The 144,179-nt window shown below is 43.2% G+C and overlaps 1 protein-coding gene across 1 annotated transcript; it reads left to right on the forward strand.

Moving 5' to 3' along the window:
• Positions 1-40,586: 40,586 nt before the first annotated feature.
• LOC144672836 (scavenger receptor cysteine-rich domain-containing protein DMBT1-like) lies at positions 40,587-87,204 on the forward strand. The gene is made up of 17 exons (XM_078534817.1): positions 40,587-40,665; positions 42,096-42,131; positions 43,835-44,149; positions 45,955-46,260; positions 53,017-53,331; positions 56,142-56,456; positions 58,480-58,794; positions 62,896-63,210; positions 67,896-68,210; positions 69,509-69,823; positions 73,875-74,189; positions 75,968-76,282; positions 77,127-77,441; positions 79,324-79,638; positions 81,416-81,730; positions 82,575-82,889; positions 86,746-87,204. Exons 1-17 carry the CDS (start codon positions 40,587-40,589, stop codon positions 86,757-86,759), a joined length of 4,530 nt encoding a protein of 1,509 aa, XP_078390943.1. The 3' UTR covers positions 86,760-87,204.
• The last annotated feature ends 56,975 nt before the right edge of the window (positions 87,205-144,179 follow it).

Consider the following 144,179-nt stretch of genomic DNA (forward strand, 5'->3'; position numbering starts at 1 on the left):
TCTGGCTGACGATGATTACAAACGCTTCCGCCTTGTCTTTTGATGATGGGGATTTCTGTGGAGCCTCCCCCTCCGGAAGGTTGTTTTATTGTCCAGCACCATTCACGGCTCGGTGTGTAAAGACTGCAGAGCTTAGATCTGATCCGTTGCTTGTGGTGTCGCTGATCTCAGTCTATCACATGCTACTTAAACTGTTTGGCATGCAAGACTTACTATGTTGTGGTTTGATGAATTTTGACAGGGGAGCCGATACCATAGTGGTATTGTCACTGGATTGGCTCTCTAGCGACCCAGGGGAATATTCCGGTGTTCCGGGTTCCAATCCTAATATGGCAGTTCGCAAGTATTGAATTCAATTTCAACCTGGGGTTAAAAGTTTGATGATGATCACGAAAACGCTTTCCTTTGTTGTATAACCCTATCTGATTCGGTAGTGCCCTTTAGGAAAGGAAATCAGCTGTCTTTCGCTGGTCTGGCTTATATGTGACTCCAGACCCACAGCAAGTGGTTTTATTATTAAAATGCTCCCTGGACAAGGTCAATTCGGGATGGCAAGTGAATTCTGGCCGAGCTAGCGACGCCCACACCCCATGAACAAATAAATAGGTGTGCTTGGCGTTGCTTCTGGCATGCCCTTGTGTATTCTTCGCTGATCCAGGGTTGACCTTCTACATTAAATTTAAGTAAGCTCTTGTCAGATTGTGTGCAACCCTGCTGATCTAATGGCCCACAGCGCCTCATGGTTGCCCAGTCTTGAGTTGCTAGGTCTGTTCCACTACGATCCCATCTAACACTATTGGCGGTGGCATACAACCCGGTGGAATGAATACTCAACGTAAAAAATGGGTCTCTCCATCTCAAACAAGGGTTGGTCATATTGAACAATGCAGCCATGCACTGATGCAATTCTTTAGATGCGTTGCTCAGGACGAGGTCAAGGATTTATTTTCCCCTCTTGTTGAATCCCTTGCCACTTGCCAAATACTCAGTCTAGCTACTATATAATACGAATTGGTCAGCTCGGTCAGTAGTGCTACTGAGCCAGTCTTGCTGATGGATATTGAAGTCATCCAGAGGACATTATGTATTCTTGCCACCCTCAGTGCTCCCTCAAAGTGGCGTGTAACATTGACGAGTACTGGTGCATAGGATGATGGGAACGGTAATTCGTAACCAGCGGACTATTACCTTGCCCACTTCTGGCTTGATGTCATGAGACTACATGGGGTTTGCAGTCGATGCTGGGAATCCCAGGGAAACTCCCTCCTCACTACATTCCAATGTGCAACCACCTCAGGGAAGTTGATGGTGGTACCGCAGATATTGTCTGTAAAATATATTTCCGTGACAATGGCTATGACAGGTTGTTAATGAATGTTCGGTGGGAGAGCTCTCCCAAAGTTTGCACAAAACACCAAATATGAGATATGAATTAGGGGCACTTTGAAAGTTCGACAGGGCAGGGTAAGCCGCTGTCATGTCCGCTGCCTAGTTCGATGCCGAGTGGTCCATACGGTTTCATTTCTTTGGCACTTTTTCTGGTTTTGAGGAAAATGAGTGGCGTGTGCATTTCATAGGGCACGTAACAGTCAAGCGTATTGCTGCGCATCTGGAGTCGCATGTAGGCCACAACGGGTAAAGTTAGCAGATTAAATCCCCTAATGGACAGAAGGTAACCAGATGCGTTTTTTTTTCCAGTAGGCTATATTTTCATACTCGCCATGAGGCCAACTCTTAATTTCGAGTTGATGCATTTAATTAAAATTCGATCAACTGCTGTGGTGGCTTTGGCGCTGGTTTCCCATGAGCATTAGCCTCAGCCTCTGAATTTCTAGTCCAGTGACGTCGCCACAACGCCACGGCGACTACATCATTGCAACGATTTACTTCGAACCCAACTCCCTTTGCACTTCCACGGCCCCTAGTTCCTCGGCGTTTGGTTATTTTTCCTCGTTATGTCACTTGTGAACAACGTGGAAGAGATCACTTTCCTTTTCACAGGATGTGAGCGTTGTTAGCAAGACCATGATTTGTTGCCCATCCTTAGGGCTAGAATATTACAGAGAACACATAAGAGCCAACCACATTGCTATGGGTCTGGAGTTACATGTTGGCCAGACCAGTTAATGGCAAATTTCCTTCCCTATAGGATATTAACACAACAGGAGAGTTTGTTTAAAAACAAAAAAACTGCGGATGCTGGAAATCCAAAACAAAAATAAAAATACCTGGAAAAACTCAGCACGTCTGACAGCATCTGCGGAGGGGAACACAGTTAACGTTACGAGTTCGTATGGCTCTTCAACAGAACTACGCAAAATTATAAAGAGGCGAAATGTAAGCTGTTTTAAGGGTGGGGGGTGGGGGGTGAGGGGGGTGAGGGGGGGGTGGGGGTGGGGGTGGGGGGGTGGGATAGTTAGAGCTGGATATAGGGCCAGTGATAGGTGGAGGTAGCCAAAAGATGTCAAAGACAAAATGACAAATGGTGCTTGTTTCACGTTTATCAAAAATATTTGCATGAGCACTATTACAAAGATTAGCTTCCAATTGCAAATTTATAGTAAATTCATTTCAAATTCCACGAACATTTGCCGGTGCTGCTGAATTACTAATCTAGCGACATTACCGCTACACCACAGCCTCCCGTGGACAGAATACCACATTCAAATTAGTAAAGCACATGTGTAAACTCAAAGAACCTGTCCATGTCACATTTTAATTTCATTCACTTGTATTGAATTGCAAGCTTAAAGAAGTCTGAAAAAAATAAATTAGAACGCTTTACCCTTTCATCTAAGCACCCAATTATTCACCCATCTATCTGTCTGTCCAACTATCTACATATATATCTATCTATCTCTCTGCCTCTCTACCTAAGTACAAAAAATATATCACTTACCCGACTAATGATTAAATTCAATACAACGAATACCCATTAATAAACAATATTATTTCACTAGTGCAGTTGCTGGTCTCTGGCAGTGCGGCTGAAAGGGTAGCAGGGGCAGAAACAATCAGCTGAATTACAATCTGCCTGGGTATTCACTCGTCTGTCGTAGCCTGCAAGGCGGCAGGTCAATAGTTGCAAAGTGTTATCTGGTTGGGGGTGTGAAGGGGAATGGGGGGCTCGGCTTTATTTTTCAGGCGCAGACACGATAGGCCCAGTGGCATTTCCAACGCTACAAACTACCTTTGATCCTCACAATTAGTCTGAGAACAGCCTCGTTTACTGTACTCCTTCAGAATGAAACCATAACCAAAACTATCTTAAATAGCAGCATTTATCGAAATAAAAGTAAGACGTTAGAGTTCTAATTCATGGAGACATATGATGCAACATTAAAACCAAGAAAATACACGGCAATTTCAGTGAAGTATCTGAAATACGGAATTATCCCATTTCACAATGATTTTAGTTCAGCATGTGAAATTCATCTACATTTGGCACATATTTTATTACAAAGAAAGTTTTATTTTAGGCGTGACCACAAGACGAGACTCTTTGCATGTACGTTTGACAATCACCGAAAGGGCTGCTTATTTATCAGATGTGCGCATCGGTGTCTAGTCCAGAATGTATTGCCTACCACTAATATACATTTAAGACCCACATTGTGTTGGGACTAGAGCCACATGTCGGAAAGACCAGCAGAATCCCTTCTCTAAGGGGCTCTAGTGATCCGGATGCGTTTTTTTAAACGATCATTTCAGATTTGTGTTGAATTCGAATTTTACCACCTGCTGTGGCTGGAATCGAACGCAGTTCATTGCATTGCGATTATTGGATTACTAGGCCAGCAACAGTACCACTACGCCAAAGCCTCCCATTAAGTTAAAAAAAAAAACACCGTATATCTTCCAGAAGGGAGTAGGTGGGGAAACTTACGTAACAGATTTGAAAGGAAACATTTATTTCGAACAAGACTAAGGTACAGTTAGTTACACTTGAGTAACGGTAAATTAGTGTTGGAACCTGTTGTTTTTTGTTGGTCACAAGCAGCCAGGTATATGTGTGATGGACAGCGGAGAAATGATCAGCAAGGCTGAATTATCATTTTATTTGAAGTCCAATTGGAACTGTGAAGCTCTGCATCCATACTTAGACAAGTTATGTGTGTTGGAATACACATGGCAGATGCATTATAACGTGTATACAGGTGAAGTTATACGCTTCAGCGTGAATAACACAAAAGTAGAGTATTATTTAAATGGTGATCTATTGGGAAAGTGAATGTGCAAATGGATCGTAGGGTGCTTGCACACCAGCCAATGAAAGTAAACAGGCAGGTACAGCAAGCAATTAGGAAGGCAAATTATATGTGGGCCTTCATTTCAAGAGCATTTGAATTCAGAAGTAGGCATGTCTTACTGCAGTTATACAGGGCCTTCGTGAGGCCAAACCTGGAGTACTGATGAACTTTTGGTCTCCATACCTTAGAAAGGATATACCTGGCATAGCGGTTTTGGAGTGAAGGTTTACTAGGCTGATATCGGGGATGTCAGGACTGTCATACCAGGATAGCTTAGTTCGCCTGCGCCTATGTTAACCAGAGCTTAGAAGAATGAGAGAGGCTATGATTGAAACTAATACAATTCTAAAAGGGCTAGGCAGACTGGATGCAGGGAGGATGTTTCCCCTGCTTGGCATGTCTCGAACCAGGGGCCACAGTCTCAGGTTACGGGTCAGGGCATTTAGGGCTGAGACGAGGTAAAATGTATTCAGTCAGAGGGTGGTCAACTTGTGGAATTTTCTACCACTGAATGTTGTACATGACGCCTCACTGAATATAATCAAGAAACAAATTGATATATTTTCGATTTTAGGGGCATCAAGGAATATGGAGGGAAAGCGGGAATATGACGTTGAGATAGAGGATAAGCCATGATCTTATTGAATGGCGAGGCGGTTTCGAAGGGCAGAATGTCTTACTCCAAGTTACGTAGTAGCAGGGGCGTGTTCGATCCTCGCTGACTTAAATTTGAAGGTGTGTGTCCAAGTCCATGTTTCACCCAAACGGGTACACTGGCGAAGCGAAGCTTTAGTAGTTTTGTGACTTCAAACTGACCACAGCGAACAATACCCACAGCCAATGCTACCTGTCAGGAGCGACAGGCAATATTTTCAAGTGAGATGCAACACCGATTTCAAATTGATTTGCTGCCTCTGTCTCTCACATTCCCCTGAGCTGAACAAAAGCAGAAAGTGAAAATTGCGAGCATGCTCACTGCCATTGAACAGGGATGATCAAGAATGCGTCGCTCTTCATGTAAATTTAGCATCATATACATTCAGTGAGGCTATTCAGCCTCTCATATCTGATCCCTCGTATATTGTCTTTCACTATGAAACACTCTACTATCCCTTTTCTCAAAAATGCTTTGCCTTTTAAAATTAAGATTATAATTGCTTTTAGCAAATTGTGACTGTATTTCTTTGCAGTACTGGTTGCGGCAGTGCATTCCAGTTTCTATTTTTTTAATGATTGAGTGAAAGAAAGAAATGCTGTTATTTCTGCCCTTGGCCCATTGTTAATTAACTTTATTAATTTATGTACCCCGTGCATGTGAATTCAAATAAATTTATTGATCCTGCAACCTCTGTATAACAAAAGCGTTTTTAGTTTAAATTGCCTCTCCACATCTTTCCTTCCATGTTTCTAAACTATAAATACTATCTGCGTGGCTCCTGCACGTTTCAACAGTCTGACAGTGCCCTCCTGAAACCTGGTGCGATTCTCCTCAAGGCTTCAAATATTTCCGAATTTAGTGTCAGCTCTCAATCAAAGATTTATGCAATATAACGTCATATATCAATAAAAATATTGGCCTTTAAACCTTCTCCTGAGCCCAATAAAATATACGTCACCGTGTTCTGAAAAAAAATAAAAGGCTGGTTGTTTCAGAAACTGTCGGAAAATTTAACACGCATTTAGATATGCAGTTGTGTTGACATAGCCTCTAGGACTATAGGCCAAGCAGTGGAAAATGGGATTAACGTGGCCAGATCCTTGTAGACCGGTGCGGACATGATGGGCCAAATGGCCTCCTTCTGTGCTGTAAAGCCTATGAGTCTACAACGTTTACAATAACAGCAGAATTTTAAATGAAAGGGTTAAGAGTTATATGTAAAAACAAGCACAAGGTGAAAAAAAAAGTCGAGTTTCCGGTAATATATCTCCTTGCCAGTGAGTCAAACAGCACTCTCCTATTTGCAGCATTCAACCTTATCATGTTTGCCTTTCATTTCCTGCTGCTGGTGAAGATATCTGGCTATTGAGGCTGCAGGCCTTTTAGGCCTGAGAGGAGGTAAAATGTATTCATCAGAGGGTGGTCAACTTGTGGAATTTTCTACCACTGAAGGCTGTGCATGTCGCTTCACTGACTATAATCAAGAAACAAATTGATGTTTTTTTTCGATTTTAGGGACATCAAGGAATATAGAGGGAAAGCAGGATTATGACTTTGAGATAGAGGATCAGCCATGATCTTATTGAATGGCTGGGCGGATTCGAAGGGCCGAATGTCCTACGCCTAGTTACTTTGTTTCCCACAGCAGGGACGTGTTCGTTCCTCGCTCACTTAAATTTGAAGGTGTGTGTCCAAGTTCATGTTTCACTCAAACGGATGCACTGGCGAAGTGAAGCTTCAGTAGTTTCGTGACTTCAATACTTGCCTCAGCGAACAATATCCACAGCCAATGCTGCCTGTCAGGAGCGACAGACAATTTCAAATGAGATGCAACACCGATTTCAAATGGATTTGCTGCCTCTGTCTCTCACATTCCCTTGAGCTTAAGAACAACAGAAAGTGAAAACTGCGAGCATGCTCACTGTCATTGAACAGGGATGATCAAGAATGCGTCGCTCATCATGTAAATTTAGCATCATATACCGTCAGTGAGGCCATTCAGCCTCTCATATCTGTTCCCTCGTACCGTCTTTCACTGTGAGACACTCTACTATCCCTTTTCAAATATGCTTTGCCTTTTAAAAATGAAGATTTTACTTGCTTTATGCAAATTGTGATTTTATGTCTTTGCAGTACTGGTTGCTGCATTGTATTCCAGTTTCTATTCTTTTAATGATTGAGTGAAGGAAAGAAATGCTGTTATTTCTGGCCTTCACCCATTGTCAATTAACTTTATTAATTTATCTACCCCGTCCATGTGAAGTCACATAAATTTATTGTTTCCTGCAGTCTCTTTATAACGAAAGCTTTTCGTTTAAATTGCCTCTCCACATCTTTCCTTCCATATTTCTAAACTATAAATAATAACTGCACGGTCCCTGCACGTTTCAACAGTTTGACCGTGCGCTCTTGAAGCCTGGTGCGATTCTCCTGAACGCTTCATATATTTGCGAATTTCGTGTCAGCTCGAAATCAAATAGTTATGCAAAAAACCGTCATATATCAATAAAAATATTGGCCTTTAGACCTTCTCCTTTAGCCAGCAAAGTATACGTCACCGTGTCCTGAAAAAAAAAACAAAAGGCTGGTTGAGTCAGAAACTCTCGTAAAATTTAACAAGCATTTCGATATTCAGTTGCGTTGACATAACCTTCAGGACTATAGGCCAAGCGCTGGAAAACGGGATTAGTGTGGCCAGATCCTTGTAGACCGGTGCGGACATGATGGGCCGAATGGGCTCCTTCTGTGCTGTAAACGCCTATGAGTCTAGAACGTTTACAATAATAGCAGAATTGTCAATGAAAGGGTTATATGTAAAAACAAGCGCAAGGTGAAAGAAAATCGAGTTTCCTGTAATATATCTCCTTGCCAGTGAGTCTAACAGCACTCTCCTATCTGCAGCATTCAACCTGATCACGTTTCCCTTTCATTTCCTGCTGCTCGTGAAGATATCTGGCTATTGAGGCTGCAGGCCTGCACTAAATCATTTCACAGAGGACAATTTCTGATAACTGCGATTATGATTCAGAAACTAACATACGCAAGCTCTCTTCGAGCTGGAAATCTTTTTTTCACCTACTTTAACTTAGCCTTCGGCGAAACGGAATTTCTGTTTGACTAATTTATCCGAAGGCAAGTGTGTTCAATGTCCTCGTTAGGAATGACATTACAAACTTTATTCGTGAATGGAAAAATTAATCTCAGGTTAAAGGCTTTTCTCAGTAATAGTTGCCATTAGAACCAACATCGAATGTTTTTGAAACAAAAACACATCTTCTTCATGGTTCCCCTTACAGGAATGGAACATGCCGATATTACCCCCGTGTGGACTACTTATGCCCCGGAAACAACAAATGTCTTTGAGTTTTAATTGCCCCTCAGCACTGGCCGTGCAAACCACTCAACTCAAGGGAAATTATGGATGTGCAATTAAGTGTGCCCACTTTCCATGAAAGAATAAAGAATACAACGTTTCCCGCTTGCTGTATCATTCCTTTCTCGAATAACGGAATTGCATCCTATCTATTCAGCTGAGTCGTTTCCAGAATCTAGACACTTTTTTCGGAAACTTAAAGCCAATTCTCCATTTCCGCAGCCGTCCCTTCTTTTGAGGCCCTAGGATGAATTCCATTAGGACGTGGGGAATTCCGCGGTTTTAGTTCTCTAAAATTTCTCAGTCATCATTCCCTGGATAATTGCAATTGCATTAAATCCATGCCTCTCTATCCCCGCTTGGTGCACAATTATTTACTTGCTGCAAATTTTGCGGGGCCGGTGGCATAGTGGTCGTCTCACTGGAGCAATACTTCAGAAATCCAGAACAATGCTCTGAGGGACGCCGGTTTGAAACCCGCCGCGGCAGACTTGAATTAATAAATTCCTGTGGGGAATATAAAAATGTCTGATGTTGACCATTAAATCATTGCCGATTATCATAAAAACCTATCTGGTTCACTAATGCCCTTTAGGGATGAAAAATTACCGTCCATACCTGCTCTGGCCTACATGTGCTTATAGACGAACAGCAATGTGGCTGACTCTTATAAATGTCTTCTAGATTGGTAATGAAATGCTGGCCTAGCCAGTGTTGGCAGCATCAAATTAACGCATAAAAAAAAATTTTCTCTTCATGACATTCCATTGTTTCACATGGACAATTATTTTTAACCAATTTTCACTTTCAAATTCCTTGCCTTTTCCTTGTTACAATTAATAGTAAAAAAAAAAGATACATTATCCATTGAATTTCGGTGATGCTGTCGCCTTTCACGATATTGCAGTGACAGAAAAATTCCGATTTGCAGAAGTGGAAATGATTACCATAGAAACATAGAACCTTAGGAAAGTTACAGCACAGAAAGAGGCCATTCGATCCATCTTGTCCATGCCAACCCGAGATCATCCAGGTGCACTTTCTAATCCCACTTTCCTGCACCCAGTACGTAGCCCTGCAGTTTAAAGCACATGAGGTTCAGAGGCAGGTTCTTTTTAAAAGACTTTAAAGTTACTGCCTCTACCAACAACTTGGTCAGCGCATTACAGACACCTCAAAAATGTCTTCCTCATATGCTCCCTACACCTTCTTTCGCTTAGCTTTTATGTATGTCTCTGGTTGTAGAATTGTCCATCAATTAAAACAATTTTATTCTGTCCACTCTATCTATTCCCCTCGTAATTTTGTACACTTCAATCAAGTCACCTCACAGCCTTCTTTGTTCGAAGGAAAATGACACCAACCTATCCAATCTCTCCTCGTAGCTACACTTTTCTAAACTTGGCAATATTTTTGTAAATCTCCTCTGCACTCTCTCCAGAGCTATTACGTCCTTCCTGTAATGTGATAACCAGAACTGCACACAATACTACAGTTGTGGCCTCACCATTATTTATACAATTCCAAAATTATTTCCTTACTTTTATATTCTATACCACTTCCAATGAAGGAGAACATTCAGGATGCCTTCTTTACAAACCTGACTACTTGAACTGCTGCATTCAGGGACCTGTGCACTTTTACGCCAAGTACTCACACTTCATCTACCTCACTTCCTATGTTCCCATTCATTTTGTAATCTCTTTAAAAGTGTGTCCACCCTAAATGTATGACCTCACACTTCTCCATGTTAAAATCCATCTACCACGTTTCCGCCCATCCACCAACCCATCTATATCGTTTTGATGATTATGGCTCCTCTACACTATCCACTATTCGGCCAATCTTCGTGTCATCTGCAAATTCACCAATCGTTCCCCCGCCGTTCAGGTCCAAATCGTTAATATATAACACAAACAGCAAGGGTCACAAAACTGAGCACTGTGAAACGCTACTTGAGACATCGTTCCATTCGCTAGGGCATCAATCGACGATTAGCCTTCGTTTCCTGTAACAATGCCAACATTGTATGCAGTTTGCAACATTACCCTGAATGGCTTTTTCTTTCCTCACCAATCTGCCATCTGGGACTTTGTCGAACTACACGACCCTTTATTGCACTGTAGGAACAACCTAGAGGTTAGGCCCAACAGCTGGCCAGTTGTTGAGTCATTAATCAACCATAATTAACAGAACACCATAACTGTGTTCTAAATTCCATGTTTACATGACTTTATGCACGGAGGACATCCACCCCCATCCATTATTGTCACAGACAATGGATGCCATGTTCGCACTGGGGTAGAAAGAAGAAAGAACAACAAAGAAAAGTACAGCACAGGAACAGGCCCTTCGGCCGTCCAAGCCTGCGCCGATCATATTGCCTGTCAAACTAAAAGCTTTGCACTTCTAGGGTCCGTATCTCTCTATTCCCATTCTATTTATGTATTTGTCAAGCTGCCTCTTAAACACCACAATCGTCCGTGCTTACAACACCTCCTGTTGCATCGCATTCCAGACAGTTGCTACCTTCTGAGTAAAAACCCCCCTTATGTATCACGTATAGTTGCTTTCAATGAGTTATAGTTATGACGAATCTTCCCAGGTTTCTCCAACTTCCGGCATACAGAGGTCGAGTGCCAGCCTCATGCAATGTCGAAACGTAGTTCATCCGCTCGGGAAAGCACGCACGTTGCAGATCCCTACATAAATCGCAGATGCAGGTCGGTTTTGGAGCAATGTCAAACATTGTCGAGAAGTTCCTATGGGCAACACGTGCCAGTCGCATGCAAAGAAGTGAGAGCACAGAATGAGCGCTGAACGCCGAAACATAAAACTGTCAGAGTGCCGAACGTTGGCATTCGTGGGGAATGGAGAGTTTTCCATCAGATTCCATGTTTACATAACTTTTATGCACGGAGGTCATCCACCTCCATCCATTATTGTCCCAGACAATACATGCCATGTTCGCACTGGGATAGAAATAAGAAAGAACAACAAAGAAAAGTACAGAACAGGAAAGCATGTCTTGTAGGCAGGTTTCGGGCAAGGAGGAAGTGAGCTGCTCGCAGCTGGGCACCCAGCCTCGGACCTGCTCGGGTGAACACAGTAGTTGTATTGCTGGTCCAGTTCGGTTTTCAATCAATGCTAACACAAACGATGTTGATTCTGGGTCATAGGGCGATGGTCATGCTATTGAATATCAAGTTTAAGTGTTTGGATACTCTATTGTTGGAGATCGAGATTGGCTGTCAATTGTGTGGCGCATAAGTCACTTGCAATTTATCAGCCCAAGCCTGAATGTTGTCCACGCCTTGCTTCATATGGACCCCGACTGCTTCAGCATCTGAGGATAATGAAACTGAACATAGTGGAAGCATCAGGCAACATCCCCATTTCAGGCATTATAATGGAGGATAACTGATGAAGCCACTGAAAATGATTGGGCCTCGGGCTCTACTGCAGGAACTCCTGCAGCGAAATCTCGGGACTATGATGATTGGCCTCAAACAAACACAGTCATCTCCCTTTTGCTCTTGGGCTTCGCTATAACTGCTTTAAAGTTAAGTCTAGTCCCCCTCGCTTCAGATCGTCTGTTCATCTCATTGATCCAGGTTTCGCGAAAGGCTGTAATGAGGTTAGGAGCCGAATGTAAACGGCAGAACTAAAGGTATGCATCATTGAGCAGGCCATTGCTCACTAAGTGCCGCTTGAAAGCACTGTCGACGATGCGAGCCATCACTTTAATCATGATGGAACGAACGCTGATGGGACAGAAATTTTCTCGGTTGCATTTCTCCTTTTATTTTTAGGGCAGTACATATCTAAATAATTTTCAACAAAGTTACTGTTGTGGCTGTACTCAACAGCAGAGCGAAATGAGCAGCTAATTCTGGAGCACAAGCTTTCAGATGCATTGCAAGGATTCCGTCAGTGTCCATAGTCTTTGCAGCATCCGGCACTTCAGCCGTTTATTTATATCACCTGGAGTGAAAAATGTCACCTGTGATGTTAGCTACCTTTGGAAGACGCCGAACTGTATCATTCACTCTGCACTTCTGGCTGAAGATGGTTGCAGATTTTTCAGCCCTTGTATTTTGCACAAATTTGATGGGCACCTAATCAATGATGATGGGGCTTTTGTGAAGATTCCTCCTCCTGCAACGTGTTTGATTGCCTTCTCTCCACCTCCGCCCTTCCCACCCTAGCATTCGCGACTGGATGTGGAAGCACTTCACATCTCATCTAATTGCTCCGTCAGCTGATTGACATGCAAGTTGTCCTGTGCTGTAGCTTCACCAGGCTGACAGATTACTTTGTTGCTTTTTTCAGTTACGCCTGTTTCTACCCCTGTCATGCACCCAAGAAATCTTATTTGAGCCATGGTTGATCGCTGGCTTAATGGCAATGGTAGACTGGGTGAGAAGCTGGGCCATGAACAGATGGTGGGTGGATTCAATTATCCTGCTGCTGCTGAGGCAAAGCGGCTCATGAATACCAATTTTTCAGCTACTTGCTTTTTTTCTGAACCTTTACTATTTCGCACGGTGATTGTGTGTAAAATTAAGCAGTGGTGCGCTTGCTCAGCCTGAAAATCGGTGTTTTGTTTCTTCACAAGAGCTTGTCTATATTGTCATTGAAGGATGTAACTGTGACACATGGAGTGGTGAAGACAAAGCCTCGTGCCGGCTCCCCATTTGTTATCGTCACCACCAGAAGCAGGCCTAGTGTGACAGATATGTCCTTCAGCACTTGTTCATGACACGCATGGTCTGCAGTATTACTGCCCATCCACAACTGCTGATGGTGTTGAGGTCTCCCACGTGGACTACATGTTATGCCATTCCCACCATCAGTCATTTCTCAAAGTTGGGTTGAACATGGAGGAGTTCTTATGCATTAGCTGAGATGTTGGGGGAGGGAGTGGGGGTAGTAATTAGTTGTAGATTCCCGTATCCGCGGTTTACCTGACACGATGAAACCACATTGGATTTGGTTTCAGCGTTTATGGCTTCCAGGGAAACTCTCCCCGGATGTTATGCGCCGGTGCTGAGGCTTGTCTTTGACCTGCCCTGTCAGGCCGAGAGGGCATATACAGGGCTGATACTAATGATGAAGTTTTCTGCAAAAGTGTAAAGTATGATTCTGTGAGACTGATTATGTCAGACCTTTGTTTGAATGCTCTGCAGTACAGCTCTCCCAAATCTGTCACAGGGGCGCAGATGTTAGCAAGGAGAACGTTGAATGGTCGACATGGCTGGGTTTGCCATTTTCGAATCCACTGCCTACGCTGATCTGGTGGCCGTCCACTTTTCTTTCTATTTTTGACTTTTCTGCGTTGTTTTGCTACGAGTGGGAGTCTTGTTAACGCATAGTCTGAGCGTTGATACCAATTCAATGCATTGCAGTGGGCCCTTTGTCACATGCATGTCAGAACTGTAAGAAGAGCAGGTTCCCTTGCCCAAAGAGCATTAGTGAGCAAGATGTTATTTACTTCCGAAAATCAACGATAGTCTCATGGCATCCTTATTCATATTAGTTCGCAATAAGACATTTGGAGAAATGTCATCCATAAGACGGCTGTAAATCCTTTGTATCTTCTGAACCAGAAGGCTGTGAATACTAATTCCACGATTACATAAGTGACTACCATTATGTTCTATTCGTGTCCTTCTCCATCTAACCCCAACTTCAACGTTGTTGATCTTTCCCCTATGTTCCTGACGTGATTCCCCATTAATGGGCCTATACTATCCATCGGAACTCGTCCTTGTTGTAGCGAGTTGAACATTCTAACCCCTCCCTGTGCAAAGATGGTGACGCTGCTTTCGCTGTGCAATGCATATTTAACGAGCTTTATTTATGCCCCTTCTGTTTCGGTCTTACCTCCAAAATTTATACCTTGTAAAATACCTTTGCCATATCAGATTTGCCAATTTAAGGAACAACTTGGAACACTTATTCTCATTTTTCATTCTTTTTAACAAGGATTCTATTCATTTTTCCACCTGTGCACCAAGTCGATAGGCCCTGACATTAGACTGAATCTAAAATTCTATAGTTTGCAGAAAGGCTTTTTCAATTATAAACAGATTAATTCCATTGCATTAACCTTATGTGCCCTTGCTGTTACACCTTAAGAATATTCATTTAGGTCAACCACGCATTACGTTCCATTTTATATTGCCATATGACACAACAGTTGGTAAAGGCCGAGTTGTTTCAACCACAAGGGGAAACGTGAACATCTCTCATAACCTACATCTTCAAATGATATGTTTGAGATGCAATTCTGAATTCTGCAATAATGTCACCGAACCTCGAAGTACTCTTTTATATAAAACTAAAGTAAACATTTATTAATTAAACAAAAAATTAAAAACACACAAATATCTGAAAATTACTAAATATATATTTAAATTCCCAAATTAAATCTTCACCAAGGCAACAACAACCTAAAGACTTTAAACAGACACCAGGCAAATCACATTTAACCTTACAAATTCAAAATGAGGTTCAGTTCAAGTTGATTCCTTTGCACGCACCTTTGTAGGCTCATTGTTTGATTATGTCTTAAACGCCTCTGTCTTATGCACACAAACTCCTTTCTGGTTATTCCTATCCTTTCCTCTGTCTGTAAATTTTCCATTGTATTACCAGTTTTTTAAAAAAGTTTTTCCTCTCCTAACAATAATCCTTTAAGTGTACCAATTTCATAATACATGTAAATACTTACGTTAGCGTCTCCCAGGTAGGTGCAAGGTTTTACCCATTCTATTGAATGGTTTATTCAACAAATGTACATTTACACTTTACCTTCTCTGCCGTAAATGTATATCATTAACATCTGAAATTATCAAACATCAAAGCACCCAGACTAGCTGGCTTTAATCCAGTTATGAAGCACATAAACACTCACATAGGCGAAGGCCCTACTACAGTTTAAATTTAACAATAATATTCAATAACGTTATAAACATTAATATCTCCACTTTCTAACGTTTCCTTTCTTATATTTTTTCAAGCAACGATCCGAATTCCTTGACTACCGCTGTCCCTACGTTACCTTATGAATGCAATGCCGTCAATTCAATTATATCCGTCCGAGATTTGACTAGACTGAATCTTAGTTTGTTTCTAATATTCGGATGACCATATCATCTCAACGCCTAGGAACAGGAGTCGGCCTTACCACCCCATGAACATGAATAAAACGCCAACGATCATCTCCAAAATCAACCTCATCTCCATTTACCTGCCATACGTATGTGCCCACATAGTCATTTAGAGTTCAAAAAGTGTTGTTTTATGTTTTGTTGTTGTTTAATATATGCTCAATTCCTGAGTATCCATAGCTCCCTTCGATAATAATTAGGAAATTCCTTATAATCTGTGAGAAGTATTTTTCCTCACCTTTGCTCTGATTTGTCGACTCCTTAATCAACGGTTATGACATTCTAGTTCATGGCAACCGTGCCAACAATGACGCATACATTCAGATTCTACGGTTCCAACTCGCAAACAATTATGCACATTTCAATTCTAACACGTGCCATTCTTCCAAACTCAAGAGAATATTAACCCAACCAGCTTAATCTCCTGTTATTGAAGAACAATCTCATTACATGGATCAATCAAATGAACTCTCGTTGCACTCTGATGAAGAGTCATCCGGACTCGAAACGTTAACTGTGTTCCTTTCCACAGATGCTGTCCGACCTGCTGAGTTGTTCCAGCTACTTTTGTTTTTGTTTCAGATTTCCAGCATCGCAGTATTTTTCTTTTGATCTCATTAAACTCCCTCGAAAGTAATTAACATTTCCTGTGGCACTGTCACCTAGACTGCAAATGCCAATCCCCAAATATTTGCAGCAAAGAATCTTTACAGATATAAGGCAAGTCCATTGAACCAAAAATGGACATGCAATTTGCTTCCCAATTCCTTTCTATTCGTGTGTGTCAAGTGCCCGTGTTTTGTGTGTAAGAACAAGCAAATTCCAGTTTATTATTTTAAGTCGTTTGATCCTACATTCTCCTGTAAAATTTCACTCTTGTCTGCATGTGTATATGTTATTCAGATCTTATCTCCAGTATTATAATCAATCATTTATTCGCAAGGCTGTGAGCTGTTTAATATTTCGCGTCGTTTCCCTGTAATTAAGTTAGTTTTTTCGCATGTATCCCAGAGCGATTTCTATTATTTACTGTTTTTCCTTATGTTGAATACGGACCAATCAGCTGTTCATTCTGTGTATCTTAAAATCTTAAGTTTGTTATTTATTTAAGCGTTTCCCTTAGTTTCAACGTATTTCCTGCCCTTCTCCTCTTCCCATTTTTTTGCTTTCCTTTCGTGATTTTGTGCTGAATGCAACAGCATAAAAGTTGTTTTTTGTTTGAAATTTACCTTTCCTGTGTCAATACTGACTGCGTTTATTCCTGTTGGTTTTTGTCAATCTATTATTTCCAGAGGACAGGATTCTCCTGGACTCCATTGATCGCTGAAATTCTTCTTTCCTACTGCATTTTTGTGCCAGTATGCTGCTTCAGTATATTTTCCTTAATACGTTTTGTTCGCTTAAGACCAAATATTTTGATTTTGTTTTTCAAAGCATGTATCACTTGGTTATATGTTTTATGTATTTACTTATCAAATTTTACCTTAAATCGCTCCATTGTTTGGATGTTCTCCTAAATTGAATAACTTTTTTTCTGATCTGGCTCATTTTACATGACGGAACACCTCGGCACTCTGCATTCCTTCGGCATTTTCTATAATGCGTAAGGATTTCTGCACATTGACAAACTCCATTCCATATAATGCAATAACTATCCATTTTTTCCAAGTTTATTTCTGGAAATTGAAATCTGACATTATTATTCTTCGATTTGTTTCACCCAGTACACATAGTTACTGAAAAACTTCTGACTGAACACGCTTTCGACCCTTCCACCATTCTTGCTATTCAGCGCACCAGTATTAATAGAAGTAAATCCATTTCATACATTTTAATTGGAGTCACGTGACTTCTATTTTTAAACTATAGTTAGTTATGTCTCTTTAAAACACGTGAGTTGGTAAGGATTTTCCAGTAGTTTCTTAACATCCAAATGTTCTTAATGTATACCAGATATGAAGACAAATATCAGACACAATAGGGCCACTGTGGGGAATTACAGCGGATGAATGTCAAACATATGAACGTAATGGAAAACAGATATAGGTAGCAGCAGCGAAGAGATTAGCTGCGGGGATGCAAGTGAGTTCGTGAGCAATTCTCATAAGGATTTGTCACAACACAATTGAATTATGCGTTTTTATTGGTTCTTTGAATGTCGGAGGATTTGGCATGTGGTCATTTGAGAAGCATAATTTTAATCATTCATGGGATGTGGTCTTCACTGGCTGGGCCAGCATTTATTGTCAATCCCTACTTGCCTTTGAGGAGGCAGCGGTGAGCTTACTTCTTGAACCGCTGCAGTCCATGTGGTGCAAACAGACCCACAGTGCTGTTCGGGAGATAGTTCCAGGATTTTGTCCCTTTAGTGTAGGTACACCCACAGCGCTGTTACGGAGGGAGTTCCAGGCTTTTGGCCCAGCGATAATGAAGGAATATCGAAATATTCCAAGTCAGGATGGTAAATGGTTCGGAGGGGAACTTCCAGGAGGTGGACTTCCCATCTGTCTGCTGCCCTTGTCCTTGTAGTTCTTCGTGGTTGTGGGTCTGGAAGGTTTTCTGTAAGCAACCGTATTAAGTTGTAGAGGGACTGAATGTTTTATTGATGGGGTGCCAATCAACCGGAGTGTTTTGTCCTGGATGGTGTAAACCTTCTTGAGTGTTGTTGGAACTACATTCATCCAGGCAAGTGGGGAGTAGTCCATAAAACTCATGGCTTGTGCATTGCAGAATTTAGACAGGCTTCGGTGCTTTGGAAGTGAGTTACACGTTTCAGGACCCTAGCCACTGATCTACTCTTGTAGACACAACATTTATATGGCGCGTCCAGTTCAGTTTCTGGTCAATGAGAACCCGCAGGACGTTAAAATTGGTAATTCAGTGATGTTAATACCATTGAACATCAACAGGCGATGCTTATATTGACTCTCATTGGTGATGGCCATTTCCTGGCACTTTTGTGGTACTTGCTACTTGTCAGCCCATGCATCCATATTGTCTAGGGCTTGTTGCATTTGGACATGGACTGCGTCGTGTCTGAGAAATCTTGAATGGTGCTAAATATTGTGCAATCATCAGCGAACAACACCAATCCTGACCTTATGATGGGAGGAATGTCTTTGATGAAACAGATGAAAGACCGCCAACAACCACGATCATCCTCCTTCGTGCTAGGCACATGGAGAGTTCCGCCCCAAATCAGCCAAGCACGCCCCTCCCCCCACCCCCCCGCCCCAAATCCCATGCCCTTGATTCCTATTGTTAGGCTAAATGCTGTGATGCTGTTTCCCTCTGGGAGATTCTAGAGCCAGAGGGGAAAATATCAGAGCACGGGGTCGCTCATTCAATACAGAGATGAGTGGGGATTTGTTCTCTCAGAGGATAGTCAATCTGTGGAATTCTTTACCGCAGGGGGCTGCAGAGGCTGGGCCGCTAAGTATATTCAATGCTGAGATAGACTGATTTGTAATCAATAAGGGAATCAAGGGTAATGGAGAAAAGGCAGGAAATTGGATTTGAGCCTTATCAGAACAGCCATGATCTCATTAAATGGCGGAGCAGACTCGATGGGCCCAATGAATTACTTCTGCTCCTATTACTTATGGTCTTAACGTCATTTGGACACCAGTTTTGCCTTGGCTCCTTGATGGCGCACTCGGTCAAAGGCAGCCTTGATGTCAAGGGCAGTCACTCTCACTTCACCTCGGGAGTTCAGCTCCTTTGTCCATATTTGACCCAAGGCTGTAATGAGGTCAGGAGCTGAGTGGCCCTGGCGGAATTCAAACTGGACATCTGTGAACAGATTATTGGTGAAGCAAGTGTTGCTTGACCGCACTATTGGTAACACCGCCGATTGCTTTACTGATGATCGAGAGTAGACTGATGGGGCAGTAATTGGCTGGATTGTATTTGTATACTGTTTGCATACAGGGGTTACCTAGGCAACGTTCCACATAGCAGGATAGATACCAGTATTGCAGCTGTGCTGGAACAGCTTGGCTGGAAGAGCGGCAAGTTCTGGAGCACAGGTCTGCCGCACTATTGCCGGAATACTGTCAGGGCTCGTAGCTCTTGCATTATCCTGTGCCTTCAGCTGTTCCTTGATATCATGCGGATTGAATCGAATTGGCTGAGGACTTGCATCAGTGAGGATAGGGACTTCCGAAGTAGTGGGAGATGAATCATCCACTCGACACGTCTGGCTGAACATTGTAGCAAATGCTTCAGCCTTACATTTTGCACTGATGTGCTGGGCTCCCCCATCAATGTTGATGGAGACATTTGTGGACCGTCTTCCTCCAGTGAGTTATTTAATTGTTAACCGTCATTGACGGCAGTATGTGGCAGGGCTGCAGAGCATAAATCTGCTCTGGTGGTTGTGGGATCACTTCGCCCTGTCTATAACTTGTTGCTTATGCTGTTTGGCAAGCAAGCAGTCCTGTGTTATAGCTTCACCAGGTTGATGCCTCATTCTTAGGTCTGCCTGGTGCTGCTCCTGACAGGCCCTCCGGAAGTCTTCAATGAATTACGGTAAATTCTTGTCTTGGTGGTAATGGTAGAGTGGGCGATATGCCTGTCCATGAGGGTAAAGATTGCGATTGAGTACAATTCTACTGTTGCTGATGGCACACAGCGCCCCATGGATGCCCAGACTTCAGTAGCTAGATCTGTTTGTAATATATCCCATTTAGCACGGGGGTACCGCCACGCAACACAATGGACAGTGTCCTAAATGTGAAGGCTGGTCTTCGGCTCCACAACGACTGTGCGATGGTCACTCCTACTGGTATTTTCATGGACAGATGCATCTGCGGCAGGCAGGTTGGTGAGGATGAGGTCAAGTTATTGTTCCTTCTATTTGGTTCTGTCACCACCTGCTGCAGTCCCAGTCTAGCAGATAGGTCATTTAGGACTTGGCCAGATTGGTCACTAGTGGTGCTACCGAGCCAGTCTTGGCGATAGACATTGGAGTCGCAAACCCAAAGTGCATACTGCCCCATTGCCAGTGGTGTTCAACATGGAGAAGCACTGATTCTTCAGCGTAGGGGGATGGGGGTGTGTCGGTGTGGTATGTAGTCATCAACAGGAGATACCCTTTCCCATATTTGATCAGATGCCAAGCGATTTCATGCTGTCCGAAGCCGATGCTGAGGACGCCCTCGACGACTCCCCGTCAACTGTATACCACCCTGCCGCCACCACTGTTGGTCCAGTCCTGACCGTGGGAGATGACAAACCCAGGGATTGTGATGGTGGTGTCTGACACATTGTCTGTTAGATATGTTCTGTGAGGGGGACTATGTCAGGCTTTTGCTTGCAATGTCTGTGAGACAACACTCCAGAATTTGACAATAGCCTCCATACATTAGTAAGGAGGACATTGACGCGTCGACAGGGCTGTGTTTACTGTTGTCATTTCTGGTGCCTAGGTCGATGCCTGGTGGTCCGTCCTGTTTCATTTCTTTTGCCGCAGTTTGGTACAACTGAGAGCTCGCAAGGATATTTCAAAGGGCATCTAAGAATCACCCACGTTGCAATCATATGCTCTCAGGAGGTCGTGCTGGGCGTTCTCTTTGAAGCGCTGGAACCTTTCTGTTGTTCGTGATGCCTGTGTGATATCTGGAATATACTTCCAGGGTACTTAATCAGTGGTGTTGAAGACACCGAAATTGACATCTCTGGTTCCCATGAAGTCTCATGGCACCAGGTCAAACATGGGCAAGGGGAGCTCCTGCTGATTTCCACTGCCCCCCCGACATCAGCTAATGAATCAGTGCTCCTTCATGTTGAACATCATTTGGAGGAAGTACTGAGGGCGGAGGAGGCGCTGAATGTAATCTGATTGCGGGATGTCAATGACCATCACCAAATCTGGCTCGGTAGCACCACTACTGAACGAGCTGGACGAGTCCTAAATGATATAGCTGCTGGATTGTGTCAGTGGTATGTGGTGAAGGAATCAACAAGAAGCGTGATGTGAGTCATTCTCGGGACCGACCGAACCACGCATGGGAAAATTTAGGACCGCATATCAGACCATGAAGGCACTTGAAAACAGGCAGGTGACAGAACATAGTTCTTCAGTGTTAATTGTTTAAAATTTGGAGTAGAAAGAGGACAGAATATACCTCACAGATGGCCTCCCGCAGACAATAGCAAGATGAACTCATAGAAATAGAAAGGAAACAACGCCAAAAATTGAGTTAAATTTGGGAAAGCAATGGCAAAGTAGACCGAAGAGATAAGTACAATAATATTTTTGATCAAGGAGAAATAAATTGTTTTCAGCAGTAAATCTAAATGTCAGTGATGTCCCCTGTCCCGTGCGATGTCGAAATACCGATAGGTTATTTCTGTTCAATTGGAATGTCATGTGCAATGTGCCTGATTCTCAATTCATCATAACGAACGCGATCCAACAGGAACAGAAATAAGGAAGTACATTACCACTAAAACCCTTTTCCTCAGCCTTCATTTCATGATGGTCATGAACGATAAACTGTAGGTCAGCCAACAAAGCAGAAAGTTTTCACCTGGCTCTCTAGCTAATGCACGCTGTTTCAGATTATGAGGCCTCATGATGTTTCGTTTTAGGTGAAGGATTATCAGGATTAAAATGTAAGCATTTAATCCCCGGCAGGATAAAAGTTAGAAATAGCGCCCCTATCAGGGAGGCGGTGCCGTAGTGGTATTGTCACTTGACCGATAACCCAGAAACACAGGCGTAATCCGTAAGGGATTGGAGTTCGATTCCCACCACAGTAGATAGTTGAATATAAATCAAATATAATGAGGTATTGAAAGCCCAATTTTGGCCGTGAAACCATGGCCGATTGTAGTTAAACGAGATCTGGTTCTATAATGCAATGAAGGGGATGGAATCTGCCGTCCATATCGGCTCTGGCCTACATGTGACTCCAGGCCCACGGCAATGTGATTGACACTTAAATGTCCTTTGAACAATTGGCGATCGCCATTAACTGCTGGCCTAGCCAGTGACATCCACGTCTCAAAAACGAATTAAGAATAGTGCCATCTCTATTTTCCAGCTCCAATCAATAAGACAAAACACTTCACGATACAAGAAAAAACCCAAAGCAAAAGGGATGCATTATTGTGATTAATTTTATTGGTCAGGGCACCATGATTTTTTCCCCTTAGTTTCACTTCTTAATGGGGCTGGAGAAGCGCTGTTAAACCCACCATATCCTTCCCTTTCCTTCTTAGTCATTCATAGATTGTATTTTTCGCTGGCTAGGACATCACTAATTATCCCTTGAGCAGGTGGTGGTGAGCTGCCTTCATGACTGGCTGCAGTCCTTGTGATATAGCTACAGCCACAGGGCTCTTAGAAAGCGAGTTGAAGGGTATTGACCCATCGACAGTGAGGGAACAGCGATATAGCGCCAAAGAATTCGGCTGCGTTCCTTTGGAGTAGAACATGCCGATGGTGCTGTTCCTATGCTTCTGCTACTCCTTCCCTTCTATGTGTCAGAGGTCAAGCTTTTTTTGACAGTGCTGGCCTTAACAATGCAAAATTGAGCTTCTTCTTGAACAGTTGCACTGTAGGTGGATTTGCAGGTACAGTGTTGCTGAGTTTGGGAATTCTTAGAATTGAGCCAACAATAGGGAAGAAAAGGCAACAAGTTGCCAAGTAAGGATGGTTTGTGTCTAGGTAGGTCACTTACAGACTTTGATTTTTCCATATGTCTGCTTCCCTTCGCCCTGGTAGTAACCGTCACAGCTTTTAAACAAAATAAAAGCAAAATGCAGCTGATGGTGGAAATCTGAATTCAAAGCAGAGCGTCCAAGAAATTCTCAGCATGTGTGGCAGAATCTGTGGAGGGAGAAACAGTGTGAATGTGTCCAATCCGAATCAGAGCTGAAGAATGGTAGAAATGTGATGGATTTAACACAGTTGACGAGAAGAGACGGAGCAGATGGGTCATTTTGAAGGTAGGGACAGGTTTGAGTTCAGAGGAGGTTTGACAATTGTATCATAGGCACAAGATAAAGTGATTGGAAATGACTGTGTTAAAGAATAAAACAGGTGTCAACAGTGGCCTAAAGCTGAGATTGCAGAGCGTGTTAATAGCAGGATAAGCGGCAGCACCCTCTGACAGCATAGCACAACAGCAAATTGCAGACTGGCCCTACGCAGGGAGCGGGGTAGGGAAAAACATACATATCGAAATGAAGGACAGAGTTCATGGCATGAAGTTGTGGTAATCAATGTTAAGTCCAGAATTGTGTAAAGTGCCTAATCGGAAGAATAAGGTGCTGTTTCTTCGGTCTGTGCTGGGCTTGAATGGAATATTGCAGCCGGCCAAGGGCCAACATGTGGGAAGGAGAGCAAGATGGCGAACTGAAATAGCAAGAGACAGGAAAGTCAGGGTCTTGCTTTCAGACTGCGCAATTGTGTTCTGCAAAACAGACACCCTTACCGTATTTAGCGTCCCAAGAGCAGGGGAGACCACTGGTGTGAGTCGCGAACAGAGTAGGCTTTTTTGAAACAAGTGCAAGTGAATCGCTTCTTCACATTGAAGGTGTCATTTGAGCCTTGGGCAATGAATTGGGAGGAGGACCATCAGCTCCAGCGATTGCATGGGGAGATGCCATGGGAAGGGGGTGACTTGTTAGCAGTCATAGACGAGTTTTTAAAGGTGCTGTGCAAGTAGACATGTCGATTTTTTACAGAGCGCTTTGTAATTATTTTTATTCATTCGTAGGATGTGGGCATCGCTCGATAAGCCTGTATTTACTGCCCATCCCTAATTGCCCTTTAGAAGGTGGTGGTGAGCTACCCTCTCGAACCCTTGCAGTCCCTGTGGTGTTGGTACACTTACAGTGCTCATAGGGAGGGGATTACAGGATTTTGACCCAGCGATAGTGAAGGCATGATGATATATTTCAAAGTCTGGATGGTGAGTGGCTTGGAGAGGAATTTGCAGGTGGTAGAGATCCCATGCACGTACCGCCCTTCTACTTCTAGATGTTAGTGGTTCTGGGTTTGGAAAGAGTTGTCTAAGGAGGCTTGTTGAGTTTCTTCTGCATTTCTTCTAGATGGTAGATGTTGCCACTGTGCGTCGTTGGTGAAAGAGGGGATTTATTCTGGATACCGCTCTAATCATGTGGGCTGTTTAGTCGTGTATGGTGTCATCTTCTTGACTATTATGGAAGCTGTACTCATTCATACAGATGGTGTATTCCATTACATTCCTGATCTGTGCCTTGTAATGACATTGAATGTCAAGGAGGGAGGGTTGGATTCACCCTTGCTGGAGCTGATCATTGTTTCAGTGCTCTTTGGTGGGAATGTCACTTGCCAATTGTCAGTCAGAATCGTAATGCTTTCCAGCTCGGGCTACATGTAGACACCGACTTCTTCAGTAGCTCGGCAGCTAAGAATGTTCTTGATTGGTAAGGGGATCAAAGGTTACGGGGAGAAGACGGGAGAATGGGGTTGAGAAACTTATAAGCCATGACTGAATGGCGGAGCTAACACTATTGGCCGAATGGCCTATTTTCTGCTCCTATGTCTTATGGTCTTATGGTCTAATATTACATAAAACATTCAGTGAACTTTCCCTTCTCTGACGTGATGTTGAAGGGAGTCCCAATTGTTCAAGCAACTGAATAATTTGAAACACTCACCTGAGGAACTTCAGCAGTAATGACGTTGGACTGAGATGATCGGCATCTAATAATCAGGTCGATCTTATTATGTTTAGTGTATGGTGTCAAAATATTCAATGTTTACCGAATGAAAGCAGAAATAGCTGGAAAAAAAAACAAAACTCTGCAAGATCAGCAACATCTATTTTGAGATCAGCTCATTGTTTCAATTTCAACATGAATCTTGATCGAAACTGAAAAGAAGCTGAAATCTCTTCGTCTTTGTGTTGTTGGAAGTTGGATGTGGCGGTGAGAGGGGCAGTTTGAGTATTTAAAAAAGATACATTTCGTGGTAGGTTACACTGCGGGGTAGATGCAATTTTAATGATGTTGTGGAATAAAAGGCAATGAGAATGAGATTGTTAGTAGAGAAGGACAAATCATTGTTCCAGAATAGGTGTTATAGCAAAATAAACGTCAGTGGTATCTGAAAGCAAAGATTGAGAACAAGGCCCAGATTTGCCCGAGGGGAAGCAGAAAAATGTGAAGCCTAGAGAATTTCAAGCATCACGCCCTTGTTCAGAATAAGCCCAGCAATTACAGACCAGTTTGTTCAACCTCAGTGGTGGACAGGATTCTACAAACAATTTTGTAGGTACAGTTAGTAGTCACGTGGAAAAATATGGGTTGATAAGGAGGATTTCTTAGGTGTAATTTTTTAGGATTAATAATTTGCTAGGATTATTTGAAGAGGAAACAGATGAGCTTCATGAGGTTAATGCCATTAATGTGGTGTACATGGGCTTTCAAAAGGCATTTGATACAGTGCCACACAACAGATTTGTGAGAAAAGTCATTGCTCATGGAATTAAAAGGACAATATCAATGTGGAAATAAAATTGTCTGTGAAATAGGAAAAATAGAGTAGTGGTGAATGTTTTTTTTCGGCTGGAGGAAGGTGTTTCGGGGAGATCCCCAGGCATCGGTAGTGGGACCCTTGCTTTTTCTGACAAATATTAATGATCAAGATCTTTGAGGGCAGGGGACAATTCCAAGATTTTCGGATGATACTAAGCCTTGGAGGGTTGTAAACCACGAGGACGGCAGTATGTAACTTCAAAAAGACATATACAAGTTGGTGCTGTGGGAAGATAGTTGGCAGATGAAATTTAATGCAGTGAAGTGTGAGGTGATGTATTTTGGTAGGAAGGACATGGCTCGTCAATATAAAATAAGGGGTAAAATTTTGAAGGGTGTTCAGGAGCAGAAAGAACTGGATGTATATATGCATTGCCCATTGAAGGTGGTCCGACGGGAAGAGAGGGTAGTAAATGAAGCTTCTAGCATCTTGGGCTTTATTAACAGCTGCATTGAGTAAAAGGGCAAGTAGGTTATGCTGAATTTACATGAGAGAATCGTTAGACTCAGCTAGAACTCTGTGTTCAGTTCAGGGCGTCATACAATAGGAAGGATGCGAACACATTGGAGAGAGTGCAGAATCGGTTTACAAGAATACTTTCAGGGATGAGGAACATTATTTCTAAGGGTTAATTGGAGAGGTTGGGACTTTTCTCCTTGGGGACAAGAAGGTTGAGAGGAGGTTTGATAGAGATATTAAACATCATGAGGGGGTTTGGCAGAGTAAATAGGGAGAAACAGTTCCCACTCGTTAAATGATCAGGAACGAGAGGGAACCGATTTAAAGTGATTTGCAAAATAAGCAAATGTGACCTGAGAAAAAGTTTTTTCATACAGCGAGTGGTTGTGGTCTGGGATGCACTGCCTGGGTGTGTGGTGGAGGCAGGTTTATTTGAGTCATTGAAGAAGATATTAGATGATTATATGAATAGGAACAATGTGCAGGTGTGCGGGGAAAAGACAGGGGAATGATACTGGGTCATACTGCTCATTTGGAGAACTGATGCAGGCACGATAGGCAGAATGACCTCCTTCGCTGTCATTAACCATTATGAGATAATGTAATGGCCTGATGTTGATGGACTGAATGTTGTGTCCAGACTTCAACAAATGGTATGCTTGCCCCAGAGTTATAATCGACATCAGCTTTGCACTGGCTTATTAATACCACAGATAGTCAAACGCTACCTTTAGTTCAAGGAAATGCACCTCTAGAATTCAGTTTCCATTTCCTTTTTTAAGGCCAATGATGTCATGAGGTTTACGCCTGACAGACCTGGAGAAACAAGGTTAAACCTGGGAAAGCAGTCAATTTCAGTTGTAAACTTACAGTAGGACAATGTTTGATAAAACGTGCATCATTTTATCGACGATTGATATTGGGAAAATTCAGCGGAACTTATTTGGGCTGGATTTTTCCCATTTCTATTGCATACTGGGCAAACTTCAGAAACTTTTCACACAGCCGGGCTAATGCCAGGGCTGCAGATCTTCCCAATTACATTTTCTGGTGACATAAAAGAAACAAAGCCTCTTGAGTGGAACGTTAAAAACATCATTTGACACTAAGGGTTCATTGAGACATAAGGGCCAAGTGCATATAAGAGTTTGCAGAACAGCGAATCCGTGAATTAGTGCATCACTATCAACAGGATTATATGATGGGCAGTGTATGGCATTTGTTCAAACGGTGAATTCTGAGCAGGAGATGATTAATATCCTTTTTATAAATATAATTTACCTGATTTGTGTTTTTATTTTCTTCCTAAGCTAGGAAATTGTAACTAGCAGCTGCGTTTCCTTATTGAAGTAGTACCTAAGTAACTGTTCAAGTAAATTATTACGTATGGATGGAATAACATGGCAGAACATTTTCTGCCCCAGAAATATAGGATATGGCAGACTATGGAGAGAACTGAGGGCCCGGACAACCAAACTTGCAGCAACTGTCTGCACCTTAAGGAATATCTGTGCGGAGTTGTGTGGAGTCCATCAGCAGACATTGTTGGCTATCAGAGGTAATGATTTAAACACATTTCGCCAAGAAACAGCAACAACACTTGCATATTAAGACGTCAGGTCGGTGCAGTAGATTCCTGATATCTGATGTCTCACGTTGTATACAATGCGTGAAGGTAACTACCAGGCACAATCTGAGCTTGATAGGGAATTAGAGCGGAGAAATGACTACCAGCAGGATGGGATTGGGCAAAGGAACGAGATAGAGGCAGAGAAGAGGTTTCCAGCTGGGAGTTCTCGTGTGTTGGTAATCGATAGTCATCGGGTCCTGCCACAGCAGAAATAAGTTAGACGATAACGTGGCTTCCTGGAAGGATTTGGCATTAGAAAGTGATCATCACTGTGTGGTCATTCGAATGTGGGGGTGGAAGCTGCCCTTGAAATTCTGGAACCTTCGTTGAGATCGTGTTTCCTTTGTGGGGTTTAGAATGTGATTACAGGATACTAAACCAAACGAAGATACATCCCCATCCCAGGATGATGTGTGTCGTCATCAAGAGCAAGGACCTTATGGAAGATAAGGACTCTGTATCAGGTCAATGAGGAACGTGAGAACAACTGAGGTTAGCATTTATAATTATTTGGTGCTCATGCATTAAAAAATTAAATTGAAGAATAGAAGACCAGACTATAGGTCGTGGATGCTTATCTGGAGAGAATATCAAAAATTCATGGTGCAAAAATAGGCAAGATGCAATGCCTAAATAGTGTTATTTCCGTTTATTTAAAATTTTAGAAAGCATTGGGCAAAAAGACATATAGGACAAAAAATGTATTTTTGGTCAGAAGAAAACAAAAGCATTTTGGCAGAAAATGTAAATGTCATCGAGTTCATCTGTCATCTTAGATGTCGAAATGGAGCGAGGTTATTTCTGTCCAATTGCAATGTCGTGTGCAACACTTTTTTTTTGCTCCTGTCATCAGAACCGCAGGCGACCCAACAGGATCCGAAATGAGGATGTGAATCCTCACGAGATCCCATACCCACTGCGCTGATTTGGCAACTACCAGGCATACGTCACACCGGAGAAGCTGTAGGACCACCTCCAAAGTTTAAATTTTCCATCCCGGTAAAAAAAATGTTCCTTGTTGTGAGGGAAGAGCAGTTGCTGGTGCACCAATTTAGGAAAGGCTTCAGTATAGTTCATTTCTCATATGATATAGGTAAGAAATAATTTCCATTCATCTATCTATTTCGAAGCTCTAATATGGATTTGCATCACTCCTGAATTAAATTAGACCCAACACGTCATGGAACAAAGACAAAATAAGGGCTCATAAAGGGAAGCGCATTGATTTGAGACATTGGCAGGGCACATTGAGATTGTTATATTTTGTACACGTAACCTGTTAATGGGACCTGTACACCTCTGGTAAAGATACTGCTTTACTCATTTTTTTTAGATATGGACTTCGCTGGATAGGACAGCATACATTACCCATTCCTAATTGCCCTTGTTCAGTGGGCATATTAGAGTCTAAACATATCATAGCTATGAGTCTGCAGTAACATGTAGGCAAGGACAGCAGATTCCCCTCCCTGAAGGGGCACTAGTGAACGAGATAGGATTTTACAACAATGGTTTTATGGTCATCATTAGACTTTTAATTCTCGGTTGTTTTATAATTTTGAAGTCGAAGTACAACATCTGTCGTGGTAGGATTCGAACCCGGGATTACAGTACAAATATGCCACCGCCTACCCCATTCGCCCTTCCCACTGCCTATTTAAAAAAGTTTGTTTTATTTATTTTTTCAACTCACTTTATGAGCTGCTGGCGTCGCTGGCTAGGTCAGCACTTATTACTCATCCTTAATTGCCATTAAGAAGAGTGCGGTGAGGTGCCTTCTTCGACTGCTGCAGCCCACGTCGTGCACGTACACCCACGCGGCAATTCGTCAGCGAGCTCCAGGAAATTGACCCAGCGACTGTGAAGCAGCAGGTGTGAGTTTCAAGTCAGGATGGCGCGTTTCTTGGACGGGAACTTGCCGGGCTTTGCATACAGCCTTCAAACAAGGTACTGTTCATGGCTCTTGAAACTTCAGTCCTCATCAATGCGGTGCTGAGCTGCCTTCTTGAATAGTTGCAGTTCAGGCAGTCCGTTTACAGCTGCAGTGTTTTGTTGAGCTGGAGGACCTCCAGGACATTGAGGCAGCAACCGTGGATAAAGGGCAATTTAAGGACATATTCCGACGCTGTTCGGAGGGGACCTGGCAGGCGGTGCTGTTCCAATACGCTGAACGGTAGTAAATTTCGTATGTTTTCAACGTGCTCTTCAAGACTTAGAGAGTAGGCTCAGAGAGTTTTGTGAAGCATAACCAATGTAGGCGGTATGAGCAAGAGGCTCGCAGATGAAACAATAATTGATAGGGTGGTAAATACTGAGGAGTATAGCCGTAAAGTGCAGGAGGATATTAATGGACTGGTCAGGTGGGCGCAGTAGTGGCAGATGGAATTCGGCGGGGTAAAGTGTGTGTAATGCACTTGGGGAGCGCTAACAAGGCAACGAATTACCCGATGAATGGTAGGACCCTGGAATATACTGAAGATCAGAGGGACCTTGGTGTGTATAACCAGAGAGCCCTGATGGCAGTAGGGCAGGTAGATAAGGTGATGGATAAGGCATATGGGATACTTGTGCTTATTAGCTGAGGCATGGAATACAATATCAGGGAAGTTGTGTTGGAAGCTTATAAAACGCTGGTGTGGCCACAGCTGGAGTAGTGCGTGCAGTTCTGGTCACCACATTATAGGAAGGATGTGATTGCACTGGAGAGGGTGCAGAGGATAATTACCTGGATGCTGCCTGAGCTGGTGTGCCTCAGCTAGGAGGAATGATTGCATAGGCTGGGGTTGTTTTCCTTGGAATGGCGAAGGGTGATAGGGCACCTGAGAGAGGTGTATAAGATTATGAGGAGCTTAGGTAGGCTGGATAAGAAGACTTTTTCTTCCCCCAATAGTAGAGGGTTCAATAACCAGGGGGCAAAGGATTAAGGTAAGATGTAGAAGGATGAGAGGGGTTTTGAGGAGATTTTTTTTTTCACCCAGACCGTGATAGGAGTCTGGAACTCATTGTCTGAAAGGGGTGGAGTCGGAAAACCTCTCAACGTTTAAGGAGCATTTGGATCATCACTTGCACTGCCACAGCCTCCAGGGCTATGATCCAGGGTCTGGAAAATGGGATTAGTGCAGTCAGCTGTTTGTTTACCAGCACAGACACGATGGGCAGAGTCGTCTCATGCTGTACTCTAAACGCCTATGTCTGTACTCAGCTATTATGCGTTGCTCGTGGAGGAAGCGATTGATTCATGTTGTGGTTGCGGTGATGAAGGTGACCATTGTATCCAGGGCTGCGCCGAGCGTTTTAAGTTTTGCTGGAGTCGCACTAATCCAAGATGGAGTTTTCAATCACACTCCTGATTTGGGCCTGGTCGATGGTGCGCAGGCATTTCGGAGTGGAAAATGAGGGATTTGCGGAATTCCTGGTGCCTGAGCTCCTCTATAACCATGGTATTTTTGGGGGTGGTCCAGTTACTTTTCTGCACAATAATGACCCCCGGGGTGATGATTGTACTGAGATAAGAGATGTAAATGTCAGGTAATGTCAAAGGGCGGATTGGTTAGTTTATCCCTTCTTTGAAATGGTCATTGCCTGAAACTTTCCACCGGAGGTGCTATTTGCCAATTCTCAGCCCGAATCTGAATGATGCCCAGCTCTTGCTCTGTGCAGAAAGTGAGTGCTTCAGAAATAATGAAGCCACTGTACATTGATCAGAGGACATCCCCACTTCTGGCGTGATGTCGGTGGAAGTGTCATTGATGAAACAAATGAAGTTGGCTGGGCTCGTGGCACTAACCCGCAGCATTGTCATTGTACTGAGATAACTGGGATCTCACAACGATCTGCTTACGTGCAAGGTATGATTCCACGAAGTGGAAGGATTTCCGAAAGAGACGTTTGGAAGTGTTGGGAAAATTCCACATATCTGCCTGCATCTGTGGAGAGAGAAACAATTTTAACGTGTAAATTTCATTGGAGCTGAATAGGGGCAGCAATATGATTGCGCGCAAGCTGCCTAAAATGAGAGGGGCCTTAGGGCACAGGTACGTTAGGGAGCAGAAAAGATTAGAGATCATCTTACAGAAATAGATAGGATCGTGAGGGGGCGTGACAGTGTTATTGCTTCCCTCTATGGGAGAGACTAGGAATAGGGGACACGGTTTTTAATATAGCTGATCTTTATTTAAGGCGAAGGTGAGGAGATTATTTTACATTCTTTCAGAATAGACTTTGGAATTGTTTCTGGCAGAGAACAGTTACTGAAGGGCCATTTTTAAAAAAAAAAACATGCTTTATATAGATTCTTGTTTTACGACTGCTCAAAGGATAAAGAGAGTAAACAGGAAATCGGAGTTGAAATCAGGCACATTTTTTATTTGAAATCGCTTGATAGTACAGACCTTGGGTACTGCTGTAAAAAAAAAACACATGTCGAACCTTTTCCTCTTGCACTCATCAGGACACTTGCAAAAATAACAATATGAGGGGGAAACAACAATTTATACTGCATGCGAAGATAGGGCTGATTGGTTGGTAAGTGGTGTTGCCATGGGGAATGCACAAGTGATTGTGAGTGGCAGTTAAATGCCAAGCATTGTTTGAAATTTAACCAGGCAGCTTGACCCAGATTGGCCAAGACATTGTGCTGAGGAAAGAGTCAGTGAATGGCTGTTTTTTTTGTTTAGCTGGAACCGGAGCCATGTTTGTCCGTGCTATTACTGTCTGGAAAGAACAGGGCCCTGCGTATTCATGTTTGTAACTCCCAATAAACACTAATGCAACACATTGTGAGCCCCACTGACAAACCTAAATAGGATACCAGCATAATTGTTAAAACATTGAGGAGTATTTAGCAAATGTTGCACAAACGCAGAATGACATCTAACATTCGACACTATGGAGTTTTGCAAGCACAGGCTGGTTGATTCCGGTCTGCACCTTGCCCATTCCGAATAGCGGATGGGACATGCTGTTTGATACGATCCGCCAGTCTTTGGGAAGTTTAGCCTACATACCTAGCATCACACTCGCACTGAAATCCATACACCGCATTAATCATTGTGTGATTGGTAGAACGTGTTTTTAGGTTGGCGGCAGCCCCCCGTTGGAGGCGAATGCCACTCGTGTTGCTACTGCATATGAGCAGCCTCAAACAGCTAGCTTCACCTGTTGCTCCAACTCTTGAAATATCTTTTCCATCCTGTGTAATCTGAGGTAAGATGTCATGTAATATTAACCACAGGATGCATGATTACACAATATATGTTAATGACTTAGATTGAAACACTGAATGTACTATCGCCAAATTTGCCGATGATATAATAATAGATGGCAAGGCAAGTGGTGCGCATGACACAAAGAGTCTACAGAGGGATATAGACGGTTTAAGTGAGTGGGCAAAACGAGTGGCTGATGGAATATAATGTGGGAAGATGTGAGGTTATGCACTTTGGCAGAACAAATAGAGGAAATGAATATTATTTAAATGGAGAAAGACTGCAGAAAGCTGCAGCACATAGGGATTTGACCGTCCTCGTGCATAAAGCCTAAACAGGTTAACGTACATGTTTAGCAAGTGATAGGGAAGACAAATTGAATGTTGGCCTTTATTTCAAAGAGAATGGAGTTTTATAAAAAGGGAAGCCTTGTTAAAACTATACGAGGCACTAATTAGGCCACACCTAGAATACTGTCAACAGTTTTTGTCGCCTTATCTAAGGAAACATATACTCGCATTGAAGGAGTCCAGGGAAGGTTCACTACGTTAATCGCTGGAGTGGAGGCATTTTCTTATGAGGGGAGTTTGAGTAGCTTGGGACTCTACTCACTGGAGTTTAGAAGACTGAACGTCGAGTGCGTTTCGTGCACAGAGATTGGAATATATGGGAAACGGAATAAAGAAGTTTGAATAGAATTCCACGTCACATTTTTTTTAGGAAACGTCCTAGCATTGTCAACATCTTCAGCCTCATTATCTGAGGACTAACACATTGAAAGGGAATCAACCACATCACCATTTCCTGCGATAAGCAGCTTGCTCTGTGGTGACAGTCTATCACCCTGAGGTGCAAAGAGAATGAGTGTTTATTTAATTCAAGCATATGAAATTCTTAATGATTTTGGCGATTTAAATGTTATAAAAAATAGAAGTTCCTCTTGCTCCAGAAACAAGGTCCAGGAGACGCTTTCACTAATTTGTCAATGCATTTCCACGCCCTCCACCACCCCCAAAGCCCCCGCTCACTCTGAGCTCCATTTCTTCTGCATAAATGGTCTGCCTTCCCCTTACAGATTTACTGTGATACGGGGGAAAACACAGGGAGAATTATATCCCAAGAACGCACATTTACAAAATTAACATTCGTAGCATGTTACTGTATAGAAATAAATAATTCATACTAGTGCACGTATAATATTCGAAGCATTTTTTGTACCTTTATTTTTCTTGAACGTCTTCTTATCACACAACTATACTAAAGATATATTTTATCATGATACATAAGCCATTACATGTTGGAGAATATACACCATTTTGGGAGTATCCAGAAAACAGTTACATCGTGATGTTTTGGCAATCTGTTCCCGGGCCGCACAAATAGAATAGTACCCTATACCCCTCTCTGTTCGCTCCTCAACCGTTCCCCCACGCCCCACCACCCGCAACTATGGTTGAATTAATCCCCTCTGCACTCCATGTCCTTTACCCTTAATCAAAATGATTACATTCCCTCACCATTAATTAATAACCCCTTGCACGATAGCGCATTATCTATGAATTCGAACGGAAATGACCTGAAATGACAGGGAAGTATATAACAAAGCAAAATACCGCAGGTGCTGAACCTCTGAAATCAATGCCAACAAAAAGGCTGGAGTTGCTCAGTCGCCATGACTTGATTACCTAATGAGAAACATAGATTTGTGAGGCCGATGCTCTTTTATGAGACAGTGAGAGAGAGAGAGAGAGAGAGAGAGGGAGAGAGAAGAAAAGCAACGTTCCCTAGGATTTCATTGTTGCGAGACCTAGAGAAAAGAATTATGCTTCTCAGTGTAATTGATTAGTTTTTGATGCATTATTTCCCTCAAGTAGTCCTTGAAAAGTCACTGCCACCTCTGGGAGTATTAGCTTGCAACGGTTTCTATAGGTTATAAGTAATGAACGCCTTAGTGCATGAAAAGAGGGTATATTTCCGTAATTTTAATTAATGATATTTAGGTAACCATTACATATATATGTTTGGCATGTTAGCTTCATGCACTTATTATAATCACAGAGAGTGGCTTATCCTCCAAAGGTGACGAACGGGGATGAAACAAAAGTATATATGTTTTAATAAAAGTAAATGTTTAATCGTCTCTCTGTATAAGCGACAAGAACAGAAGTGGGAAGAAATAAATGCTTGTTCAATATGCAGGCCTTGATTAGAACATCGAGAACTTTCAACAGTTCTTTGCGACACTCTTTGTGAATATATTGTCTTTAGAGGAAGTGCAGTTTATATACGCCAGAATGATTGCTGGACTCCAAATTCGAACATATTCGGGGGAGAAAAATTTACAGAAAGGGGGTGCATCCCCAGCAATTATGAGAAAAATCTATGATGTGTGCAGCGAATACTTTTAAAGGGTTTCAGGGGGCAGTCATAGAATCATGGTGCCATATTATGCTTACAGCACAGAAGGAGGGCTTTCGGCTGGCAGTGCGCTTGCCAGCAATTCGCGAGAGCAACTCATCCCGTCGCTACTGCTCAGCCCTCTCCCCACAGCCTCGCCAGATCCGGCGTTCTTTGAGACCTATTATTGCAAATGCCTCACCTCAATCGCAGGCAGTGCCTCCCAGGTGCTATCTTTCCAAGGAAGTGAATTCGATTACACTACCCTTAAGTGCTAGCTGCATAGTGGTATTGTCGTTGGATGAATAATTTCAGAGATCAAGACCAATGCTCCGGCGATGCGGGTTCATATCCCATCACGAAGATGGTGGGACTTGATTCAATTCTTAAAAAAAACTGGAATTAAGAATCTAATTTTTAACATGCAACCACTGTAAAAACTCAACCCCTGAAGAAGATTCATACGGAGTCGAAACGTTAACCCTGCTGCTCTCTCCACTGATGCTGCCAGACCTGCTGAGCTTTCCAGCATTTTCTGTTTATCTTTCCGCTTTCCGGCATCCACTTTTATATTATTGTAAGACAAACCCATTTGGTTCACTAATGTCATCGAGGGAAGAAAATCTACCGCCCATACCTGCTCTGGCCTGTATATGATCCCATCCTATGAGCAGGGGCAATTAAGGGTAGGCAATAAACGCTGGCCTAGCAGTGACGCCCACATCCACGTCAGAAACTTTTCTTTTCTGCGTGTTGTTTTTTTGGGTTTCATCTCTTCTCTCTTGCATGCTAGCAAATTATTCACATCAACGGACATTTGGGATGGGTAACAAATTCTGGGCTTGCCAAAGATGTCCACACCCCATGAAAGAATAATAAAAAAGAAAGTTCGCTGGTCAGTGAGTCAACTGGTCGGTGCCACACTCAAACCAACAATCGAGACCGAACATTCACGGTTAAACATTAGAAAAAACTTCGACTTGATTCCTTTCAGATTTCATTCAACAGCTCGCAATTCAAGCTCAATAAATTGGAAATTTTAAAACGGTAACTGTTGGATATGTGCCTTGGATATTTCACCACACTCGAAGCAGCGGCTGGCAGATGGGCCCTGACACGATAAACAGCCCTTTTATGTTTTAGGTTGCGTGCTGGGCTCCTGTTACACTCGTTTTTCCTCTCCTTGCCCTGCCTCGCTTATATATTCTCCTACCGGGATACCTGCACTCATGGTCTGTGACTGTCGTCTGTGGCTTGCTCGCGGTTTCTTTTTTAATCAGTCATGGGATGTGGGCGGCAAAAGGCTCGGCGAGTATTCATTGCCCCGCCACGCTTCAGAGGGCATTTTCGGAGTCAACAACACTGCTAATGGTCTGGATCACATGTAGGCCAGAAACAAGACCAGGTAAAGACGGCATATTTTATTCTCTAAGTGCACCCAGAGACTAGAGAGTGTATGGACACGGCGGGGAAAGTTAAAGGACATTAGTGAGCCGGATGGGTGTTTTACAATTGCTTTTAATTCTGGATTTGTAATGAATTCAATTTCCACCACCTGCCATGGCAGGATACGAAACCCACAGAATCACCCTTAATCTCTGGATTATTCGTCGAGCCCAGTCAATGCCATCATGCCACTGCCTCACACATCAACAGCAACTCTTCTGCAGCTGCTTTGTTACGCCCGTCATCCCGATCCTTTTTCGTCTGCCCTTCATTTTGCATCTGGAAGAGAACTCTGCAACATTTCAGCACGGATCAAATAACCTAGAGGCTAATATTTTATTTCTTTCATGTCGTTTTTTGATTTTTTTTCCCTCTTGAATCTCCAAAAAACCCCTTCATTTGTCTTTTGGTCTGATTGTGGCATTTTAGGCTTGCGTCCTACCAAACTCATTCCGAAGGTCCCCATGTATTTCCTTACATCATTCCTGCATGTCTCAGAAAACGGGTCATGTCAGTAAACTGGATAGAATGTAACATCATATTGAATTTTATTCCTTCTTACAATTTACACTTCTCTTATTGATTAACACGACCTGCATCTTCATGGAATTATCTCTATCCTTCTTCAATCATCTTCTGGTATTATTTACTCTCAGTAAACGTCTGAAGAGCAATGAACAAATAACAGTACAGCACAGGAACAGGCCCTTCGGCCCTCAAAGCTTGCGCTTTCATCTTGCTTGTCAAACTAAAACATTTTGCACTTCCGGGGTCCGTATCCAACCATTCTCACCGTATTCATGTATTTGTCAAGCTGAATCTTAAACATCACTATCATACCTGCTTCCACGACCTCCTCTGGCAGCGAATTCCAGACACTCACTACCCTCTGCGTAAAAAAAAGTGCTCTAAAGTTTTCTCCTCTAACCATAATATTATGTCCCTGGGAAATAGACTACTCCATCCTGGGAAAAAGATTCTGACTATCTACTCTGTCCATGCCACTTATAATTTTGTAAACTTCTACCAAGTCGCCCCTCAATCTCCGTCGCTCTAGTGGGAACGATCTGAGTTTATCCAACCTCTCCTCATAGCTATTATCCTCCAGGCCAGTCAGCATCCTGGTACACATCCTCTGCACCCTCTCCAAAGCCTCCATATCCTTCTGGTAATGTGGCGACCAGAATTGCACGCATCATTCCAAGTATAGCCTAACCAAGGTTCTATACAGCTACAGCATGGCTTCCCAGCGTTAATATTCAATACCACTGCCAATGAAGGCAAGCATGGCATATGCCTTCCTGACTACCTTATCCACCTGCGTTGCCACTTTCAATGACCTGTGGACCTGTACACCCAGGACCCTCTGTCCGTCGATGTACTTAGGGAATCTGCCATTTACTGTATAATTCCTACCACCATTAGTGCTACTCAAATGCATTATCTTGCATTTGTCCGGATTAAACTCCACCTGCTATTTCTCCGATCATGTCTTCAAACGATCTATATCCCGTTGTACCCTTTGACAATCCTCTTCACTATCTGAAACCCCTCCAAACTTAGTGTCGTCGGAAAACTTACTAATTAACCCAGTTACATTTTCCTCCAAATCATTTATGCGTACTACAAACAGCAAAGGTACCAAGATTGATCCCTGCGGAACACCACTAGTCAAAGCTCACCATTCAGAACCGCACCCTTCCAATGCTACCCGCTGTCTTCTATGACCAATCCAATTCTGTATCCATCCTGCCAGCTCACCTCTGATCTCGAACGGCTTTACCTTCTGTGCCAGTCTTTCATGAGGGTCCTTGTCAAAGGCCTTACTGAAATCCGTGTAGATAACATCCACTGCCCTTCCATCGTCGATCATCTTATTCACTTCCTCGAAAAACTCGATCAAGTTAGTCTGCTGTCATTACTTCCTGGGATGCGGGCGTTCTTGCCCTCTCCTAATTGCAGAGTTTGCTAGCACATTTCAGTGGGAAGTGTAAAGTGAAACACATTACTGCGGACCTGCAGCCCCATATCGGTCAGACAACATCAGGATGGGAGTCTTCTGTCCCTAAAGGACATCAGTGGAACAGATGGCTCTCTACAAAAATCGCCATGGTCACCAACTCTGAAAGAGGTTTATTTTACAAATTTGTTAACTAAATTATTTTTACTCCACCAGCCACCGTGGTGGCATTTTAACCGTGTTTCCTGAGCGTCAGCTTGTGCCTCTGGGCTCTCAGTCCAGTGACATTACAATGACACCAACGGCTCACACTGCCACCTCATATTCGGAGTAATCCGGAGCTTGCTACGTTGAACATCCTGAATTGTAGATTCTTCCATAGCTACACACTTCAACCAGGATCTCATTACTTCGTTTATGCCTATGTCATTCGAAACAATGTTGATTTACTTTCGGGGGTGGGGCACTGGGAGGCATTGCCCTGCGGATGGAACAAGAAAAGGGAACGTGCCAATTACAGCCCCCACCTAAATTCGAATCTGGTTGATTTCCACATAACAAGGGCAATTGATCGCGAGGTAAAAGGAGCAGCCGTTTCACGACTAGCTGCTGACCACACACCATTTCATATCTAGATTACCTCTTCCAGCTGTGATATTATCGTCTGTTGGGGATGATATTACTTAACAGCAACCTGAACCCTCACACAACTGACTATCGCTGCCTACGTCATTTTCTTTTCCGAATTTGATAACCCGTTTTATTGCACGGAAGGGTATCTCGACCTGAAACTCGACGATGTTTGTCTGCACAGGTGATGCGTAAGTTGCAAAGGATTTGAGCGGTTTTATTCCTTTATGGTTTTGTTTTATCTTGTAGATTTCCAGTGTCCTAGTATTTTGCTTTCTCCTTGCCCTCATATGTTCTGCTCAAGAACCAGCTTTATTAACTTCAATTCAACTGAATGTCGGATTATGCCTTTAACTTGGGTTTTATTCAACAAAGATGAATTAAATTGTGGAGAAAGTATAAAATGGACAATGCAGAATTGGTACAAATTATATGATCCCCCTGATTACCCATTCGATTCATTTCAATGTGGTTTAATGCAGGTCAGTTTAATGCATTCCCAAATTTTATAACGCCACCTCCGGGCACAATCGAGTCTGTTGGCATCAAGTCAAAGATAAGCAAATAATTATCCAGCCGATTAACACCTGCCGTCCGCGACTTCCCCACCCCCATCCCCCACCCTTCCATCCCCACCCTCCGCTCCCCATTAGCCCCATCCCCCCGCCAAGTCCGTGCTCAGGAGATGAATCTTTGGTCCTCCATATTGAGCACCACTTGCAGGAATCAATGAGAATGGCAAGGGTACAGAATATACCCTGGTTGGGGGACGAAAATGTCATTCTCCAGGATTGGCTCGGGAGAACGGCCGCTTACCGAGCTGGCCGAGTTATAAAGTACATAGCCGCTAGACTATGTCTGTGGCAGATGGCTAGAGAGGCGAAAGCATTTGATATTCACACCACAAATGTGTCAGTAGCTGATGCATCTGACCATGACACTACTGGTACCAGTGATCATTGCACAGTCCTTGTGGATGCGAAACACCAGTGCCAGGCAATGAACATCTCCAACAAGAAGGGATCTAAAACTATCTCCCATTGACACGCAATGACATTACCATCGTTGAACCACCCCCACCCGCGGCAACGCCCTCCAACCATCAAACACCCCACCCCTTCCAACTATCATCCTCCCCCGCAGCCACACCCTACTTTCAACATCCTAGAAGTTACTATTGAACAGAAACTGAGCTGGACCAGCCTTATAAATACTGTGGCTACAATAGCAGGTCGGAGGCTGTGAATATAGAGGCGCGTAACCTACCAATTGAGTCCTCAAACGTTGTCCACCATGTGAAACGCACAGGTCAGGCGTGTGATGTAATTCTCTCTATTTGCCTGGATCAGCGCAACTCCAACAACACTTATGAAGATTTGCACCGTCCAGGACAAGGCACCCCGTTGGAGTGGTACCCCATCCAGCACCTTGAGCACCCGCTCACACCACCACCGACACACAGTGGCAGCAGCGGGCAGCAGGATGCACTACATAGACACACCAAGGCCCATTCAACTGCATCTTCGCAATCAGTGACCTTTGCCCCCTAGAAGGGCAAGGTTAGATGATAGTTAGAACAGCACCGTCTGCAATTTCCCCTCTAAGCCTCTCACCATCCTGGCTTGGAAACATGTCACCGTTCCTTCACTGTTACCTGGTCAATTCCTGAATCACCCTCCCTAACAGCACTGCAGGTGCACCTACACCACAAGGACTGCCGCAGTTCAAGAAGGCAACTCAACACCATATTCTCTAGGGCAACTGGAGATAGGCAATAAAAATGCTGCCCAGGCCCCTTGAAATAATAATATTAAAAAAATAACCAATATATTGAATACTCCATTTCATTTCAACTGTGCCTTTTATGATAGATGTTCTATCTTATTTCAGGAACAAAGTGAATTTCAAAGGTGAAAGAGGCTGGAAGTAAAAAGCAAGGAAGCTGCTGGCAAAATATTCCCCGTTCTGCCACCCTGGCATCACAATGATTTTCTCATCGTTGCTGGCCGGTACACGTTTCATAAATTCATTTTAAAATCATTCACTTCTTTATCCAGCAGTTTGTTACCTTGTATTTCTCCCAATGAAGCAACAATTTACACTCTGCATTGAAGTGAGCACTTACCACTGATGTTAATGCTCCACACAAATTCTCTATTTTTATCTCACTGTCTGCAATTAACTATTATTAATACTATTATATAATCCATTTTTGATGATGATGATGAATATATTAATAGTAAATATTATTATTATTACAATTATAAGAATAAGAAACATGAAAAATGTTTCCATGACGATTATATAATGCGAAACTTCATTGGCCAATAGCTCGCCTTATAATTATGATTTAATAACATTTTATTTGTCTTATAGTTCAGATCGTGTTTCTGTGGAATCTCATATCTACAGGTACTACACTATTATGTTTTAAACTATATATGTGCACCTAGTACCATTGTAATGAATATGGATGTGCATATGCCATTTTATCTTCTGTTTGATGTTAGTAATATTAATGAAAATATCAACAACAGTGCAGCCGTTTTAATTGCGGGCAGATTAAAAGAAATGGTTGTTACATGTTCAGGAGTTTTGTTTAATGGAAGTGGAACCTACTATTTCTGTGTGATGGGTGGCGAATCTGATACCACCGATGTTAGCAGAATATCACTCCTAAAAATATGACAAATCATGTGCCTGAACTATGTTCCGGTTTGCACATGAAACATCAGTAACAAAATGTATTTTTACCTCCCGTTGTTAACGTCAGAATTTCACAGGAGCGTCATAAAATGGAGTTGGTGAGATATTAAGACAGTGACCAAATCGTGTTAAAATACTCATGTTCACGGGGGCACGGTGAAAGGGGTAGAGAGGCAGAGAGGCTTAGGGGATGAATTGCATATATTCAAGTGAATGCAGCAAAAGGTGTTTTGCGTAATGGTGTGAAGTTTGGAAATTGTGGTTGTGCATGAGTCTACAACGTAAGGGGTACTGACGAATTATTCTATTTTTTAAATGCATTCGATCACCTTGATAGAGGGGGACAAGGCCATGAATTGGTTGAGAGCAACGATGAATGGGGGCATTGTAGCATCAACTGGAAACATAAGACAAGGAGCGTAGTGATGAGGGGGGAATGAGATTTGGTTTTCGCATTAACACAGCTAGCAGGGCTGTGGTGCATCCCTGAAACACAGCCCGTGCCAGGCCAGCCTGAGGAATACTCGGGCCTAAAAACAGCTGAGGCACGTTGAACAGTTCAGCAAGATGATGCGCCGAAAAGGTAAATCTGTCTGGAGAATATTGGGTTGTCACAATACCTGGTGAAACCTTGAAATTGTTATTCTTCATAAACGTTTCAATAGAAGGCACTGAGGGGAGTTTTAATTGAGCTGTGGGAAATTATAACCAGACTAAGGATAACGACAAAGAATTTGAAAGTGCAATGTTGCTCGTCCCCCCTCGTCTATAATAAATCAACATGATGTTTTATTAAAACAAAATTAAACAATGGCCTAATAGCATGAATATGGGAATAATTCAGCCAGGCAATGAATCAGCCAGTGAACACAGACCGATACATAACATTATATAATATTTAAGTGAATGTTAATTGAGGCATTAACGGCAGCATTTCCTGATGGAATTTCCTGCTCTTTCCTAGTTTTAATACAGATGCAAGACAAAGTAGCCAGCTACTCTGATCTGCTTGACTTGGGCAATGTGCAAGTACCTGGTGTTGAAAGGCAAATATGAATGCTCATAAGTTTGCCACAATCAGATGATAAATAATTAGCTCAAAGTGGCAACTATAATGTTGAAACAGTCAAAAGGAGCTGAAGGAAACAGTTTGGTCATGACATTCTGTATCAGTCATTCTCTGTTCAATAGACAATCATTATCTGTATATCAGTAGTGCCGTGTAAGAGTTGCAGATTCCGATGTTCCCTGATTGGAATAGCTGCACAAGTCCAAATTCAGGTTCATTTATTCCGGAACTTATTTTCACCTTCTGCTTCGGCTTTTCCTCCTGATTTTGCTTCTGTAAAACCCAGGTTAATTTTGCTCCCAGAAATTTGGTCAAACTTACTTTCTCTTGCATTCCTTAGAACAATTCCCAGTCAGACTCGTGGATGGCGAGGGCACGTGTGCAGGGAGAGTGGAGGTCTACCACAATAACACGTGGGGGACAGTTTGTGATGACGATTGGGACATATCTGACGCTGACGTTGTCTGCACAGAGCTGAACTGCGGCTTTGCTCAATCGGCACCCTGGGAAGCCAGGTTTGGACAAGGGAACTCATCGATCTGGCTGGACTCTGTTCAATGCAATGGTTCCGAGTCCTACCTGTGGCAGTGTCAGTCAAATGCCTTGGGTCAGCACAACTGTAATCACTATGAGGATGCGTCTGTCGTTTGCTCAGGTACAGAATCATTTTATTTTCGACAACATGTGAAATACATCAACGATATTATTCTATAGAGAAGCAAAGAGCTCAGACAAAAACGAAAGATTCAGAGGCAGAAGATAACATACGATGATTGCTACTTGTTTCAAAACACATGTCAAATATTTTTTGCTAAAACAGTGCATGGATTTCTGTCTCTGTGCACTTAATTTGAAAACAAATTTCCTTAACCATACTGACGGAATCCAATCTATGTGAGGTTTATGAATTTGTAGCTCCGCCACATTTTGCTGAAGTTTGTTTAGGGATCTGTTTGGGCACAAATCAGGAGTGTGATGGAATACTCCACAAATGAGTGGATGAGTGCAGCTCATACAGCACTGAAGGAGCTGAACACTATCCAGAGCAAAGCAGTCTGCTTGATTGGTGCCACATCCGCAATCATTCACTCTCTCCACCACCGACGCACAGTAGCAGCAGTGAGTGCCATCTACAAGATACACTGCAGGAATTCACCATTTCTCCTTAGACAGCGCATTCCAAATCCATGACGATCTGGAAGGACAAGGGCAGCAGATAGGTTGGAAGACATCCAGCAGGAGGTTCCACTCCAAGTCACACACTATCCTGACTTGGAAATCTATCGCCGTTCCTTCACTGTCACTGGGTCGAAATCCTGTAGCGCCCTTCCTAACTGGACTGTGGGTGTAACTACACCACAAGAGCTGCAGCGGTTCAAGATGGCAGCTCACCACCACGTTCTCAAGGGCAACTAGCGATGGGCAATAAATGCTGGCCCAGCCAGCGATGTCCACATCCAGTGCAGGAATAATAATAATAATAATAGAAATAATAATAAGAAAAATAATAACCTGCCAAGCAGGGCGGAGGGACAAATTCACTATTTTGACCATTAGAGTGAAATCTTCAGCGTCCAGTAGGTAAGCAGGCAAAGGGAGACACTTGCAGGAATTTTGGGATTATTGCGCTTGGTAAATTATGAGGAGATGGTTAATTCAGGAAAGACAGTGCAGCTTCCATAGCCAATCACAATATAGGTGGTATTGAAAAGGCTCGTTAAGGTATTCCATACCATGACCCGATATAAGCATAGCGACCCGTTTCACCTACAATTCAAATTGACCAGCTCACCAGTTCTGTACTGCAGCCTTTGTCGATGGCACCTCAAACAGCCTATTGGGGAAACACCGAGGAATAGTGATCATGTGAACCAGATTGCCAAGCTCGCGGGTCATACTCTGTTGTGAATGGAGGGATGGTGGGCATGAGCTCCATTGGGCAATAGACAACGCCAGATTCGCTCTGCTTGAAAGCTGCGCTTAAAGAATTGTCTTTTAATTCTGAAACTCAGCATGCCACTTGCAACTGAAATTCCCTAGCACATTATGGCTTTTAACAAGCCGAGGTGGACATGTTGAGGCATAAAATGAAGGAGCTAAAATGAAAATGAAGATGATCCGACAAAAAATTCAATGCACTGAGAATTCGGAAGTACTGCTTCTGCGGGCAGGCAGAACTAAGACCGGTGCTCAAGACATAGACGGCAATAGTCCGTCAATGGGGGTCCAAGTGGCCACTATTCCTCATGGAGAACACTGTACATATAGTTCCTGATGCATTGACCGTGCTAGTGCTTAAGCGAGGCGAAATAGATAGGCTAAACTGTAATTATATATTTCGCAGATTATGCAATAGATAAAGTTAAATCTTTTCGTACCCCATTCAGTGATCTTTAGTTTCTGCTCGTTCACCCTCTTTGAACTGGAGATAATGTGAGTTATTTAAATGTTTGATTGCAGACCGCCCACCAAAGCCCACCCTCTCTCTGGAAAGGAAACATGGCTTGTTCATGACAGGAGAGGCCGTAACGTTGAATTGCACGGCTTTGAGTCGATACGTAGGGAGCACGTTTTATTTCATGAAAGCTGGTGACGTTGATCCCATTGCCTCCGAAACTGCTCCGGATGGAGTTTACAGCATTCAATTTTCCATTCAGGGTGCAGATTCGAGTGTGAGTGGGACCTACATGTGTCACTACCAAACAAACAAATCCGGAAAACTTGCAACATCAGGGAGCAGCGACCCTGTGACGCTATTGGTAACAGGTAAGTCTGAACGAATCAGCAGGGCCTGTGGTTAATGCGTGGCAGCCGAATGCATTTTGCCTGAATCAGAACCTAACGGACTGTACTCAGTTGGTAGCGCTTTTAATTCCCTATTACAATCCAGTAGATTGAAACATTAGGCCACAAGTTTGAGAGGAACAACGGTTACCCCATACCTCGGGTGGGCTGCAGTCATTCAATTGCCCATTTGCATGCGAGGTTTTTTTCAGAATAAAAACAATGTATAGGTTATTAACTGCTCTCTAAACCTGCATTGCCACCTTCAATGGTCCATGCACATACGCAACCATGTCTTTCTCCTCTCTTCAACATTTCACCCCTACATTTGAAAACATACTGTTGTCACAACACAAAAAGGAAACACCACCGATTCTGCAAGCCTTGACATCAGAACAAAAAAATAATCATTCAGCAAGTCGGCCAGGCATCTGTGGAGAGAAAGATGGTTAACCTTTCAGGTTGATGACAATTCGTCATCACTGAAGGCACATAGGCAGTAGGAGCCTTTGAAGTCATGGAATGATACGCGACTGGAAGAAGAAGGGGGAGATCGGTGATAGGGAGGAGGTTGGGGAGGTTAAGTAACAAAATTTTCCAATGCACAACGACAAAGGCACTTGTTATGGAGATAATGAAGAAACAAAAGCTGTGTCCAAATGATGCTGCATAATGCGGAAAAAAATCCTGAATGTAACACGAGGAGATAGATAGGTACAAGACTAAGACTGACCCAGCAAAAGGAGGAGGTGATGATAAAGAAAACATATGGAACTAGATTGAGGCGGATGCTCAGGTCCAAAATGTTTGAACTCAGTTTTGAATCCATAACGCTTAGAGAGCCGGTTTGAAAGACAAGGGGCAACTGCACGAGTCTGTACTGAGCTCAACTTCAACGCCAGCAGGGTCGCAGGCAGCAAAGTCAGTGAGGGCAGCAAGGTACATCATCAACTGGGGAACGGTGTCAATGCTCGGGGGAAGCTTTGCACCCTTGGTTATCAGTCGGGTATATCATTGCATTTTAATTAGAAGAGAGAACAAGTCTGATAAAATAGCCCAATGGAGGTCCTGGAAAAGGAGTGAGTTAATATTCGCACTTGAACTAAAAGCCCTGTCACAGCGGAGGATGGCTGCTGGATGAGGAAGTTGGGGGGGGTAGGGGCGGGGGGCGGAGTGGGGTGGGGGGGTGGGGGGGAATGGGACTGAGGTCAATCTTCTGAGGTCAAATCCCATTCAATGCATTTGCCACCCTGGGCATACTATACATCGAAACGTGACCAGTCCCAGCCAAGGATCCTCCAACGATTAAACTAGTGAAACTAACTAATTATGGACCATTAATTATACGAGCTTTTTAACTCTATGTGCTGGCCTCAAGTACTTAAAGCAGAAACGTATCTCTGGCCTCTATTTCACACTTCCCAAGTTAGGTAAACATGCGGTTTGTTTGTGGGTAGTGCGAGGGCGCATCGCTGCCGCTCTTTTCGTCCGATCATTGGAACTTTTTTTCAATTTTCCTTACAACTCTAGCCGCATGGACCGAATTGCTGTCAATTCCCATTGATAGAGAGATCTGAGTTTCTAATTATGTTGAGCTGCAGTTCACATGTCAGTAATCCCTTGGCAAACAATTAGTTGCTCCACATTGCAGGCCCAATAGGCCAGAGATGGAGATGGAAATTGACGCCCTAAACACACACAAAAAAATCTTTTCGACAAAGAAAAAACTGATTTAGAAATCAGAAGGAGCCACTGCTGTTAGGGTGAAGCCCCCGGAAGAGAGATCCAGGGGCCGAGGTTCATGCTCTGGGAACACGTGTCCAAATCCCACCAAGGCAGCTGACGGCCATTGATTTCAATGGATAAAGCTGAAATGTCAAGCTAATCTCAGCAGTAGTGACCATGACATCTCGTCATCGATTGCCGTTAAAACCTCTTTGCTGATGTGGCATAGGGAAGGTAATCTGCTGCCCTCTCTCGGTCTGGCCTACATGTGCTTCCTGGCGTCATGCAACGCGGACAGTCCTAAGCTGCCCTCTGATTAATGGCCCAGCCAGGCACCAATTGAGGGGTGGGCAACAAATGGAGGTCTTGCAAAAGGCTGCCCGCACCCCCGGAGAGAATGAAGCAGAAACAGATGAGGCGAGAATGCTCAGGGTAATCTTTCGCAGGAGGACCAGCGCTTACATTCTACCATCGCCCCTGCTTTAGCGCCGGCCACAATGAGATTGCTCGGTGGGAGTGACACTTGGTCCGGGACAGTGGAGGTATGTTACAATAACATATGGGGGTCGGTTTGCGATGACAATTAGGGCATGATCGATGCGAATGTTGCCTGTAAGCAGATCGGCTGTGGCCCCGCCAAATGAGCTCCTTGCAGTCCTCACTTTGGACAAGTAATGCGTCCATTCTGGTTGGATGACGGAAGCTACACAGGATCTGAGTCCAATTTATTCCATTGCCAAGCAAGACCACTGGGAGTACACAACTGCGCAGATGGTGAGACAGCGTCGGTCATTTGTTCTGGCAAAGCTGGATTTTTCAGAAAATTCAGTGAAGGCATCACATATGACTTGCAATATGTCACCAGTAAACGCCATGATGTACCACTGGCTCACCTAACAAGATGTTCTTCCGCTGTAGAACCCGTTATTGAAGACAGCCTTCTAGTTGACATGCAAAACAAAATGAAGCAAATACTGAACAGCAGGCAAGATTACAAGACTGCGGTCTCACATTGAAACAATTAATAGTCACAGGCAAAAACAGGTTGTTTTATTTTAAATAGACGTGCTGTGTGAAATATAAATGGCGGTTTATTTAAGGAGCTTTCTGTAGATTCATAACTTTCATAGCAATGCGAGGAACAGTAGCCGGCTATTCTTATCTGCTTGACTTGTACAGCCCTTCAGGCAATGGTATTGACGTTTGATTGGGAAAATTTCACACTTGCCCAAAGTACACTCCATTCGCCACGTTTTCTTTTTTCCCCCACTCTATCTGTATCCTATTCTAGCCTCCTTGTGTTCTCTTTGTAACTTACTATGGAGTCTATCTCTACAAACGTAGCAGATGCACTTCCCCAAATTCATCCGAGTTACCTATGTAAATGGTAAACAGTTGAATCCCCAGCACACGTCCCTGTGGCACGCCACTTGTTATCTCTTGTCAACCAGGGAAAAATGACGCCATCATGACCTCTGCTTCCTATAGGCGAGGAAATGTTCTATCCACCCCAATAGGTTAACCCTAACACCAGCAGGGTCTTGCTTTCACAATAACGTTTGACCTTGCGTCTCATCAAATTCGTTTTGGAAATCTAATGACAGTAGGCCCATCTCTCCCCATCGATCCGCAGCCGTTGTTGCAGATTTCAGGAACTCCAATAAATTGGCGATTTATGATTTCCCTTACACAAAACCATGTTGACTCCGCCTGATTATGCTCAATTTTTCCATGTGCCCTGCCATAGCCTCTTTAATCACAGCTTCTAACATTTGCCGCTATGACAGACGTTTATCTCATTGCCTGTAGATTCCCATATTGTGTCTCCCCGCTTTTTTGAATAAACGGGTTACATTCACTAATTTACAAACAAGGAACATTAACCCAACGCTTCAGCTATTTCATTAGACACTTATTTAAGACCCGAAAGGAGGATTAATCTCATGAGGACACGGGGACTTAGTCAGCACACAGCTCCACCAGCTTTCTCCCACTTCCTTTGTGCTTATAATTTTCCATTCCACATTCAGATTAAAATCCGCCATGATTATTGCCCTCCCTTTCTGAGAAGGTCCCATTATTCCTCTCTTTATACTCGTCTGCTGTATGGTTACATCATTAATTAATGGAACCAACCCTCCACTTCTGCCTAGCTTACTTCCCTTCCTCAATATCACTTAACCTTCAATATTGAGCTGCCAATCTATGTTTCCGTGCAGCCAAGTCTGTAATGCCTATCATATCATATTTATGTATTTATATCTGTGGTCTCAGTTAATCTGATATTTTCCTTCGAATGCTATGTGCATTTGGATACATCACCTTTAGTTTTCAATCCGTTTCTTATTAATGAATCTACTAACCTCATTTGCAGATGTAATGTAACATTTCTACTGCTGCACTCTCTGTCCCTCCCTGTCACCGTCTACTAATCGTTTCCCGATTAATGTGCATCTCTCTTCTCTATTCACTACACTTTAATTTATCACATCTTTGGAAAGTTGATTTCTTGCCCCCACTATTAAGTTCAAACCTTCCCTATTTCCCTCATTCTGTGACTCACTGGAATACTGTTGCCAGCACGGTTCAGTTGTAGGAAGCCCCAATGGAACCTCCCAAACTGACCCCAATACCGGCGTCAGTGTCCCGCACATCGGAACGCACTTCTCCCACTCGAGACTATGAGCTACATGTCCCTCAATCGAATGTCATGTACACGATGTCAATTTACCCGTAGCTCGGGTAATAATCCAGATGTGGTTAACTTTGCTGAACTTCTTTTGAATTTAGTGCCTAGCTCCGCATGCCCTCTATGGAGTAGCCCTTTCCTAGATCTACCTCTGTCATTGGTTATCTGCATGGAGTACGACAACTGGTTCCTCCACCTTCCACTTCAATTTCCTCTCCAGGGCCGATCGCATGTCCCAGCCCCAGAACCGGATGGTTGCCACATCCTTCCGGACTCATGCACTTTACTGCAGAGAATAGTGTCAATCCCGTTCACTATACTGTCCCATGCTCCCACTATAATCATTTGTGCTTCCTCAACTTGAAAGTCTTCCTATACCAAGGTTCTTTGGTTAGTCTGTTCAACTGCCCTGCAGCCCTTACTCTCATGCGAACAGCCTGCAAAAACCTCAACCATATTGGAATGCTGCAAAGGCTGAAGTTCTTCTGCACATCTGTCCTCTTAGTCCCTCTATCTGCCTCAGTCACAGCCACACTCTCCTGTTCCTGACCAAATCAGGAGGTAAGACCTTTGCGGGGTGTGACTGCCTTCTGCTGCAAAGCATCCGGGTAACTTTTGCGTCCATGATGTATCTCATCGTCCGCAGCGTCTCTTGCTCCCAGAAGCTACGTACATTGATAGGCAAGTGCCCACTCTATACAAACGAACGAATATGTTCAAGGCTTGCACTACTGTTTTTTTCTCCTGTTTTTAATTAGGCTGCAGCAGGTGCAGCCTTAGTTAACCTTTGCTCCCTCCATGACAACACATTTACTAGTACAAAAATTTGTAACCTTTCACCATTTTGGCATCTTTTAATGTGTCCTCAAAAACACGGCTAAAGGCCTGCGCAAGGAAACGATTTTTATCCAGATGTATGTTGGAACCTGAATTCTCCCATCCAGTAGTTTTCGTCGATTAATTTTAGTGAAACTATATAGACAGGGATCAGTAATTAGGGTGAGTAATTTCAACTCGCAGTCATGGCGTTAGTGAGTAGAGAAAATATAAGAAAAATAAAACGGTGTGAGGTAAATGGATGACCGCTCTGTTACCGTCTATTTAGTCCTCTTAAAATTAGTCAGATTTGCACTTTCGGCTCGTTAGGGTGGGCAAGAGGGTGCACCGTTTAAGCTCTGTCCTTTCACCCATTGAAAATATTAAATTTAAATAACAGCTCAGATAATAACAAATGAATGGCGCACTTGTTATAGTTTTCTATATTCACACTTATACATTCGCAAATTTGTGCATGAATGTTTCTGAGTGTGACTACAGAATAACAGGATTGCATGGGCTTTATTAACGTCTGTATCAGCTTGTTTTGCCACGTTGAACGATCAATGCACATATAAACCGAGGTATGTCTGCTCCTACACCCCGTTCAAAATTTCAAACCTTTGCTGCATATTGGCGGTCCATGGTATTCCTACCAAAATGCATAATCTAACACTTGTGCTTGCGCTCAAAGAATCATGAACAAATTTCAAAATAGCCGTCAGGTGCCAGTATCGAATAAAAACCGTAAATGACGATGAGACTTACGCATCGCAATAAGTGGCAAATGGGGTAGTAGGGTACGCACGCAACTGGATAATGGAACTGAGTGAATTCAAGTTGGAGGGTCAGTATTTGAACCTCAAAACTTGGTAATAGGTGACAGCGAGAGGCTCTGTACACGAAGCAAAACAGTTCTAACGGGTTTAATGGGACAGAGAGTCCTGGACATGAATGTGCCAACATCGATGAAATTATAAAGCGGAATTGAGAGCATATTTGGCAGATGTTGTAATGTTGCCTCCTCGGGAAGCAATTTGCCCATTCAGCGGGAACACAGCATTGAGCAAAACGAGGCGGGGGAGGGATGGAGATTGGAAATGTTGACGTTGTGAGTATATACTTATATGGGTTAGAGCGCCGAGAGGCGGAGGAGGGCGACGAAGCACTTGAGGCATTTCCATCCATAGCTTGTTTGACTCGGAGCAGGTGCGTCACTTGAAGCCAGGTAGAAAATATCAGGCGCGTTCTCCGCACCAGGCATGGCTAAAAATGAATTTCTCATCTCTTATCGCTTGCAATAGCCATAATGGCAGCATTACAAAATTATAGTCAATCTGGTTGGCCCCGTGACATTTATCCTCTGCTCGTGGATTGAGTTTCGTAGCCGGAGCTTCACAAATGCCAACACGCACTCGGCTCACTGCATCATAAGACGTCCAGAATGTGCATGTATTTCAAGAGACGATGCAGATTTACTTTGTTTATTCTGTCTTCCCTTCCTTTAGATGAGATTCCAGTGCGGTTGATCAATGGGACAACCTCATGTTCTGGAAGAGTGGAGATACATTATAATGAGACTTGGGGAGCAGTTTGTGATGATGGCTGGGACATGCTTGCTGCGAAAGTTGTATGTAAGGAAGTAGGCTGCGGAGCGGTCAAATCAGCGCCTCACGATGCCCATTTCGCTTCAGCTCCTGGTTCCTTTTGGCTGGATGATGTCAAGTGCAAAGGTCATGAGTCGAGCCTTGTGCAATGTCAAGCCAACGCCTTGGGAGAACACAACTGCAGCCCTGGCGAGGCAGCGTCGGTCATATGTTCAGGTAAAAATGGATTTGTTTCCACATCCCGCGGAGAAATAAATTAATTTTAAAATAGCATGTTGTTCTGGTGGTTTCTAGGCACTGAACACAGGAGACTCAGTCAGAGGTTAACAATCGTTTGGTTCAGACGAACGCAGGAAGAGTCTGCCTTAGACTAGCTAAAACAAATCTCTAACGATTACAGGAAATATATCTTCTTTATGTACAACTAATAACGAACAAAATGTTGTAACGTATTTCCATATTGTCAGCACATAGTCACATGATAGGCAGGTGTCACCAGGCGCGGACACAGTTTGTCCTTTACCATTATCTGTTTCTGCTCATCGCACTTCAGCCTCCAATCCAGATAATCGCTAATGACCCCCAATGTGCTGATGGAGAGTTCTGATGTCCTTTGGTTTCAAATGAAAAATGATATCCGCGTTTAACACTTACCATGTTAAAGATATTCCGAATCATGTGTCCTTAGCGACTGGCTTCTGTTGCATGGATCACGTGTTCGGGACTGAACATTCTACTTTCCAAAGGCTCTTTGTAATTCAAACCCTCATTATATTGGTACAGGCTTTGAACTGTCCCTGAGAGTGACTCTATTGACATGGTAAAAATCCAGTAGAGGGAAGGAGTTTTACATCTTTAAAGCCATAGAGAAATTACTATCAGGTGTCGTGTTTCCAGACTTCAATGTCATATAGGAGACCGTTTCCCTCCAGGTCAAATTTTCACCCTCCCACTCGAATAATTGTGGCTCCAACCAGGTGAAGTTATGCATGGTTAACGGACAGAAAATCCCGTGAAACGATTTACGCTGCTGCACGATTGGCTTTTCTGTCATTCGACCACTTTCCAGGTTTTGATCAGAGATTTTTAGAAACAATACGCCTTTTCGGAAGTGAGGCTGCTTCCCGAGCCTCTTTGCTGCTCTACTGATAATTGACATGGAAGCTCCAGGTTCCCGTTGAAGACAAATTATCAAGGGATCTGAGTGTCCTCGTGCATGAATCGCTGACAGCTAGTATGCAGGTTTAGCAGTTTACAAGGAAGGAAAAATTATTTTTGGCATTTATTGCTAAAGGAATAGAGTACAAAAATAGGGAAGTGCTTTTTTAACTGTACAAGGCATTGTTGGGACCGCACCTGGAGTACTGCGCACAGTTTTGCTCCGCTAAATTGAGGAAGGATGAAGTTGGACTGAAGGCGGTTCAGGGGATGTTCACTAGATTGATCCCAGAGGTGCGGGGCTTGTCATATGATGAGAGGTTGAGCAATCGCTAGAGTTCAGAAGCATGAGATGAGATGTAATTGAAGGTTATACAAGATACTAAAGGAGATAGACGAAGTAGATGTGGAGTGGATGTTGCTACTTCTGGGGTATTCTAGAACGTGAGGCCATAGTTTTGGGAAAAGGGGTGGTAGATTTAAATCAGAGATGAGAATGAATACATTTTCCAAAGGGTCGTGAGACTGTGGAATTCACGACCTCAGAGAGCAGTGGATGCAGGGACGCTGAATAAGTTTAAGGATGAGATGGACAGCTTTTTAATTTGAAATGGGTTGAATAGCTACGGGGAAAGGGCGGGAAGTTGGAGTTCAGGCCGAAAGGAGTTGAGTACTGAGCGTAATTATTGTCGGGCCAGTCTCGAGGGGCTGAATTGCCTACTCCTGCTCTAACGTCTTGCGTTCTTATGTACTTATGGACGATTGCCCAGGTCTTGGGTCATGCGACCGCCATTCTTCGTAACGTCTTCAAATATGAAATTTATTACGCGGATGGGATTGACCTTTATTTCAGTTCTGAAAATGCCCGTGTCATTATTTGTTAACAGGGTTGACAAATGTGTTCATGGTTTGGCATTTATGCGATCATAGTCTCAGCAGGTCAACTAAATCCAGTATAAATGTGGGCTTCTCAAATGCAAATGAAATCTCCTTGATTACATTTGAAATTTTTGTGAACATTGCCAGGTGTCATCTGACTCTCTTAGTAGATCGCTGGCAAAACGAGGTGTGAAATTCCGCAACAAAACGCAACAAATACAACGTTATTGAAGCTGCTGGAGTTACATGCCAGACAGAAGGCCAACCTGTGATCAGGTGGAGTGGAGCAGCCACCTTACCATCCTTTGCTGAGCAGAAAATGTTGAGTTTAAAAAAATAATTCCAATAAGAATGAAGGGATTTCTTTGTTTTTAATATCCATTGTTGTCTTTCAATTCAGTGCCTTAGCAACCCAACAGCACGTAGGCATAAGGCTACCAACTTGTCGCTCTGGCAACCACCACGTTGAAGTTTTAAATCCTTATCACATCTCAGGAACTTACCCAGAAACTCGAATTGTTCCAAAGCCTCCAGCAATTATTTAAATCAAACTAAAAAAAATATTTAGTAATTTAGCAACAAATTAAGCACATACACATGCCAATAAATTACTAGTGTTAACACTGTTAAACAAATCCGCTAATTAATCGCTCCCATCTAAATCTTCACCAATGCAACAGTAACCCGTATACTTTAAACAGTCAGCAGACAAAGTGCATTTGAACTTCCGAATTCAAAATGGGACTCCTTGCAATCTGGTTCGTTGGCAGACACAATCCTAGGCTTACAGGCTTGCTAAAAATTCATTACCTCTCCCTCTAAAGCGGAAACACATTTCGTTTGTGCAGGCCAAAAAAAAAAGCAACGTTAAGGTTCAGAAGAATACATCAAAACACAAGAGAAAATAACACTGTTGAATTCACTTTGTTCTCGAGAAGTAAATTTCGCTTGAAGATTTTCTAAACCTTCTGTTTTCTGGCTCCCTTTAGAATTGATTAAAATTCGATTGATGGATGGGAGTGATTCTTGCTCCGGCAGAGTGGAAGTGTATTACAACAACACCTGGGGATCAGTCTGTGATGATAGCTGGGACATGCTGGATGCACATGTTGCTTGTAAGGAACTGGGTTGCGGACCCGCCATATCAGCCCCTGGAAGTGCTCATTTTGGAGCTGCAACGAGTTCCTCCTGGTTGGATGATGTCAACTGCAATGGAACAGAGTCTGAGCTATTCGAGTGTCAGTCCAATTCTATCGGAGAACACCACTGCAGCCCTGGCGAGGCAGCGTCTGTTATATGTTCAGGTAAAGACCTTGCCTTTCTTCATTTTCTAAGTTGTTTAATATAGTTGTCAGACCTAATTTCAAATTATACCATACAGTGAAGCACAACTGTGCAGAATTTGATAGTTTCAAAGCAGAACCCCACGAATTCCTGCTGAAACTAAGGCTGATGGTCTGGAGAGATAAATCGGGGTAATGGGGCCGGTTTTAATACTCAAAAGGCAGTTGACACGGAATTGACCTGTCAAGTATCCTCATTTTAGCTGTAATGAATTTACAACTCGACGAATCCACGACACGCTGATGCATCATCTCGCAACCGTGACGCGGTTTGTGCATGAACATGATTTGTAACAGGATGAGAAGATATTTTTAGAAAAAAATAATTTCAAATATTGTGTTGGCCTCACGTTGTACGACTTATCCGCTAACGACTTTCCCGATATTCAGATGCACTGAGGCCAATTTTAATCGACTTTGGTACTGGGCGCACCAAAGGCGGCCGATGAATTTAGCCCAGGCTAACAATATCGCACGAACCGTGTATTTAAACTCCGCGTTACACAGAACAACTGTTATAATGATGTAACCTCGGCAAGTAATATCCTCCTGCAGCAGAAAAATATCAATGAGGAAACCGAGTCATGCGAATTGTGAAATTTGACGATGCATTTTCAGATCTATATGGGATTGTCCGCTGTTATGGCACAGCAGTTGATAAAGGCTGTGTTATGTAAATCACAGAGGGAATGTCGAACTAATGTCATAACATAGGCCATAGGAAAATTAAGCTCACATAACGGGAGTTCCAGAATTCAAAGCCAGAAGAGAGAGGGTTTCCTATGTGTTGGGGCTCCGTCCAGATGTGTTTATGCCTGGTTAAAGGGAACAATAACACTTGGGATGAATGGCCCCGCTGCAAGATTGGCTTTTCTGTCAGTAAACCATTTGGCATGTTGTTGATCAGGGATTTCGATAATCAATCCGGTTTTGTGCGGTTAAGGCTACTTCCCCAGCCTCTTTTCTGCTCTCCGGCCCAGTTAACGTGAAAGCTCCAGTCTGCCCGCGTACACAAAATATATCAGACCAAAAAATCTATGGCCCGGGGTTTTCATCATGTGACCTTCCGTCTCCACAATGAATTAAAATGTTACATTTATCAAGCTTCTGGAATTGATTTTCATTTCAGCTCTGAAAATCCCTCTGTGATTACTAATTAACATGGGTGCAAACTATGTTCAGGGTCTGGCATTTATGGAGTCCTAGTCTGATCAGATCCACTGGATCCAGTATCAATGTGGGCTAATCGAAAGCAAATGCAATCTCCTGATTTCCTTCTGAAATTTGCATGAAATTTACATTCCCAGATGTGATCTGAGCCTCCTGGTAGATCCCTGGCCAACGATCTGTGAAATTCCAGAACAGAAATCTATAATTGCATTGTCCACGAAACGGCTGGTGATACCTTGCAGGCAGAAGGCCAAGGTGTGATCAGGTGGTGTGGAACAGCCAACTTACTTCACTTTATTGAGCTGAAAATGTTGACTTTGGAAAAAAAATTGCAAAAAGAATGAGGTGTTTCTTTTTTTTCAATATCGAATATTGACTTTCATTTTAGCGCCTTTGACACCCAACAGTACGTAGATACAAGGGTGCCCGCTATGGTCCTGTTAAACAACATGTTGAATTTAAACTTCTGATCACATCTCAGGAATTTACGAAGAATACTGCATTGTTGCACATGTTCACCTGCTTAGTAAAGGAATCGAAAAGTCTGCATATTTTGGGTTGAGGTCCTCCTGCGACCCTTCCCACTACAGACATTGAACTTGATCTTCATTTTCGGATCAGCAGAAAGGCCATTCAGATGATAATCGATACCCTACACTGCAATGCTATTGTGCAGGCGCAAAAACCAAATTTAAAATGCGGAAGGAAACATGAATACACAGGAGACAATAATATTGTTGACTTCACTTTGATTCTGCTCAAGTGAATTTAGCTTTAAGATGTTGATAACCTTCTGTTTCCTTCCTTCCATTAGATTCCATTAACATTCGATTGATGGATGGGATTGGTTCCTGCTCCGGCAGAGTGGAAGTGTATTACAACAACGCCTGGGGATCAGTCTGTGATGATAGTTGGGACATGCTTGATGCGCAAGTTGCTTGTCAAGAGTTGGGTTGCGGACCCACCAAATCAGCCCCCAGAAATGCTTATTTTGGGACTGCAACGAGTTCCTTCTTGTTGGATGAAGTCAACTGCAACGGAACTGAGTCTGAGCTATTACAGTGCCAGTCCAATTCTATCGGAGAACACAACTGCAGCCCTAACGAGGCAGCGTCCGTTATATGTTCAGGTACACATCTTGCCTTTCATTATTTTCTAAGTAGTTTAATAAAGTTGTCTAACCTAATTTGTAATTACACCTTAAAGTGAAGCACCGTCGTGCACCATGTGATTTTTTCAAAGCACAATGGCATGTACTCCTGCTGAAACTGAACTTCGTGGACCAGAGAGAAACTTTGGGGAAATTGGGCCGTTTCTAATATTCAGCAGAGTGTGGCCGTGTAATAGATCTTTCGACTCTCCTTATTTGCTGCAATGACTCTATAACTCTCTGAACCCAAGACATTGTGATGCATTATTTAGCAACCGTGACCGTGTTAGACAGCATAGAATTCCAGATTCTGCATGGTCAAGATTTGTAGCAGTATGAGTTGACATTTTTTGGAGGAAACAAGTTACAAATATTTTGTTGACCTCACGTTATACGACTTACCCGCTAACGAGGTAACTGATATTCAGATGCACTGAGCCCCATTAGAGAAGACTATCGTAAAACACGGCCGATCAATTAAGGCCAGACTAAAAATATCGCCCGGACGGCGTATCTAACCCGCAAATTGCACAGAGCTACTGTTATAATGAAGTAACCTGGGCAAGTGACATCCTCCCAAAGCAGAAACTTAGGAATGAGGAGCACGGGTGACGAGAAGGCAGGAGTTGGGAAATTTGACGGCGTATTTTTAGCCGCACGTGGGATGGTCCGCTGTTGCGACACAGCAGTTGATAAAGGCTGAGTTATTTAGAACACAAAAGGAAACTTAAACAATTGTCATAGCCTATGTTTTTAATTGGTATATATGAGATGCAGCTCTGAATTCAGGAATAAGGCCACCAATCCGGAGAACGAATTGATAAAAAGCTAAACTAAACATTTCCCAAATTATCAACAAATTAAAAACAGACACATGTATACAAATTACTATCTGAATGACTTTTGAACGAAACCGCAAATTTATCACTCCCAGATAAGTCTTCTCCAAGAATTTAAGCAGATACTTGACAAAGCACGTTTGAACATACGAATTGAAATCGAGGCTCCTTGCAATTTGTTACCTGTGCAGACACAGTCCTAGTTTTACAGGATGGTGAGATTTTAACTGCTTATTCCTCACACACACAAAACCATTTTGGTTTACACATAGCTTTCCATTTTAAAGTATATTTTCCCTTCTTTTACTGGTTTGATATAAATTTACCGCTCCCAACAATAATCCTGTCATTCCATCAACCTGATTTGTAACTTCAACACGTTGATTTTTATCTCCTAACTATGTGCAAGATATTCCCAATTCTTTTAATGCAAATGTGACAGTAACATTTCCCTTCTTTCCTTACGTACATTTAATTAACATCTCAAACTACTGTACATGAATGAAGCCAAATGAGCTGGATTTAATCCAAATAAACCACACATGGACGAACACATAGACAGAGACACTACATCCAGCCCAATTTAAATATTATTTCCATTAACATGATAAAGATTAATATCTCTTCATGACACATGCCTGGAGGCTGTTGAGATATTCGTTAACGTTTGATTTCATGGATTGTTTTACTTGGAGCAGGTCCACCGCCGGATGCCAAGTACGCCAGATGTTAGGGAAAATCCCCATCGAGCTGAGCAAACAATGAGGCTCTCGTCTCTTAACGTTTCCAAGCTGTATTGGAATGTTTGACAGGATTGGAATCAACATGTTAGCCCCCATCAGTAATGTGCCATCCCTGTTGCTCGGGTCCTGGATTGCGCATTGAAGCCACATCTTCCAAATCAGAGACATGGAGGCGAATCAATCCACGACCCGAGCTGCTCAGTGTGTATTTCAATACAACGTAAAGTTAAATTATTTCATTCACTCCTCAATCCTTTAGATGAGATCCCAATGCGATTGAGCAATGGGTCAAACTCCTGTTCTGGAAGAGTGAAGATACATTATAATGAGATTTGGGGAGCAGTCTGTGATGGTGACTGGGACATACTTGATGCAAAATTTGCAAGTGAAGAATTGGTCTGTGGGGCGGTCAAATCAGCCCCTCATGGTGCCCATTTTGGTGAAGCTCCTGGTTCCTTTTGCCTGGATAATGTTAAATGCAAAGGCAATGAATCGAACTTAGTGCTATGTCTAGCCGACGGGTTGGGAGATCACAACTGCAGCCCTGGTGAGGCAGCGTCTGTTATATGTGCAGACAAAAAAACGATTTGTTTTAATTATTGTCGGACAAAAAATAAGCACAGATTTGAAAAACCATAAACTCATGGCTACTTCCAAGAATCGACCACAGGCAACTGAGAAAGAAGTTAGAGATCGTTTTATTCATGCAAATGCAGGGAGAGTCTTCCCGAGACTAGCTAAAATAAAACTCTACCGATTAAAGGAGAATCGTCTTTTTAGACAGAACTAATCAGCTCAATATTGCATTTTTTAGATTCTAAACTCATCATTACACAGTCACGTGAGAATCACGTGTCTCCAGCCCGTGGGACTGTTTGTCTTCAGCCTTAGCTGTTTATCCTCATTACCCCCCTGGCTCTCCAAACCGCTTAATCCCGTATGACCCACCAAAGCCTATCTGGATAGTTCTGCTGAACTGTGGTTTCAATTAAAACATACCATTCCGTGCTAAAACATCGCAGTCATAAAGATTTTTAGAATGATGTATCCTTAGCTACTTGCCTGTGCTGACTGGTTATCATGCTCCGGCTTCGAAATTCTACTTACCGATCATAACATTGTAGCTGAAACCCGCTATAGACCGGTACAGCCTTGGATCAGATCTTGCGGGGGCTGTATTCACCCAGTAAAAATCGGGTATAGGGAACGAGATTTGCAGCATGAAGGACATTGGAAAATTATCATCAGATGTAGGGAGTTCCAGACATCAAAGTCAGAAGGCACAGGGTTTCCTTCCTAATGGGGCTCCATGACCGTGAGTTCATGCTTGATTATCAGATTCAGAAACCCTGGAACCGATAGATGCGGCTGCAGAATTGGCTTTCCTGTGATTTAAATACTTGGCAGGTGTTGATCAGTGATTTGTGGAATCGCGCCAGCATTGCGCGGCTGAGACTGCTTCCCTAGCCTGGTTGCTGCTCTCCTGCCCTGTTGATGTTTAAGGCCATGTCTGAATATGAAGACAAAGCATATAGGACTGAAATGACCAATGGCCCGAGGGAGTTGGGCCATGTGGCCTTCCCTTGCCACAATTAATTCAAATGTGGCACTTATCAAGCGCATGGAATTGACTGTGATTTCAGCTCTGATAATTCATCTGTCATTAGTTGTTAACAGGGGTGGCAACTATTTTGAGGGTCAGGTATTTATGTAGCCGCAGTCTCAGCTGATCCACGTAACCATGTATCAATGTAGGCTCGTCAGAAGCAAATTAAATAGCCTGAACTACTTTTGAAATTCGCCTGCAATGTCCCAGGTGTGATGTGAGTCTGTTAGTAGTTCTCTGGGCTTTAGGAGGTGTGAAATTCCAGCTAATACATGTGCAATTACAATGTATTTAAAACTACTGGATCCACCTTACAGACAGGAGACCAAGCTGGGACATGGTGGTGTGGAGCAGCCACCTTACGTCCCTTTGTAGAGCAGAAAATGTGGCATTTAAAAAATAATTGCCAAAAGATTGAATTATTTACATTTTAAAAGTATCCAGTGGTGAGATTCAGTTCAATACCCTTGGAAACAAATAGTGCGTGTTCACAAGCGCGGCAACTTGTGGCTCTGTCAACCAACACATTTGAGTTATTCAATTCGTTTCACATCTCAGAAACTTCACCGGAGCTTCGAATTTTTCGAACTGTCCTCTCGTTAGGTGAAGGAGTCGATGTTTCTGCATACTGTGGCCTATAGTCTTTCTCAAAACCTCCCATTCTCAGACTATGAATTTGATCCTCATAATAGGCGCAGCGGCGGATTCATTTACATGAAAATCGATTCCCTGCACTGCAATGTTTTGTTGCAGAACAAAAGAAACAAGTTAATTATCCAAAATAGTACATGGAAACAGCCGAGACAATAATATTGTTGACTTCACTTTGTTTCTGGTCAAGCAAGTTTCGCTTGAAGAGTTTCTGAGCCTTTTCTTTTATTCCTCCCTTTAGAATTAATTAAAATTCGATTAATGGATGGGATCGATTCTTGCTCCGGCAGAGTGGAAGTTTATTACAACAACAACTGGAGATCAGTCTGTGATGATAGTTGGGACATGTTTGATGCACAAGTTGCTTGTAAGGAACTAGGTTGCGGACCCGCCATATCAGCTCCTGGAAATGCACATTTTGGAGCTGCCACGAGTTCCTTCTGGTTGGATAAAGTCAACTGCAATGGAACAGAGTTTAAATTATTGCAGTGCGAATCCAATTCTATCGGAGTACATAACTGCAACCCTCGCGAGGCAGCGTCGGTTATATGTTCAGGTAATGATGTTGTCTGTTGTTTTAGTAGCGGTTTAAAAAACGTATCAGTCCTAATTTGAATTAATGCATGACAGTGAAGCTTAATTGTACACCATTAGGTAGATTCAAAGCAGAATCGCATCAACTCCTGCTGAAACTATTCTTGGTGGCCTAGAAAGATAAATCTGGGAAATGGGACAGGTTTTATTACTCAACAGAGAGTCGATACGCAATCGATCTTGCGAATATGCTTCTCATTAGCTGTAATGACTCTATTACTATATGCACCCATGACTCTATAATGCATCGTCTTGCACTCTTGATCGGGATATTCAGCACAAACCTCCAGATAATGAACGGGCATGAATTGAAAGAGAAGGAAAATTCATATTTAGGGGAAAATAAATCTCCAATATCATGTTGTACGATTTACTCAATAGCGACATATCCGATATTCAGATGCACTGAGGGCCATCGGAAATGAATATTGCACAGGGAGCGCTAACCACGGCCGATGAATTCAGGCCTGAATTAAATTTCGCCAGAACGGAACATCTACGTTTCACGATGCACAATAAGCTCTTAAAATGATGTAACCGGGCCAAGTGATAGCCTCATGTAGCAGAAACGTAGCAATGAGGAAAATGAGTCATACGAAGTCAGCAGGTGCGAAATTTCACCGCGAATTTTCAGACGTATGTGGCATTGCCCGCTGTTATGACACAGCAGGTTGCTAAAGGCTGAGTTATTTAAGTCACAGACGGAAAGTTGAACAACTGTCATTCGCTACTTATTCAATTGGTATGTTTGAGATGCAGCTCAGAATTCAGGAATAAGGCCACCAAGCCTCCGGGGATCATTTAAGTCAAACTAAAATAAGGATTTCCTAATTTAATAACAAAATTAACACATACACATGTCTACAAATTACTAGTATAATTGCTGTTAAATAATTCCGCAAATTAATCACTCCCAGGTAAACTTTCACCAAGGCAAAAGTAGCCCATAGACTTTGTGCAGACACCAGGAAAAGCACATTTGAGCTTAAGAGTTTAAAATGAGGTCCCTATCAATTTGGTTCTGTTGCAGACACAGGCCTATGTTTACAGGCTGCTAAGATGTTAAAAGCCTCTGCTTTACACACACAAGGTCCATTCGTTATATATCTGCATTAACCATTCAATCATTTTTTTCATTGTATTACTAGTGTGCTTTAATTTTACTCCTCCTAACAATAATCAATTAATTCCACCATTTATTTTCGGAATATAAACACATTGCTTTGCGTCTCCTAGCTAGGTGCACGATTTTTAACTTTACCCTTCATTGCGAACAGAACAAAGAAGAAAGAGAACAAAGAACATTACAGCACAGGAACAGGCCCTTCGGCCCTCCAAGCCTTCGCCGATCATATTGCCAGTCAACTAAAACATTTTGCACTTCCGGAGTCCGAATCCCTCTATTCCCATCTTATTCATGTGTTTGTCAAGCTGTCTCTTAAACATCACTATCGTACCTGCTTCCACCACCTCCTCTGGCAGCGAATTCCAGATACTCACTACCCTCTGCGTAAAAGACTTGCCCCGCACATCTCCTTTATAGTTTTCTCCTCTCACCTTAAATCTATGCCCCCTAGTAATTGACTTTTCCACCCTGGGAAAAAAATTCTGACTATCTGTTCTGTCAATGCCACTCATATTTTGTAAACATCTATCAAGTCGCCCCTCAATCTCCGTAGCTCCATTGAGAACAATCAGAGTTTCTCCAACCTGTCATCCTAACTAATAACCTCCAGACCAGGCAGCATCCAGGTAAACCTCATCTACACCCTCTCCAACGCCTCCATATCATTGTGGTAATCTTTACATTCTACATTTACACGTACCTAATTAACAACTGAAACAATTATACATAAGAGCACCCAGGATAGCTGGCTTTAATCCTATTAAGTCACACACACAACTCATGCAAACACACACCCACAAACACACACACACAACTCACACAAATATACAGGCACAAACCCTACTTGAATCCTAATTTGAAAATTATTTCCAATAACATTATAGAGATTAATGCCTCCTCATGACAAACGCCTGGATGTGGATGAGGCTAACGAAACATTCGTTCACATTTGATTCCTTGGCTTGTTTTACTTGGGGCAGGTCCGCCTCCTGAAGCCAGATATACGAACGGCTGAACCCACTCTCCATCAAACTGAGTAACCGGTGAGGATCTCGTCTCTTAACGCTTGCAGCAGCCGTATTGCAATGTGTGACAGGAGTAGAATCAACATGCTAGACCCCGTTAGAAATGTCCCATCCCTTTTCCTCTGCTTGTGGGTTGCGTCTCGAAGCCGCATCTACCTTCTCAGAGGAACGGAGAGGACTCATTCAGCCAACTGGCCTGTTCAACCTATGATTTCAACACAATGTTAAGTTAATTTATTTCTTTCAGCCCTCACTCCATGAGACGACATCCCAGGGCGATTGATAAATGGAACAGACTTTTCTTCTGGAAGAGTGGAGCTACATTATAATGACACTTGGGGAGCAGTCCGTGCTGATGACTGGGGCACATTTGATGCAAAGGTTGTATTTGAGGAAGTGGGCTGGGGAGCGGTCAAAACAGCCCCTCGTGGTGCCCATTTCAGTGCCACTCCTGGTTCATTTTGGCTGGATGATGTTAAGTGCAAAGGCTATGAATCGAGCCTACAGCAATGTCAAGTCAAGGCCTTGGGAGAACACAACTGCCGCCCTGGCGATGCAGCGGCTGTCATATGTTCAGGAAAATTTTGATTTGTTCCAATTATTTTCTGACATTAAATAAGCACTGATTTGAAATATCATATTGTCGTGGTATCTTCCAACAATCGAGCACAGGAGACTTAGGTAGAGGTTAACGACGGCTTTATTCAAGCAAATACAGGCAAAGCCTGCCTAAGACGAGCTAACATAAAACTCTTTGGGTCACAGGAGAACCATCTTTTTATACACAACTAGTCAGTTCAGCATTGCATTATTCATATTCTAATCTCATTGCTACACAGCCACATGATAAGCAGATGTCTTCAGTCCCTAGCAATTCTTGTCTTTACCCTTATCTGTTTATCCTCATTTCCCCCCTCGGTCTCAAAACCAGCTAAAATCTTATGAAACGCCAAGGTCCATCTGGATAGTTCTGCTGAATTTTGGTTTCAATAAAAACATAGAAATCTGTGCTAAAAACTTGCAGTCATAAAGATTTTCAGAATGATGTACGCTTAGTTACTTGCCTGTGCTGAATTGTTATCGTGCTCCGGCTTCGAAATTCTACTTACCGATCATAACTTTATAGTTCAAACTCTCATTACATCCGTATAGCCTTGGATCAGATCTTCAGGATGCCTCTATTCACACAGTGAAAATCTGGTAGAGGGAAATAGTTTTTCAGCGTGAAATTTATCGGAAAATTAATATCAGATTTCGGGATTTGCAGGGTTCAAAGTCAGAAGGCGGTAGGTTTCCATCCTATTGGGGCTCCATCAAGGTGAGTTCATGCCTGGCTATATGGTACAGACACCCTGGAAACGAACGATGCCGCCACACAGTTGGCTTTTCTCTGATTAGAACTCTTGCCATGTGTTGATACGAGATTTGTGGAATCACGCCAGCTTTTGGAAGCAGAGAATGATTCCCCAGCCTTGTTGCTGCTCTCCTGCCCAGTTGATGTTGAAGGTTCAGTCTGACTGTGAAAACAAAGCTGAGGAGACTAAAATGACCATTGGCCCGAGGGCTTGGATCATGTGACATTGCCTCGCCACAGTGACTTTAAATGTGGCATTTATGACGAGTTTGGAGTTGATTTAGGTTTCAGCTCTGAACGTTCCTCTGTTATTTTTTATTAACAGGTGTGGCAATTATTCTGAGGGTCAGGTATTTATGAAGCCATAGTCTCAGCAGGTCCTCTTAACCAGTTATGAATGATGGCTCATCAAAAGAAAATTAAATCTCCTTAACTCCTTTTAAAATTTGCCTGAAATGTCCCAGGTCTGATGTAAGTCTCTTAGTTGTTCTCTGGTCATAACGGGGTGTAAAATTCCTGAACAGAATTCTACACTCATATGTCCTTAAAACTGCTGGAGTTGCATTCCAGACAGAAGGCCAACCTGTGATCATGTGGTATGGAGCCTTACCTTCCTTTGTTGAGCAGAAATTATTCTGTTTAAAAGCCATTTGACAAAAGAATGAAGTTTATTCATTTTAATAATACCCATTGTTGAGTTTCAGTTCAACGCCTTTGGAACCGAACAGTGCGTAGGCACAAGCGTTCTCAGTTGTGGTTATGTCAACCAACACGTTGAGTTCTTCCATTCCTATCACATCTCAGGAAATTGAACCGGAACCTCGATTTTTTTTTCGAAATGTCCTCCCGTTCGGTAAAGGAATAGATGTTTGTGCATATTCTGCGAAATAGCCTTCCTGCAATAATTGCCATCACAGGCTATGACTTTGATCCTCATTATAGAAACAGCAGAGGACTCATTTAGATGTACATGGATTCCCTACAGTGCAATGGTTTGGTGCAGTCCATAAATAACATCTTTAAGATTCAGAAAAATACATGAAAACACAGGAGAAAATAATATTTTTGCTTTAACTTTGTTTCTGGTGATGTAAATGTGGTTTGAAGAGTTTCTCAACCCTCTGTTTTCTTCCTACCTTTAGAAATGCTTAATATTCGATTGATGGATGGGATCGGTTCCTGTTCGGGCAGAGTGGAAGTGTATTACAACAACACCTGGGGATCAGTCTGTGATGATAGTTGGGACATGCTTGATGCACAAGTTGCTTGTAAGGAACTGGGGTGCGGACCCGCGAAATCAATCCCGGGAAATGCTCATTTTGGAGATGCAACAAGTTCCTTCTGGTTGGATGATGTCAACTGCAATGGACTAGAGTCTAAATTATCCCAGTGCCAATCCAATTTTATCGGAGAGCATAACTGCAGCCCTGGCGAGGCAGCGTCAGTTGTGTGCTCAGGTGAAGATTTTGCCTTTATTTTTAGTAGCGGTTTAAAAAACGTACCAGAACAGATTTGAATTAACGCATTAAAGATAAGCACAATTGTGCACCATTAACTAGTGTCAAAGCGGAATCGCGTGAACGCATGCTGAAACTAAACTTGGTGGTCCTGGGAGATAAATCGGGGAAATGGGATCGGTTTTAACACTAACCGCAGACTCGACACGGGATCGATCTGCCGAAAAAACTTCTTATGAGCTGTACTGACTCTATAACTCCATGAATCTATGACTTTGCGATGCCGCATCTTGCACTCGTGATCGGGTTAGTCAGCACAAACCTCCAGAAAATGCATGGACATGAATTGAATACAAATAAAAATGCACATTAAGGGGGAACTGATTCGCCAATATTATGTTGTCCTCACGTTATACGACTTCCCCGATAACGATTTACCCGATATTTAGATGCACTGAGGCCCATCGAAACTGAATATCGTACTGGGCGCGCTAACACCGGCAGATTAATGCACGCCTGATTTCCATTTCGCTCGAATGGAACATCTAACTTTCACATTGCATAGAGCAACTGGTATCAAGGAGTAACCTCCGAAAGTGATATCCTCGTGATGCAGCAACTTAGCAATGAGGAAAACAAGGCTTGTGAAGGCAGGATCTGGGACATTTCACCCCGCATTTTCAGCTGCATGTGGATTGCCCGCTGTTATGACACAGCAGTTGGTAATTGTTGTGTTGTTTAAAACACAGAATGAATTTTGAAAAACTATCATAACCTATGTTTTAAATTGGTAAGTTTGTGATGCAGCTCTGAATTCAGGAATAAGACCACCAAGCCTGCAGAGATTATTTAGATCAAACCAAATTTTACATTTCGTAATTTAACAACAAATTAAACATGTGTTCATGTCTACAATTATGAGTATAATCACTGTTAAACAAATCCGCTAATTAATCACTCCCAGGCAAATCTTTACAAAAGCAACAGTAACCCAACCCATAGATCTTAAATAGACAGCAGGCAAAGCACGTTTGAACTTCCGAATTCAAAATGAGACTCCTTGCAATTTGGTACCTTCGCAGAAACAGTCCTAGGCTTACAGGCTGGGTAGAAATTAATTGATTCTCCCTCTCACGCTGAAACTCATTTCGGTTTGTGCAGGCCAAAAAATAAACTTTATCATTGAGAAGAATACATGAAAACACAGGAAAAAATAATATTTTTGTGTCACTTTGTTTCTGGTGAAGTAGCTTTCGCACGAAGATTTTCAAAACCTTCTGTTTTGTTGCTCACTTTAGAATTGATTAAAATTCGATTGATAGATGGGATTGATTCTTGCTCCGGCAGAGTGGAAGTGTATTATAACAACACCTGGGGATCAGTCTGTGATGATAGATGGGACATGCTTGATGCACAAGTTGTTTGTAAGGAAGTGGGTTGCGGACTCGCCAAATCTGCCCCTGGAAATGTTCATTTTGGAGCTGCAACGAGTCCATTCTGGTTGGATGATGTCAAATGCAATGGAACAGAGTCTAATATATTCCACTGTCAATCCAAGTCTCTCGGAGAACATAACTGCAGCCCTGGCGAGGCAGCATCCGTTATATGTTCAGGTAAAGATCATGCATTTCTTTATTTTGATAGAAGTGTAACAAAGATGTCAGTCCTAATTTGAAATAACACATGTGAGTGAAGCACAATTGTGCACCATTAGCTCGCCTCAATGCAGAATAGCATGAGCTCCTGCTGAAAGTAAAGTTGCTTGTCTCGAGCAAAATGGGACGGGTCCTAATGCTCAACAGAGAGTCGACACGGCACTGATCCGTGCAATGCCCTTCTTATTAGCTGTCATGAATCTATAACTCTATGAATCCTTGTCGCTGCTATGCATCATCCAGCACTCGTGATCCTGTTAGTTGGCGCAAAACCCCCGCTAAAGGGGATATGCCTTGAAACAGAACGAAACGTCACTTTAGGAGTAATTAAATAGCCAATATTGCGTTGACCTCAGATTATACGACTTACTGCGTACTACTTAATCGACATTCAGATGCACAAATGCCCTTTGCAACTGTGTATCGTCCTGGGGGCGGGAAAAACGGCTGCCGCATTTAGGCAAGGCTCAAAATATCGCCCGAAGGGAGGGTCTTAGCACCCCGTTGCACAGAGCTACTGTTATAATGATGTAACATCAGCTAGTCATGTCCTCTTGTAGCTGAAACGTAGCAACGATAAAAATGAGTTATGTTAAAGCAGGTGGTGGTAGATTTGACCCCGCAGTTTCAGCCAAATGTGGGATTCTCCACTGTTATTACAGAGCAGTTGGTAAAGGCTGAGTTACTTATATCACGGAGCGGAACTTGAAGAACTGTCATAGCCAATATTTTCAGTTGACCTGTTTGAGGAGCAGCTCTGAATACAGGAACAGGGAGATCAAGTCTCGAGAGTGAATTGATTTAAAACTAATTTTAACATCTCCTATTTTAACAATCAAGCAAACACATACACAAGTCTACCAAATACTACACTAATAGCTTTTCAACAAATCCGCAAATTGATCACATCCAGGTAAATATTCACCAAGCCGTTAGACATTAACCAGGCAAAGCACATTTGACCTTACGAATTGAACATGATTTGGTTCCTTTGTAGACACAGTCCTGGGCTTACAGGCTGCTGAGACCTTAACTGCTTCTCCCTCACACACACAAACTCATTTCGGTTTACAATTCGCATTCCCTTTGAATCTAACTGTTCCATTGATTTTGTTGTTGGTTTTAAATGTTACCACCCCTAACAATAATCATTTCATTCCATCAATTTCGTTAGTAATATAATCACGTTGCTGTGTCTCTCCTAGCTAGGTGTAACATTTTCCCCATTATTTTCAATGCAGATGCGAAGGTAATATTTACTTTCTATCCTTAAGTATATTTAATTAACATATCAAACGAATATACATCAAAGAAGGCAGACTAGCTGGCTTCAAACTCATTAAGCCACACACAAAGACACATAGGCGCGGACAGTACTTCAAGTTCAATTTTTAAAAATTCCCAAAATCATTATAAATATTAATCTCTCTTCGTGACACACACCTGGAGCGGCAAAGCCTGGTGAAATAATCGTTTCCATCTGACGACAAGGCTTGTTTTACTTGTAGCAGGTCAACCGCCGGAAGCCAGATACGCTAGAGGATAGACCCACTCCCCATTGGCCAGAGCTATTATTGGGGCTCTCGTCTCTTAACGCTTACAGAAGCCGTTTTGCTTTGTTTGACATGATTAGAATGAATATGCTAGACCCAGTTAGGAATGTAATATCGCTTTTCCTCTGGTCCTGGATTTCAATTGTAAGCCGGACATTTCTTCTCAGCTACACCGACGCGACTGACTGCTGAGCTTATGAGTATTTCAATAGATTGTTAAGTCATCTTCTTCCTTTCAGCCTTCCCTCCTGTAGATGAGATCGAAGTGTGGTTGATCAATGGGCCAAACTCCTGTTCTGGAAGATTGGAGATATATTATAATTAGACTTGGGGAGCAGAAAGTGATGATGACTGGGATGTGCTTGATGCAAAGGTTGTATATCAGGAATTGGGCTGTGAAGCGGTCAAATCAGTCCCTGGCGGTGCACTTTTTGGTGCAATTCCTGGTCCCTTTTGGCTGGACAATGTTAACTGCAAAAGTAATGAGTCGAGCCAACCGCAATGTCAAGCCAAGACCTTGAGAGAACACAACTGCAGCCCTGGCGAGACAGCGTCTATCATATGTTCAGATCAAAATTCATTTGTTTCCACAGTTTTAGGAAAACATAAATTCCGATTTGAAATATCATGTTGTTTTGGTGCCTTCTAAGAATCGAGCACAGGAGAGACAGACAGGGGTTAACGACCCATTTGTTCAAGCGAACACAGGTAGTGTCTGCTCTAGACTAGCTAAAAAAGAAATCCACAGAATACACCAAACCTTTCCTTTCTATAAACAAATCATCACTGCCAAACATTTGATCAAATTCTGCTCTTGTCACTACATAGCCACATGATAAGCAAATGTCTCCAGTCCCTGGCACTGATTGGCTTTAATCTTCTTTGTTCATCCTCACTGCCCTGCACTCTCCAATCCAGTTGATCGCTAAATACCCAAAAGGTCTTTCTAGTGATTTCTGCTGACATTTGGTTTCAAATAAGAAATATGATATAAATCCATGATTAACACTTACAGTGTTAAACATATTCAGAATCATGTCTCCTTAGTTACTGGACTTTGCAGACTGGACCAAGTGTTCGGGCCTCAACATTCTATTTTCCGAAGGCTTCATTGTAGCTGAAACTCTCATTACATCGGTACAGGCTTGGAACTGCCCTTGACCGTGACTCTATTCACGTAGTAAAAATCCAGTATTTTGCAGCCTGAAGGCCATAGGAAAATTATAACATTTTGGGCATTCCAGATTTCAAAGTCAGAAGAGAGAGGGTTTCCCTTGTGTTGGGGCTCCACCCAGATGACTTACTGCCTGGTTCTTGATATAAAAAACCCACGAAACGACTGGAGCTGGTGGACGTTTGGCTTTTCTGTCATTAATCAATTTGTCAGGTGTTCATGAAAGAATTTTACGATCAAGCCCGTTTTGCGGTGTTGAGGCTGGTTCCTCAGATTCTTTTCTGCTCCCCTGCCCAGTGGATGTCAATTCTACAATGCCTCTGTGAAGACAAAATTTGGAAGACCACATTGACCAACTGTCCAGGGCTTGGGTCATGTGACCGTGCTTCTCCACAATGACTTCAATTGTGACATTTAACAAGCGCATGGAATTTACTTTGATTTCAGCTCTGATAATCCCTCAGTGATTAGATTTTAACTTGGGTGACAACCATTTTGAGCGTCTGGTATTTACGAAGCCATATCTCCACAGACCCACTGACTCTGATATCAATGTGGGCCCATCAAAAGCAAATGCAATCTCTTGATTGCCTTCTGAAATTTGCCTGAACTGTTCCAGATGAGACGTGAATCTCCTGGTAGATCTCTGGCACAACGGGGTGTGAAATTAGAGAACAGAAATCTATATTTACAAAGTATTTGAAACTGCTGGAGTAACCATCCGGACAGAAGGCCAACCTGTGAGCAGGTTGTGTGGAGCAGCCACCTTACTTCCCTTTGTTCAGCAGAAAATTTTGACTTTGGAAAACAATTGCAACAAGAATGAGGTGTTGAAAAAAATATCCAGTCTTGAATTTCATTTGAGCGCCTTAGACACCCAACAATGCACAGACATATGGCGGCCCACGTGTGGCTCTGCCAATCAACAGGTTGCACTTCTAGATTCCGATCACATTCAGGAGGTTAGGAAGAACACCGAAATTGTTGCAAATGTCCACCTGTTCGGTTTTTGGAATCGAAATTTTGGGCTGATGTCTTCCTGTGATCCATCCCACCACAGACAATGATCTTGACCTTCATTTTAGGTTCAGCTGAATGGTCATTGAGATGACTTTCGATTCCCTACATTGCAATGTTTTTGTGCAGGTCAAAGAAATTACAAACTTAGGATTCTGAAGGAAGCATGGAAACACAGGAGACATTGATATATTGACTTCACTTTGAATCTGGTGAAATGAATTTCGCTTGAATATTATCTTTAACTACTGTTTTCCTTCCTTAGATTCGATTAAAATTCGTTTGATGGATGGGATTGGCTCCTGTTCCGGTAGAGTGGAAGTGTATTACAACAACACCTGGGGATCAGTCTGCGATGATAGTTGGGACATGTTTGATGCACAAGTTGCTTGTACGGAACTGGGTTGTGGAACACCCAAATCAGCCCCTGGAAATGCTCATTTTGGAGCTGCAACGAGTTTCTTCTGGTTGGATGAAGTCAACTGCAATGGAACAGAGTCTAAATTAGCCCACTGCCAATCCAATTCTATCGGAGAACATAACTGTAGCCCTGGCGAGGCAGCGTCCGTTATATGTTCAGGTAAAGATGTTGCACTTTTTTAATAGAGGGTTAAGAAATCGTATCAGTCCTCATTTGAAATAACACATTAAAGTGAAGTGCAATTGTGCACTATTTGCTAGTTTCAAAGCAGGATCCTGAGGCTCCTGCTGAAACGAAAGTTGTTGGTCAAGAGAGATAGGTCGGGGAAATAGAACCGGGTTCTAATACTGATCAGAGAGACGACAAGTATTCGCCTGTTGAATGTTTCCCTGATTAGCTGCAATATCTACAAAATTCTAGGAATTCATGACTCTGTGATCCATCATCCAGCACTCCTTATCCGGTTAGCCAGCATCAAGCTCCAGATAATGCTAGGGCATGATTTGAAAATAATGATGAGTAGTTTTTGGTTAGGTTTTAGGCCAATATTATGTTGGCTTCACGTTGTACGACATTCCCGATATTCAGATGCACTGAGTCCCATTGCAACTGACAGTCGCATTGGGCGTGCTAATCATGGTAGTTGTTTTCACCCCTGATTTCCATTTTGCCCGAACGGAATATCAAAGTTTCACTGTTCACAAAGTGACTGTTATAATGATGTAACTTCGACTCGTGATGTCCTCCAGTAGCAGAAATGTTGCAAAGAAGAAAACGAGCCAAGCGAAGGCAGGAGATGGGAAATGTGACCGCGCATTTTCAGAGGTATGTAGAATTGTCGGCTGTTATGACAGAGCCGTTGGTAAGGATTGAGATAATTCAAACATGGAGGGAACTTTGTACATCTGTCATAGCCTATATTGTCAATTGGTACTTTTGAAATGCAGCTCTGAATTCAGGATTAAGGAAACCAAGCGTCCAGAGATTCTTTAGATCGAACTAAACTAAACATCTCCTAATCTTGCAACAAATTAAACATATACACATGTCCACCAAATACCATCCTAATGGCTTTTAAACACGCCATCAAATTAATCACCCTCAGGTAAATCTTCATGAAGGCACCAGTAACCCGCAGGCTTTACAGAGGTACCAGGCAAAGCGCATTTGACTTCCCGGATTCAAACTGAGGGTCCTGGCAATTTGGTACATTTGCAGAGACAGTACTAAGACTGCAGGCTGTTAAGAAAATAATTGCTTCTGCCTCTCGCGCAGGAAACAATTTCGGTTTGTGCAGGTAAAATAAAAAACAAGATTAAGAATCAGAAGAAAACATGAAAATACCGATTACAGGAAAACCATGTTTTTATACACAACTAGACACATCAACGTTGCATTACTGAGATTCTAATCTCATCATTACACAGCTGCATGATAATCAGATGCCTCCAGTCCCTGGCACTCTTTCTCTTTACCCTTACATGTTTAACCTCATATCGTCGATCTTCAAACCAGTTAATCCCTTACCCAGCAGCATGTAGGCACAAGGCACTTGTGACTCTTTCAAACAAGACGCTGAGTTTTAAATTCCTGTCACATCACAGGAAAATACCCAGAGCCTCGAATTGTTGCAAATGTCCTCTTGTTCGTTAAAGGAATCGATAATGTTGCAGATTTTGTTCTGAGGTCTTCCTGACTCACTTTCCATCAACAACCATGAATTTTCTCTTAATTTGCGGCTCAGCAGAAGATTGCTTCAGAGGAAAATCGATTCCCTACATTGCAATACTTGTGAGAAGGCCAAATAAAACTAAATTAAGATTCAGAAGAAAGCATGAAAACACAGGAGACAATAATATTACTGTTTCATTTTGATTCTGGTGAAAGAAATTTCGCTTGAACATTTTCTCAACCTTTCGTTTTCTTCCTTCCTTTAGATTTAACTAAAATCCGACTGATGGATGGGAGTGATTATTGCTCTGGCAGAGTGGAAGTGTATTACAACAACATCTGGGGATCAGTCTGCGATGATAGTTGGGACATGCTTGATACACAAGTTGCATGTAAGGAACTAGGTTGTGGAACTGCCAAAGCAGCCCCTGGAAATGGTCATTTTGGAGCTGCAACGAGTTCCTTCTGGTTGGATGAAGTCAACTGCAATGGAACAGAGTTTAAATTATCCCAGTGTCAATCGAATTCTATCGGAGAACATAATTGCAGCCCTCGTAAGGCAGCGTCCGTCATATGTTCAGGTAAAGATATTGCCTTTCTATATTTTTTATTTTTATTTATTTTCTGATCAATTTAGAAAAGCTGCCAGACCAAGTGTTAAATAACACATTACAGGGATGCCCAATTGTGCACCATTCGCCACACTCAAAGCTGAATGGCATGAGCTCCTGCTTACAATAAAGTTGGCGGGCGAGGGAGGTTAACCGGGGAATTGGGAAATGTTTCATTGCTCAGCGGACAGTCGACACGTAACCGATCTGTCGAATGTCTCTCTTAAAAGCTGTGGTTACTCTTTTAACCCATGAGCCCCGTGATGCACTATCAAGCTCTCCTGATCCGGTTAGTCAGCACAAGACTCGGGTTAATGGGGGCATGATTTGATGCAGAATGGAAAGTCATTTTTACGGTCTGGAAGTCAACAATAGGAAGTGGCAGGAGGTGGGAAATTGTGTATGGCGGAATTTCAGATGTTTATGGGATTTTTCGCCTGCAGGCGAGTGAGGCTGATGAAGTTTTGGTTTACTTTTGATACCATGGCATGTTTTACTTGGCGCAGGTCTATTGGCCTGAAGCCAGATACATCACAAGTTGGAGCAATCCCCCATCGGGCTGAGCCATCAGTGAGGCTCATCTCTTAACTCGTGCAGCAGCCACAATGGAAAGTGTAACAGGTTTAGGAACAAAATGTTAGGCCCCGTTATCAACGTACCATCCCTCTTCCTCTTGTCCTGGATTGCGCCTCGAAGTCGAATCTTCCTTTTGGGGGACACGGAAGCTATTCACTCCACCACCGACCTGCTGAATTTGTGAATAATTCAATAGATTGTTCAGTTAACATTTTTCTTTCATTTTCTCTCCCCTTAGAATACGCCACAGTGCGGTTGATCAATGGGCCAAACCCCTGTACTGGAAGAGTGGAGATACATTATAATGAGACTTGGGGAGCAGTGTGTGATGATGACTGGGACATGCTTGATGCAAAAGTTGTATGTGAGCAATTGGGCTGCGGAGCGGCCGAATCAGCTCCTCACGGTGCGCATTTTGGTGCAGCTCCTGGTCCCTTTTGGCTGGATAATGTTAAATGCAAAGGTCATGAGTCCAGCCTAGTGGAATGTCAAGGCAACGCCTTTGGAGAACACAACTGCAGCCCTGGCGAGGCTGCATCTGTCATATGTTCAGGTAAAAATGGATTTGTTTCCGCAGTTTTAGGAAAACATAAATTCTGATTTGAAATATCACGTTGTTGTGGTGCCTTCTAAGAATCGAGCACAGGAGACACAGACAGGGGTTAACGACCCATTTGTTCAAGCGAACACAGGTAGTGTCTGCTCTAGACTAGCTAAAAAAGAAATCCACAGAATACACCAAACCTTTCCTTTCTATAAACAAATCATCACTGCCAAACATTTGATCAAATTCTGCTCTTGTCACTACATAGCCACATGATAAGCAAATGTCTCCAGTCCCTGGCACTGATTGGCTTTAATCTTCTTTGTTCATCCTCACTGCCCTGCACTCTCCAATCCAGTTGATCGCTAAGTACCCAAAAGGTCTTTCTAGTGATTTCTGCTGACATTTGGTTTCAAATAAGAAATATGATATAAATCCATGATTAACACTTACAGTGTTAAACATATTCAGAATCATGTCTCCTTAGTTACTGGGCTTTAAAGGCTGGACCAAGTGTTCGGGCCTCAACATTCTATTTTCCGAAGGTTTCATTGTAGCTGAAACCCTCATTACATCGGTACAGTCTTGGAACTGCCCTTGACCGTGACTCTATTCACACAGTAAAAATCCATTAGTTTCCAGCCTGAAGGCCATAGGAAAATTATCATATTTTGGGAGGTCCAGATTTTAAAGTCAGAAGAGAGAGGTTTTCCCTTGTGTTGGAGCTCCACCCAGATGACTTAATGACTGGTTGATGAGACAAAAATCCCACGAAACGACTGGAGCTGGTGCATGTTTGGCTTTTCTGTCATTAATCAATTTGGCAGGTGTTGATGGAAGATTTTTACGATCAAGCCCGGTATGCGGTTTTGAGGCTGGTTCCTCAGACTCTTTGCTGCTCCACTGCCCAGTGGATGTCAATTCTACAATGTCACTATGAAGACAAAATGTTGAAGACCACATTGACTAATTGTCCAGGGCTTGGGTCATGTTACCATCCTTCTGCACATGACTACAACTGTGACATTTATCAAGCACATTGAATTTACTTTGATTTCAGCTCTGATAATCCCTCAGTGATTAGATGTTAACTTGGGTGCCAACCATTTTGAACGTCTGGTATTCACGAAGCCATATCTCCACAGACCCACTGACTCTGGTATCAATGTGGGCCCATCAAAAGCAAATGCAATCTCCTGATTGCCTTCTGAAATTTTGCTGAACTATTCCAGATGAGATGTGAGCCTCCTGGTAGATCTCTGGCACAACGGGGTGTGAAATTCGAGAACAGAAATCTATATTTACAAAGTATTTGAAACTGCTCGAGTAAACATCCGGACAGAAGGCCAACCTGTGAGCAGGTTGTGTGGAGCAGACACCTTACTTCCCTTTGTTCAGCAGAAAATTTTGACTTTGGAAAACTATTGGAAAAAGAATGTGGTGTCTAAAAAATATCCAGTATTGAATTACATTTGAGCTCCGTAGAGACCCAACAATGCATAGACACATGGCGGCCCACGTGTGGCTCTGTCAATCAACACGTTGCGCTTCTAAATTCCGATCACATTCAGGAGGTTAGGAAGAACGCCTAGTATTGCAAATGTCCACCTGTTCGGCAATGGAATCGATATTTTGGGCTGATGTCTTCCTGCGATCCATCCCACCACAGACAATGACCTTGACCTTCATTTTAGGTTCAGCTGAATGGTCATTGAGATGACTTTAGATTCCAAACATTGCAATGTTTTTGTGCAGGTCAAAGAAATTACAAACTTAGGATTCAGAAGGAAACAGGGAAACACAGGAGACATTGATATATTGACTTCACTTTGAATCTGGTGAAATGAATTTCGCTTGAATATTACCTTTAACTACTGTTTTCCTTCCGTAGATTCGATTAAAATTCGTTTGATGGATGGGCTTGGCTCCTGTTCCGGCAGAGTGGAAGTGTATTACAACAACACCTGGGGATCAGTCTGCGATGATAGTTGGGACATGTTTGATGCACAAGTTGCTTGTATGGAACTGGGTTGTGGAACACCCAAATCAGCCCCTGGAAATGCTCATTTTGGAGCTGCAACGAGTTTCTTCTGGTTGGATGAAGTCAACTGCAATGGAACAGAGTCTAAATTATTCCAGTGCCAATCCAATTCTATCGGAAAACATAACTGTAGCCCTGGCGAGGCAGCGTCCGTGATATGTTCAGGTAAAGATGTTGCACTTTTTTAATAGAGGGTTAAGAAATCGTATCAGTCCTCATTTGAAATGACACATTAAAGTGAAGTGCAATTGTGCACTATTTGCTAGTTTCAAAGCAGGATCGTGTGGCTGCTGCTGAAACGAAAGTTGTTGGTCAAGAGAGATAGGTCGGGGAAATTGAACCGGGTTCAAATACTCATCAGAGAGACGACAAGTATTCGCCTGTTGAATGTTTCCCTGATTAGCTGCAATATCTATAAAATTCTAGGAATTCATGACTCTGTGATCCATCATCCAGCACTCCTCATCCGGTTAGCCAGCATCAAGCTCCAGATAATGCTTGGGCATGATATGAAAACAATGATGAGTAGTTTTTGGTTAGGTTTTAGGCCAATATTATGTTGGCTTCACGTTGTACGACATTCCCGATATTCAGATGCACTGAGTCCCATTGCAACTGACAGTCGCATTGGGCGCGCTAATCATGGTAGTTGTTTTCACCCCTGATTTCCATTTTGCCCGAACGGAATATCTAAGTTTCACTTTTCACAACGTGACTGTTATAATGATGTAACTTCGACAAGTGATGTCCTCCAGTAGCAGAAACGTTGCAATGAGGATAACGAGCCAAGCGAAGGCAGGAGGTGGGAAATGTGACCGCGCATTTTCAGAGGTATGTAGAATTGTCGGCTGTTATGACAGAGCAGTTGGTAAGGATTGAGATAATTCAAACATGGAGGGAACTTTGAACATCTGTCATACCCATATTGTCAATTGGTACTTTTGAAATGCAGCTCTGAATTCAGGATTAAGGAAACCAAGCCTCCAGAGATTATTTAGATCGAACTAAACTAAACATCTCCTAATCTTGCAACACATTAAACATATACACATGTCCACTAAATACCATCCTAATGGCTTTTAAGCACACCATCAAAGTAATCACCCTCAGGTAAATCTTCAGGAAGGCACCAGTAACCCGCAGGCTTTACAGAGGTACCAGGCAAAGCTCATATGACCTTCCGGATTCATACTGAGGGTCCTGGCAATTTGGTTCATTTGCAGACACAGTACTAAGATTGCAGGCTGTTAAGAAATTAATTGCTTCTGCCTCTCGCGCAGGAACCAGTTTTGGTTTGTGCAGGTAAAATAAAGAACAAGATTAAGAATCAGAAGAAAACATGAAAATACCGATTACAGGAAAACCCTATTTTTATACACAACTAGTCACGTCAACGTTGCATTACTGAGATTCTAATCTCATCAGTACACAGCCGCATGATAAGCAGATGCCTCCAGTCCCTGGCACTCTTTCTCTTTACCCTTATCTGTTTACCCTCATATCGTCGATGTTCAAACCAGTTAATCCCTTACCAAGCAGTGTGTAGGCACAAGCCACTTGTGACTCGTTCAAGCAAGACGCTGAGTTTTAAATTCCTGTCACATCACAGGAAAATACCCAGAGCCTCGAATTGTTGCAAATGTCCTCTTGTTCGTTAAAGGAATCGATAATGTTGCAGATTTTGTTCTGAGGTCTTCCTGAATCACTTTCCATCAACAACCATGAATTTTCTCTTAATTTGCGGCTCAGCAGAGGATTGCTTCAGAGGAAAATCGATTCCCTACATTGCAATACTTGTGAGAAGGCCAAATAAAACTAAATTAAGATTCAGAAGAAAGCATGAAAACACAGGAGACAATAATATTACTGTTTCATTTTGATTCTGGTGAAAGAAATTTCGCTTGAACATTTTCTCAACCTTTCGTTTTCTTCCTTCCTTTAGATTTAACTAAAATCCGACTGATGGATGGGAGTGATTATTGCTCTGGCAGAGTGGAAGTGTATTACAACAACATCTGGGGATCAGTCTGCGATGATAGTTGGGACATGCTTGATGCACAAGTTGCATGTAAGGAACTAGGTTGTGGAACTGCCAAAGCAGCCCCTGGAAATGGTCATTTTGGAGCTGCAACGAGTTCCTTCTGGTTGGATGAAGTCAACTGCAATGGAACAGAGTTTAAATTATCCCAGTGTCAATCGAATTCTATCGGAGAACATAATTGCAGGCCTGGTGAGGCAGCGTCCGTCATATGTTCAGGTAAAGATATTGCCTTTCTATGTTTTTTATTTTTATTTATTTTCTGATCAGTTTAGCAAAGCTGCCAGACCAAGTGTTAAATAACACATGACAGGGAAGCCCAATTGTGCACCATTCGCCACATTCAAAGCTGAATGGCATGAGCTCCTGCTTACAATAAAGTTGGCGGGCGAGAGAGGTTAACCGGGGAATTGGGAACTGTTTCATTGCTCAGCGGACAGTCGACACGTAACCGATCTGTCGAATGTCTCTCTTTAAAGCTGTGGTTACTCTTTTAACCCATGAGCCCCGTGATGCATTATCAAGCTCTCCTGATCCGGTTAGTCAGCACAAAACTCGGGACAATAGGGGCATGACTTGATGCAGAATTGAAAGTCATTTTTATGGTCAGGAAGTCAACAATAGGCAGAGGCAGGAGGTGGGAAATTGGGTATGGCGGAATTTCAGATGTTTATGGGATTTTTCGCCTGCAGGCGGGTGAGGCTGATGAAGTTTTGGTTTACTTTTGATTCCATGGCATGTTTTACTTGGCGCAGGTCTATTGGCCTGAAGCCAGATACATCACAAGTTGGACCAGTCCCCCATCAGGCTGAGCTATCAGTGAGGCTCATCTCTTAACTCGTGCAGCAGCCACAATGGAACGTGTAACAGGTTTAGGAACAAGATGTTACGCCCCGTTATCAACGTACCATCCCTCTTCCTCTTGTCCTGGATTGCGCCTCGAAGTCGAATCTTCCTTTTGGGGGACACGGAAGTTATTCGCTCCACCACCGACCTGCTGAATTTATGAATAATTCAATAGATTGTTCAGTTAACATTTTTCTTTCATTTTCTCTCCCCTTAGAATACGCCACAGTGCGGTTGATCAATGGGCCAAACCCCTGTACTGGAAGAGTGGAGATACATTATAATGAGACTTGGGGAGCAGTGTGTGATGATGACTGGGACATGCTTGATGCAAAAGTTGTATGTGAGCAATTGGGCTGCGGAGCGGCCGAATCAGCCCCTCACGGTGCGCATTTTGGTGCAGCTCCTGGTCCCTTTTGGCTGGATAATGTTAAATGCAAAGGTAATGAGTCCAGCCTAGTAGAATGTCAAGGCAACGCCTTGGGAGAACACAACTGCAGCCCTGGCGAGGCTGCATCTGTCATATGTTCAGGTAAAAATGTATTTGTTTGCACAATTTTTCAGCATGCATGAATTCTGATGTGAAATATCATGTTAAACATAGTCACAATGCTTTGTCCTTAGTTGCTTGCTGTGATGTTCCGGCTTCGGATCCCAATTAGCCAGCTGAACACTCTAGCTGAAATCCTCACTACATCAGTCGCAACTTGCAGTTGATGCTGAGATTTTTAATAACACTGGAACCGTCGCTTCAGCTCTTGTTATAATCATCGATTGAGATTCAGTAATTTATGTGATGTACGTGTTGAGGGCAGACGGGTTTCAGTGAAAGGGATATGGAAGGAGAGTTTGACTCTGAACCCGAACGCGAAACTTAAAATATTCAATTCGCTATCCATGTTCACTCGGGCTATTGATCCTATTATTGTATTTAATGGAATGTGGAATATTCCTGCACCATATAACTCTGGTTCAGATGATTGCTGACAGTTCCACAGCCTAGTCACATGTTAAAGCATTTCGTCCGAACGGGATAACTAAGTTTCACGTTTGACAAAGCAACAGTTATAATGATGTAGCTTGGGCAAGTGATATCCTCCTGTAGCAGAAACATAACAATGAGGAAAACGAGTCAGGCAAATCCAAGATGTGGGAAATGTGACCGCGCATTTTCAGGTGTATGTCGGGTTGTCCGCTGTTTGAACACAACAGTTGGTAAAGGCTGAGTTACTTAAGCGACAGGGAGAATTTTGAACAACAGTCAAACCCTATATTTTTAATTGGCATGTAGGAGATGGGGCTCTGAAATCATGAATAAGGCCACAAGTCTCGAGGGGGTATTTATATAAAACTAAATGGAACATATGTTCATTGAATAACAAATTAAACACATTAACACGTTAACAAATTATTACCATAATAAACTTTAAACAAATGCGCAAAGTAATCACTCCCGGGTTATTAGTCACCCAGGCAAGAAAACATTGTAGACTTTAAACAGACACCAGGCAAAGCGCATTTGACCTTACAATATATTTCCGAGTCAGGATGGTGAGTCTCTTGTCGGGGAATTGAAAAAAAGTTAAAAGGATAAAGATAAAATCCTGCTGAATATTTCCACATATATTGTAGTTCGATCCTCCATTAGAGGAAACCAAAGTGCGAATGGTGGAGGAGAAACACCTCGTTGGAAAGATTGGAGGGTTACTTTAATGAGGCTTGGGGGGCAGTCTGTGATGATGACTGGGACATACACGGGGGAACATTGTCTGTCAGCAGCTGGGCTGCCGAGCCGCCAGTTCAGCCTCAGCCACCAACCACCCACCCCCACCCGCCAACCAGTGCGCATTTTGGTGCAGCCCCTGTCTCCTTTGGGCTGGATAATGTTAACTGCTGAGGCGATGCGTTCAAATTATTCGGATGTCCAGCGAACCCACGGGGCAGGGCGGGGTGGGGGGTGGGGGTGGTGGAGGGGCACAACTGCCCGCCTGACGAGGCAGCTTCTGTCATTTGCACAGGTGAAAACGATTTTTATTTTAAAACATTGAGGAAAGCATCAAATCAGATTTCCCGTCTTGTCTTCCAGGTCTTGACAAGGATGCACCCTGAGCGAACTTACGATTAGGCTCAGACATTGCAATTTCACTGAGGGGGAGCATTGCATCATTGCTGATGTCTCCAGTGCATCGGGAAAGATTTGGTACTCAGCTTGAGACGTGGCGGGGGGGGGGAGTGGTGGATGAGGGGGTGGGGGAGAGGGGGGCGGTGTGCGGGGCGGGGGGGAGGCGGTGGGGGAATGGGAGGTGGTCGTGGGGGGGAATGTTTGGAAGCACACAAAATAACTGCTTTTTTTTGGCTTCCCTTCTCGCACCCGAACCACATTCATCTTCCCATTTCATTCAAAGAACAAAGAAAAGTTCAGCACAGCATCAGGACCTTCGGCCCTCTTAGCCTGCGCCGATCATATTGCCTGTCAAACTAAAACATTTTGCTTTTCCGGGGTCCGTATCCCTTCATTCCCATCCTATTCATGTTTTTGTCAAGCTGCCTCTTAAACACCACTATCGTGCATGCTTCCACCACCTCCTCTGGCAGCGAATTCCAGACACTCTAACCCTCTGCGAACGAAACTGGCCCCGCACATCTCCTCTATAGTTTTCTCCTCTAAGTCCCCTAGTAATTGATCTTCCACCCTGGGAAAAAGCTTCTGACCATCTACTCTGTCCATGCCACTTATGATTTTGTAAACTTGTATCAAGGCGCCGCTCAATCTCCGTCGCTCTAGTGAGAACAAGCCTATTTTCTCCAACCTCTCCTCATAGCTAATAACCTCCTGAGCAGGCAGCATCCTGGTACACATCCTCTACACCCTCTCCAACGCCTCCATACCCTTCTGGTAATGTGGCGACCAGAATTGCACGCAATGTTCCAATAGTGGCCTGACCAAGTTTCTAAACAGGTGCAGCATGACTTCCCAGCTTTTATACTCAATACCCCTGCCGATGAAGGCATGCATGCCATATGCCTTCCTGACTACCTTATCCACCTGCGCTGCAACTTCCAATGACCTGTGGACCTGTAAAGCCAGATCCAATGTGGGAATCTCTGGCTTAGGCCAGCATTTATTGCCCAAAACCTTGTTCAAGGAGGCGGTTAAGAGTCAATCACATTGGTTGAGAGTCTGGAGGCACATGTAGGCGAGGCCAGATGAGGACAACAGTTTTCCATACCATAAGGGGATTAGTGAATCTTGTAAATATTTACGACAATCGACAATCGTTTCCTGGTTATCATCAGACTTCTAATTCCAGATTTTTTCATTGAATTTTAAATTCCACCTGCCCTGGGGTGATTTGCATCTCTCTATGCCATGTATGGGGATTGGTTTTGAGACTCCAGTAAATGAGCTAAATTGAGGTAAACTTAACAGGGCGCCAGGATGTGTGGCGTGACATATTGAATTATCCAGCCCACCTTCTGATTTGACAATCCTTTTTTGTGGGCGGAGAAAAAAATTGCCTCTAATCATACTGCCAATTAATTATAACCTGTTAGACAGCATAAACAGATGTTAAAGGAAACTCCAGCAAGCTACAGGAAGGCAATTTTTCCAAGAAAGCCTGAAACAAACGTGTTGGATTGCACCTTGCCTTTGTCTGGCACGTGTGGAAAGGTTGGTGGGCGTATTGGCCATTCTATTCCTCGAATGTCATTGGTCAACCGCCAAAAACAAATAGGTCATCAGCATCTTGGAGCCAATTACAAACCGCCTCATCTGCTCACCAAATTGCACAAATTTTCACACTGGAGTCAGTGTCATCACAAATGCAAATCTCCTCTACGGATGATCTTCTGAAACGTCGCTCCAATCAACTGGTAGCTGCATGTTAACAAAAAAAACATATATTTTTAAAAGTTCATTCATGGGATGTGGGCTTCGCTGGCTGGGCCAGCATTTATTGCCCATGCATAATTGCCTAAATCGATAAAAAGTGTTCTCCTTAGCCCAGTCGTTAATGTTGTCTGCCTGCTTATTTTACATTTGGCCTCCAGTTCCTCTTTGGTCGATTCTGTCAGTGATGACCAATCACTATGAACCGGCTGCGCAGGTAACATGTCACAATGACCATTTTTTTCGTTCTTTTGGTAGCTAACCCTGCCTGTCACAAACATAAAAAATAAAATCCAACAGAATTGCCATGATATGTCTCCCTGACATAAATCAGTGGTGACTCTGGTGAAACTGTTGACGCTGCCATAACACGCAATAAACACCCAGAGGCTGAATGTTACCTCAGTTATTTCTGGAAACTGTGGTAGATAAAATGAAGCTCGTCAACTCAAACAGCAGCACTGATTTTGGATGAACCGATGTTTATGTTTTACAGCCACTGAGAAATGACCATTGAACCAATGATTCAGGAAGGCGCCTGGATGCTGGTGATACGCAGCAGATGAGGTCAAGGATGGGGAATGCACCTCATCATATTAGACAAACAACTACAGCTTATTAAATGAAAAAGTTCAAATCTGGGATTCCACAATTTGTGCAAGTTGGATGTTAACTTTCATCAACTGCTTAGAAACTCAATTGTCTGCTTGCTATTTCACATTTCATGTAGCTTTGTAAGAAGTTTGCTGCATACGTACAGCCTGCAATGTTTTTTGACTCAACTTGAGCCATGAAGATTTTTTCACTCTAACTGCCCGGACCCACAGTGTTTGATGCTATTGATGAAAGCAGGACGCAAGGCACTTAGACCTTGCTGCCTCTGATGATGCTGTAATACCCAGCACCAAGATAACACTTTCTTACCCTGCTGCTCAAATAAACGCCCCTGTTATGCAAACCTGCGTCTCTAATTTGTACTGTTTTAGCTGTTATTAATCAGGCCCTGTTAAAGGAAATATATATGTGTTTATATTAGAAATCCCTGGCTCCAGAAAAGGGAGGTGGGGGGTTTGGTAGGGGACGAGGTTTACCTCAAATTTAAACGGGGGAAATACCGCCAACAGTTCCCTGCCCCCTCCCCACCAGCCCGAAGTGCCCAGGTAAGAGTTGCCTGTCAATTACTCAAAAATTCAAACCTCCATTTGGAAATAGGCCTGTGATGGGAGCCTACAGAAAGAAGAAATTCAATTGCAAATCTGAATGGTTCCGACCGTCTCATCTGCAGAGTCACTCAGGGAATGTTATAAGTATTAAAATCGCTTCGAAATCGCAGATAATAGTAGCGCTTACAACCCCAAACGACCAAGTGCTAAGTGACAGACACAGACACTACCCCCAAATACACCCCCCACCACCCCCCACAACCCCCGTCCCCACCCCCCCACCCCCCCCCCCCCCCCCCCCCCCCCTCCTCCCCCACCACAACCCGCGGCTTCCCTGACACTGACACCGGTCACTAAGTATCTCCCCAGCAGCAAAACACAAAATGATTTTTGTGTAGCCAACAACACCCAAAAGCCAAATGATTATCCTCTTCCGGGCTCAACAATTCAAATCAAACTGATTCCCTCCTGCCTGGCTGATGATGTCCAGCAGGAACCGTAGCAATGATACTATTTACCATCAATCTGTGATCAATGAAGATAATGATATTAATGTTACTTCACATCGTGTATAAAAGCCCTACATCCCAATTCAACCGTGTCTGTTTCAGCTTGGAATCGTATATTTTTTGTCACAGAATTGTCTCTACTGGTCTCTTGGTCAATGGATGAATTTAAAACGGGTCAAAGCCTCTTCATAAACCCTGTTACACTGCCTTGTGATTAAAGTGATACAAAGCCACTTTCTGCAGTCCGCTCTGCGTCACTACAGGCGCTGCTCTTTGCCAGTCTGAGAGACGCCCACTTCGTGCATGGCTGCATCTGGGAACAGATTGATGAAATGTGAATATTGGACACCATTGTAAGTGATTGAGGCTTGCTGCAGGGTGCACTGTTCACGCGGATGGTGCATTCGCTGTTTTACCCCCTGGCCCTATACATGAACTTTCCCCTCATTCCTTATTCGAGGCATTGGCTGGGGATTTTAGTTGGGGACCATTTCAAACTGCAATGTGCACGTTTGGTTCAGTTACCAGACTCAAATCCATTTCTGAATAAGCTTTGCTGTACTGTGTAATTCTTCTGAAATACATTGTCAATGTTTCACACGCCACATTGGGCCTTAGAATAAGTTTTTATTAAATATGACTCCAAGATAGTTTTCTCAATTTCTCACACTGATTCTGTGTGCTGGAAAAAATCCATAGCAAAAAAAACATATTGGAAAGAATTTATTTACACATCTTTACAGCTCTTATTCACATTGTCTCCGTGTTGGTCCACAAATGAATTGACACTGTTCCAAAGGTGAAATATGTTGGTGCTTTATAATATCAACCACGCACACACACACACACACACACAAGCACACGCACTTGCATACACAATCACTCGCTCAAATACACACACTCACATTCATAAACAGACAATTACACACATTCTCTCATGTGTACACACTCATCCACATTTTAACACGCACTCACTCAGCCACAATCATGCACACACACAGAAACACCTACACACTCCATAAAGCACATTCGAACACATTCATAAACACACAAAGACTCAAACACAAACTCTCTCACATTCTCAAACACGGACAACACATACAGACAGAGTGCAGAGAGGGGTTAGTGTCAATATCACTCCAGTAATTCACTGTCAATTTGAGATAAATGTGGATTAAGATATTAAATTAACTTCACATCGGATAGAACAGTCCTCCATCCCAATTAAACCTGCCGGTTTCAGCCTGGACTCGTACGTTTTTTCAGACTATAACCTATTTTGGTCTCTGAGCCAACGAATAAATTTAAAAAGGTTTAAAACCTCGTTTAAGCCCTGCTCATGGTCTTGTGATTAAAGTGATATAACCCCACCCTCTGCTGGCCTGCAACCGCCAATAAAGGCACTGCTCTTTGCCAGCCTCAGAGAAGCTTAGTTCCTGCATGGTTGCATGAAGGAACAAATTGATGAAGTGTGAGTATTGGACAAAACTGTAAGGGATTGAAGTTTGTTGTAGGGTGCATAATTAGCTCGGAAAGTGCATTCGCTCTTTCACCACCTGGTCCGAGGCATGCACTCTAACCTCACTCCCCACTGGAGATATTTTTTGGAAATGGCCCTTGGAGATTATTCCAGTCTGAAATGTGCACATTCGGTTGAGTTATCAGACAGGAATCCCATTCTGAATGGGAGTAGATAAAATTTGCTGTACTCAGTAATTCTTCTACAATACATTGTCAACTTTTCACACGACACATTGAAACTTCGAACAGGTTTTCTTAAATGTGTCTCCAAGAGAGTTTCCTCAATTTCTCACACTAATTCTATGTGCTAGAGTAAACACATAGCGACGTCAAACAACATATGGAGAGAAATTAGTTTCACAACTTTACAGCCCTTGTTCACATTGTGTCCGTGTTGGTCCAGAATTGATTTTATTCTGTTCCAAAGGCGAAATATGCTGGTGCTTTATAATATCAACCTCACGCGCGCGCACACACACACACACACACATACTCGCATACACAGACCCCACACACTCACGTTCACTGACACACAATCACTCGCTTACATACACAAACACACACCCACTCACCCACAAACATACACAAAAATACACACAGACACACACATTCATAAACACGCAAACACACAGACACATTCTCTCTTACATACACACACACACACACACTCACACACATTTTTACATATACTCACTCACCTGCAATCATGCACACAAATTAGCACAAACACCCAGACGTACACACACATATTCATAAATCACAAATACAAAGACACACCCTCTCGCTCCCTCACACACACACACACACACTCACTCACGTTCATACACACAATCACTCAGCCACAATCATGCACACAAAAACACAGAGACACAGACACACCCACAAACCCACACTCGCACACATTCTTAAACACACAAAGACACAGGCACACGATCTCTCACACTCCCACACGGACAACACAGGCAGAGAGAGCAGCGAGGGTTAATGTCAATCTCACTAAAGTTAATCACTGTCAATTTGAGATCATTTTGGATTAAGGTATTAAAGTAACATCAAATCGGATAGCAAAGTCCCGCATCCCATTTGAACAATGACTTTCTCAGCCTGGCCTCGCATCTTATGTCAGAGTTTTGCCTTTTTTGTTATCTGGGTCAATTACTGAATTTAAAAAGGGTCCAAGCCTCTTATCAGAACCTGTTTCCGTGTCTTGTGAATATAGTAATACAACAACACCCACCGCTGGCAACTCACCGCCTCTGCAGCCGCTGCTCTTTGCCTGTCTCAGAGAAGTTCATTTACTGCATTGCTGCATCTGGAAACAAATTGACGACGTGCGAATGTTGGACAATACGCTAAGCAATTGAAGTTTGCAGCAGTGTGCACAATTCACTCGGAATGTGCATTCGCTCTGTTACCACCTGACCATGTACATGAACTCTCTCCTCATTCCCCATTGGAGATATTGGCTGCGAATGGTAGTTACGGATGATTTCAGACTTCATAGTGCACATTGAGTTAACAGACTCTTATCGCATTCAGAATGGGCGTATATAAACATTGCTGTAGTCTGTAATTCATCTGAAATAGGTTGTCAATGTTACACACGACGCGTTGGACCTTAGAGAAAGTTTGTAATAAATATGACTCCAATATTGTTTTCTCAATTCCTCAGACTGATTCATTGTGCTAGAGAAAATATATTGCAAACACAAACCACATTTGGGAGAGGATTTATTTACACATATTTACATCCCTTATTCACATTGTGTCCGTGTAGGCCCAGAAATGAACTGACTCAGTTCCAAAGGTGAAATATATTGTTGCTTTATAATATCAACCACACACAGAGACACACACACACGCACACACACACACAGAGACCTGCATACACAATCACTCGCTCAAATAAACACACACACACACACATTCATACACAGACAATTACAAACACCCACACACACACACACACTATTCCACATTTTAACACAAACTCACTCAGCCACAACATTCCACAAAAATATACAGACGTGCAGACACATTCCCGAAACCACACTCGCACACATTCATAAACACACAAAGACACAGACACACACTCTCTCACACTCACACACGGGCAACACATACAGACAGAGAGCAGAGAGGGTAAATGTCAAACTCACTCCAGTTATTCACTGTTAATTTATGATCAATGTTGATTAAGATATTAAAAAGTAACTTCACATCGGACGGTCCTCCATCCCAATTCAACCATCCCTGTCTCAGCCTGGACTCGCACCATTTGTCAGAGTATGGCCTCATTTGGTCTCTGGGTCAATGCATGGATTTAAACAGGATCAAAGCCTCGTTTCAAGCCCTGCTTTATTGCCTTGTGATTAAAGTGATATAACCCCACCCTCTGCTGGCCTTTCACCGCCACTATAGGCACTGCTCTTTACCAGCCTCAGAGAAGCTCAGTTACTGCATGGTTGCATCAAGGAACAGATTGATGAAGTGTGAGTATTGGACAACACTGTAAGGTATTTAAGTTTGCTGCAGGGTGCATAGGTAGCCCGGATGATGCATTCGCTCTTTTACCACCTGGCCCGAGACATGAACTCTCTCCTCATTCCCCATTGGAGATATTGGCTCTGAATGGCCCTTGGAGATTATTTCAGACAGCAAAGTGCATTTTCGTTTGAGTTATCAAACACTAATCCCATTCAGAACGGGAGTAGATAACATTTGCTTACTCTGTAATTCTTCTGCAATACATTGTCAACGCTTCACCCAACACATTGGACCTTAGAAAAAGTTTTCTCTTAACTGTGTCTCCAAGATCGTTTAATCCATTTCTCGCACTGATTTTTGGTGCTAGAATAAAGACATAGCAAACACAAACAACATACGGGAGAGAATTTATTTTCACATCTTTACAGCCCTTATTCAAATTGTGTCTGTGTTGGTCCAGAAATGAATTGATTCTGTTCCAAAGGTGAAATAACTTGCTGCTTTATAATATCAACTTCAGACACACACACACACATTCACAAACATCTTGCATACACATACACGCACACTCATATTCGGTCTCACACAATCACTCGCTCACATACACAGGTACACACCCACTCACCCACAATCATACACAAAAATATACACAGGCACAGACACACTCACATTCATAAACACACAAGTACAGGGAAACACACTTTCGCACGCACACACACTCACCCCCATTTTAACAAACACACTCATCTGCAATCATGCGCATAAACACACATACAGACAAACACTAACATTCACATACGTTCATACAACACAAATACACAGACACGCCCTCTTGCTCTCTCAAACACAAGCACACTTACCCACATTGATACACACACTCACTCAGCTGCAATCATACACGCAAACACACAAAGGGACAGACACACTTACAAAACCACATTCGCACACATTCATAAATGCGCAAAGACACAAACACACTCTTTCTCACACTCACACAGAAGGCCAACACAGACAGGGAGAGAGGAGAGAGAGTTAATGTCAATCTCACTCTCCTTAATCACTGTCAATTTGAGATCAATGAGGATCGCTATGTCATCTATTATCCATTTACATAAAGTTAATACATCCTTCCTTCATTCATATCATCAAGCATCCCGTTTCTTCATTCAGGTAGAATGGTTTTGGCAAATCACTGTATATATTAAACCTTCTCAAGAGTTCAATAAGCTACGACACAAACTTGTAAGTTTGGCATGGTGCATTTCCCTTCTTCTCTGTTAACTAAGAGACAAAAGTGCCACATTTCCAGAAGGTGTGGGCTCTCCAATTATGCGACTCGGCAATTGGTCACTCGGGCAGTGGCAGACGTGATTTCCTCAGTCTGATACTTCGACAATTTCTGCTTGTTTTCTATGAAGTGTTTCGTTTCTTCTACTCCACCCCCGTGTGTAATGCAAACACTATCAGCCACTGACTGTTCTTCCTGGTTTCCAGTCACTCGCACCATTGAAAGCTCTGTTGCCATTTGTTGCCAAAATCTGGAAAGTAAACATTGTGCTGGAAAAACAGCGGCTGAGGTTCGGGGAGCAGTGGCTTTTTGGGGTTGTTTAAAGAACATTTCCTGATATTTATTGTTAGCAAATGTGTATTGGCTGACGAAAAAACACCGCTCTGTGAATTGACAATAAATGACCTGCATTCTCCGGCCTGGAGAATAATCGAGTTTCTCAATCACATTTTAACCCCGACGAGGCCATGTGCCCTGCTTCTGTTGTTCAATGGTTTCACTGTCAGCCACAGGTTGGTGACCAGCAGAAGCTGCAGGAGACGCCTGGCTATCAGAAAGATGGAAAATCGAAGGGAACCCAACATTTCAGTGTTTGCCCTCTACGGAAAATGCACCCTGTTATGGTCAGCCTTTACGGCTTATTCTGTACGGTGACAGATGTTGGATGTGTTGTCTCGTTTTTTGTATCTAGATTACTTCGTGCAATAATTTGGCTTCATCCAGCAGCTCCTGAGTTGATGCATAACCTTTTGCTTTTATGTTGTGACTCAGAATACGTTGCGATCGTACTTGAGGAATATACTCGTCTATGAATAAAATGACTGCAACACTGTTCGCGTGCAGCATTGTCTAATGTTATTTCACGTTTTCAGCGTGTGGAGTGGCTTGCCAGCAAGGCAAATGAGGAATCGTTAGGCTGGTCGCAAATGGTAACATTGTCTGTTGAACAATTGGCATTTACAACATGAAGGTTCCTCGCTCTGATTAGTCATCAAAGACTCCAGGATAACTGCACTCCCATTGGCCAATCCACTGGTCCACTTTCCTTCTCCTTCACACCGATTGGACAGTGAGCCCTCCCAGCACCATTACCCCCACCATTCCCCACCCCACCCCACCCCCTCCAGTCCATTTGGCCAGTGCACATCTCCATCATAACATATTCGAAATTTGCCCCGTGCAGATGTTGCACATGTTTTGGGGAATGATGTGGTGATTTACTTACCACAGTGTTCCCAAGCAACGTCCTGTTCTTGTAGAAAAAATAGCAATAGGTTTATTGATGAATATGAAGGATAAATACCTCAATTACTTTGCGCTGCTTAATCTCCCAAGGATCCTCCAGACATCTTTCCTCATCCATATCTTCCATTGTTACCCTCCATTTCCTACTCTCTCAGCTTCTTGCCTGGCGTCCCCATGAACACATTTATATTTTTCACCTGAATCAGTCCATCTCGTAGCGAGTTCCAAATTCTCACGACTCTCTAGACATGAGGTCTCTCCTGAATTCCCTATTGGATATCTTGCTGAATATCGTACATTGATGGCCTTATAGTGTCGTCCCTTCCCATAAGAGGAAACATTCTCTATGTATCCAATCTCTCAAAAGATCTGCATTTTAAACACCTCTATTGTGCCAACCCTGCGACTTATTTGCACTTATCCAGAGAGAAGAGCCTCAGCTTGAAAACTCTTCCTGATATGTATACCCGCACATTCCTGGCATCATCGTTAATAATAATCTCTGCACCAGTGCCCCGATATTGCTTTTTATAACCACACATGTTGACCATCCGTGCAATAGCCTTAGTTTGGCCAACGGATGTTTCATTCAGGTTCATCATATCGTCCCGATTTTTCAAGTATATCCCCTAAGACAGAAAGCCAAGTGTTTGGTTTGCATTTTGTAATGCACTGTTAACATACAGGTCAACGTTTAGTGGTGGATGTGCTTTTACTCTCAGTTCGCATTGTTCCTCTATCCCAAAGAGAGGAATGCTGAAAGAGGGAGGCCTCGGTTTCATGCGTCACTGGGATCCGCTCTGGACAGCAGGCATGTTTGAGAACGTGTTGCTTGCACAGGGCGCCACTATCCTCGGTGGTGGTAGGGGTTTTGGGGGGTGGTGTTGCAACATGGGAGAAGGTGCGCATGTAGAAGTCATTTCTGTTTCTTGGTGAATCGCGCTTTATGACCCTCTGCTGCAGGCGATTTGGAAGCTTAAACCAAAGCAACAGTTGAGCCTGAATTTTGCGCGAGGTGACACCTTGGTTAACGGAATTCAATAAAGAGCCTCGATCTGGCATCACCAAAAAAGAGCGAGTGTTGTGCTGCTAGGCTATAATGTGCGCCTTATAGAAATCTAATGGGAAAATTAGTTCTTAATCAATGACATCTTCGAAAATTGCCACGAATCTGGAGGGTGAATGTACGAGCGGTGAGGGCTTGGGTGTCTGGACAGGATGAGCAACAGCAGCTGGTGTAGCAAGAGAGGCACAGGAGGATGTGGTGTTGTCCTTAAGCCCTGTGGGCACCGGGAGTATCTGCTCCTATATACATTTTCCAACAGAACAATCCCTGGCCTGCGTGAGAACCTGTGCAATTAATTGATAGAACTAACGATAAAATGATCAATGAACTAATTAATTGGTTGCTTTTCTATTAAGTTATCTATTTATTTATTTATTCATCGATCTATCTATCTATATATCGATCTATTTATCTATTTGTCTATCTATCTCTCTATATATATCTAGCTATTTATCTATCTGTCTATCTATCGATCTATCTATCTATCTATCTATCTATCTATCTATCTATCTATCTATCTATCTATCTATCTATCTATCTATCTATCTATCTATCTATCTATCTATCTATCTATCTATCTATCTATCTATCTATCTATCTATCTATCTATCTATCTATCTATCTATCTATCTATCTATCTATCTATCTATCTATCTATCTATCTATCTATCTATCTATCTATCTATCTATCTATCTATCTATCTATCTATCTATCTATCTATCTATCTATCTTTCTATCTATCTATCTATCTATCTATCTATCGATCTATCGATCTATCTATCTATCTATCTATCTATCTATCTATCTATCTATCTATCTATCTATCTATCTATCTATCTATCTATCTATCTATCTATCTATCTATCTATCTATCTATCTATCTATCTATCTATCTATCTATCTATCTATCTATCTATCTATCTATCTATCTATCTATCTATCTATCTATCTATCTTTCTTTCTTTCTTTCTTTCTTTCTATCTATCTATCTATGAAGCAACCCATATTTATTTATTTCGATGTAGTCGTTTATTTATTCATGTATCCATCTATTTACTCATTTAATTATTTATCTAGTTAATTATCTGTTAGTATATTTGTTTGTTTATTCATTTTTCTGGTTTTCCTGAAAGTTATTAAATGAAAACTCATGTTCCATAACATAAATAATAAGTTACCTGCGATATTTTGGCATCTTTTTTGGTGCTGATCCTGCAATTTTTGCATTTTGCTCAAGATCACTTTTAAATCTACCGTTTGTGTTTGATACAGTAGATGTAAATTAACATTGAACTTGACCAGTTAGCAATCTGTATGAGGTGTTCAATTCTCCCCCAATCTCCCTCCTTCTCTTTCTCTCTCTCTCTCTCTCACTCTGTATATCTCTCTCTATCTTTCTCTCTCTCTCTCTCTCTCTCTCTGTATCTTTCTCTCTGTCTCTCTCTGTCACTGTTTCTTTCTCTCTCTCTCTCAATTCCCCATCTATGTCCGTTTCTCTCTGCCTGAATCTCTTTCTCATTCTGTCGCTCTCTAACCTCTCCCAACCCTTTTTCACTTTCGCCGTGCCTGTGTCTCGATTATTTTCTCTTGCTCCATTTCGCACTCACTCTCTCCCCCATCGAATCGTCGAACGGTACCGGAGCCGAAGAATGAAATTTGTCCCTCTTCCCTAAACTGCCTCTCTGCGAGGGGCTCTCAACGAGCCTCTGCCCGTGCAATTTCGCCGTGGCCCTACATATTATTCCTTGTCAGATACTGATTGAATCCCCTTCTGAAAGCCACGATGGAATCTGCCTACTCCTGCCTCACAGCCAGTTCATTCCAGATGCAAAAGTCTCCCTGTGTAAAAACAAATACTTTTTCTAATGTCAACATTGATTCTTTTGAAAACCAAACTGGATTTCAGTCCCCTGATCCGCGATCTATTTCGCCCCTCCTTCTCCATCCTTCTTTTGTGTACTCTCTCCTTCTCTCTCCAGAACTTCCATATCCATCTGCCGAGATGGCTAAATATTTCTGATGATAACCCTGCTACACATTTATATGGGGGCTGTTGCGATCCTGTCTCATGGAGACTCTGGCTCAGTCCATAGTTATACTGCGCCTGAGCTAGCTCTCCGTTTAAGTCCCATCTCCAGGTCATCTAGGTCTTGGAAGGAGTGCTCATGGCGACGATCAAACTTTCATCTTTGAACTGTTATTCCTTCCAACACTTGCATGCTATTCTCCAAAGCTGGGTGTGAGGCAGGTGGTAGGGGTCGAGGTTTGTGGGGCGTAGACTCTGTTTGAGAGAATGTTGAAAGAAACAATCCCATGTGACATCCTTTAACGAGATGGGAGGGAGCAACGAACTGTCCTTGAAAGTGAAAAAGCCTTAGGCGGTCTCTCTGATGTGGCAATTCGCGTCTTCAGTCCTCCTGGAGGGTGGTTGTACCCATTGATTTCATCTCATTTGATACCACCGGAGCGAAGTAAATTGGCTAAATTTTGGCATTTGTGATGTTGGAGAACCCAATAGGAGGCGGAAGTACATCATCCACTTACCACATCTTTCTGCACATATTTTGAACGCTTCAGCATTGGCTTAAGTGCTGTTGAGCTGGGCACAACCATCACCCAGGGTGAAGAAAGCTCTGCAGCCCTCTCCTCTGGGCAGGTTTTTTTTTTCGATTTTGAGACTAACAGATGTGGCCCGGCTCCAGATCTCTGCTTTGATCCGTTCATTGTTTGAACACAGAACTCCGTCAATGACGTGCTGATAAGAAACAGCTATTTCTTCATTGTAACTTCAACAGGCTCGATCCCCGCTGTTTATGGATGCCTGTTGCTGCTTCTCAATCGCGTTCCCGCATTCTGCATTGAACCATGGCTGAACTCTATGCTTGCTGGTAATGGGAAAGTGGGGATATGCTGGGTCAACAGCTTGGAAATTCTGGCTGTGAACAGTTCTGCTGCTGATGGTGGCCCACAGCGCCCCAAGGATGCCCAGTTTCGAACTGCTAAATCTCATTGGAATGATTGCATTTAGCAGATTGCTATTGGCACTCGGCACTTTGGCGTGTGGCCTACGTGTGGTGATTGTAGCTCAGCATCAAAGTACTGTGCGGTCGTCACTCCAACTAATACTGTTATGGACACGCATCAATGACAGTCATATCGTAGAGGACGAGATCAAGTTAATTAGTGAATTATGAGCCGCCTGCTAGAGAGTGCAGTAGTAGTCTATTCCGTTTTGGGCTGGGCTAACTCGTCAGTTGCGTGGTTACGGTGTCATTCTTGATAATTGTCATTCAAGACTGACATGCAGAGTGCACTTTTCCGCAGCCATTTGTTCTTTCAAGTGCTGTTTAACATTGGAGTCGGGTGCTAAATATGCCTCTGCGTATTGAAACTGGTAAATGGGATGAAGTAGGAATCTTCCTTTCCCATGTTTGCCCTGATACCGTGTGAGATATTATAACATCTGTTGTCAATTTTTGGGCCTGTCAATGCCAGGCCCCACGACTATATGCCACCTTGCCATCACCCCTGCCATGTCTGTCCTTCCGGTGTGACATGACATAACAGTGATGTTGGAAGACGAGTCTTGGACATTGGTTGGAAGTTGTGTGTTTTGTGCCAGTGACTATTTCGGTGCTGCAAGATGTCAAGGTGGCCTTGCCATTTTCTGACCTACCGTCCAACCCTGTCAATATGTCCACACTGCAATCGGAAGAATAAATAATACCTGGACAAGAAGCAGTGTGCAAGGCATTGAGTTTTATTCACAATATTCAGAAAGCAGAGGGCCAAGGGCCATAGGATCTACGCAATGTAGCAGATGGTGAACAGCAGAAATTAAAGTCAGCTTCAGCCAAGGCCTCAGACTGCTGTCAAACGTTACACATTTAGTTATGGTAACTCACTTCCTCTTGCATCAGACGGATGTAAGAAAAGATTGCTGTGTGAGGCGGGTCTCGCCTGCCTTGCAGCCACCGAGCCTGCTTTTCCCTCCAAACCAGTCACATTCCCTTAAGATGCCTTGCAAAGTGAAAGGAAAAATTCATTGATGACCATCATGGGTCCAATTGTGGACTAATCGTGGAATGTTGAAACCAGAGCAGTGAACAGTGTTCTTAGTGTGCTCTACCTGAGGGATATGTAGACTTTATCTGGGCACACTTCTCCAACTGTAGTCAAAGCAAGGGATATGTAGGCAGTGGAAGTGCACCGCGAAAATAGAAACAACTTGCATCGCACCTTCAACATCTCGAAAATACCCGGGGGACTCGTCAGGAGCATAATGACAAATAATTTATACGCAGCAACGTATTCAGAGGGAAGAAATGCAGGAGAATCTGTCCCCGGTCGCTGAAGGAACAGCCGCCATTGTGGGGTGGAATGAAAACAGGACATACAGAGTCAGCCAGAATTGAGGTGCCCAATGATCTGGCAGGGTTGCAGACTAGAGAAAATCATACGATGGTGATTAGGATGCATGTTGAAAACATGGTACACCGTGTATTTGATAAACCACCAAGAGGCAGCATGTGGTTGAGACACATGAGGGGACTGCGGGCAGATCATTGGATGACATTGATGGATACTGAACAAGTCCACAATAAATAAAATGTCATCATTTATTTTTTAAATGATCCAAAACATACATTGACAGGTTTACATTTGGAAAGGGTTTTAATGGTTATGGAGACATATTGGGGTGATGGTGTTCTGTGCATACCAGCCAGTTGTTAATTGACCGGAGATACAGTCTTGAGGCGCTGAATGGACACTAAATATTGATCTATAGCGGCTACGGTGAAATATACTCCCCTCCCATAGTGTAAGGATTGTCGTTATACAGCGGCTCAACCAGGGCCAGGAATCCAAGTACCAAAAACAGAGCTTTCCACATCTCTTGCCCTCCTCGGATTCACAATGCGATAACTGGAGTACGGATGCTCTTTATAGGATCGCAGCCACTATTCTGTAGATAACAAAGAGATGCGCACAATGAAGATTTTCCCCACTTTGAGCATGTTAAAGAGGCCGTCGCCCAAGCCGGATATTTGTTAATCAAAAGAGAGACCGATCTGTGTAATGATTGAACTGGTGAATGTTTAAAATAACTCTTAATGGTGTTTAATGTAAGAGCCAATCTGCAGAGAACAAAGCAATTTATCCCATTAAACCTCTGTTGGATTTTTGAAATATTTACCGAATCTTGCCCACTCGATCTTTTCACGTTCCACATTGCTCTGCCATCGTTCTTTTTCTTCATTCAATTATTTCCACAACTCCACATTTATTATTCACCAGATCTCTCAATCTTGATGATTTTCTCATGCTCTATCACACTCCGTTCGTCTCCGTTCATGTTATCCTCATTCCTCCATCTCATCCGCCATCTTCCTTTCCTACTGTCTTTCAGTGCCTTTTTAAACCGGGATTATCAATTAGCAGGGATAGGTAAACATTTCTAATTTTAAGACCTTGTCTGTTTGGTAAATGTTTGCCTCGGAAACGGAACAGCGCTGCCACAAGTCGCTAGCGTGTCTGGCACTGTTCAGCAACGTCCGGGGAATGAGCTGTCCCTGAATATAAAGCAGCTGTTCACTCTCTTTCTGTGTGGGCAAAGCACAAACTGTCAACTGCTGGTTGTCAAAATAACATCACTTGAATGTACTTATTACATTAGACTTTGAGCGGAATATATATAAACAGTTAAATATACAAAATCATACCTGTGATCATTTTAGCGAGCCTATGGATGTTTGTCGTTCATGGGACGTGAGCGGCGCCTGGTAGGACCGGGCATTTTTAATGCTCATCCCTTTTGGCCCTTGATAATCTGCTCCTCAGCTGCCTTCCTGAACCACTGCATTCCATAAATTTAGGTAGACCCACAATGCTGTTGAGGAATTCTCAGTCAGGTACCTGTAAAATTTTCTTGGTGGAAGTTCCTGGCACTATGTTCAACTGTCCGGAACTGCTTAATTAATCGAGCCTCTGCCACTCAAACTAGGCCTAGTGAGTTCTTGACCATTCTTTGAGGTCAAGCTGACATGCAGCTTCCTCCACGCCACAAGCCCCTATGTGCACAAATCCTCTCCCATACACACTGCCCCGAAACATCCCAATTGTCTCCACACGCTGGCGCAACTTTTCCTCCTGAATCTCTTCCCCATTTCGTCACAAACCGCTCCGCTATACATATCCCTTTCCCAGGGCCACGATCTTAATGGTCTCTTACTGCCTTCCCGCTGCATGGACTAGAAGGGTTGAATTAATTTGTGTGGCATTTGACTCTATGCACCTACCTAAGTCGTGCCTATTAATGTACCCCAGTGGCGGGAATCAGCTGGAGACTAAAGTGAACTCACATTTACAGGAAAGGGTAAAATGCTGGAGGTTTCCAGGATACAAGGTGTCTACAAAGTTTGGCATGTTTACCATCTGATCTGTGGTTATCATGGTTATTTGGAGCACTTAGTCGGTCTATTAATAGTTGCTTGTAACACAGAGCTGACCGGCTTAGACAGTTGCCATCCTGTCTGGCAGCCTTGGACCAGGTGTGAGAATCTGGCATTAACGTATCACCCAGCATAGGATCCAGCAGCTCACAGCCCATGTGCGTGGACAATACACAGACCGCCCACTCCTGAGTCTCTAATTATCACTCGTTCCATTCGATAGACACGGCGGGTTGGGTTTCAGTGTGATTGTGAAACCCGGCGCCAAATTGTCACTTAATGTGGAACAGCGACTCACCGTCTGTGGGAACAACGTAAAACTTCAGTGGCATGTTGTATCATGTGCCTTCAGAGACTCCCGTATATCCATAAGATGGAACAGCGTTCGCTGTAAACCTGCATCTGCAATGCTAGTGACCACAGTTTGAGGCAGGGATTGGATGTTCCGCACAGAACTTTAAGCTGTAGATATTTGTGAATGCTTCAGTCTTGTCTCTTTAACTGACATACTTGGCTCCCCTTGATTTGTCGGGTTTTCTCCTTCAACTACTTATTTAGTTTCCTTCCACCACTAGACGTGAAAGGCCAGCAAAGCTTTCGTCAGAGCTTTTGGTAGTGGGATTACATATCTGTGTCTATCTCATGCCCCTACTGGTTTTTCGATTGCCTGTAGACTTTAAGTATATCTTCGCCAGCTAAACTTCATTGCACAATATGCCTGGTCCTGTTCCTGATTCACTGACCCGTACAAAGCTTTGATCCATGATTCGTCCTTTGGCTTCATAGTAACGGTAGAGTGAGTGATAAACTGAGCCATGGAATTAAAGTTTGTGGTTGTATGGAACTCTGCTGCTGTTGATGGCCCACAGAGACTCATGGATGTCTAGTGTTCAGCTGCTCGATCTGTTCTCAATCATCCCCATTTAGCAGGATGGAGTTGGTCCTCAGTGAGAAGAGAGGGCTTATCTTTACAAGGACTGTACGGTGGTTACTCCCACCGATACTCTCGTGAAAAGATGCACGCCGTGAAGGCAGACTGATGAGGATGAAATCACGGTGTTTTCCCTCTTGTTCGTTCTATCAGATCGGGCGACATGTGAATTCTGAAAATATGTCCTTCCATGTTCTACTAAATCGTTGATTAGTGATGCTACCGAATCACTCAAGCTGTTCGGTATTCAGGTCCCCAACTGGGTTTCACTTTGTGCCATGAAACAATCAATACCTCTTGAAATTGCTGTTTAACATGGAGGAACACAGAGCTGGCGGAGGGACCAAGGTGGGTATCGGCGGGAAATTTCCGTTCCCTGTTTTTTCTTTTGGCATGACGCATCAAAGCGTCTGTAGTCTATGTTGAGGGCTCCTAGATCCATTAACATCTTGACCTTTCCAATTGTGCTGACAGACGATTGGAAAGCTATTGCGCTGTGGTGATGTCACCGGAATGGTAACCTAGAGGCCCAGAACAATACTTTGGGGGCATTAATTCTAATCCCAACACTGTACTTGGTGGAATTTAAACTCATTGAGGTATTGACAAATGGAAAGCTGGTCTCGGGAATCGTGACCTTGAAGCGATTGAGGTAAACACCGAACTGGTTCTCTCATGCGCTTCGGGGAAGGAAGTCTGCCGCCCTTACCTGACCTGGCCGACATGTGACTCCAGACACATAGTAATGTTGGTAACCAACAAAACCGCACAGATGTTTCAAAACCCCTACAATAACTTCCAAGAAAGAATGAAACCAGAATCATCACCAGACATCGACATGGGCAGCAGAAATAACAACTTAAACCCAGCCCTGCCAACTTGTGAAGTCTACATTACTGACATGGGAGGCGTGTTGCCAAAATTGGCAGAGCAGTCTCACTGAAGAGTCAAGCAAGTGCCTGGCTCTGTCATTTTCACGGAATCAAAGCTTACAGAAAATGTCTCAGCCTCCACCCTTACCATCCCTAGGGTTTGCCGGTTCCACAGTCCGGACAGATCCACGTGAGGTGACAGCACAGCGGAATAGATTTGGAAGGGAGATACACTGAGAAGTCTGACCATCGACTTTCGAACTCATGAAGAATCATCGCATAAGGTTGCATATGGGCAATTAACCTCCTGCTGCTTGCTACATACAACAACAGCCATCCACATACACCCTCCCCCACTCAGCTGATGACTCAGTGCTCCTCCATGTTGAACGCCACTTCGAGGGAGCACTCGATGTTTTTCGATGGCGCTCTGGAGCGCCACTTTATGCTAAGCTTTTCGAGTGCTAAAGGGAACAAATGCAAGACAGCTTATCTGGCAGCTGGGTTCGGAAGCAACATGAGGGCAGAAATAGCATACTTGAACCCGCCTACACCAATTTGTTTGTCGCAATTGAATTTTTTCATTTCACTTGATAGCAATAAACACGTCAAAATCATTGTGGTAAAGAAGTCCAAACTTCACGATGAAGGTGCACTACAGCATGTTGTGTGGCGCTACCACTGTACGAAATAGGACAGATATTCATCAGCTCCATCAACACAAAACTGTGCACCCATGCAGCGCTGTGGACCATCAATAGCAGTAGATTGTTTAGTACCATAACTTGTGACTAAATAGCCCAGCGGATCGCCGATTCCGCCAATACCCTCATGGCAGGGGTGGGGTGGGTGCTGCTAGTGGATCAAGCCTGGTGCAATGAAGAGTGAAGGACGTCATGTCGGGAGCCGAATCAACCATATCTAAACATGTGGTGTCATTCTGGTGAAGATAAAACACAGGATTATTTACATCTAAAATAGAGTTGGCAACATCCAATAGGCAGAGAAAAGCGATCCCACAATCAATGGATCAGATCTAACCGTTGCAGTCCTGTCACTCCCAGTCACTGATGGAGGAGGAGGCTACTCAATAATTGGTCAGTGCAGCATTTCAGTGCAGCAGTCAAATCTGAGGCATTTGCAAAAACCTTCAGTCAGAAATTCTGAGTGGATAATCCATCACAGCCTCCCGCTGAGCGCCCCGGCATCATAGCTGCCAGTCTTCAGCCAATTCGATTCATTCCACGTGTCATACAGACACTGGATACTGCAAAAGGTATGTGCCCTGAGAATATTCAAGCAGTAGTGCTGAAAAGTTGTGCCGCAGAAATAACTGCATCCTTTACCAAATTGTTCCAGTGAAGCTTGAAGACTGGCATTTACCCGACAATTCCCGGAAGAGAATCCCAGGCAATGACCATCTCCAAGTCAGTGAATCCATCCATCTCTCCTTGACATGCAGTGGTATGGCCATTTCTGAATCCGCAACATAAACATCTTGGTTTTTGCATTGACCAGAAAAAGAACTGGAGCAGCCAGAAAAATGCAATGGCTAAAAAAGCAGATCAGTGTTCTGAGTACAGTTCATCTCCGGACTTGCAAAGGCTGTTCACCATCTCCAAGGCACCAGTCAGTATTTTAATGGTATGTACTTTGCTTACCTGAATGAGTGTAACAACAACACTCAAGAAGCTCGACACTATTCATGACAAAGCAGCGAGTTTGACTGGCACTCCACCCAGCACCTTCAACATCCACTCCCTCCAACCGTGGGCACTTATTGGCACGACAATATGCCATACACGATGTACATTAACAACTCAGCAAGGCTGCTTACACAGCAACTTCAAAAACCGCGACTTCTACCACCTAGAATGACAACGGAGCAGTTGCATGGGAACATTACCTCCAAGCCACACACTATCCTAATTTAGAATATATTGTTATTCCTTCAGTGTCGCTGGATGCAAATCTTGGAACTCCCTCCCTTACAGCAATGTGAAAGTAAAGGACGACATTTGAAATCCACATCTCGAATTTCCCCAATTGCTCCATATCCATGGTTGTTAAAATCCAAAGTTTGGTTTCTCCGATTCTCAGCCTTTGCCCGAGTTTGTATCAGTTCCTGTGCCAAGCAGTTTCCTATTTCCCCGTCGGAATATGTTATAGCACAGAAAGAGAAGAGGGCACTTTGTCCACGTGTGCATGCCAGTGTAAACAGCCCACAGAAACATCGGACAGTCTGACTTTATCTCACCTTACCATCAGTTCCATCTACCCCTTCCTATTTCAGGTTCTTGTCCAGCCATTTAAAATATATAGATACAGAGCTGGCAGAAGACTGGAATTTCTGCTGCGAATAAGTCGCGTCCTGCCTCGACATGTCTCCACCACCGGGCTTAAATGTGGATTGTGATGGGATCTTCCGCTACGTCAATACGTACAGCCCGAATACAAAACTCAATCGGCATGAAACGGTCCACTAAAACGCTGCTCGCTTGAATGCCCGCCTCCTAACCCTGCTTTCCAACAGTTTAACCATTCAGTCCCTATACAACCGATAACAAAATGGTAGCAGTATGCGCCATATACAGGTGCTGCAGCCAGTCAACAAGACCCCTTCGACAGTATCTGCCAAACCGCAAACTCAACGACCTAAACTTACAAGGGCAGCAAGTGCAAGAGGGCACAATATCCTACAAGTTCCCCTCTAAGCCACATCCAGTTCTGATTTGTGAATATATCACAGTTCCTTCATAGTGTCGGGCTCCAAACCCAGTAACTGTCTGCCTAACGGTGCTGTGGGTGGAGCTGCAAAGCATGAACTGCAGCCGTTCAAGAGGTTAGCTTGCTGCAGGTTTCTGGATGACAATGAGCGATGGGGATTACATTCTTGTACCTACGGTGATGCGTCCACCCTGTGATCGAATAGCAATGAAATCGGCTCAGATTCGAAAAGAGAACTTTTGTTTAACATTCCGTTTATAAATAAAGACATGTTTCCTGAAACCCTCATTGGATTACCAGAATATGTGTGTATCCATTTACTCTTACACTGAGGTTCCATGTCAGCTTGAAGAAGAGTTATTCGTCTATTGATAAAGCACTTCACAACTTTCCATTCGTAATGGAAGCAAATTACTGCGGACGCCCAGACCTGGGATCAACAGAAGGTGTTGAATATTAAAAACTCATTGGCCGGGCAGCATCTGTGCAAAGAGAAACAGAGTTTGATTTCCGTGGGCAATATGACGTCTTCAGAGCAGTACAGTGAACGTGTCGAGTCCGTATGACTCTTCATCAGAACAAAGGAAATATAGAAACGTGGTGAAATATAAGCTGGTTGAGGGGAGTGGAAGAACTAGAGCTGGATAGAGGGCCAGTGATAGGTGGAGGGAATGAAGAGATTGCCAAAGATGCAAGACAGAAAATGCCAAAGGGGTGTTGACAGTGGTAATATCATCTAAGGCATGTGCTAATGGTGACAATAAGGGTAGAAAGCAGGACAAGCAATTGACAAACGGTCCTATTGGGGCTGTAGTGGGTGGTGAGGGGTAGTGGGGGCGGGGGCGGGGGGGGGGGGAGTGGGAGAGGGGGGGATTGAAACGGGCAAAAAAGTGCAGCTAAAAAGATAGATCGAAATGAATTTAAAATAGGTGGCAACACATAAATATATTTACTAAATTTTAAATTATTGGAAAAAGGGGGACTTAACATTGACTCTGACAACTTCAGGTCATGAACTCTCTCCTCCATCCCCACCCCCTTTCCGATACCCCTTTTTCCAATAATTTATAATTTTGTAAATATATATTTTATTTCCCACCACTTTATAAATTTATTTTGATCTTTCGTTTTACCTCCACCTTTTAGCCCATTTTGATCCCTTCCCCCCAGCTCACCCCCACTAGAGCAATCTACCACTTGCTTGTCCTGCTTTCTACCCTCAATGTCGCCATTAGCATATTCCTTAGATAACATCACCGCCGTCAAATCCCTTTTGGTATTTTGTCTATAACACCTCTGGCAATCACTTTGCTTCCACCTATCACTGGCGCTCTATCCAGCGCTGCCTGTCCCAATCCCCTCAAGCAGTTTATATTTCACCACATTTCTATATTTACTTAGTTCTGATTAGGAATCATACGGACGCAAAACGTTAACTGTGCTCCTCTCCGCAAATACTCTCAGATCTGCAGTTTTTCCGGATTTTTTTGTTTATTGTACAGATTTCTAGCATCTTCAGTATTTTGCCTCTATGGCTTCTTCAGAAATGAGTCCCGAAACGATCCCAAAGAAAGTCATATTAGAATCGAGACATGAACTCCGTTTCTCAAACAGTTGCATGTTTTCTCTTCTTTACTCCCCTATTCAACATTGAGTGCAACAATTTTGTATCATAATGAAGATCTCTCCATGGAGCCAGAGGGTTGGACGACGGGTCAAATCGGATGCCATAAATGTCTTTTAACCAATAGAGAAAATGATGGCAAAAATCAGAGTGAACTACCAGCTTTTGGAGACGCTGAACAGAATGTCTTGATGCAGGTTAAACAAAATAAATTATTTGGTACTCTGTGTTAGGGGGAGGAATGTAAATGAGAATTTATGGTAAGGGAAAATTCATTATAAGGGAATGCATTGCTTAAATTAGAATCTATAGGCAGGCCAGTGCAATTCAGTAAATTAACAATTAAATCGTTAAACAGGATGAACCTTATACAACTCACAAACTTTGTACACCCTCAGGGTTTGCAATCTCCAGCAAGGTCCTCGGAGTTAGACTGGAGTCAGAGGATGGCAATAACAGAGATTAAGTGTGTTCTTCAACAGATACGGGAAGGACAGATGGTCCCATCTTAGATAGGAAGGCAAGTCTATGCCTGGGTGAATGTAGGGTTACGTTTGTACCAGAGAACTGTTTGCTTAATGTAAACCTGTTTGTTGACCAGATCGGAATATAGAGGATGTTCTTGTATGTGACCAATAATATATAAATATGGTGAACACTTGCAGCTTAGCGGAGTACTGTCTCAAGCTGCATTGAGATGGTGCCCTTCTTGAAATTGCTCGAATAAACGACCGTAACGTGTGCCTGAGGCTCCTGTGGTCCGTCCATCAAAGACACCACAACAATTTCGCGCTGCGAGCAGGGTAATTGGACCGGATCCTCGGGACGGCTCGACAAACTGGGTGAGTATATTCATTTAACACCCGTAGTAACTGCAGTAAGCCTACCCGAGAACAGTCCGGGTCAAGTATCAAGGAATCAAGAGGAGGACTCAGGACAGGAGATAGGAGGCGCCATGGGTAATAGGCGGAGCCATGCAGGCGGGCAAGCGCCTCCAAAGCCCCGCAGGAAGACGGGAAACATTACCCAGTTGAGAGGAGGCAAAGCCATGCTGCCATGGTTACGGTTTAAAATATAACCATAACCGAAGCTGCGCAGGGAGGTCAGACCCCAGTTGAGAGGTCGCAGAGCCGTGCTGGCATGGTTACTGTTTGAAATATAACCATAACCGAAGCCGCGCAGGGAGGCCAGGCCCCAGTGAAAGCGCACACAGATACCTCTGATAACTACGTTGGTAGGACCGTGCGAACGTATCGCTCAGAGAGAGATGAAAAAATAGGAACTAAATGCAGTCGGGGTAACAAAATAGGGCCATGGAACTCGACTGGGGAACCGTGGACTCCATTACGAGCTTCATAGCGGAACAACAGTCGAAAATAATCATTAAAATGCGAGGGGGGTGGAACTCACAGGGAACCCCCGGAGACCAAAAACAGTGGTGGTTAGAGCATCAGAAAAGATAAGGAAAGTAATTGATGATGGTTATTATCACACTGTACCTACAGTTGTGCAGAAGGGTTAATAATAAATTCCAATCGATGAGAGAGAGAGAAACAAAGTCAGATCCAGGACAGATCAGAACAGTGGCAGCAGCAGTCTGCAGTGGCACTGATCAAGAGGGGCAAAGCTCCGAAGGAGAAAACTATGAAGGGCCTGAGGCAGTTCCGCCCTCATACGAACCAACCGCCCCACTGAGCCCATTGAATCGAATGGCTCCTTTGGCAATAAGCGTTCGGAAAAGTAAAGTCAGGAAAGGCGAATTAAAACCCGAAGGGAGAAAGGGGGCTGATGAATAGGGGGTGGTTAAAGTTATTGAGAGGGTTATGGAGAAGGTTAAGCACGTCCCATTCAGCCCGGGGGAGAAACAGGTTTTGCATAAATAACTGCTGAGACTTAAAACTCGGAACAACAACCCAGATTTTTTGGACCAAACTGTGGGAAATGCAGGATTCCCATGCAATGCCACCCCTCGATACTCACGTACTTGCGAAGGTTAAATGCCCAGGGGATATTTGGGGAAGATTATCCCTGCAGTCCAGGTGTGCAGACTGGGCGAAAACTTGGGGCCGTCCCAGACCGGGAGAAGGCGACAGGCCTGCACAGGGAGTTTGAGAGAGCAGTAAAGGAAGCCTTGCGGGAGGGAGAGATGTATTGCGAGTGTATAAACTCTCGTGCGGGATGACGAGGTTTTCCTGAAAATGTGGAAGGATGATTGGGACCCGAAATGTCCGCTACTCAATTTTGTGTAACTTAAAAAAACGAATTGACCTAAGTTACAACAGCTGCTTGTGCTGGAGAGAGAGAAAGAGAGAAAAGGGGCGTACCCTTAACGGAGTTAATAAGCAGTGACAGACAGGGGGAATGTGAGCTTTCGTCAGTTTGATTGTCCCTATAGGTGGAGCCTTCAAGATCCCTTTATTTCCCCCACTGCTATTTGAAGTTTCGTTTAGAATATGAGAGTTTAAAGTCGTTAAGTAAAGGATACAGGAATATGAATACATACCTGGAAATAGATGTTTGTTTGTCTGCAAGGAAGCATTCGTATGTGAGATTTAATGTGTTTTCTTCCGTAAATTTGTGTGTGCAATTCAGTACTTTAGGTTTGAAAGCCCCATGTTAGATTAAAGGAGAAGTATACTAAAACATTCCAAAGTTTTGAGTATAAGATTTGAGTTGAGATTCCTAGCAAAATAGGGTCGCAATTTGCAGGTATCATGAAGCCAGACCGGGTTAGCTGAACCAAACTTTGTATCACCCCTTTTGCAGTCTAGCATCAACAGCCTCCAAGCTGATTCGGATTGACACATACGAGTTACATTAACTCATGCGCGTTAGTGTTCTAAAATTCTGAGGGAAAGAAGTACCTGAAGTTCAACGGATTCTAGGAAAAGCAAAAGGCATAAACACAAGCTCTAGGCAGTCAGCAACTTCAAGAAGGCCTTGGTTCAATGGCGGATTTAGTCAACATGTGCAGTTGGAATTCAGTGCAGGGATAGGATGTACCTCGAATCTAAAAGGGCTAACTCCACTTTAAAGGCAGCATATCGTTCCCTAACTGTTTTCTCTGAAAAAGGTGGAAGACAATATATATCGAACAGAAACGTTCCCATCAACTGAACCTTTCCTTTCTCAGCATGTTCTATTTCCGATTTCCTTTTGTTATTTTCCCATCTATTCTAAATCCTCTGATGGAATGCCCACCGTTACATAAATTCCTTTCCCGACACTTGATTCAGTTGGAACAACGCAAGCCACATAATTAGAGCGCACTTCGGAAACTCCTCGCCCAACACTGCCCTTAAGTAAGTATGTGATATGACATCCACAATTATCACAAATTTATAGATTTTTCACTTCCCTATAAGTTAACTGCCAATTTGCACTTCCACATGTTCCGAAATAGTTGGTGATGTTTAGACTGCACAAACAGTAGCATTTCACACCTAATCATTCTTACCTGCACCCGAATAGGGAGAACCAATTGCTCCGAATGCTCTGAAGTGCTGGTAAAGGCACTGAGGCAAATAGGTAAGGCAAGCCCCAAGAAGTATAGTGAAAGAGAGAGGAAAAGAAAGAGATTGTATGACAAGAAGAGAGAGGCGCCTGTAATTTATTTTTATACTCATTGACGGGATGTGGGCTTCTCTGGCTGGGCCAACATGCATTGCTCACTCATAGTTGAATTTAGAAGGTGGTGGTGTGCTGCCTTCTTGAATCGCTACAGCAAATGTGCTGTAGGCACACCCAGAGTGCTATTATGAAGGGAGTTTCAGGTTTTGGACTCAGCGACATTGAAGGAATGGCGATATATTTACAACTCAGGATGGTGAGCCACTTGGAGGTGAACTTCCAAGTGGTCGTTTTCCAAGCTATCTGCTGCCCTTTTCCCTCCAGATGCTGCTGGTCGTGGTTTTGGAACGGGCTGTCGAATGACACATAGTGAATGCTTGCAGTGCATTTTCCGCGTGGTACACACTGCTGCCACTCTGTGTCGATGGTAGAAGGAGTGAATGTTTGTAGTTAAGGTGCCAATCAAGCGGTCTGTTTTGTCCTGGACGGTGTCAAGCTTCCTTACTGTTGTGTGAGCTGCACGTGTCCAGGCAAGATTCCAGGAGAATTCCATCACACACCTGACTTGTGCCTTGTAGATGGGGAAAAGGTTTGGTGGAGGCAGGCGGTGAGATACTCGCCGCAAGCCTCCCAAGCTCTCAGCTGCTCTTGCAACCACAGTATTAATATGGCTAATCCAGTTCAGTTTCCGGTAAATGGTAACCGGCAGGATGTTGATATTTTATGTTTCGCTAAATCCGTTGTGACACCATGCCCCACAGGTTGAAGCATCAACAGTGAATCAAACACTCAGCTTAACTTGGTTTGGTGCTCAAACCTCCAAATGGATTTTGAGTGTACACAATATCTATTCTACTGAGTGCACCCCTGTTGCTGGAGTTCATTTCTGTTAAATGGTCTTTTTTTTCCAACCTATTCTATGTCAGAGCATTTTTTAGCATCGAATGAGTCTTTATCGCTCATTTAGCATCTCCTTTTTATTGTAATAGACACCAGTGTATAGTTTTTAATGTTGCCTACAGAAATTCATTTTCGGTGTGACATTTGAGACGTTCTGCTTCTGCCTATTTTCCATGTGAGTGCTTGTGAGAAAGTCACTGCGAAACGAGTTTCTCTGCTGATAATTTAATTTGTGCAGGATGTTCTGTGGTCTGTTACTGGATGCACAGCAAGTTGGTTGAAATTTACAAATGATATATTTCCTTCTCATTTATAAATTCTACTAAAGTCCCTAAGTGGGTTACCATTTACCGACGAGTGAGGCACGAGCGATATAATGCTCCAGACAGAAATCTCAGCGAGTGTAGCAATCTTAAATTCTGGTCTCTGTCAAATGTTGCACATTCCTGAGTTCAGTGGGAGTGATTAAGTTCATAGTGTGTTTTTGATTATAGTTAACAATTTGCTTTGTGCCAGTGAATCTTTGAATACGACATGAATACGACCCTTTTTGTGTTACACAGACTCTGAGAAGGACATACACATGGCCCAATGGGCTGTCCCACCCCTTCCATCCGATCAGGAACAATAGCTTATTCTATCTCTCCCTCTTTCTCCGCCTCTGACTCCCTCTCTCTCTCTTTCTCTCTCTCTCTCTCTTTCCCTGTCTCTCTGTTTGTCTTTCTTTCTCTTTATTAAATATGTAATATTTGTCGTTTCGCTCTTTTCCATAACCGAACCTATGTCTGAGGAGTGTTGGGAGATTCACGTCAGCGCCTTCAAAATAATCATCCACAAATTCTTCAATCAATTCGGATTCATCTCCTTTGTTCCTCGTGACTAATCATCTACAGCCAGCTTATCGATTATGTAATCTTTAAAAACCTTTATCAAATTTATTCAATTAAATGTTACAACGAGCTTATCCTTCGCTGTGTTTGTTGTGGTATAATCTTTCTTTGCAACACCAAATGCAGGGAAGTTATTCTTCTTTCTGCCTTCTGCTTCCATGCGTATAACCTATGTTCCAAAATTGTTGAAAGCGAAACTATGTATGAACATCGGACTTATGATATGAACTGGGCGATTATACCCTTCGAGCCTGCTCCGTCATTCGAGAAGATCATGGCTGAATATTGATTAAAGAAAATTACAAATTGTCAGGTCCTATCAAGATTTACTGTTTGTGTCGCTACCATCAAAACTCAGTTCCCTAGCATAGTGTAAAGGTTGACAACACATATACAATGGGGGTTACCGGAGTGTTTCCTTTATAAAGAAAGCATTGATCAAGTGAGCCATTCTTTTTAGATATGAGATTGTTAAGGGAGTAATATTAACTTTCATGATATTATTTTTACTCATTGTAAAACAAGGTTAATATTGGGTTTGCATAATTTGTGTGTGTGTGTGTGTGTGTGAGAGTGTGTTTGACTGTGTGGTGTGTGTGAGTGATTTAGTGAATTGGAGACAGCTGGTCTAGAAGTTTGGAAGTATGAAAATGTTAGGTAGAAAGGGGTTTGAAATGCGACATATGTAAACATGTCTGAAGCCTTAGAATGTCAGGCGTGAGGGGAATTTGAGTTTTTTGGTACACCAGTGCAGTTGCAATTTCAAAGAGGTAGGGGATGTTTACATCTAACAAGCGAAGGACTCGCAGTGTGTTTATTTATCCCAAATGTTTCTGACAACATTAGCAGAATGAAATGATTATATTACGCAAAAGGAATTTTCAAAGTGAAATACGCAAATGGAATTTACAGATTCAACAGAGAGAAAAGCTAGAGAATTGAGAATGAAAGGCTATGTTTGAAGAGGCACTGGGACATCGAGCCGAAGCTTACGAAAGAGCCTCGAGCCATATCTGCCTGATTCTGCTGCGTCTAGCCCTTAAAGGTGAAAACTGAGTTGGCCTGCCTTTCTAACTTTAACATCTTTTTTGGACTCTCGGGAGTCAGTTTAGGCAGGAATATTATTATTTACTAGAGTATTAGGTAGCTGCAATATATTGTATGTGTTTGGCATCTTTCCTTTTATTTTTTTTAATTCAAAAATTTAAAAGTCTAAAGTTCATGGTGAACTTAATAGTTCTGATCTCAGTGCTCAGTATTCTCGTTATAAGTGCAAATAGGTAAACAGTTTTATTCGGTGAACCAAGTTTCCCCTCGTGGATTTGAGTCAACCTTGCACACAGCCTCTGCTGCGTCACAACAGGGTCAGCAGCATTGAACGGTTTAGGAGACGACAAATGAGCTAATGTGGGAAGCGCGAACACTCCCGATGCCCGGGCCCCGCATGTGTGCGGGAAGTGTCTCCAGCTGAAGCTCCTTGAAGTCCGGATTTTGCAGCTGGTGCGGCGGCTGGGGACTCTGTGGAGCGCACGCGAGGCAGAGAGTACCGTGCATAGCACGTACAGAGAGGGTGCATAAGCGCCATCTAAAAGCCCACAGGCAGGAAGGGAATGGGTGACCACCAGGCAGAGCAAGGGGACTAGGCAGACAGTGCAGGAATCTCCTATGGATATTACCCTAAAAAACAGAAATACCGCTTTGGATACTGTTGAGGGGAGTGACCTCTCAGGGGAAAGCAGCGACAGCCAAATTCGTTTCACCACGGTTAGCCCTGCTGCACAAGAGAGGAGTGAAAGCTGTTGGAATGCAATGTTTATTAGGGATTCAATTGTAAGGAGAATATATAGGCGTTTATATGTCCGCAAACGAGTCTCCAGGAAGGTATGTTGCCACCCTAGTGCTATGGTCAAGGAAGTCTCAGAGCGGCTTCAGGACATTCTGAAGGTGGTGGGCGAAAAGCTAGTGGTCGTGCTACACATTAGTACAAGCGATGTAGATGAAAAAAAGCACGTGGTCCTAAAAGCAGAATGCCGGGAGTTAGGAAGTCGTTGGAAAATTAGGACCTCAAAGGAAGTGATCTGAGGTTTATAAGGAGTGCCGCTTGCTAGTCAGAGTAAAAATAGGATGATATATTGGATGAAAATTTGGCTGACGATATGGTGTGAAGGGGAGGGTTTCTGATTCCAGGGACAGTGGGACTGGTTCTGGAGGAGGTTGGACCAGGTTTCATGGGACGGGATTCACATGGGCAGATCCAGGACTGATGCCCTCCGGGGAATATTTGGTAGACTGGTTGGGTAGGGTAAGCTGGCAGGGAACATGAAACTGACTGTAAAGGTTTCTATTGGCATGTGAAGAGAAAAAGTTGGGTGAAGACACATGCAGGTCACTGACTGAAAGAAACAGGGGATTTTGTAATGGGTGTGGAAGAATAAAATACATCTACAGGTCAACTAAGGATTAAACAATAGCACCATAGTGGAATACTACAGCACAGTTCCCTTTTTTGTTCTAGCAGGCACACCTGCAGCTGCCAACTAATTGAGCAGGAAAGGAGAAAAGGAGTATCATAAACAAGCTTCCTAGAATCCTTGAGACAAGGCTAGGATGTCTGCCCCCAACACAAAGAGAGAGTATCAAGCAATGGTCATCTGTTCTCTAGAGTGTTCACCCCCTAGCACTAAAGATAAGGTCAAGCATCGTTATCTATTCGCTGTTTCACTTTTCTATTACCAGATGGGCTTCCCCCAATATCCTGTATGGTCATAAATTAGAATAGTCTAATTGTGTGTTGCATGCCAAAGACAATGATTCTCAAAGTAATTAATTACTGAAGTTTAGACAGTCTTATCACCTTCAAGCTCTTTGATATGTACGACTTTTACTATAAATATGTGTGTACTCTGATGCATCCTCAGAGTGTCAGCTAGCTACCTTGTATGGTACTGGGCTCTCCGTTATATTACGATTTAATATAGGCTTCCGAGACAAACCTCCTGGATCTGAATGTTCACTCTGTTTTCCGTGACAAATTGGCGACGAGGATGGGATCCGACTGAAGTACAGTAACCTCTTAAGTTAAAGAGATGTTTGAAATCCTGGGCAGTCGGATCTCTAAAAAAAGAACCCTCGCGGAAAAAAGGAGAGGAATACCTCTCCCAAGTTAGGGAGAGTGCGAACTGCATCCTAGCTGAAAGGGGATTGCAGTGAATTAGCGTCCCAACTGAGAAGGGGACGGCGAGTGAAAGGGTAGCTACCGACCAAGGAGACTTAAGTGACCCAAAGAATCGGAGGACTTGTTAAGGAACTCTTAAACACCGGTGAGTGCATAGGGTAGGAAACGTGCCGCACTGTTAATTGTGTTATCTTTTCAGAAAAATGGGAGGTCGCAACAGCAGAGCGGCATCTGCCGCCTCCCCGGTTCCACGAGGTTCCAAAAACAAACCAAAGCCAGAGCCCAAGTCAGGAACTTTGAAGATGGGCAAGAAAACGGAAAAAACATATGAAAATGGTAACCAGGGTTCGACAAAAGGTAGGAGGCCCGCTGGTCCCTCCGGGGTCGCCAGCCGACATTGTTGTAAAAGAGACGGGTGATGACAGGTATGCGGTGCCTTTTAGCAGTGACTTATATGGCTGGACACACGGGGAATGGCTGTATGGTGGGAGTTTTAAAATACCCCTCATCCAGGCCTGATGAGATGGAGTGGCTAATGGGGCCAGAGATCCTACTTGGGATTTTGATTATATGATGGGTTGTTTGGAAAAATGGATGGGAGTAAAAAAAGTAGTAGTAGTATGAACAGGGGTTCCGGTGCCCTGGAGGTGAAAAGTAAATAATTTCTGTGTTTTCTTTTGTGTCCATTACGGTCCTGAAATTGTCCAATATGTTTCTGTTTGGGTTAAATGGACTCAAAGTAAAAGAGAGAGATTCCCACCAGCTGGAACTTCTAATTGGGACAAATTGAGCACTAATAATATGTTTTAAGGGAGGTAGATAGTCCGATACTGAATTTTCTGTAACTTAAAAAAAAATGAATTGATTTAAGTTACAAGAGCTGTTTGTGCTGAAGAGAGAGAGAGATAGAGAGAGATAGAGGGTACCGCTAGGGGGTTAATGAGCAATTTACAAGCAGCAGCAGAGAAAATGTGAGCTTTCGTCAGTTTGAAGGTCCCTATAGGTGGAGCCTTCAAGATCCCTTTATTCCCCACTGCTACTCGAAGATTCGTTTAGAGTTAAGTTCAATATTGTAGGAGTATCGATACATACCTTTATATATACGTTTTTTTGTGTGCAATGAAGTATTTGTATGTGAGCTTTAATGTGTTTTGTTCCCTGAATTGTCTTTTGTGTGTGTAGTTGAGCGCTTTAGAGACCAAAGCCCCATATTAGATTAAAGGATAAGTTTATTCAAATATTCCAAAGTTTTGAGTATAAGGTTTGAGTTGAGATTTCTGGCAAAAATCGTAATTTGAAGGTAGTGTAAAGATAAAACAGGACTTGCCTTTGTTTGAGATGAACCAACCGTTGTACCACCCCCTCGTTGGGAATAACCTTCATCATCAGCTTCCAAGCTGATTGGGATTAATACATACGAGTTAGTATTCTAAAATTCTGAGAAAAAGAAATTGCTTGAAATTCAGAAGGATTCTAGGAAAACGAAAAGACATAAACACAAGGTCTAGATGGTTCCAATGGATAGAAAGAGGTTTCATAAGAAGAGGTGAATTAAATATTGAAGGAAATCTGCTTTCCAAAAGCACTGGAATTTGAATTTGGGACAATCCTGAGATGTAAATTGCAGTGTAATTTAACAGGTTACTTTTTAATCACTAGGATGCTATCTAAGATAAAGAAAGTGTCGATAAATATACTTAAATTATAACTTGGATACAAATCATTACACATGAAAAAGAGGTTGTTTTAATTTTGATAGTTACAGTTCTTACAAAGTTTAAAAATTTGAGGTTTGTTTCTTGATAAAGTTCTCAAAAGGGACTTTTCATTTTAAAAGGTCTGACAACAATTGGCACTAATTGAAATTCTGCAAGCTTTTGTGTTTGTAAGTCTGTTCCCAAAATATGAAGCTAAGCTCAAGGCCTTGGCAAAGTTTGGCTGAAATCCAATTTTTGGCCGAGTTAATGAATCTGGGATAATTCTAAAAGGAAAGGTTCAGACACAATTTAGTGGGTTTCTTTTAAGACAATAAAATCTTTGAGAAGAAGAAAAGGAAGCAAAACTTGTCAATACCTGATTTCTGTTTTTAAAACTGTTATGAGAATATTTTAAAGTCTCTCCAGGCAACCTGAACAAGATAAGATGGTAGCTGTTGCAAGTGTAATATGGTATGTGGCAAGTACGAGAATGAGTTAGGGAAAGAGGACATTATGTACAAACTGTTATAAGGGAAATTAATTTGATAATCTGGCCATCAACTGAAGCATTGGAACTGCACAGGGGGAGATATGCAAAGATCTAGAGACAGAGATCCCCGTTGAAATGGAATAGTTAATAAGGCCTAAAGTGTAAGGAAACATTTCAAACAATCAAGACAATAGAGAAACTGAACTCCAGAGAACCTTAGGATGAACATGGCAAGGAAATGACAATTAGAGGTAAAGGGAAAGCTGGAAAAAGGCTAAATAGATGTATTACTGACTATATTAATGTGCCTGCAAGCTACAAAAAGTAAAACTACAGGATTAACAGCTTGATGACAGGCGGGATTAAGCGGCTCCCAAAGAGAACCATCACTGGAAGTGAAAATACTGAGCCATTGAAAGATAGGATAAGAACGTCCATTGTTGAGTTGTTTAAGGAATTGAGGTCTGACATGAGACAGCAGCAGGAAAGAGTAAACTGGAAGGAGTTTCTTCAATTGGATTCAGATCAGGGAACTCATTTCACAGGGAGAGACATTAAAGAAGTGTGTAATCTTAGGGAGATTAAACAGGAATTCCATATTCCTTACCACCCCCAGAGTCCAGGGATGGTGGAAAGGTGGAACTAAACTTTAAAAAAAAAACATCAATCAAGAGACAGGGAACAGCCCTGTATTCTAATGCGCCGTGGGCTACACGAAGCAGGATCGCCGGGTTCACCCCATTTGAAATGATAACAGGTAAGGGCCATGCAATTACCTGAAGGTATCATAGTAGGAAGTGTAGGGCCACTAAAAGGAAAAATATAGCGCAATGTAAGGGAATTAAGTAGGCAATTACATAAGTTGAGAGAGTAAGTTAGAGACTGACAGATGATTAAGGATATTGAAACAGGCAAATCGAAAGAGCAACAATGGACCATACCAGGTAAATATGGAGGTGATACATGTGCACTTGTAGATATGAGAACGGGAAGTAAATGGATGCATTACACACAGTTAAAGATACATGGCAATTGACCTAGCGGTAACCCAGAGAACGGGAGCGAATGTTAATGTCTCCACAGATCTACGATCCTGGTCGTGGGCCTATCAGTACTGGCAACAAGGTCGGGGAAAATCACTGCTCATCCTGCACAGCAGGAGGAACTTTGTTACAGCATGGACAGTGCCGAATGGCTCGCAACGGGGAATGATAAATGTAACAGTAGGAGAACAAGTGCTTTCAAATTGTAGTAAAGGTTTGCTTCAGATCGAGCATGGGAGGTCCGCCAATACCCAGCCACCTCCCACCTCTACTTTCGCAGTCTGAGTAGAGATAATTGAAGCCCCTCAAACCACACCGACTGATCCATCTTGTCCGACTATGCATCCGGGATCGACGAATGGTTTGGTACTAGTTAAACAGAAGTTTTGTATCATAATGTACACCATGAGCTGGTACCCGTGGTCTTGAATGTATCCGGTGTCGTCCTGCCCCAGTGGTGCTCAACCCATACCCAAGCACTCTATACGTCTCTGACGCTCCAGTTGATGACTGAAGCAGTTCAGTTCAGTGGCGAGACGCGATCAGGCTTGGGACGGAACCGCGTAAGCGCAGCCTGATAAATGATGCCACTATAATATTCAACATTGTTGGACATCATTGGTTTATCCAAAGCCTGGCTACCGTGCTCGAAAGTCATGCGGGGATTATCAATAAATTAACTGAAATAAGGAAAAATATTTCAGATAACGCGAGCAGAAATCATGTTTGAAACACCTATGGATCTTGGGCACTGGAACAAGCCCGAGAACGTTTAAGACAGACTAAAGAAGGGGTATTCCATTCAGGGGTTAACTAATGAGCATATATTGAATCTCTCACGACACAAGAATCATGACTTGACCGGTTGCCAGCTCATGGGTTAAACACGTGTATGTAGAATGAATGTTGAATGTAGAGTGAATAGTACTATGCTAATAAGCATTGTATTAGTAATACCTGTCATACCTATGTCAATGACATAACCCAGGCATGACGCCAACAGTGAGTGCTGGTACGGGACCCCAGCCATGGGGCCCATTTGTACACCCACAAATGGACTTTATACAAATGCCTGAATGGATGGAATATAATTATGTTTCAGTTTAAGTATGTTTGTTCTCGCGATGGGTGGAGGCGTATTCCACCCGACGAAATGATGCTGTTGTTGTTGTAAAATTGTTTTTTCATTTTACTGCTAAAGTGATAAAGGAACTGTTGAAGGCCTTACAATGCAACCATCACCTTTCCTGCCCATACCACCCCCAGTCTACTGGAGCGGAGGAAAGACAAAATGGTATTCTGAAAAACAAACTAAATTATGTGAAGAAACTGGTTTGAAATGGCCTGAAGCTCTAACCTTGGCGCTCATGTCTATGCACTCTCACCCTAACCGTACCACCTCCCTCTCTCCTTATGAAGTTGTAATGGCATGTCCTATGCGCCTCCCAGTGACCCCACCCTTGTCTGCTAGGGAGGTGGACATCTACGCTATGGATGAGGGATTGATTACGTACTGTATAATGCTCACTAATTCTATCAAGAGCTTACATATACAGGTAGTAGAAGCTCAGAAAAAGCCCACCATTGAAGACTGCCATCAATACAATCCCGGGAACCTAGTCCTAGTGAAGACCTTCAGTAGAAAGAACTGTTTGGAACCTCGATGCGAAGGGCCTTTCCAAGTCCTGCTCACCACCCTTATGGCCGTGAAGGTTGGAGGACGCCCTTGTGGATCCACACATCGCACGTCCAGTGGACGCTGACCTTGGACGGAAGGGCTTGTGCAAGAAATTTAACTGAGCCGTCAGAATGCTGACTCTGATTTGGATCCTGTCCTGCGTGGTCCTTGCGGGGGCATGGAATACCAATTCTGCGGTTCAACGAATGCAGACTGTAGCCTCGCAAGTTAATCGGACTGAATGTTGGATTTGTACTCATCTTCCTCTTTGTGAAACAGCAACTGAATTGCATGAGAGGGTGGAAAGAACCCGACCTTGTGTTGCTAACAACTCGACCGGCCCAGAAGATTAAAGGGAAGGAAGACTGGGTCCACGCCACTCGTTGTAAAAAAAAAACATTGTCCGGCAGTCCTATAACAGTCCTTACCAGTGAACAAATTTGCATTTTGTATCGGATACTGCCTTTTGCTATATTCTGTCTTTTTGCTATATTCTGTGAAGTATACCCAAAAGATTCTCACTCCAACACCTTGTTGTATTTATGGCCCGCCTATGCTAGACAAGTAGGACAGGGCGCCTGTTGGATATGTGCCCAGACTCCCCAACATGGAGGCGTGTCGAGCACCTATCAGGCAAAACCAATGACTGAGGAAGAAGTGAAGTATTTCACAAATTTCCACACCCAGTCAGCTGATGCAGAATCCAATATGTTTAGGGGATGGTCGCGTCACTCTCCACCTGCTAATAGGTGGAACTATACAGATCCTGGGATAAGAATCAAGCCTACTCAAGAGCCGATAAAAGTTGGTGTTCAAACCTTGCAAGCGGCACCTATAACCTGGGAAACACTAGATGCCATTACACCATATAAACTAGCCCTGGTAGTTATGATCCTCAAAATCCTCTAAATTGTACATACTGGGTTTCTGGGGAATAAGCATACCCCTGGTTGCCAGGGATGCCGCAATTATCTTCCTTCTATAATTAAGATAACGGAAGTTTGGTCAAGGGCACTACCGCTCCCACCTGGAGTGGTTGCTGCTACCTAGAATATTTGAATCCCTATCTTCATTTTATAAGTAAATTAGATATTCACCCGCATCTTCGTCTACATCGCCGTGGCATCTCAGAATCCGAATGATTCTCGATGATGGTTACCCCCTCTTATGGAGCTGCTCGTAATTCCCGAGAGATTATCAACCTGGCAGCTGCACTTGAACAATTTGCTAATTCAACGGCTGAGGCTTTGATTGAGACACAGAAACAAGTTTCAGCTACCACTACTGAAATGATAGCCCTACGCCTGACCGCCTTACAAAATAGAATGGCCGTTGAAATCCTCCTAGCTGAAAAAGGTGGCACATGCGCCATGATAGGTTCAGAGTGCTGCACTTAAGTTCCTGATGTTTCTGAGAACATTACTAACCTGGGACAGCATGTTATGGATAATGTGCAAGAAATAAAGAAAGTTGGGGAAAGATTGAGTAATTTTTATAACAAAGATTCCTGGTGGCTACAGTAATGGCGTGGTTCTCCGGTTGGGGAAGTTGGCTGCTGTATGTTTTAATTGGGTTGGTCATAGAATGTGTTATAGGGTGTTGTGCATGTGTTGCTCTGCGAATTTTCTGTTCCCAGGTTATTAATAGTTCCTCTACTGGATTAGGTGGTGCCCCAATTGTTCCTCGAATGATGCGCACTGGCCACAGTGAAGCCCACTGGTGGGGAGAAAAGGTTTACCCTGCCATAGATCGGCCTTTTCCTTATGGTTATGAACCCCCTTATGGTAATGAAGATACTATTCCTCATTGGTGTTAATCGAGAAGATTAACAAGGAGGGATTGTGGGAGAATAAAATCCGTCTACAGGATAACAATGGGTTAAGTGGTTAAACCATAGTGGAATAATACAACGAAGTCTCCTTACAACAGTAGCAGATAAAGCTGTGCTGTCCACTATTGTGAAGGAAGAAAAACAAGTATCGTAAATAAATTACCAAGGGTCCTTGAAACAAAGTTAGGATGTCTGTTATCAGCACATGAGACAGGGACTAGTCATGCTATCTGTTGTCTGTCAAGATGACTAGTCGCCAGATGGACTACTCAAGGTTTTGCGTAACGACACAAGGTTCTGTGTAATTATAAGCTAAGATAGAACAATTGTATGCATGCGAAAGATAAAATTTCAATGTTATTAATTACTAAATGTCAAGCAATTTTGTAACTTGCATGACCTCTGTTATGCACGCTTTTAATATGGCTATCTGTGTACTCTGATGCTTCCTAATAGTGCCGGCTAACTCTATTGTATACCGCTGGGCTCTCCATGATATCATGATTCAATAAAGACTTCCGAGACAATCCTCCTGGGTCTGAGTGTTCCCTTTGTTTTCCGCGACAAGAGGCATGCTGCACTTTGCAAGATTATCAGTTTTGCGGAATTTGTCCTGCCAAAAACCGTTGGAAATGTTTCACGGACAGTTAAGTTGTAAAGTTTTCATTAGCTTTCTATGAGACCGAAAGGTTATGCAAGTCTCGCACTGATATGGACGTGATATAAAAAAACACTGCCTGGGAGGACCTGATCTTCCATCTGTGGGAAAATCCATGTTTTATTTGCAGACGTTTAGTGAGTGAAGCCTTTCAAGTGCCGAGCTTGTTTTTGTGAGGCGGTGGGTAATTTGCCCATCCAGTTAGTGCCCTTGGAGTGCATGCCGCCAAGTTCGCAAAACTTCCGTACTGAACAGAGGGGTGCGTTGTTCAAAGCTTTTGTGTAATCGTGGAGCACGTGACCAGCAATGGTTTGATACAGCATCTCTATCCTTAGATATAGTGTCACTAAAAAACTTTCTGAGTGTGCAGCAAAGCGCTCAGCCCGCAGCTGAATTTCTCCGGATCTTGAGCTATGGGTGTGCATTGGTCCGCGAATAAGACTTCCCTCTGTAGCTTTCCAGTAACCTCTGTGCAAGGATTTAATTTTGGCTCTTTGAAAACGCCGTCTGTGGTCCTGAAATGAATGGGTAATCCTGTGTCCAGCTCTTTGAGCGCATGCTTGGAGAATGACCGACAAATATATGACAGACAGAGCTGGAGCCATTAAACAGTCTTATTTGGCGCCGCAAGTGACATGAAATGACACTGACGAACCACTTTGCATCCCTCTGATTATGACGCCATCACCAAAGAGCGAATGACAATGATCATCTGTTCAGGGCTGTCGCATATTCATGGCTGAGTTGGATAGTTTAATGATTAATTTGGGAGACTAGGGTCATGAGTATGTAAGTGTGTTTTGTGAGGGAGGAGGCGGAGGGGGCCGGGGAAGGACGCTGGTTGGGGGAGTGCAGGCAAGATAGCGGGGCTGGTGCCACGATCAGATAAACCATGAGCTTTCCGGGTTGCAAAACAGGCTCAAGGAGTTGAATGACCTACTGATCTTAACTATTCCATTTTTGGTGCTTGTTTGAAATGCAAACCACACCAAACCCGGAGGCGCCGTCGGTTCGAGTTCATTCTAATCAGTGCATGCATCTGATAATTACTGTCTGCAGAAGACATTTGAGGGCCAAAAGTTAAATGTTAAGCGTGGAATAAACTCCCAGCGATGTACTCTAGGTATCCAATTATTTTATTCAAAAAAATGTTTTTCATTCAGTTCAAGCATCACTCTGCATGGAGTATGTGAGTGGGTGAGCAGGAGGATTGAATGGCGTGGGGAATCGTTACTGAGGGTCTATGGGTCGGATTGTGTTGAACGCATTATTTTGAAATATTTCGGTTTAGAAAACAATAGCCTTCTCCAGACACTTTCTATTGTACATCAGGTCACCACCAACACCAACCTCCAAGGTCCTAAGGTTGCAGTTATAATTTCCAGGAAGAATGGTGCAAATTTATGTGCAACTACACAGAATGTTGGTCAAGTCAATGACGGAAATGTCAGTGCCAGAGGAATCCACTGAAAGAACTTGGCAGCGTATGAGTTCCCTCTGGAAGATTAAGTGACAAAGACATACATCAGACATGTGCCCTGTTGGAACATAGAATGGGTCCCGAAACACAAAACAGTGGTTAACATCTGAAATTTCCCCATTACTTCTCCTGGCGGTTCAGACCGATTGATATACTTCGAATCATTTTGATCTAAATTTGTAACGATTTGATTCCCAACATCGCTCTGTGGGTCAATCATTTCTCGCCGTGACTATCCACTATGGGATCTACCCGCTGCTCGGTAAAATATAGTCCCTTCAATTGTATTGACCACAAACATCATTCCAATGTTCGACGTTACACTTTGAAACGGTTCCTTTCACAAGGAGAGCGACTGACGTAACCTGTTTGTTCAATGACTGAAACTAATTGATTTCTTTAGGGGACATGAATGCACTCATGGGGATTTATCTGCTGTCTACATAACAGTTTCTCTGAATGTCACATTTCATGTTTTTCAACAGGCTCGGTGTATCTGTTTCAGCAGGAGTTAGCGCTTCTCACCGAGGATATAATTTGTTGTACTTCATCAGATACGGGCCATTTACTAACCCATTCTCGACGCTCTCGTTTTCTGATGTACGTTTATTCGTTTATTAACATGCTGTCGGACTAACATTATAATTTTCTGTCCTTTGTTTCCATTCATGGAAGATTGCAACGCTGGCATCTTTAATGCCCCTTGTGAAGTGGGTGGTGAGCTGCTGCGGTCTTTGTGGTGTAGATACACCCACGGCATTGTTAGCGGAGGGGGCTGGTGGTGGTGGTGGTGGTGGGGTGTGGGGGGGGTCCATTAAATTGAGACAGAGACAGTGAAGGAACGGCGATATTTTACCGAACCAGGGCGATGAGTGGCTGGGAGAGGAACGTTCAGCTAGTGGCGTTCCCATGTTCATGTTGTCTTTGTCTTTCTAGATCGTAGCGGCCGTGGGTTTGATAGTTAACTAAAGGGCTTCATGTTAGCCAAAGGTAACAGCTTTTCTCTGTCCCCTGCTACAAATGCTGTCCTGCCAGTTTTACCCCAATGCTCTAGATTAATTAATATGCCATCTCCTTCCGAATCTCCTGTGATTTTAACGTGTTTCTCTTATTTTCCTGAAATATATTTAAAGAATAAGAGGATTTCTACGTTTAAGCTCACACGTTCATACCATCTTGTGCATCCATCTCTGCAGGAAAGACATCTCCTCATAAAGATGGGAGAACTGATACTTCACCAGATAGAAGCTATTTACTATCCTATTCTCGCGGTTATTGGTGTACCTGGTAAGAGCCTAAACACAATTATTACCAATAAAAAAGGATGTGGGTGTTCTTGTGAAACGCCGGTTCCGATAACATGGAATCGTTTCTTTACTGTTGGGGAGTTATCAAAGCAGGAATGTATGTTTAACCATAACGTTAGCAGATTTCTTCCTGTTGCTGTATCTTTCACTCCGTGGTATCCACTGCTGACACCTTATTCTTGCTTTACGGAACGTCATTAACAGGGTGGGCTCTGCAAAAATTATCATAATCAAGTGCAAACCGAGTTTGAACTTGTAGAAACACAATCTGTGAAAATCTATGCAAAAGAAAATTCGCATTCTGCAAAATTCTTCTTGAAACAATTGACGCATTTGCTAATGGTTTTCATTCATTTTCCAATACTTAAAGGAACGGAATCCCTGTCAAATCATATATTTATTACCACAGCGATGCTTTTACAAATCTGTATGCAGAGAGCATATCTGGAATTCTGGGTGAAACAGATTACTCTGGATACTGAAGTCATTCCAATGGCTTAGTCACTTGTCTATTGAAATAAATGCATTTCTACCGCCTCATTTATCGACCACCTTAATGCATTTTCATGAAGTGTAGTCACTGATGTAACGCAAAAGGTGACAGGCAATTTTTGGTCGGGAAGTTTCCACAAGCAGCAAGTTGACAATGACCAGATGATCGTTTTTCTGGTCTTTAGCAGAGGTTTAAATACTGGTCAGGACGCAAGGGGCTACGACACTGTTGTTCGTCGAAATAGTGGCATGGATTATTTGACGTTTACCCTGTGAATCGATTTGACAGCTGTTCTGATAGTTATTCCATCCGATAGTGCAGAACTACTTCACTACGGCGATGGAGCATTAGCCGAGAATGTTGTTCTCAAGAACTGACGTCGGATGTAAGTATCAACCATCTAACTCAGCATACAAATTGCTAACTGAGACAGAAGTGGTCCGATTTTCGAATACCTATGCTTCCCGAGTAGTTATCTGGTTCTCATTATTCTGCTCATTTCAATTTCTAGCGCTCCACTTCCTGCTGTTGTAAACCCTGCTTCCAAATCTAACTGATTTACATTGAGAATAGGAATGGATGGATATTAAGCTTTGCCAGACTCTCCTTTGGCTTTGGAAAAATCATATTGTCATGTTATATGGTGGCGTCGACAGAGGGACATAGGAGTATAGGAAACAGGAGTAGAAGTTGACCATTTGTTTCCCTGACCACCTGCCAAAGACCCAGTCTAGAATTTATCTTTATGATTCTGCCAGATCGGCCATTAATGGAGCTACCGATCCTCTCTTGCTCACAGACATCGAGGCCCCCGAAGGAAAGCACTTTATTTTCTTGTCACTCCCCAAAGTTTAGGGCAGTGATGATCATTGATTCATCCGCTGAGGGGAACGGGAGGTGGTCACCAGGAGGGGATATTCATTGCCCATGTATTACTTGATGTCATGAGATTTCATTTAAGTACCACGTGCTCTCAAGGCTATGAAAAATGGCGCACACTGAAAGTGATGCAAAATGGTATTTAGAAAAGCAGTAATGCAATTGAGCGATACCGAGAAATTGGATGGATAATTCAACTTTTACATTGGATTATTTCACTCAGATGTTTGCTGATGATTCATCTGAACTTTAGAAGCAGTAAGAGGAATTATTAAATTAAGGAAAAACAGCTTGAATCATTAAGTTTACGCAATGATTGCAAATCAAGCAGTCTGCTTTGTCCTGGATTAAGTCAATATCCTTCAATTCTATTGGAGCATAAATCATCTAGACAGGTGTAGCATATCCCATCACACGCCTGATTTCTGCATTTTAGATGGAGGAAAGGTTTTGGAGAGTCAGGGGGTGCGTTGCTCACCACAGCATTCTCAGATTCTGACCTGCCCTTCTAGTCACAGTTTCTTGTCAATGATTTGTCCAAGAATGTTGAAAATGGGGGCTTAAGCGATGGTAATGCCATTAAATGCCAAGGGTATTTTTTTTGGATATTCTTTTGGTGCAGGTGGACATTGCTTGCTAAATTTTTGGGGCGAATATTACTTTTCATTTTTCAGCACACGTCTGGCTATTGGCCAGGTCTTGATGCACATGGGCACGGATTTCATCAGCATCTGTTGAGTCGCGAATGGTGCTGAACGTTGAACAATGATCAGCGGACGCAACCCCCTCCCACTACCTCACCCCTCCCCACCACACCAAACCTACTTCTGTGTTTAAAATGGAGAGAAGATCATTGATGCAGCGGCTTAATATGGTTGGGCAGTGGACATTGCCCTCAGGCTCTCGTCCAGTTATGTCTTGGGGCTGAGATGATTCACCTGCAAAACCAAAAATAAAAGAAATAAATATACATTTCGCTTGGTAAGACTCCAAGCAGTGGGGAAGTTGCCCCTTATTCTTATTGACTACACTTCTCATAGCCCTCCTTGATACATTGTGTGACAAATGTTGCCTTGACATAAAACACATCCCCTCTCTCCTCACCTTATGAGTACCGCACTTTTGAACATGTTTGGACCAAGGCCGAACCGAGAGCTGGAGCTCAGATGGAGCAAAAAGTCAGCGTCAGTGAGCAGTTTGCTGCCGAGTACTTGGTGATTGAAAGCATTGTCCATGATAATTTTCATCACTTTGAATATGATGAAGTGTAGGCAGATGGGGTTGTCATTAGTTTGTTTGGATTTGTCGTGTTTTTTTGTGGATAGGCATAACTGTGAACATTTCCTTATTTTCGTGTAGATTCCATTATTTTAGATGCACCATACCAGCTTCGAAAGGAAGGCTTATTCGGGAGCACTGAGCTCCCGTACTATTGGCATTATCTGAAAGGACCCATAGCCTCTGCATCATCCAGTTCCTTCAGTAATTCCTTAAATTCAAGTGCTGAGAATCACATTGTATGAAAACTGGCATCTGCGATGCTTGTCATCCGCAGGAGGAGGCCCGGATGCGTCATCCACCCGTCACTTCAGGGTGAATGTGGCTGCAAATCTTTCAGCCATGTCCATGCAAACGCGCACCACAATCATTGCCGATGCGGATATTGGTGAAGAGCCGTCCAAAAGTGAGGTGTAGAACTTTCCAACACCATTCAAGGCGACTGTGACAGGACTTCAGAGCTGAACTATCATTATTTGGTAGGGGAATCAAGCAGCCCTGTCCATCTCATGCTGAATTTTGACTGCAAGGAGCCCCGTATTGCCATTTAGAAGGTTAAGCCGTGTTGTTAGGTATGATCGATGCTGCTGTGGACATATGACAGATGTCAGCCAAATTCCTTCGTTTGAGCACTTGACCTCGAAAGCCTGGAATGGCAAGAGCAGAAGAGGCATGGGAAAACTCTTAATTACAAAATCCTATCCATGTCACACAACAAGCCTACTTGGAGATACATCACCGTTCCCTGACTGTCACTGGATCAAAAACTTGAAATCCATCGCTCATAGCATTGTGTCTGCACCCGCTTCACATGGACTGCAACACTAGAAAACCCTTATTTTCAAGATGAATTAGTGAAAACGGAAATAAAAGTGCTAATCTTGTCAATATATCCAAAGAAAATAAAATGTTGCATGATGACGAATCTATGAATATTGATCTCCTTTTTCTTTTGAAATATGACCCTGGCTGTTTCTTTTCTTCCAACAAAGAGTAACTACAAAATGCTTGTTTAAATGTAAATTATTTCGGAGAACATTGGTCCCTAACTGAGAACGTACATTTTGAATTCACTTCTGAATATCTAAATATTTAACCAAAAGGGTTGGCTGGAATTTTCGTCCGCAAATCGTACCCCCCACCCACTCAACCCCAAAAACCCACACTCCCCCCCAAACACCCCCCTTAAAAATGCCGAATCCGCACGAAGATCAATGACGTGCATCGAGTATAATGACGTCACGTACATGAATCTCCCAGTTGCAGATGGAGAACGGGCGGGCCCACTTTGTAGAAGTTATTAATTAGCAAGTTATTGAGTTTGTGAACGACACAATCGTATGTTTTCTTGATTCGTGATTTGCACTTGCCGTGGCCCAGAGGAGGGAAATGAAATGTTTCTGGGCAGCTACCATCAGACGACAATCGCGCGGAAGAGAGGTTCTGCCTCCGGGACCATGATTAAATGTAGCAACAGATTGTGCTGGGGAAGGTGGCAGCGCCTTCAAGTTTACTTTTCACTTTTTTGTTTCTTGCCTGAGCTTTCAACGAAAAATATTTTCGGAAAAACAGTTTCAGAGAGCAGGTGGTCTTGAGCTTGCAGCCATACCGACTTTCTGTTCACAGCATTACACTCTGCCGCACGATGTTCAGGCTTTTACTGCCGATTGGACGCGGACCCCAATTTGCATCACTTATTGCCTCCTCCCCGTGGGAATTTAATGAATTGTGCAGCGGGAGGTGGTATAAGGGAGGGTGAGTCTTAAAAGGGCTAATTTTACATTTCTCCAAGCTCACGCTGCCAATAACCGTATAATCCAGGCCCCTGTCTACTTAATTTAATTTTTCTTTATGATCATAAATCACGATTAGTGTTTTGAACCTGTACTGGAGGATTTCTGTCACTTCTCTAGTGTAACTGCTGCTATCGTGACTGCAGCAATGTGCCATAATCACAAACACAATTCAGTGGATCACACTTGGTGGTGCGTTCGCCACAACATTCACAAATTCACTTAAATGAATTAGCCCTTTAGGATCTTTTTTGCACGCAAAAGATGCCATAGAACATTATTATTTTGTACGTACATTGCGAATAGAACATTGCTGTTGACGTGATATGGATTTGGGACTGTGGAGGAAACTCCATCGCTCTGTAGTTCTTCAGAGCCGGGTATTTGCAGTAACGAAAACAGGAGGCACATAAACCACAGTGCACTGCACCTGCTCCATGTTCCTTTTCCCAAACAGCGAATCAATAACAGGTCACAAGCAGATTGCAGTTGCAGAGAGCAATGGGTAATTCTGTAGCATATATACATGTTCATTTCTCTAGTTTATTTAGCAGGGAATAATGTTGATATTATATTTGAAGTCTGTATAGTTAATGTGGTGGCTAAATAGTGAGTAATGCTTTGGATAGGTCACTATTTCATTCGGTAGATAATGGGCGTTTCATTCCTGGGGCATTTCAATGTATAATTCGGAGGAAAATTCTGGGAAAATAATGATAATTTATTGCATAATAGTTTTGATAATTAACTTTTTCAATCATTGGCTGCTTCAATATATAATATTTTATATTACTGCATTGTATAAACTGTTTCCTTATTTACAGTGCTGGCCAGTAGTTTCAAGTGCTGATATTTTGGCTAACCATCTTTGTATAATTTACAATATCACACGGAGAATTATGTCTCTCAGTTTAAATGCATGTCATTGTAGGAATATATATATTAGGTTTGCTCACACAATAATAGGTATCGGGTAAATAAAGGTCAATTTTCATTTTTGACATTTTTTTTATGCTACAATTGTGTCAAAATAGCTTTGATTAATAATGTTATCACCTTTTCCAGTGAACCCTACATGGTGAACAGAAACTCAAACTTTAATTTTTATCCATTGCCTGGCGTTTTCAAGGCTGTTTGTGATTATCTTTGACAGCTCCATTAAATCAATCAATGTTTGAAGCTTGTATTCGAGTTAGAGAATTGTGAATCGGAGGCTGCCAACTGGGCTGTGTATGTAACCCAAATAGATATTTTTTTTGTTTGTGTGGTCAAAGCTTGACAACTTGCAATCTGATCCAAAAATGTAAAAAGCTGTTTATCTTTGTCCGACTAATTCGCCTTACTTAATTCAAAGTTCATGTGAATCATTAACCAACAGCTTACTGAAATAACATGATGCAAAATGTTAATTCTCCAGCCCGTTTATAGACGTTCAATGTTTCCCTCAGTTCAAGTTTGCGAAAACTCTACGTTCAGTTTGCACCATGTTGCATAGCCTTGATAACAGTTTGCACTTGAAATAACTCTCTGTCTACTCATCCCATTATTTTGAGAATGTGCATTTTCCATTCCCTAATGTGTGCCTCCCGAATCTGACCGGAGATTTCAGTCGGAAAGCTATTCTGCACCTTTGCCAGAGCCATGACAGCCTATCCTATAGCATCACCAGCAGAACTACAAACAAAATTTCAGCAGAGAGCCGATTACCTACATTCGATAATAATTCAGGCTAGAGATATTTAACTTGCTTTGAAATGCAGAAAAAATATTTAATAAACGTGCACATCAAGTTATTAAATATCTGGCAGCTACAAATTAGTTTACTGAGATTCACTTAGAAAATCTATTCTTCAAAATTCAAATGGAACTTGGCTAAGTAAACAACAGAAATCATAATGCAACCGTGATTATCTGAGGGTCACGACAATTTTGCTTGACTTATATAGATCATTTAATTTCATCATTGATCAGTATAAATGTCTGAAGTTAATCTTCTATATAATAAAGCAGCATTGAATAACTTCACTAATTCTCTAAAAAGGTTCCTGCATTTTGAAAAAAGAAATATGCATTTTCCAAATAAGGCTACAATTCATGGGTTATATGAGCGTGGCCAATCTGAAATGAAATAAGCTGTAGAGGATAATTATTTAAACATGGGTGTGTTAGGAGTTAGGTCTTTATCGTCAGGTAATCGACAATTCGTAATTTCACTTTTCTGAACATATATTAGTATAATGACTCAAATCGATGTCCTCATCATGGTCAATCTTTATCGCGATCTTCTGCACTTGGTGCCCAGCAAAAATCAATTTTCAGCTTCACATTTCAAATCACTTCGCACGGATGCTGTGATTTAGACGCAAGCGACTCCCTTCTGCCCTTTCGGCAACAAAGTGATTTGTTTTGCAGCCGATCAATTAATGGGAACTCTGAGCTGTCTACTGGGCAGCAACACGCTAGTTATGACCTCACTAGAATCACATCATCGAATTGCTCATGTACCATGCTTTGCAAGAAGTGTGCCCCTATAGCCACAAAATATTGCCCATTCTATCTTAGAGCAATGTCACAGTTCCCAGTCCGCCATTAAACTGCCCTTCTGTTCAGCACTGACTGCAACAATTCAGCATAGCAATGTTGCTTCGCTCTTTCTGCAATGAATTAGCGATGCATTCAGCTGAAATAATCCTGCACAATGCCCAGCCAGCATATCAATCTCAGATTTCTCAGTCTGATTTAAAACGCAGCACTGATCAGCTCTCATCCCCGAATAAAATTTCTCCCTGGGAACCAGCATAAGAATGTCACCTTGTACTGATTGCCATTGTACCGCCACTGTGATAAGTCCTGTGTAACCTTGCATTCGACCTCATCTATTCTGGTCTTTTAACTAGTTCAGTGACCATTTTCAGTTCCTGTGCTTTTACCATTCCATCTTAACCCTCACAAGCGTTCAGAGTATGTTCGTGCCCTTGGGCAATAATTCATCTTCATGCTGTTTGTCCTGTTGCACAGTAATCCTTCCCAGTACTTCTCACATATATTGAGCACCCAGCACGCATTGCACCAGTACCTCTTCCAGATTATAACTCTACTTGTCCCAGATTCTATCTTGTGCTTTCGTTTCCAACTTCACATTGTACCAACACAAAATGAATTGACACTTTACACCTCCCATTTACCTTTTAATATTCAACATGCCAAGCCACATGTGTGCTTTCAAATTGTCCAGGTCACATTCGCCCTCAGCAATCTCAATCGTTGTTGAACGATAGTTGTCCAGTCTACCTTGAAGATGTTACTTTGAAAAATCGAATTATCAACTGATGTTTCGCTTCCCTATCCACTTTGAGTAGGTCCAGTAAACATTTAGACCATGCTCACCTCGGAAAGCAGACTGTGCATATTTTGGTCAAACGTACGATCCTTTGCTGCAACAGGAAGGAAATTAATCATGTTCGTCTGTGTCGTCTATCTCCTGCTCTCTCTATCCCTCTCTTACAGTTAATCTTGTTCCGATTGTGATTCTTTCCCGAGGAAATTGTGGCCTCTCCAAATGTATTACCCACTATATGATCGCCATGGCCGCGGCGGATCTCCTCGTTGTTTGTGCTGAAGCCATGCTGAAGAATACGCTGAATATTTATTTCCCTGTTTCATTCTTGACAATGAGCACGGTGTGCCATCTAACTGTGACATTGACTTATGTAGTCACATCAGCCTCTGTCTGGTTAACAATGGTGTTCACCTTCGATCTTTTTGTAGTAATATGTTGTAAGAAGCTGCGAAAAAAATATTGCACGGAGACAACGGCGGTAGCTGTCATATCAGTGGTGAGTGTGTTGAGTTGTTTGATAAACATTCCCTGGTACTTTGCTTTTGAACATGCGTATGTAAAGGACAATGTAAATCGTGGTGGTGTCCTAAAACAGACATTTTTCTTTTCTGCTGAATGGGCCGCATTTGACTTTTTTACCGTTACCTTGACCCCATGTGTTCCATTCATTCTAATTTTGTTGCTAAATGTTTTGACGGCTAGACGTATTTTGGCGGCCAATAAAGTACGCAGGGGTCACCGAGGTTGCAAGAATGGAGAACATCAGAAGGATTCTGAAATAGAAAGCCGAAGAAAGTCCATTATTTTACTCTTCAGTATAACCGGCAGCTTTATATTGCTCTGGACAACTCCGGTTATATATTTCATCTCTCTGCATGTAACAATCACATCGAATTCTGGCACAAATGTGCTTGAGTCAGTTGGATCCATGCTTGGGGTCCTCAGTTGCTGCACAAACACATTCATTTATGTGCTGACACAGGCTAAGTTTAGGGAGGAGCTGAAGAGCGGAATGCAGTACCTTGTGAATCTGTGCGCAAAATTAGGCAAATTACAGCGGAAAACCCATTGACATATACAGGGGGACATAATCTTTGTGCCCTGAAATTCACTCATGTTAGCAAAAAGCTTGTAACAACGTTTAAGCATTCTGGATAAAATAATATGCTACTAAAAATGCTCGTTTATAATATAATGTCAAATTGAACTACTTTTCACAGTTTACTGTAATCAATGGTGAATTGTAAGTTGTGATAATAATAAAAAATAATAATAAAAATACTGAACAGCCCCTGTTAGTGTTGCAGAGTTTTAAAGGATGAAATGTGATGCCAGATTCTGACAGTCTTGTGTTCATTGGAACAGTTGTTATGATCAACAAGACAACACCCCAAACATCACCAGTTTGATCACGATAACTCGACAAATGTAACAAAGACAAACGGCTCAAATTTCCTACAATGTCTTTTCTGGGCCAAATAGTACATAGGGGGAATTTTCAGAACATGTTTAATGAAGTCTGGCACCCTCCAAATATCGGACAGTTGCACAATGAGCTGCTTCTCAAAGTTCCATACACCTCACATGATTAAAACAAGGAAGGCCTGGTCATCACGTATTTTATGAAAGGAAGGGTATTGGCGCAATTGGTCACACATTCCCACGATCCATAGGGCTGAGAGACGATTCCATATATTGGATTCAGAACTTTTAAATCCGATTTCCCTACGATTCATTTGAAAGCGAAAATAGCTCATACTTGTTTATTGACGATTAATGGGGCTACCTCCTCGCCACATTGTCATTCACAACACTCTCTGTTTCATGTTATCTGGTCCTTTCACATACACAGCCACCAAATGGCTGTTATCATAATTCTCGAATGTTTAAATATGTTTAACGTGATATCCACTCATCAATATAGCGAGTGACGCTTCAACCAGGTATCAGCACGAATTCCTAGCCAAGAAAAGTCTGATCACACATGGCCCTACCATCAACTTCCTTCTTTGTGTACCTACGCATATTAAATATGAAAAAAAAGTAATGTATTTCTTCTCGTCGCATATTCTTATAATTCAGAACTTAAATGCCATTCGTAGAATGCAACCATAGACGGGCTACAGCACAGAAGCTGACCATTTGACCCGTCCTTTCCTTATTGTCGCTTTGAAGGAAGTTGCAGCCGGCAGCCACGCCTCCGGCTTCTCCCTGTTTTCTGGGTCATTCGATTTTCTCAGATATTAATCCAAAATCGTCTTGACGATTCCCAATTAACCTCCCTAATCACCCGGTGAAATGATTGGCCGGAACAACTGCCAATTAAAGTTCCATTAAATAGAAAACTACAACCGCTGTCCTTGAATAAATTAACATTAAAAATAAGACAGGTTCGGTCATGGCATGAGGAGCATAACTGACAAGAAAAATAATTATTGTCAATCTTTAATTGCTCTTTCAGCAAAGCATACGTGATCCGTCTTTCGAGCAGCTAAAGTGTTTCTGATATCCTCGCACTGTCTGCTTAGGGCCTGAATTATTAAATGCCCACACCGCCGGCTCAGGTACCACTCTTTCCTGAATGTTTGCTCTGGATTTTCGGCGCCTGCACTTTCTAAGTATCCACCCCGACTGCTCTGCGCCCAGTCCTTTTAGTTCCTGAGGGAATCAGAGTTTCTCAGCGTAGCGTCAAGGCTCAAAGAAGTTTAGTTCCCTCATCAATGTCCTTCTCTCCATCTTAAGGTCGGAAATGGGGATATTCGCTGATGATTGCGCAATGTTCAAAACAATTCGTGACTCCTGAGGTAATGAGGTTGTCTATGGCCAAATGCAGCATGTTCAGGCTCTTGCTGACAAGTGGCAAAGGACATTCGCACCATACAAGTACCAGGCAATGACTATCTCCAACAGAGAAAATCAAACCATCGCCCGTTAACATTTAAAGGCATTAACCTCGCCGAAAGTCGCACTATCAGCGATGTAACGGTTACCATTGACGAGAAACAGAACTGGATTGGACATATAAACACATCGTCTACAACTGCAGTTCAGATGCAAGGAATCCTGCAGCAAGTAACACACCTCCTGACCCTCCAATTCCTTTCCACCATCTACAAGACACTAGATAGGATTGCAATGGTATACTCTCCACTTGCTTGGATGCGTGCAGCTCCAATAGCAGTCAGGAAGCATGATAGCATCTGGGACAAATCAGCCTCATGAATAAACGTTGACTCCCTCCACCACCGACGAACAATAGCAGCAGTGTGTACTATCTACAAGGTGCACTGCACGAATTCTCGAAATCACCTTAGACATTACAGTCCAAACCCATGACCGCAACCATCTAGAAGGATAATGGACAGCAGGTGCATGTGAACACAGCGATCTGTGAAGTTCCACTCCAAGCTACTCACTAGCCTGATTTGAAATGATATCCCTGTCCCTTCATTGTCGTTGGGTTAAATTCCAGGAACTCCCTCCCTAACAGCACAATGGGTGTAAGGGACCAGAGTGGATGCTGCGATTCAAGAAGGCAGCTCAGCACCACCTTCTCAAGGGTACCTACGTCTGGGCAAGAAATGCTGTGCGAACGTTTCACGCCAACACCCCCTGAATGAATAATATTACACTATCATTGTCTTTGTGGCTGCACAGATACTGCGCTTCCCATTTCTCCCGTCTGACAGCTCTGTTCTACTCTGGCCAAATCACTGTCCTAGATAATACTTACTGCTTCGTAGAAAACTATGCTCCAGCTATTTAGCTCCCACACTTATATAAATCTCTGATCTGGGGGAAGAGCGCCTTTTACTTACCAAAAAGGAAATAAAATGCAGAGAGCGACATCCGGTGATTTGGAAACGTTGCATCTGACAAGTTTACTTACGTTGCTGAGTGGAAATGAATAAAGACACGTCTTCCTTTACCGGTTACATGTGAAGTTTTGTATCCGACACTATGACTTGGTTTGTGTGGATTATGGAAATGGAGCGGGGAGTGTGGTTGCAGGAGATAGGCGTCTGAAGCAGATGGACGATTGGAATTCCTTGCGAAGTTTTTGCGAGACTGAGCGAGTGACAAAATGAGGGAAACAGCCGAGGAAGAAGCATCTGTGCCTCTGGGAAACGGAAAGAACTGCCGCCATGTAGCGATTTTCTAGAAAGAAGAGGCATCCCGTTCAAACCGATGGACGTTAATTATCTGCATTGTGCAGGCAAACTGTGTAACTGTCGCTTCAAAATGCAAATCTCAGTGCAAATTGGAATATCACTAGCTCCCTTGCAAACCTTCACCTGCCCTCTCCTCGTTAGTATAGTTTTGAGTATCCCCGCCTGTCACGCGGGAGACAGGGGTTCAATTCCCCGATGGGGAGACAAGTCTTTGCTCGCATTGTGCGAGGTGGAACGCGTGCTCATGCTTTTGATTCGCAAACCGGTTTTCATTCCCACATGGTGATCGACCTACAGAGCATCTACACAGCATTTCGGACATAAGGCAGATTTGACAAAATATACCATGAGCAAATTTTCTGTACAGTTCAGGTTATCAATATCACCTGTGATCAACGGGCATTTCCGCCATCATTCTGTCTTCTTCCACCTTGTGAGCGTCGAAACGTTTACCCAAAATACCGCATCTCCATCTGTATCCAGGGTACTTTCCTGAAAAAAAGACTTTAGAGACGGCGGCAGCACAATTTTAAAAAGATTTTGCGATAATCGCTGAGGCCGACGTCCTTCACATCCCGCCCACGATTGAACATCCAGGGCTAACTGACGATGACACCTTCCAGGCAGGTTCACAGCTCCACGTCGCCTGTACTAGAAGCTGCTAAAGCCTGAAGTAGGCTTATGATGGCCAGAGTGTCAACCGAAATGTACGGAATGCGTTTCGGTGAGCTCCAAACTGGCAAACTCAGTAAAGAAATACCATTTGAAGGCACAAAAATTTCCATTACTTGCATTAAATAGGAAAAATTCAATCGTATTTCAAAAGATACTCATTTAATCGCGCTCCCCCCTTTCACGTCATTCCTGAATTTGTCCATCACTTATGGTATGTGCACATTTCCCTTGAGAACATAAAAAATCAAGGCGAAAAAAGCAGCAACGTTGCATGCAGCCCCCTCTGAAGGCCAAGGGAATCATGGGTAAAAACTAACTTTCGGCAAAAATCCCCGGCTCTGGCAGTAACGCATGAACTCTTTGCCGCCTGGTAACTGACCCTACTTCTACTGAGGTACTGGTCACCTGCATTTTGAACGCGGCTATATAACCTCCTGAGAATACACTGTGCTTGATGCCGAAAAAAACTATTCGATTTCAGCTTTGCCAGCAGCCCGAGTTTGTTCATGGCTTGTTCCTCCCAACTAAGAGGTTCTGTCCCATGTGTGACGCGCAGATGTCAAAAATCAAGGCTGGGCGAGAAAATCGCTCAATTTTCACAGAAACCCAAATTGTTGGAAAAACTAAGCGGGCCTGAAAACATCTGTGGAAGGAAAGAAATGGTTTACTTTACGATTCCGTGAGGCACTTCGTCAAAACGTTCATTTGTCAACATTGTTGGAACATGTTTGCATATGCTGCCGTACGCAGGCTATCCTCACCGCATTTCTGCACTCCTCTTTAGGCAGTTAACATTCAGTCTGAAATGAAAACAGCCTTGTGGAAATCCTATCCAATAGTCTCGGATACACTGCACCAAAACACGCTATCCACATGTAGCCTCTGCTCCCCTGACCTCATCCCCTTCTTCTGCTCCACACATCTGCAACGACAGGGTTCAAGTAATTCGTGATTTTTAACACTTCGATCGAGCGCTTTGTTTTATTTCTGTGCTGAAAGCTGACCATGAGAATTCAAGATTTTTTTTTCTATTTTGCATGGCACCGTCCGTGGATCCTGCTGCTGCTCTAAGCCTTTATCTCTGAAGAGGGGCCAAGAAGGACTTAAAATGCAGAGAGCGACAGCCGGCGATTTGGAAACGTTGCATCTGACAAGTTAACTAACGTTGCTGAGTGGAAATGAACAAAGACACGTCTTCCTTTACCGTTTACATGTGAAGTTTTGTATCCGGCACTATGACTTGGTTTGTGTGGATTATGGAAATGGAGCGGGGAGTGTGACTGCAGGAGATAGGCGTCTGAAGCAGATGGACAACTGGAATTCCTTGCGAACTCTTTGCGAGACTGCGAGTGACAACATGAGGGAAACAACCGAGGAAGAAGAATCTGTGCCTCTGGGCAACGGGGAGAACTGACGCCATGTAGCGATTTTCTAGAAAGAAGATGCACCCCGGATGAACCTATGGACGTTAATTGTCTGCATTGTGCAGGAAAACTGTGTAACTATCGCTTCAAATGAAAATCTCAGTGCAAATTGAAATATCACTAGCTCCCTTGGAGATCATCAGCCGGCCGCCCCTCGTTCGTATAGTGGTGAGTATCCCCGCCTGTCACGCGGGAGACCGGGGTTGAATTCCCCGACGGGGAGACAAGTCCTAACTCGCATTGTGCGAGGTGGAACGCGTGCTCGCGCATCTGATTCGCAAACCGATTTTCATTTCCACAAGGTGATCGACCAAAGGGGCATCTATACAGCAAATCGGTCATAAGGCAGATGTGGAAAAATACGCCATGAGCAAATTTTCTGGACAGTTCCGTTTATCAAAATCCCTGTGATCAACGGCCCTTTCCACCATCATTCTGTCCCCTTCCACCTTGTGAGCGTAGAAATGTTTACCCAAAATACCGCATCTCCATGTGTATCCAGAGCACTTTACTTAAAAAAATAAACAGACTTTAGAGACGGCGGCAGCACAAGTTTTATAAGGTTTTGCGATAATCGCTGAGGCCGACGTACTTCACATCCAGCATACGATTGAGCATCCAGGGCTAACTGACGACAACAACTTCAGGGCAGGTTCACAGCTGCACGTCGCCTGTACCAGATGCTGGTTAAGCCTGAAGTAGGCTTGTGATGACCAGAGTTTCAACCGACATGAAGGCAACGCGTTTCGTTGAGCTCCAAACTGTCAAACTCAGTAAAGAAAGAACATTTGAAGGTACAAAAATTTCCATTACTTGCAATGGATAGGTAAAATAAAATCTTATTTCAAGAGATACTCATTCAATCGCACTTCCCCCTTCTTTCACGTCATTCATGAATTTGTACATCACTTATGGTATGTGCACACTTCCCTTCAGCACATAAAAATTGAAACCGAGGGAAACAGCAACCTTGCATGCAATCTCCTCTAAAGGCCAAGATAATCATGCGTAAAAACAAAGTTTCGCCAAAAATCCCCTGGTTCTGTCAACAACGCCTCAAATCTTTGCCGACTGGAAACTCACAAAACTGCAATTAAAGTGCTGACTGCCAAAATGTGCTTGGATTTTGAACGCCGCTCTATAACCTCTTCTGAACACACTGTGCTTTAAGCTGGGATAAACTATTCGATGCCAGCTTTGCGTTTCGGTGAGCTCCAAACTGGCAAACTCACTAAAGGAATAACATTTGAAGACACGCAAATTTCCATTACTTCCAATAGATAGGAAAAATAATATCTTATTTTAGGAGATACTCATTCAATCGCACTTCCCCCTTCTTTCACGTCATTCCTGAATTTGTACATTATTTATGATATGTGAACACTTCCCTTGAGCAGACAAAAATTCAAACCGACGGAAACAGCAATCTTGCATGCACTCTCCTCAAAGGGCAAGATAATCTTTCGTAAAAACAAAGTTTCGCCAATATCCGCTGGTTCTGTCAGCAATGCATCACATCTTTGCCGCCTGGTAACCCACCCTCTATATCCTTTTCGGGATAAATTGGGTAAAAAGTTGAGATAAACTATTCGATTTCGCCTTTGCATGCAGCCCGAGTCATGCAGGGCCTGTGCCACGCAAGTAAGACTTTCCCTCTGAAGTGTCAAATTGCCCGCTGGGTGAGACAACAGGTCATTTGCCTCAAAATGAAAAAATGCTGGAAAATATCAGAGGGTCTGACAGGATCGGTCGAGAACAAGAGAGGGCTGGAGCTAAAAGAAAGGGAAGGAGCTCAGCGGGGGTGGGACAGGAACTCGAGTGAAGCAGACCAGAGATCAGGTACAGGGGCAAATGCTCGAGGTAGTTTCTGGAGCTCGAGGGAGGGACCGAGTGAGGGACGGAAGGAGGGAAGGAAGCGGCTGAGCTCGGGGGCAAGGACAGGGGTTCGGGAACGGGGGAACGAGCTTGAGGGGAAAGTGACGTGGGGCTTGTCGTTCGGCGACAGGAACTCGGGAGAGGGTGACACGGGCTCTGTGTGAGTGGGAGTGCAGTTCGGACATTAGGACAGCAGGAGCTCGGCGAGAGTGTGTTAGGAGCTGGGGCGGCGGAAGGGGGAGAGGAGCTCGGGGGGGAAGAGAGCACGATTTCTTCGGGAAGGGAATGGGAATGAGAGGGGTGCGGACAGGAGCTCATGGAGAGGGGTATGGGAGCTAAGGGGGAGGGGAACAGTAGCTCAGGGGGAGGGGGGACAGGAGCGCAGGGGGAGGGGAACAGGAGCGCTGGGGGAGGGGGATAGGAGCGCTGGGGGAGGGGGATAGGAGCGCAGGGGGAGGGGAACAGGAGCACAAGGGGAGGGGAATAGGAGCGCAGGGGGAGGGTGATAGGAGCGCAGGGGGAGGGGAAGAGGAGCACAAGGGGAGGGGAATAGGAGCGCAGGGGGAGGGGACAGAAGTTCATGGGGATGGGGACAGGAGTTCAGGTTGGAGGGGACAGGAACTCAGGAGGAGGGTAGAGGAACTCAGGGGGAGTGGAGAGGAACTCAGGTGGAGGGGAACAAGAGTTCAGTGCTGAGGGGAACAGGAGCTCAGGGGGAGGGGAACAGGAGCCCAGCAGAGGGGACAGGAGCTGATGGGGAAGAATCAGGAGCTCATGCGGAGGGGAGAGGATCTCTGTGGGAGGGGACAGGAGCACAGGTGGAGGGGAATGGAGCTCCAGGGGAGGGAACACCAGCTCAGGGCAAGGGACAGGAGCTCATGGGCAGGGGACAGGAGCTCAGGGGGAGGGGACAGGAGCTCAGGGGGAGGGGACAGGAGCTCAGGGAAGGTAACAGGAGCTCAGGGGGAGGGGACAGAAGCTCAGGGGAAGGCGACAGGAGCTCAAGGGGCGGGGTCTGCATTTATGGGAAAGGGAACAGGAGCTCAAGAGGGTGGCACAGGAGCTCGTGCGGGGAAAGGAGCTCACTGTAGGTGGGGGCAGGAGCTCAGGTGGAGGGGACTGGATCTCGGTTCGAGGGGGCTGGAGCTCAAGTGGAGTGGTCAGGAGCTCAGGTGGAGGGGAGTGGCGCTCGCTTGGAGTGGTCAGGCGCTCAGGTGGTGTGGACATGAGCCAGGCAGGAGCTCGGGAGGGAGAGGAGACGGGAGCTCGCGGAGAGGGGAACAGTTGCTCAGGTGGATGGGAACTGGAGCTCGGCAGGGGGCAGCAGGAGCTCCATGGGAGTAAAACAAGATCTTTAAGAAGGTTGTTGGACGCTGGAAATCTCAGTCTTAGAAAA

Source organism: Cetorhinus maximus, unplaced genomic scaffold (assembly GCF_964194155.1).
Source record: "Cetorhinus maximus unplaced genomic scaffold, sCetMax3.hap1.1 HAP1_SCAFFOLD_72, whole genome shotgun sequence".
In the NCBI taxonomy this organism is placed as follows: Eukaryota; Metazoa; Chordata; class Chondrichthyes; order Lamniformes; family Cetorhinidae; genus Cetorhinus; species Cetorhinus maximus.

Excerpts from the sequence above, each read along its gene's own strand:
- LOC144672836 (XM_078534817.1), top strand. The coding sequence starts at position 40,587 with ATGGCTAGAGAGGCGAAAGCATTTGATATTCACACCACAAATGTGTCA. Across the intron at positions 58,795-62,895 it reads AGCGTCCGTTATATGTTCAG|AATTAATTAAAATTCGATTA; the intron begins GTACACATCTTG and ends TCCTCCCTTTAG. Across the intron at positions 68,211-69,508 it reads AGCGTCAGTTGTGTGCTCAG|AATTGATTAAAATTCGATTG; the intron begins GTGAAGATTTTG and ends TGCTCACTTTAG.